At 33.7% G+C, this 144,179-nt stretch overlaps 3 protein-coding genes across 4 annotated transcripts; 1 reads left to right on the top strand and 2 right to left on the bottom strand.

The window, feature by feature from the left end:
• Window positions 1–23,949: 23,949 nt before the first annotated feature.
• On the bottom strand, window positions 23,950–130,118 carry LOC128855919 (uncharacterized). The gene is made up of 3 exons (XM_054091164.1): window positions 129,699–130,118; window positions 91,269–92,592; window positions 23,950–24,255 (listed from the first exon to the last, which is right to left on the bottom strand). The coding sequence occupies exons 2-3, from the start codon at window positions 91,824–91,826 to the stop codon at window positions 24,139–24,141; spliced, it is 675 nt and encodes a 224-aa protein (XP_053947139.1). The 5' UTR covers window positions 91,827–92,592; window positions 129,699–130,118; the 3' UTR covers window positions 23,950–24,138.
• Window positions 130,119–131,922: 1,804 nt separating this feature from the next.
• Window positions 131,923–132,502, bottom strand: LOC128860589 (39S ribosomal protein L55, mitochondrial). Its single transcript, XM_054098207.1, has 2 exons — window positions 132,218–132,502; window positions 131,923–132,129 (listed from the first exon to the last, which is right to left on the bottom strand). The coding sequence occupies exons 1-2, from the start codon at window positions 132,395–132,397 to the stop codon at window positions 131,983–131,985; spliced, it is 327 nt and encodes a 108-aa protein (XP_053954182.1). The 5' UTR covers window positions 132,398–132,502; the 3' UTR covers window positions 131,923–131,982.
• A 282-nt stretch (window positions 132,503–132,784) lies between these two features.
• LOC128860578 (ATP synthase subunit d, mitochondrial) lies at window positions 132,785–133,898 on the top strand. Of its 2 annotated transcripts, none has more exons than XM_054098195.1 (2): window positions 132,785–132,871; window positions 133,236–133,898. In XM_054098195.1, the coding sequence occupies exon 2, from the start codon at window positions 133,263–133,265 to the stop codon at window positions 133,779–133,781; it is 519 nt and encodes a 172-aa protein (XP_053954170.1). In that variant the 5' UTR covers window positions 132,785–132,871; window positions 133,236–133,262; the 3' UTR covers window positions 133,782–133,898. The 2 variants fall into 2 exon arrangements, with proteins under 2 accessions (XP_053954170.1, XP_053954161.1); XM_054098186.1 differs by having other exon boundaries at window positions 132,837–132,935.
• The last annotated feature ends 10,281 nt before the right edge of the window (window positions 133,899–144,179 follow it).

Here is a 144,179-nt window from a genome sequence, read left to right as displayed (position 1 = left end):
GGTAATAAAACAAATTATATAAAATAAAAATAAAATGTAGATTTTATTATTATTATTATTTTTTTTTTTTTTTTTTTTTTTTTTTTTTTTGAGAAAGAAATTGAAAGTAGGCGAAGGTCGTATGAAAATGAAAAGAAAGAATAGCAATCGGATGTGTTTTTTTGTTGCTATTGTATTTCAGTTTTTTTTGGCATTTTAGAGTCACAATTTACTAAACCGAACAAAGTGAGCTAGCTTCGATTCTACTGGAATGGCAGCAGTTCAGAACCTCTGAATTTTCCTACTGAGGTTATGAAGAACACCAAAGGCAAGCATGCAGGCATACACACACATATGTATGTACATATGTAGGTGTGTATGTATGTAAATGGAAACAAATCTAAATGGGCGCATAACTAGCACACAAACGATTATTGCAATTCATTTGTTTGCGTTGCGTATCCAATTACAAATTCATTCATAAAAATTCTGACACGCTGAGAACAAGCGGGCAGCGTTGATGTGGCAGCATAGCCACGCTGAGAAGTTTAACTCAATTTAGTCATATTTTAAGAGGTAGAAACGATGGAGTTACGGAATTGTGGGAATTTACTTGAAAAAATTAAAATTTTTGAGTCAACATTTTTAGAGAAAAAATTATAATATATTTTTATACATACAATGAGGTAGAGATGTATGCACGTATGCACGTATGTATGTAAGTATGTGTCACGAGTCAAGTTTGTCATGCCCAAAGCATAAAAAATACTGCTAAATTTTACTGTCGCGATTTGTAAGCGGTCGTCGGTTGTTGTCAAATTGTTTTATACATTTTTTTTATAATTTTTTTTTATAATTTTTTTTTTATAATTTTTTTTTTTTGTGTTACTTTTTTTCTCTTTGCAGTTGTCGTAGCTTCACTGTTAGAGCTGCTGCTGCACCCATTCTACATTTGAAATGTGTCACCGCGGCGACGTTGCGTATAGCTTGTTATTGTTGTTTTTTATTTTCCTTTTTTTAATTTTTTTACTTTTTTCTTCTTTTTCTAGCCTCCAGCTTTGAGCTTCACTTTACGTGTACTCATTGAGATTTATTTTTATCGCTCTTTTCTGCTTTTTTATTCTGCTTTTATGCAACTAAGTATGTAAGTCGGCAAGCGTCGCTGGCTGCTTGTTGCACACTTCTATTGTTTTTGTTGACGTTGTTGTTGCTGTTGTTTCAGCATTTCAGTGTGCAATTGTAATGAGTCGCGGCGCGTACGTGTCGCTATGCGCCAATGGCGCCATCTACGCCGAATGCTGTCAACATCAACATCAACAGCGGCAAGAGCTAAAGGTAGGCACAACAAAAACAACAAACACACACACATACAATATCGATTGCAGCAACAGCAACTTTGACAAACAACAGACGACGAATTTTTGTGACTGCTCCCAAAAAATTACAACAAAAAAATATGTTTCTGCTTTTTTAATACAATTTTATTTTTGTTACGAGGCTTTTGTCCAAATTTTCATGGCATTTGTTGATTCGGTTTCGTTTATTTGACATAGTTTTTATTTGCTGGGCCCATTGGCTTTTGTGGAAAACCCAAAGCAGGGCGCGTCGTCGTACGAATGCAAATGTTTTGAAATCGGAGAAAAATAGATAAACAAACCCAACAAAACAAAAATTTCATCAACTACCACGAATTGCATTAAAGGGCCACTGCCAGCGCTTTGGGTATCGTTTCATAGTGAAAGAATTAATTTGCCGCACTCAGCATGCATTCCTACGTAGAGCCACATGTTGCGCAACACGACATTTACAATAATACGACTGTCATGTTTTAGCTAATCAAAATCTAATGAACGAATACATTGAAAACAAAAACACAAAACCGCGAATTTATCAATTAACAATAAACTTGTCCGTTGCATGCCACTGCCAACTCCAATTTGCCATGTATTGCGGGGTTTGCTCGAATTCCTGATCGCATCATCATCGCATGATGACTCCACCATTGGGTTGGTTATTGGCTTCTTCAAGTCAACTACTGCAACGGCTACAATGTCAAAAAATCACGACGATGTCATTGAACTTGTATTGCAATGACAGCACAAAGCCAATGACAGCCACCGATGCTCGTACAGAGGGCGCGGAAATGCAGCGCAACAAGCCGTCGATAAAGCCCCGCCCGCCGCCAACCACAATGGCGCATCTTTATCAATTTTTTAGCCTTGAATTGTTGACGTGACTCCGCAGAGAACGACTCTGCAGCCATGTAGCCATGCAGCAGTCGTATGTGTCTGCAACAACATGCTGCACGATTCAGTTGGTAAATAAAAACAAAAAATAGATATTAAGATTCAGCAACGAACAACTAAAGGAAACGCGAGTGCATAGAATATTGTGACGCATTTTGGTAGTGGCGACTTTCGCTAATTTTGGTGAAATATTTTTCTTGTATAGTTCATGTCTTTCCTTATTACTCATTCACTTTTTATGGCTCACGATATTGCAATGAATGTTACATTTTTAATGCGTTGCACATGCAGGGGAAGTAGCAATTTTGCTTTGGTCAATATTTCTATGCATTTACTCATGGTTTTGTTTTTTGTTTTGTGGCAGTGAGGTAGAGTTTAAAATGCATTCGCACCATATACTGACCGTCGTCGCTACGCGAGCGGTGCGCCACTAAAACTATCCCTCCTCGTTCTCTCCTGGATGCTTCCTCTGCCCCGGAGCTACGGTAGCATTTCATCGCAGACAGAGAAGATCCAAGTAGGCGTGCTGATAAAGACTGCCTACTGTGTCCAGGTCGCCAGTTGGGAGCCAGCTCATCTTCTATGGCTCCTTTTCTATGATATCGGCTCATCTTCATCTAAATCTTCACGAAATGTAAGGCCTATAATTTTTGATATTCTACCTCTATGGCTGGGAAAGGCAACACCGGTTCATAGGAACAGCAAATGATTATTTTTGGGAAAAAGTCTTTAAGTCTTTTGGTCTCAAGTAAATTTGTCTAATACTATATCTAAGTTAAAGGTCGATCTAAGGGATTTGAACGGGCGATTGAAGCGAGGAATTGGAAGTAGTGAAGTTCTGAAAATATAAGGGGTGATCAGATTGGAGGTACTTTTTCCAATAGGGTTTTTTTTCTTGACAGATCAGGCATGACTGCTGTCAAACTAGATAAATGTATATATATATTTTTTTTCATTAATCATTGACATTTCATCATGGACAGACTTACGCCTCAACAACGTTTACAAAGCGTACAATGGTATTACGAAAATCGACGCTCTGTAAAAAGTGATCATTGCGCGCTCGGGCCAACTTATGGTGTACATAACCGTGCTACAGAACGCACTATTTGGCAACACATTGACAAAAATCGACTTTTACATTATTGGATAATACTCGACCGGCTAGGCTAGACCACGTACACGGCTGTAAATGCGTGTTTTGCCGAAGACTGGAGGAATCGATTCGGCGCCGATCTCAACAACTTGGCCTATCTTACGGCATTACTTGTGCGATTTTACGCAAAGATCTTGGCTTGAAAGCGTATAAAATACAGCTAGTCCACGATTTGAAGCCAACCGATCTTCCAAAGCGTCGTAATTTCACTCGTCGGGCTCTTGAACAACTCGATGAAGATCCGCATTTTATGGCCGGAAATTTGTTCAGCGATGGGCTAATTTTTAGCTTAATGGCTACGTCAATAAGCAAAATTGCCGCATTTGAGCTTAAGAGCAACCCGAATCCATTCAACAGCAGCTATTACACCCCAAAACAACCGTTTAGTGCGGCCTATGGGCTGGAGGTATCATCGGCCCATATTTCTTATAGGACAAGGCTGGCGCTAATGTAACAGTGAATGGCGAACGCTATCGCGCCATGATAAACTTGTAAAGACTTTTTATTGTCGGAAATTGAAGCCGGTGATCTCTACAACATTTGGTTGCAACAATACGCTACTTGCCATACAGTCCATACCGCACGTGAAACAGTGGATTTACTGCGCCTTCACTTCGGTGAGCGTTTTTATCTCATGCCGCGGACAAGTAGATTGGCCGCCAAGATCATGTGATATGACACCTTTGGAGTATTATTTGTCGGGGTGTGTAAAGTCTAAATGCTTCTGATTGAGGCCTTGGAAGCCAACATTATTAAAGTTATTCAGGAGATACCGATCGATGTCCTCCAGCGAGTGTCGAGTCATTCAAAATTGGTGTTTACGGATAGCTGAATTACGGCGTAGTTGCGGCCAACATTTGAGACGAATTATCTTTAAAAAATAAATGTCATGAATACCCATTCAATTTGAATTTTCATTGTTTTATTTCAAGTTAAAATCCGATGCCTCTAAATTCATCACCCTTTACATATATAAGTACAGTGGTACTCAAACAAATTACGCTATTAATTAGTAGCAGAATAGAAATTCGTCCTTTTCTATTATTATTATTTATTTGCGTTTTCTTTAGAATACCCAAAGCTGGTTGTGCTGCCTTAAGTTTAATTTACATGAGGCGATGTTTTGACAGACGATAATCGCATTATAATCGATATTCGTTAGATAACGATATTAGATCGCATAGATCGCATTCCTTACGATACGGAGAAAAAATTGGAAAATACAACACAAACTTTCCCACTAATCCAAAACACTAACCCCAACCACAGAAGTACACGCGGAACATCGCTTGACTCTAAATAAACTAAACATTTAGTAATTCCAAAAATAGAGCGTCTCAGTTCTAGATAATTGTGACTAAGAAAACTGAGTTTAGCTTATCGCTCTCTATCACAGATTCGCTAGGAAATGTGGTACAAAAAAAAGTCTGAAATAAATGTTGAGAGCAGAAAGCATTTGTCGGATGAGCCAGTAGTTTTAGCACCTCATAAGAGTTTATGCACAAAATGGTTGCTAAAAGTATCAACAGTTGGCTTTATGGGTTACTTTATGAAAGTCATACGTCAATGCGATAAAATGAGATTCCATATTTTTGGCTTAAGGAGTTTTAAATTGAGTACTTGGCAGTTTCAGCATTAGATAACACAATGAGCTCCTGCCTGATCGAACTATTCAATTCCACTTCTTCTTGATTGGCACGATAACCGCATACGCGTTTTTGCCCGAGTTTCGGCCTAAGATACTAGCCATCGCCAACGTGCAAAGGTCCACGAAATTTTCATCAAAATCTTTCTCTCAAACACTCCAATACATCGGATATTGTTAAACTATTCAAATAGTTCCTGTTATATAAAATATTTTCAACCTCTTTAGAATTAATGCGATAATAAGTTAAAGGTGAGTATAATTTGTTGAGCCACATCTTGGAAAATCTGACATTCGGGCTCTCAAAATCCCTTGCCAACCAAGGCGGTAGAACAATTCGCAATGCTAAACGAGACGTGAGGTCCAGAACTTATTTACTAGGACGGCAGCCCTTGATCGGGAAAAACTTGAGTCATTCTGCTACGTAGAATAGGCTGCATATTCACATGATCACTTGAACCCACTCATCTAACATAACTCTCCCTCTGGACTCAACCTGTCGAAGCAACACGTTTTCTGAGCCTACCGGTAAATGAGTTAGACGATGCCCGTCGGTGACTACACCGCACTGACAAAGCCTTCTAAACTGCTACAACAACAACACCAATTCAACAGTCGATTCTAAGTTACCGAAAGGGCCTCGATTTATATCCGATCAGCGACTGTCACTTCAGCAGCATGCGCCAAAAATCTTTGCGGAAAGTTTTACGCTATTACAACAAAAGCAATGCAAATTTGTAATATAATATATATAGATTAAATAGTTTGTGACTAACTAAACTAACTTACTAACTAAATTATGTAAGCCAAGTCGCTGATTTTTTTTAATTTGATAATAATGGCTAACGGTACTAAAACCATTTTGCCACAATGCAAAATAAGTTACGTGTATTTTTCGCTCCCAACGCTCAATGTAACGCTTAACAATACTGTGTTACGTGGTAGATATGTATATCTGCAATCGAATACCGTTACTTATTTCACCAAATCTTCTTTCAAATTTTGTTGATTGTAATTTGCTTTGAAATGCAAAATCTGCGGCTCTGCTTTACAATTAAACGAATGAATGAATTAAATGTTTTTCATATGTCAATGAATTAATGATAACGGTAATTTTGTGAATGTGAAATATATATGTATGTATGTTCATGTGCATATGTCCATTTTTTCTAAACCTCTAAGTCTTTGACAACTTCCGTAATTTTATGCCACTTTTAATGCAGTCGAGCGGAATTAGCCTAAACTCTACACTGTGAGTGGTGTACAAAAACAGTTGACGAACGCCAACCTTTCACGCCCAACGGACTGACTGACTGACTGTTAAGCAGATGCCATGACCTTTGCAACAATGCTTTTACAGCCGCCAATACGAGCACAATACAATCTTTCACCCTATCATCTTCCAAGTTAATTGTTTTGTATTATTTTCGAGCGCTTTGTGGCGGATTTGAATCTATGAAAGTGAAGTAATTTATGAACTCACATGCTTAAGCTAATTTAAATGCCACCAAAAATGAATAATGGCCGAAAAACAATAATACGCTCCCATGAACACTTTCTATTTCACCTGTAGACGTCGAAACCAAGCGTAACACGGCATACAGTTCACCAACATAGTTATATGTACGTATGTATGTGTGTGCATGCATAACGCTGGTCATTCTCCTCCACGTTCCGCCACTTGCTTTATCTCGCCTCTTGGCTCAATTGAAGATTCTCCAAGCAGTGCCAGCAGACAAAGTAGTTTTAAGTGAATACTTACAGTTATGCGCTTTTGGCGGTATGCTACAATGTACGTGCGTGTGTGTGTGTGTGTGCATTTTTGAAATGTTGTGCGAATTGTGTTGATCGTGTGACTGGGAAAGGTGCAGTTACACGCACATAACCCCAAATTAGATTGAGAACATGACGAGGCATACATGGCGTATACGTAATTTATTGAGTTTTAAAATGCGCCCATAAATTTCAAAGAAATAATAAGTAAGTAAATAAATAATAAAAAATATAATAATACTAAAAAGTAAAAGTATTAGCGTTTATTGTGAGTTTGCCAAGTTCAGCGATGTGCATCATAATTTTTCACTCAATCTTACATTTACTTAGCAGTTGCTTAATTTTTTTCTTTTTTTCTATCATTTCATTTCCCCAACTGCACAAATATCTACTTATAAATAGACTTGTGATTATAAACATATTTACTAATGAAGTAAAACATAGTTGCGTAAAGTTTACAAAAAAAAAATCAAAACAAAAAATCCCAACTAAATATTTTCTTAAAACATAATGCGCTGCTGTACTAAGCCTCTTTGTGCGCATCTTCTGCTCGTAATTTTAACAGCACACACACACGTACAAACATATGAGCGCCTTTGCATGCCATCGCTATGTCAATAAATGCTTTCAATTAGCCACAGTTAATAAGCAAAAAGTTGTTTCGTTTGAAGTGTTAATAAACGGAATCTCTGAGGCAAAAATAAATACAACTTTATATATGTGCACAAGCGCATATGTATGCATGTATGTATGTAGGTATACTCAACCGTGTACATTGATAAATATACGGTACATACATACACATGTTTGCTGGATTATGAGAAGATGTTACAGTTATTTTCCTTTTAATAGATTGCAGGCATTTTGAGCAGCTTATTATTGTTGGGTGTCTGTTAAAATTTCGGTTAGGTAATCATTGAAATCGTCTTATATTCATTGTTTCATCATTACTCAGGTGAGAAAGTGTTCATAAATGGTCTATTTTTAAATCTTGCTGCATATTGAGTCTATTGTCAAGTGTTTTTGTTAAGTAAGTTGGCTAATGAACTTAATGAGCCGTTTTAGCAACGTTTTTTCCAGATGTGTGAAGGCGAAAGCTGAATGAGGAAAAGCGGTCAGTACTTTTGTAATGAATCGAGTTTTGGGGCTTCACAAAATTTAAGATCTTCAGTAATGAACTGCAAGCAGAAATTTCGTTTTTGTGCTTTTCCCCCATAGCTAAGTTATTTTATGTTATGTTTTTATTTCTTTTTATAAGAGAAAAGCTTCTAATAAAACTGTAAAATTTGAAGTACAAAAAAAAAACGAAAAAAAATAATAATTAAACCAAAACAAAAAACAAAAAAAAAACAATTAATCATAGATAAGAAAAAAAAATTCTAAATATATTAAAAAACAAACAATAAAAAAAATATTAAAAAAATAAATAAAAAAACAATAAAATCTACACACAAAAAAAAAACGAAAAAAAAATTAACCAAAACAAAAAAACAAAAAGAAAAAAAAAACAATTAATCATAGATAAGAAAAAAAAATTCTAAATACAAAAACAAACGATAAATAAATATAAAAAATTCAAACAAATAAAAAAACAATAAAACCAATAAAAAACAAAAAACAATAAAAAATAATAAAAAAGATTAAATAAAAAAAAAGATTAAATTAAAAAAATAAAATAAAAAATAAAATAAAAAAAGATATAAAAACATTTTTTTTTTTAATCAAAAATCAAAAGTTAACAAAAAATGCAGCAACAAACAATAAAAAAATAATATAAAAAGAAGCATTAAACAAAAAAATAGAAAATTAAAAACAAACAGAATTTTACAACAAATGCAGCACAACTTAAAAAGATATAACAAAAAATATCAAACTATATTAACGAAGGCACAACTGAAAAAAAATTAAAGCAAAAATTTACAATTTAAAAATGCCAACAAAACAAAATTAAAAACAAAACCAAAGCAAAACACTAAGACAAAATTAAGAAATATTAAAAGATATATAAAATCAAAATTAAAAGAAAACAATAGAAAATAAAACCAGAGAAGAAAATTAAAACCAAATAAGAAAATTAAAACAAAACTTTAAAATAAAAAAAAAATTTAATATTAAAAAAAAAATAAAAAAAAATTAAAAATAAACAAAAATACAAAAATGAAAAATATTAAAAGATAAACATTTAAACAAAAAACTAAAAATAAAATTTTTTTTGGTTTTTGGTTTACATTAAAAGCAAGAAAAAATTTTAATATAAAAATGAATAAAAGGAATAAATAAATAAAAAGTAATAATAAATAAAAAAATAAAATCAAAAAAAAAATTAAAAAGGATTAAAATATATTAAAATATTTAAAAAAGGGCAGAATAAAAAAAATAAATAAAACACAAAACTACATGAAAAACAAAAATAAAAACATAACTAAGCTAAAACAATTTAAAAAAATAAAAATAATTTTATTTAAAAAAAAGTTTTAAAAATTTTATTAAAAAAACAATAACTAACAAGAAAACACATTAAAAAACAATTTAAGAAAAACAGCAAAAAATGTAACAAAAGGGAAATATAAGAAAAAAATAAAAATAAAAACAAAACTAAAAATTAAAAAACAAACCAAAAAATATAAAAAATTAAAAGAAAAACACAAAATAAAAAACTAACCAAAAAAAGTTAAGAAAATGAAAGAAAAAAATTACAAAAAAAAGATAACAAAACAAAATTAACACAATCAAAAAAATAAGCAATCAAAACGAGCAAAAATAAAGAATAAAAAAATAGTTTAACCTCTTCAGGGACGAATTTTTTAAAGTTAAACGTTAATTTTATTTTTCACTTTATTACGAGTTATTCAGGTTACATTTATAACATTTCAGTAAGATAAAAAAAAATAGAAAATAGTAATTTTTACAAAACAAAAAAAAAAAAATAATGTCCACATATGTGGCCATTTAGTGTAGAGTTCTTCTATGAATGGAAAGATTTCAAAAAACCTAAACATACACATATGTGCCGATGTTCCTGAAGAGGTTAATTAAAACTGCCGAAGCAAAAAATTAAAAAACAAAAAAACATTGTCCAAATGTGGTGCTGCTTTTATTTTGACCACCGCCATTGTATATGAAGTTTTTAGAAAAACAATTTTTTGATCAAAATCGTTGGTACTGCCTACAAAGTTTAAAAAATACCTTAAAATTACCTTAAAAAATACGTCATTTTATATTACAAACTCGATTCTCTTTTAGTACGTCATTTACAACCGGACCCCTCAAAATAAAGCACCGCTTTTACGTACTTAGATGTAAGGGCACGTGAAAGAATATACAAAGCGCGCCACTTAAGAAAAGGATGAGATGAAGGCGCCAATTATACTAAACAAATATATAAATGGATGTATGTATGTATGCATGTAAGTATATATGCAAAACAATAACATCAACACCTATTTACTATTTACGACGTTGAAGTGTACAAAAATCACACGCCATTTATTAACCTTCACCTTTCACAACTAATTTCGGATGCAGGCGCAACGTTGTCACTAAATTAAGAAATGCAAAAACAAACAAAAAAACACCAAAAAACGAAAAAGAAAGCACAATACTATACACAAGAACCACATCAAAATACTTTTACTTTCATTGATCGAAAAGCCAATGCTTGAATAAACTACAAAAATCGGGCGAAAATTTAATTGGCGCAACAAATAGCTGCTAACGATGACAACAACTACAATTAATTGTCAACAAAAACTAGCAGCAAAATAAATGAAAAAGAATACAACAATAAAGCAACAATTAATTAATCGAAAATAAGTTCGGAAAGCGCGACAACTACACAAAGCGGCAGGTGCAATAAGGCTGTCATTAGACTCAAGTAGAAAAAAATAAACAAAAACAAAGAAAAGAGCCACGAGTTTAGACAAACTGCCTGCCAGACAATGCATGACAACAACAACAACAACAAATCAACGCACGGACAGACAGCCATGCATGGCGACAAATGACAGTTATGCAGCTACCCAACGGCTAAGCAGCGCGCGTTCACTTTCTACTGGCGGGTGTACTTTTTTCGCCTTTTTAACGCGTTTGGAAAACACCACCAAATGTTGCTTACATACACATGGAAATACAAACAAAATTGATGTTGCTCTATGGCAAACGACAAGTGTTGCTGCCGAAGAAAGTCTAATGCGGGCCCACACATGCGCAGACACCCACAACTGCAGAAAAAAAGTTGAGTAAATAAAAAATTATTAAGCAGCAACCAACAAAGGCAGGGGATTCAAAATTTTAATAGATATTCATTACAGGCGAAAAAGAAATTATTTTCTTGCATCGTATAATTACAATTGAGAAGCCATGTGATTGTGTGGGTGTGCGTGTGTGGGTGTGTGTGCAAGAAGCATACCACATTTTTTGGAATGCCTCGTACACCCGCTAAGCTGACAATAGCCGCAAATGTGAGCCGCTTGGGTAGATTCACAACAGCAGCATATGACAAATATGCATCATTTTTTAAATCGAGGCGTGAAATATGCACACACACACATTTCCACATACGCGTTCATGTGTGTGCGAATAATACAGGCTCACAATCGAAAAAAGACAATGGCAATTGCAACAATTATAAGCGTCATAAACAACAAGCAGCGACCAGCAGCAGCCAGCTGACAACGGCAGCGAGTGCGAACGACAAGTGAACAGCAGTAGGCGGGCGGGTAAATGGGCGAGCGACGCGCTAACAAAACAATGCGAAACAGTAGAAAATATATGAATTCCCACGCATATAAAATACCGCATGGGATGTACCCTCTGCACACCACAGAATCCAACGCCTTCATTCCTCCCTCCCTTCGCCAACGAAGACAAGGACCTATGAAAAATAGCTGTCAGCATTAATGCTAGTGACAGCAAACGCAGTGATTTTTAACTCACACTTGGGCCTGCATACGTAGAGACATACATACAGTTACTTTGATATGTGCATATGCGCAAGTGATCGTACGTATGTACATATATATATGTGATAAGTGCATGTTTATTACTTGTAATTTATTCGTTTAATGGCAACGTGTAAAAATTTTTCATTACATTGCTTTTTTCATGCGATGGGAGAGAGCGCGTGGAAACCATCGCCCAGAATGGTTCGTAAAAAAATCGAAAACTAATGAAAGTATCGAACGAGTGTCAATAGGTTGGCACCGATGCCAAAGAAAATTAAAAAAAAATGCTATGTACTTTTAATGTAAAATTTGTGTACTTGTCAATTGAAAAAAATGCACATGAAATGTGCGATACTCTGCAACTACAGTTGAGAAGTATTTTGGAAAACTTCAAACGCTTGATCTAAATCCCATGGCTATGCTTAAAGGGATGAACAACTGCTGAGTTTTTAAAAGAAACCAAAGTTAAAGGAGTAAACGAATGAAAGAAATTAGAATATATTTATCTAGATCTTCATTATCTATACTTTGACCGCCCCCGCAGCCGAATGGGTTGGTGACTACCATTCGGAAGTGTACAGGTTTGAAACACCGGGCACGACACACCAATTGATAGAAAGTCTTTTCTAATAGCATTTGCTGTTCAGCAGGCAATTGCAAACTTTCAAGTGTCTGCCAGCAAAGGTAAAAAAAGTTTACTTAAAAGCCAAAAAAGGTAGTTGCACTGGTGATGGCGTGATGGAAACTTCTACTACAGTATTTAGCCTAGAGTAGAACAAAAAGGTTCTGTTTTTCTATTTTTATGTCTAATATTTTCTTAAGACGTTTAATAAATTTTGGAAACTATTTTTTAGACAAATTTGAAGAAAATAAGTGAACTTTCGGCTAAAACTTAGTGAAGAAAAGTGTTTGTAAGTAAAGAACATCCGCATTATAAAAACATCCGAAGTCTTTTTCTATCGAATGTTATATAGAAATTAAAGTTTGAATATAAAGTTAAGGGGATATCATTACAAAACTTTCAGGAATTAATGAATATCGACTAACTTATTAATAAAAAATATAAGAAAAAAATTTGAGGGGACCTTTACAAAAATTAGAAAAAAAATATCCAAAAAAATAAAAAATTATCAAAAAATGGAAATTTATAAAAAAAAAATAAAAAATTATAAAAAGCAATAAAAAATTATAAAAAAAACAAATTAAAAATTATAAAAAATATAAAAAAATATAAAAAAAAATTACAAAAATATAAAAAAAATTACAAAAAAAATCCCAACAATTCAAAAAAGGCCCAAAAATTAAAAAACAAATTCCCAAAAAAATTGAAAACAATAAAAAAAAATAAAAAAATTATAAAAAAAATTATAAAAAAATTATAAAAAAAATTTGAAAAAGTTATAAAAAACATTATAAAAAACAAAATAAAAACTTATCATAAAATATATTCCAGAAATTCAAAAACGAGTCCCAAAAATTAAAAAAAAGTCCCAAAAATTAAAAAAAAATTTCTCAAAATTAAGAAAAAATCCAAAAATTAAAAAAAAGTTCAAAAAATAAAAAAACACCAGATGTTTAAGTCTCCAAACTTAAAAAACAATCCACAAAAAGTTAAAAAAAAGCCTCTCCCACAATTCAAAAATAAACAAATCCCCAAAATGTAAAAAAAAATCTCCAAAAATGAAAACAATATAATTTTTTCCAAAAAAAGTTTTAAAAGTTTATTTTATTTCAAAAATTAAAAAAAAAAAACATTTAAAATGGAATTCCATGGGATTCCACTATGAAACGTTCAGGGATTAATGACCATAGCCTAAGCTATTAATAATTAACAAAAGAAAAGAATCTTAAGGGGTATTTTTCAAAAACTACAAAAAATAAGCAAGAACTATAAAAAAATACCCAAAAATTAAAAATTAAACTTTCTAAAAATTAAAAAAAAAATCATCCAAAAATGAAAAAAATTGCCCAAAAAATTCCCAACCATTCCAACCAAAATTCCAAACATTTTTTAGTATATTTTATTCCCAAAATAAAAAAAAATATATACATACAAAACTAAGAACTAAAGAAAAGTAAAAAGAACCACAGATATTGCATTTAAAGACTTCATACAAAATTTTAATATTGAATAAATCTCGATATTAAAAAAATTTCTTTTTACTTCTTTTTATACTTGAGCCTACAAAAAACTCTATTTTTTAGAAGAATTTAAGGCTATGTCCAAAATACTTGGATCGCGTGACATGGAATGGATCTACATATATGTATATATGCTTGCAGTAAAGAAACAATTATGGCGATCAGAAACATTTCCTTATATCAAAAAAATGAAATGAGAAGACTTCAGTTTTTCACCCGCTAGCTGGCGCTGGGATCAAAATATTTGGGGGGAAAAAGGCATTTATGGTTCGATTTGGATTTATATTTATGTTATACATATGATTATTTTAGTTACAGGAGAAGAGAATTTCTGCAGAAAAAGAAACTCGCTAGGTGGCGCTATCGATACTATCGCAAGTTGCGTTTCATTTAAGAAAAATAATTTTCTAATTAGGATTGGTAATAATACAATATATCACAAAATAGCCTCAGAGAAAAATGGTTGCATTAAAATTATTTTAAAATTTCCAATTTCTTAGTCACACATAACCTAATACACATAACTCAACCCACCTGTTGCTATCGTAGTTTTAACCCTTTGGGGACGGAGCCGCTCGACAGGCGAACGTTGCTGAGGACGAGAGGTATTGGAGTGCGCAGTAAGGATAATAGAAACGATGAACGTTATAAAAACTAAGGCTTTATTGAACACAAGAAAAATGTTCATAAAATCAAAAAATTATTATAAACAAACTGAAATGCTTGAGTGGATTCCTTATTGCACGGATTTCCCTTCCACTTGACGAAAAAATGCCCCGTCATCTTCCGTCTTATCAGATAGAAAGTAATACTCGTCAGAACTGTTACTATCGAACGTATCATCTCTAGATCGCTTAGCATTCGTTCGTAGGATGAAATATATACCCTGCTGCTTCCTCTGGCAGTGACACTGGGAGAATCGAAAAACTGAAATTCGCTCCGACTCTACCGTCGTCTCACATCGTAAGTTTACATTATAAGGAAGATAAGACTTCATCGCTAAGGGCCCCTAATCTTTGAATGAAAACGTGACTCTTTTACTATACCTATATGCCGGCACGCGTCCGGAATGGTAAAACGGCTTGGGCGGCTATATGCCGACACACGTCCCCAAAGGTTTAAAACAATAGATCGAAAAAAACTCACTATAAATTTGGGTAGTTCTGCACTTGTTAGGGAATACAAGGCAGACAATCTGCGGAAAAACCCTTTTTGTTATAGGCCACATGACAGGAGCAAGTATTGTAATTCACCTAATTTTATTATACCTATGATTTAGGTTAAATCACAACTTATGTTCTACTGAGTAACACATGGTCTGAAAAGTCAAGGGCCTAATACATAGGTGGCACTAGTTTTATTGCATTCACCACTTTTTCAATTAATCCTAACCTTTAAAAGACAGCTGTTAAAATTTAATGATATTATATTCAATAATTCGTGAGTTATTGTGCTAAGAAACAACAATAAAACGATAGTGGTCGTAGAGACACTGATGATTCACAACGCAGTAGACGTCCAAATGAGGCGGTAACTCCAGAAGGCAACAAAAAAATCCAGAAAATCGTTTCGAATGATCAAAACGTGAAGTTGCGTGAGTTAGCTGACATCGTAAAGAACGTGTTGACTTTATATTGCACGAGCATTTCACTATAAAAAAGTTTTGTTCAAAGTGTGTGCCGCGTTTATTCATTGTTGACCAAAAAAAAGAATGTGTTGATGATAGCAAACCATTGGAAAAAGTGCATGAATTGAACTTCGAATTGCTTCCACATTCACCGGATTCGCCAGATTTAGCGCCCAGCGACGAAGAGATTTGGCTCGCAGATCCAAAAAACAATGCTCTTCGGTAAGAAAAATCGCTCCCATGAAGAGGTTGTCGCTGAAACTGAGGCCTATCGTTCAACAAAAGTAATATTGAAATGTTTGAGCGGCACTGGAATGATTGCGATGAACTTGAAGGAAAAAAACCTGTTTCCTTTGATAGGCCTGGGACTTTTCAGTCCATGTGTTATGTATTCAAAGCCTCCTGCTTTGTTGTGAATACTATTTTTAAGCTTATTTCATTCACTCTAAAAAAGTTTCCTTAGTAGTCCGGACTCTTAAAGAATCTTCGCCTCATCTGACGGCCCTCAACTTCATTTGGGCGTTATGCGACGACTATTGGGGTTTCTGTAGAGGAGGGTGCCATGATATAGGAAGGAACAGAAAATATAATATATGCACAAGCAGCACAAAGCATATTTTACGCAATCTTCACAAATTTGCGAGAAATTCTATTCGTTTTTTGATAGATAAATAAAGTAAAGCAAGCTTAGAATGACACATCGCCCTAACTTTCTTCAAAATTAAAGAGAATATTGAAGCTAATTCCTATAAGAGAAAAAGCGATTGTTATCAAAACTATTATTTTCTCAACTTTAATTATTTTTGCGTGCCTCTACCAACCAAAATGGAAAGCGAACAAAAGACGCACAAGTTTGGAAATCACAAAATAATAATGCTAAAAGTTTGTTGTTGGCGCGAAAGTTCGGGCTACGATATCTTAAAAATACTCATAGAAATAGCAAGCAAATTGCCAGCGCAAAACTTTAAGCATTTAAACGAATGAATAGCTCACAGATTTGCAAGTGTTATCAGCGCGTTCCACATGCCGCATGTAGTAGCATATACAATTGGCAGGCATACACCAATATACACACACACACACACACACACACACATTGTTCTTTCGTCACTCACTATTCGACACAGTGAATGCGCATTTTGCGCCAATAAATGAGACAAACAAAGAAATTATCGATCGCCGCGCATCGAAAACCCTTCAAAGCATAATCGGGCACCCAAAACCATGCCACTAAATACGAAGTCGTCGGAGGGTAAGCAGGCAGGCAGGCAGGCAGTCAGTAAGCTAGGCATTCATGCGCTTGCACCACACATCCGAATCCCCCAACCCGCTTCTGCGCCCAATCACAGCAACAATTACTTTACTTGCAACAAATCCACTTAGGTTTGTACTTTTTGGTGTTGTTGGTTTTTCCCCCATATTTTTCTTGTTCTAGTCGCCATGTTGTCGATTGCCCTTGATACACTTCTAGTTGCCTTCCAGTGCATGGCTATGCTCCAGTGTGTATGGTTTTGTGTGGTTGGTCGTGTGCATGTGTGTGTGTGAGTCTATGACAGTTTAGCCCAGTTTCGCGAGCACTTAAAGCTAGCTTTCCACCAAGTATTTTCAGTATTTTCATACAACGCGTTGGCATTTTTTACATTACATTTCACGAGGACTTACAGTGAAGGGCGTAAAAGGAAATTAGCGAAAAGGGGCGTAAGTTTAAAAGAAAAAATTAACATTACAAGAATTCTTTAACCCGTTTGAGTGCGAATAAGAGTTTCGGACTTTTAATAGCTTTTTTCAGTAAATATCTAAAATTTCAAGCGAAAGAATAGAGGAAGTTGTGAGTTTTTTTTGGGGTGAACGGCGAGAGCGAGGTCAACACCAGTAGGACTTTTATTTGGTATTATTAATTATTTTTATAAAAAAATATAAGTTATACTCAAAGTTTCAAAGTTTGTACAAAATTTAAAACATTGAAATAAATTTGTATTACAATTTCAAACATTTTAGTCAAAAGTTGTACCAAAATTTTGGCGCAATTTTTTTAGAAAAATCTCGTCTATGCAGTTTTATAACCCACCCAATTTTAGTATACAAATGTGTAATTTTACAATGGTTCGAAATTCGCATTGATTTTTGATAATTTCTTAATTGATTTTTTTCCAAATAAAAAAACAATCGAGCCTTCGTTCAATGAAACCACCTGTATTCATGTCAGTTATTTCTTTGTTATCAACATAAGATCAATAACTATGGTTTATCAGCTGAGAATGGCAACTGTGTTGACATTTATGCTCAGTAAGATTTGGCAAGTCTTCATGAAAAAAACTTAAAAAAAACTAAATAAAAAAACAATAAATTAAAAAACTTATTAAAAAAAACCAGAAACAATATTAAAAAAAAAATTAAAAACATTAAAAAAAATAGAAATAAAAATTTTTTAAATTAAAAAACAATTTTCCCTAAATATAAATAATAAAAAAAAAATATAATATATAAAAAAAAAATAAAAAAAATAAAATACATGAAAAGAAAAACAAAACAAAAACATAAAAAAAAAATAAAAAAATATATTATATATATCAAAAACATATAATAGTAATTACAATAGAACACAGGCGGCACTTATCTGCACAAAAAAACCTTCTTTTGTTAGTCCGTGCAAATCTTTTATCAACCTACAGTCGACCGACAAACAAATCCGTTTTTATGAGAAATTCACTCATTTGAGAATAATCACTTATAAATAAAACTAGTTTAGAAAAATATTTAATCAAATGATAGAAAACTCTAGGACCATAAATTTATCTACCAGATTATAATAAAAGAAATCATCATTCAAAAATTCAACAATATTTATGTTTTTATTATCATTTTCAGTTCTCAATCTCTTAAAAAAACAGGCGATTTATAGAAAGAGGTAAAAAGTACCAAAGTTGATTAGAACGTTTCTTAGTGCATTTTCGTCGGGAAATTCTGGGTATATATAAATTTTTTTATTTCATATCATTTAACTTAAAAAGGTCTTTATGAAAATGGGCCTTATATTCTTCACTGAGTTTTGCTCTTAGAACTTGCGCTGGTGAACAACGAGTCCATCGTCTTCGTATGGTACATTCAAGAGGAAAATATAATGCTAAATGAAAGATTTTTTCCTCTAAAAAAGAAAAAAAAATAAAAAATAAAAGGCTGTTGCTATTCAGCTGCTAAATGTTTACTACCCCAACTCCCAGATCTCAACAGCACTCAGAGTTACCATATGGAGTAATTGTATAACCTCTTAGGATCATTTAAATCTTTCCGGGTATTTACCACCGTAGTTCGATCGGTCCTTCGCTATAGAGCTGAAACATGGGCATTAAGTGAAAAAATAAGGCAACACTACAAAAATTTGAAAGGAAAGTTCTCAGAAAAATATATTTGCGCAGTCAGAATTGCACAAGACGAATGGGGCATACGATGGAGTGGTGAACTGGATGGACTATTTAAAGGCAAAAATGTAGTAGTTACATTAAAACACAACGACTTCGATGGCTAAGCCACGTTATGAGAATGGACAGTTCAAAGTCAAAGTTCAAGATTCCTTCAACTGAAGTAAGATCTGGAACAACTTAAATTGAGGAACTGGAAGGAAACGGCAACGGGCAGAGACGTTGTTCAACAAGCCAAAGCTTACAATTTTGGTATTTAACTCGGTGCTGATGCATATGCATACCACTCGGCACAAAAGGGTTAAAGCGGAAAAGCAAAACAAAGAAGTATTTGCCCTCCATACAATTTTTTTTTTAAGTAGAACCCCAAATGGCGGAAAATATTTAAATTAACAAAAAGTAGCGCTAAATTATTTATGCAAAAAACGTTGCTCTACTCTGCGTCGTCGCCCGTTGATGGCTGCCACACATGCCATTGCGCAGAAATGGTGGGTAGAGTGTAACCGATATTGCGCCAAATTACGTTTGGTTGGGGTGGTGTTGTTGCTGGTGGGTCAACATGTTGCAAGCTTGACAGTGGCGGCTGGCAGCGCGCGATAACAACACTGCTTGCTTGCCGCCCGAGCCCAGTCCTCCATCGCTTAGAACCGAGGCAGCAACGGCAAAACAATCGCACGAAGGCGTGAATATCAGCAGCTTAGCATATGCGCATACATTTTGATATGACCCATTCTGCTCCACATATTATGCAGCCATACATACACACACACACCCACACACACACACATGTTTGTACTTGCCCATATAGGCAGCTGGGCATTTTATTGCTTTTATTCTATTCTAGTGGTATATTTTACGCGACGACTTTTCCGCTCATGCCATGTAAATGCATTTGCATGCAATTACACAAACAATAACTAAAAGAAAAAACAAAACAAAAACACAACAGCAACAAAGAAAGAAAAAAACCAAAGGAAGTGACAGCAAGCGAATGCGCTTGCAACGCTTGCGCCCGATATGGCTTCCTTTTGTGCCGCCACACAAGCATACATACACAACTGCAATTGAGGCACCCAAAAGTAGAGAATAACATGAAATGTTTTGTTTTAAATTGCAAATCATGTTACATGCAACATATTACAGTTAGAGATAAAAGAATTCAAAAGTGAGGCAAGAAGGCAAAAGCAAAAAGATAGCGACCGAATAGAAAAATATATGAAAAACATGCAGCAGAGACTCATACCTACAAAAGTGTTTACTCGTACAAATTTATGTGCAAGCATAGTTTGTAGGCACAGACTTAAATCGTAAAAGCGGTTAACGAAAATGGGCGAGCAGTCAGCCTGTTTCACAAGCAAATATACACACACACATCCATGCATCCGTACCCCGTTCGCGGGTTGGGTGTGCGATAGTAGGTGATGCCTTGAATAGTGTGCCTAGAATTTAACACCTTCCGCGAATGCAATGGCAACAACAACAGAATTGGGCAGCAACTTACTTTGCCTTTGTATATTTTAACTGACAAACAAAAGCTTCAGTGCAAGCGTACTTCCTCTCCCTACGAACGGAGTTGCACGCAGTAGTGCTCATATGTCAAAAAGCCGAACAAAAGTTGCCACCCATTCCTGAAAAAAAAAACAGACAGTAAAGAAACTACAAAATACTGGAAATATGGGATTTTGATAGCGTATTCTGTAGTAAAAGAACTGCGATAGCGAAAAGTTGAATGATGAGAGCCTCAACTCAATTAGCGGTTAGCGTTGCCAATTAGTGCACACTAAAATATTATCAAGTATGATTTCTTTTTGGTTGCGATTTCCATTAATTTAAGTTAAATTCATATATAATTTGCGCTTACACCCTTTTTTGGGTATTTGGCCAAGCACCTCCTGCTATTACTTGCGGGCGTCTTCCGATCACCGAAATTAAGCAGCGCCGGGCGCGGTTAGTACTTCGATGGGGGACCGATTAGGAACACCGCGTGTTGTTGGCCTACAACCGAATTCCTCTTAGTTAGGGACATCAAAAATCCAATGGTAAAAATCTGTGATCGTGAAATGGTTGATTTTTTATTTTCAAGGAAGGTTTCAAAGCAAACGAAATTTATGAACGAATGTCAATTAGTACAGTAGAAAGATGAGTTGCTGAATTTAAACGTGGTCGTACAAGCCTTGAAGGCGAGCCACGTCAAGGACCTCCAAAGATAGCAACAACACCACAAATCGTAGAAAAACTAAAGCATATCATATTGGAAAATCGTCGAGTGACTCAAGGAGATTTTAGTAGCATGCCTAAGCATCAACATTGGGCAGTGTTAGTAATATTTTGACTGAAGTATTGGGTTTCAGAAAGCCGTGTGCACAATGGGTGCCGCATACGGGGTCCGGCACTCGAAGTGTAACAAACTTCAGACCACTCGCGCAGCTGATGCAGCACGAGCATCGAAACGTCATAGAGGTGGTCATCAAAAGACTGCAACGTGACGTGAAGAAGCAACTTGAACGAAATATCCGCCGAAATGCCAATTAAATGGCGAAAAAAACACAAAATATCTGACCGTAGCATCCGCCGCATACTGAAAAATGATCTCAAAATCAACAAATTTTTTTCCTTTATCTTTTTTATTTTTCCTTCATCTTTTCCGTTATTTTATTTTTTATTTATTCTTTCCTTTATTTTATTATTATTTTTATTTGTTTATTTTTATTTTTTTTCTTTATTTGTTTTTTTTATTTTTTCGTTTATTTTATTTGTCTTTTCCTTTATTCTATTTTTTCCAACTATTTTATTTTTTTTTATATATATTTTTATTATACAGTGCACTCGCGGTAACTCGAATAGCCGCTAAGTCGAACGACGTGCTAACTCGAACACATTTTTTTCCCTATTGACTAGTTTGTAACTCGAACAATATTAAAGCGCTATAACTCGAACAAAAAAACAAATTTATTTGTACACACATTCTTTTCAAACATGTACATTTTGTACATACATACATATGTAATAGTATATGTATATTATATAAATTATATGTATACTAGTGTATTGTCCATATGAATATTTCGACGTTAATATCCCGTTAGTTTTCTGGGAACAACATCTTGCATTGACCAAATTGCTTTAAATTTGTCATTTGTAGTGTATCAGTGCATCGTAAAAGGTTGAAGTGTTTAACATTAAAAGAGAGGGCTGAAGTCCTTAACAAAATTAAACGTGGATGTAGTGTTACTTCTCTAGCGAAGGAATATGGGGTAGCCAACTCCACCATAAGTCTTATAAAAAGGAAAGACAAGGCAATTTTAAAAGCAGTAATCAACACGTTTTTGGGTCCTAAGAAGAGGAGAACTTTAAAAGCTTCTGAGTTTCCTAAAATGAAAGCCGCTTTATACAATTGGTTTCTGTCCCAAAGAAAAAAGAATTACCCAATAAGTGGACTCATCTTGAAAGAACATAACATGAAAAACATAATTTACAGGTCGAATTTACGCTTTATGATGTTAACAAATGGAATGATAGTGCCGAATTTACCGACACAGAAGTAATAATTGAAACTAGTGATTCTGAGTCTGAGTTTAACAACACAACTGAGACATGTGAGCGGATATCATCTGAGGAGGCAGTTAGCTCTATCAATAAGGTAATTCAGTGGGCCACAACTGAACAAGTAAGCCCCGCAAAGGTTAACACTCTTCAATTGCTGCGTGAAAAAGTCATATTCAACATTGCTGCAGGCAAGGAAAGACAAACACACATTACAACTTTCTTTTCGGCCTAACTTTTCTGTTAAAGCTGACTTTTTTTGTGTAACTGACACAAAGACTGCGAAATATTTGATGAAAAATATTGAAACGAATTAATTATTTTAAACATATTCATGTTCATATACATATGTAAATAAATAAATAAATTTAATTGAAAAAAATCGATATCGATGACTGTTTTTTTAACATAGCACACTCAATTGATAAGTCGAACAAATTCGATAAATCGAACAGCGCCTGTTTTAATTAGTTCGAGTTATCGCGAGTGCACTGTATATATTTTTTTCTTCAATTAATTTTTCTTTATTTTTGCATCTATTTTACTTATTATTTCCTTTATTATTTTTCTTAAGTTTTTTCATTTATTTTATTTTTACCTTTACTTTATTATATTTTTTCCTTTACTTTATTTTATTTTTTCCTTTATTTTATTTTATTTTTTTCTTTATTTTATTTTATTTTTTCCTTTATTTTTTCATTTTGATTTTTTTTTATCTTTCTTTTTTCTACTTTTATTATTTTGACTTTTGTATCCTTCATTTTATTTTCTCCCTTTATTCTATTGTTCCCCCTTATTTTATTTCCTTTTCTTTTATTTTATTTTTCTCCTTTGTTTTAACTTATTTATTTTTTCTTTATGTTCATTTTTTTTCATTTTTTAATTTATATTCATTTTTCTGATTTTTTAAATTTATTTATCTTTTTTATTTTAATTAATTTTACCACCATTTTATTTTATTTGGTTTTTTCCGTTATTTTACGTTTTCCCCCCCTTTCCTTTCCTTCATTTTGTTTTTCTTTATTATTTATTTATTTTCTTTATTTTATTTTCCTTCATTTTGTTTTATCTTTTTCCTTTATTTTATTTAAATTAATTTTGTTTATACTTTATTTTTTTTTTTGTGAAACATTACACCCTTAAAAAATCTTAAAACTTTCTCCTATTAAAATCTTGCCCGCTATAACTTACAAATAGACTTAAGGTACATAAAGTACGAACTTTGTCTTACGACTATCGAGTTTGCGGTTGCTAGGCGATTATTTTTGTTTGTTGTTCCAAAAGAGAACATAATTTCTTTAAGACTAGAATTTTAAGCGAATCACAGTATATAATTCTCTATTGATTCCCATAAACTAATATTGACATACAAATGTGTAAAAAATAAAATATTTTTTTCTACAAATAAACATGTAAACCTACTTTAAAACTATACTATAACAAAAGATTCTCTCAAAATTCTTTATTAGTACCTAAACCTTTCCCCTTCTTAAGCCTCTTTTACTTGTCCATATGTTCTTCTTTCGTTTATTTGTTTTGGAAAGTATTTCACAAAACAATTTCTTTAATCCAAATGTAAATGTAAATGATTAAAAAATTGTATATCATCGAGTGAGCTACACACGATCGAGTTCTGAAATACCTATGCAAATGGGATTAAAGGCTTTAATTAACTCTCGACTGCTCATTTCCATACCTAATACCCACAAATGTACATCCATTTTCCAGTATTGCTTGATTGTTCCACTTCAACTTAGGAATAGCTGTTACAAAGTTAATTACCTGAAAATAAACAAAGGAAAATAATGGTTAGTAAACAGCTAATAATTGTCTATCCGACTAAATAGTATAAGTACATACGAAGATGTTGTATAAATATTTACATATAAAGTACTAAAGCATTAACACAAATCATAAACGATAAGCAAACAATTGTAAATTAGTTATCTGGCAAGGCAATGAAGCCTGACAAAGCAAGAATTAACTGATTGTCTATCATTAGCCAAACTCTTGGGTTCAGTTAAAGAATTTTCGTAAAGCACGCGACATTCAAATTTTAATATAAAAACTGAGAAAAAATGCCAAAGAAAAAACTCCCACTTTGCCGCTCCATTCGAATTGACCCTGAATGATAATAAATGACAGTAAGAGGCGACAAGCGTTGAAGACATTGATGAATGCTTTTAAGTGATTGTAACAAAAACAAAGAAAAAAAAAAAACAAGAAAAAAAAAACAAGAAAAAAAACAAGAAAAAAAAACAAGAAAAAGAAAACAACAACAAAGAGTGCCTTGATCACGCTATAGCTTCGCATTTAAATAGTAGTTTTTCTATATTAAATTAGAGAAGCCCTTTATTAAAATATGCAAGTATGGGCACAAAAAAGGAAAGAAACACCAGAATTAATGATATTTTAATGACATGTGACACACATGTGATTTTATATTTCTTATATTTTTCATTTTTTGATGCTTTAGAATTTTCTATTTTATCCAAAGAATTTTTGTTGCTTATTATTCATGATGATTTAACAAGAATTTTAAAAATTCAATAAACATGTGTCAACTGATGAACATGAATTGATGCTAGAGGGCAATAAATAAAATGATATTAAATGAATTGATGCTAGAAACAAACAAAAAGTAAAAGAAAAATTGTTTAATAAAAAAAAGTTGAAAATAAATAAATAAAAAAAACAAAAATGCAAAAACAAAATAATAATAATAAATAAATTTTAAAAACAATAAAGAAATACTTATTATAAAAATACTAATTACAACTAGAACAAGAGCTCATTTTATTCACTGATTTCACTTGGAGCTTGAAAAATTCAAGATTCCTTGAAATTCATTGAAAATAAAGAAATTCATAAAAAGAATCCTTATGAACATCAATTTCAGTTCAAAAATCGTTAAAGATGTTTTTACCATATTGTAAAAAAAAAACAAAGCAAAAGAAAAAAAAAAAATCAATAAAACAAATATTCTCGCGCGGTTCTAATGAGCAAGTTCTAAGCAATTAAGAAAAAAACAAAATTATGTTTTTTAGTTTAAAATTGAGTAGGCAGCACTGATTAAACAAAAACAATGAAGAATTAAATTTTATTAACCAAAAATTAAAAAACCAAAAACTCTTTAAAAAAAGTATAAAAAATAACAAAAATAAAAAACAAAACAAAAACAATTAAAAAAATAAAACAAATTAAAAATAAATAAAAAATAAAATAAAAAAAGATTTTACCAAAATTAAAAAATATGAAAAATAAATTTAAAAAATCAAAAAAAAATAAATATATATAATAATAATAATAATATAAATAAAAAAATTATAAAATTAAAACAATTAAAAAAAATTATAAAATTAAAAAAATATATAAAGGAAATATAAAAAATACAAAAAAAAAATAAAAAAAAATTAAATACATAAAAAGCTTATAACAATTTCAAATTAATAATATCACACAGCACTGATTAAAGAAAAACAATTAACAAAACAAAAAAGAATTTAAAAAAATATTAGAATTAAAAAATATATATAAACATTGAATTAAAAAAATTAAAACAAAATTAATTAAAATAAAATTAATTAAAAAAATGTGTATTTAAGAAATTAAAGTAAACCAAATAAAAAAATAGTAAAAATTTTACATTAATAATGAGGAAGCATGATAACAAAAGCAATTAACAAAAAAAAAAAATAAACTTCAAAAACTAAAAATTAAAAAAAAAAATAATAAAAAAAAAAATAATAAAAACAAAATAATAAAAACAAAATAATAAAAACAAAATAATAAAAGAAATAATAAAAAACTTTAAAAAATAATAAAAAAAATTAAAAACAAATAAAAGAAATTAAAAACTTTTTTTTTTTTTGTTCATGTCGATTAAAAGAAGTAAATAAGAAATTAAAAACATGAATAAACAAAAATTAATCATCAAATTACTTTTAAAATAATTTTTTTATTTTTTTTTTAATTTTTTCTTTTTTAATTTTTTTTCTTTTTTAATTTTTTTTCTTTTGTTTAATTAATTTTTCCCCTATTTTTAATTTTTTTTAATTCTGTAATTTTTTCTTTTTTTTCAAATTTTTTTAATTTTTATTATTTTTATTTGACTTTTTTTATTCCGTTTTAAATATCCAATGCATTTCTCTATATATAGGGTGCGCCATATAATTAAAAATGCTATAAAAAAGAAACTTCTCAATATTTTTCCAAACTGTTTTTTTTTTTTTTTTTTTTTTTTTTTTTTTTTTCATTTTAAAGTACAATCCTTCCAATCCTAGCCATGCACCATCCCATACGATCGGTCCAATTTTTCAACACATTTTCGATTGTATGCGGCTGTATTTCAGCTATGACATCGCGTATGTTGGTCTTCAGTGCATCAATTGTTGCTGGTTTGTTGGCATAACACTGGTCTTTGACGGCACCCCAAAGATAATAACCCAACGGAGTCAAATCGCAAAGTAACGCACATACGCTTCACTCGATGCTTTTCTTCTTCCCATTGCCGTACGTAATTTTCGTACACATTCTGCAACATTACCATGATTTTCAAAGTAATATCGCAATATTTCCCAGCGCTCTTTGAGCGTATACACAACCATTTTCGTTCAGCGGAAGAATAAAACTAATTTTCTGTCAAATCAGATGACAGCTAAGTGTTATCATTCTTCAAATAATACCTAGTTCAAATCCGTAACGATAGATGGCGGGCCCTGTATATTAAGGTATAATTTGTTTTGTTCAAATATTAAATATTTACAAAAAACTTGAAAGGACGTATAAAAAAATAAAAATGTACACATCTACCGCGTGTCCATGTGGAACACTGATCCACTGATTACAAAAATTCTTTTTATTCTCAAGAAGTTGGAATTACAGCATTGCCTGGCTGAAATGTGTAATCCGAACCAAAAGAATGGGAGAATGAAAAATTTGGCCATCTGAAGCAAAATTGTGAGAGTAACTTGGACTGCTATGTCATATAGGGGACTTAGAGCTACATACATGGTGAAGTCCAAAATAAACAAGACTGAGCTAAACGGAAACGACAGAAGTTTTGTTCTGATAACTTCAGGTTTATTTATTCAAAATAGTCCCCTCGGGCCTTGATACACTGTTTTGCGCGCTCTAAAGGCTTTTCGAAAGAGTGTGTCCGGTCATTGACCGGAATGTCTTTCGGGATGTCGGTACAAGCCTTTTAGTTGGCCTAACGGACGCAACCCGTTTTCCTTTCATGGCCAAATGCAATTTTCCGAATAGGTAGAAATCGCAAGGATGGTTAAAATTGATCGATGAGATGGTACATTATCATGCAATAAGCGCCAGCTTCAAAACGCCAAGATAGAAAATTGCGTTGACGGTTTGGCCCGTTGGCACGAACTCTTTGTGGAATCGTAAAAACAAATGAGCATCGACTTGATTTTTGACTTCTCCAAACGCGAATTTTTGGGTGGTAGCTAGTCTGTGGCCTTCCATTCGGTACTTTGACTTTTTTGACTTAGTTTCAGTTTGCGTTAAATCGATTTAAGGTAATTTTACATAACTTAAGACAACCTACCATACCAGCATCAAGTGTTTCTAGTTAGCCCAAGCACCACTTAATTTAGAAAGCATAGAGAGCTGTAGGTTTTAGATTCCTAAACTTAGAATTCTTAAATAAAGGCGAAGGCAAACAAATAAGTAAAACAAAGGCACACAAATAAGAAAAACAAAATATAATAAACACAGACGATGAACAATGCCGCTAATGCAATCGTGATGACGTTTAAGTTTCTATGAAAACTAAGTAAAATCTAAGCATTGGCTAACAGAGTTATTATTGACACCACAACTGTACCCTTTTACGTATGCTTCCGCTCTTCAAATCAGTCGTTATTCAGACGGCAATGAAATAACATGCGACATGTTACTGCGACTGACCATCACATCAGCGACACAACCTCTGTGGTAAACAAACCGCTGCAATCGCACCTATTATGTCAACGAATCTGCCGATTTCTTCAAATTCGCTGAGAGGCGAATAGTGGTTTGATGTTGGCCACACATTTGATTCTGTACAACATTTTCGCACCCCACATATCATTCCAAATTATAATTAATTATATTTGCATGTTGTCGAGTAAATAGATAAATTGCTTTCAAATCTTATCTCATCAGACTTTGGCACCACTAGCAAATGATGAATGGGCACTAAGTATCTCAAAATTTAGAATTTTTGGCGAATTCTCATCTAATCTAAGTAGAATATGGCGCACTCGACGAGGTTCAGACAACCTTGATTAGTATTTTAGCATTTGTCTTTATCGAAACGTATATTAATAAGCTTAGTGGAAATGGATAGACTTGACTGGCGACGTACGTTTATTGTACCGATTAATATGTCGGCTGGACTTTTAATTTGACTTTCTTGTCGTTCATGGCTCTCAGGTGGATGACCCTGTGGCTATGTATTTCATAAACTTTTTTTTCGCAAATTATTGATTATATTGCGTCGTTTCATTTTTGGAAGCATTCGGCCTGCTGGATAAAAGACTTCTTCGTCCCTGAAGTATTTTGGTCTCTTAAGAATAGCTATTTTCCAGTAGTACATAAATTCCCTTTGAAAGAATTGAGGTAGAATTGCTTCTTTTTTTTGGTTATAGGGAGGGAGAAAGTTACCTGTAAGGATTTTATATGGTGTGCAGATACCGATATATTTTGGAAAATATTTTTTTATTCTCTAAGGTATAGCCTGAAACAAGCTTTACACAAAGGCTCATTACATTCTACGCAAATTGTTTATATTCTTGTTTGAACTTTCGCCTGCGCACTCTGTTATCTTCGCTTTCAATGCTCATATCATTTCTTTCATATTGATAACAAAACACCTGCAATTAGTAAACTGGCCAAATTATATTTTATCAATAATATATTAACCCAAACAAAATTATAGCAGTTTTTAATGTTAGTTAATTGCTCTAACACTTAACTATGGATTTCAAAAAATTTGAGTGTTTATTATCTTAGACATCTGGTACACATACCGATCTACCAGGTGGCGTTGCAGTTAAAATAATTTGCAAAAATCATGTTTATGGTCCGCTTTGGTACATATTTGGCTTTATATTTGTGACTGATAAGAAATATCGAAATGTGGCGGGCCCATGAAAAAATTCTGTATGCGGAACGAATTGGGCAGGACTATTTAATATAAGAACTAGTAGCTTCACGACCAGTATATCACTTGATCTCGTGTCACAAACTACCATCTATATAATTGATTGGGTATTGTAATAAGTTTCTGCCCTCGTAAAAGATGTCGCTGTTGATACTAGTAACATACTGGTGATTTGAAGGTGTATAGGCGAAGTCTTGATCGCAGTAGTTGAGATTCGCTTGAAGCGTAAAGATCCTTTTTTATTTGACGTCAAAAAAGTCTACGTTCGTCCGAAAAAACAGCATTTGCTGGAAGTAATGCCACGGTGCTCTAGAAGGGGGCTTAAATAAAAATGAGTTGGCACTTCGAAATTCCTTTTGATTATGATTCTTGGGTTAGTAGGGAATGTTTTAATATAGAATTTAAAATCAGTTCACGTGGCCGATTTTAAATAATTTGAGTTTGAAATTAGAAATAGCGCTATTATTACTATATTATATTTTATTCAATACTTTTTCGAAATCTCAAAACTGTTTTGAAAATTGGGATCGAAAGCCCTCGTTGTCTTCTATTTTATGCAATTTATTTGAAAAGAATCCGATCATAAATGGCAAAGTTATTCGCATTTGAATGTCCACCACAAGCGCACATTGTTCATTGCTTCAAATTGCTTGCTTTTAATGCGTATTGGAATTGATTTAATGCATAAATGTAATCATAAAGAAACAAAATAATGTTCATGAAATATTTTATTAAACTAATTTTATTAAATATAAATTAAAACTAATACATATAATATACTGCTCACAAAGCTATATATGTGTACTATTGTAGCTACGTACAGCTCGAAGTAGTTTTGCAAAGTAATTTTCATTAATTTTTGCTACCTTAAAGTTTTTCCACTTTTCGTTGAAATCGTGATGTACCGATTCTGTGGCTTGTTCTGCAAAAAATCCTAGACCTTTCTGAAATTTTGAGCAAAACTGTGGAACGTGGTTATAAATTGTGTGAACTTTTGGTGTTACCGAAATTCCTAAAAGTTCATAACTTTTCTGAAATTCGGTAACATGTTGTTGAAGCTTTGGCCGTAATTTAAAAGAAAAACAATCGTCAACAACTGTTTTAAACTTTCTAAAAGTATCTACGTACGCAATGCAACCTGATAGACCACCAAAATTAACTTCGCATAACCGTTGAAGTTTGTCAACATTATTAAGTAAGATCTTACAAGCATTCCCTTCAAACGAAAAATTGCCACCATTTGTACAACTTTTTTGAACATGACATTCCTGCGCCCACTTTTCTGCAATATTAGGATGTAGTTTAAGCATGCTACTGTAAAGAGTGTTAACACATCCTAACAATAGATGCAGTTCAGGAGGAGGGATCACATCCAAAATTAATTGATCCTTATCTGAGCAAAACAAAGGTGGATGTATGCAATTTTTGAAATCCTTCACTTTATTTTTCACACTTCCTTGATGACACCAATTATTGTAATTAGACAGGCAGCTTGCAGTTGTCCTTAAAGTACCACAGGAACTTAAATCAGATTTTGTGACGTCACACCAAATGCATGGGCAAAAACTTGCGTTACTTGTCAAACCCGTAATAATATTTGCAAGTTTCAAGTCCGTCGTTACTGTTGCAGGATATTCAATCAAACATTTATTTATTTCCAATTTTGACCACAGAAGTTTAACATTATTGTAATTTTCTTATTTTGATGTTTACCGTTATAATTTCGCATTGGAATGTGATGCCGCAAGGGTCGTCCACCAGTACAAATCCTATACGTCCTATACAATGAACAATGTGCGCTTGTGGTGGACATTCAAATGCGAATAACTTTGCCATTTATGATCGGATTCTTTTCAAATAAATTGCATAAAATAGAAGACAACGAGGGCTTTCGATCCCAATTTTCAAAACAGTTTTGAGATTTCGAAAAAGTATTGAATAAAATATAATATAGTAATAATAGCGCTATTTCTAATTTCAAACTCAAATTATTTAAAATCGGCCACGTGAACTGATTTTAAATTCTATATTAAAACATTCCCTACTAACCCAAGAATCATAATCAAAAGGAATTTCGAAGTGCCAACTCATTTTTATTTAAGCCCCCTTCTAGAGCACCGTGATGCTTCATTATTACCTTTTAAAGAAAAGTGCTGCTGAAACGTGGCGTATATTGATCAATATTTACGGTTATCTCGCTCTATTAAATACAACTTGTAAAGAGTGGTTCCGACGCTTCCAAAGAGGCAATTTCGTCAGTGATAAAGATCGAACGAGCGAAAGGGCACCGTAAAAATTCGAAGATACTCAACTACAACAATTATTGGATGAAAACGCATATCGAACCCTTCATAATATGTCTAAAGAGTTCGATGTTGACAGATTAACCGTCGGTAAACGTTTGCACGCGATGGGAATGGTCCAGAAAGTGGGTAACTGGCTGCCACATCAATTGAAGGAGAGGGATATCGAGAGACGTTTGGTGAAGTGTGAGATGCTTCTTGAACGGCAGAAAAGAAAAGGTTTTCTACATTGCATCGTCACTAGTGATGAAAAATGGATCTATTACGACAACCCTAAGCGTCGAAAATGTTGGAGCCTGCCAGGTGAAGCAGGTCTATCGACAGCGAAAAAAATATATTCAGAATTCAAAGGCTATTTTGTGCATCTGGTGGGATTAGAGGAGTCAGAAGGATGCCATCTATTATGAACTCCTTAAACCATCTGAAACCACCACTGGTGATCGTTACCAACTGCAGCTAATGCGCTTGAATCGAGCTCTCAAAGAAAAGCGGCAAGTGACCGGAATGGGACGGTAGACATGACAAACTGATTTTGCTGCATAACAACGCCAGGCCACACGTTGCTAAATTGGTTCAGAAATATTTAGAGAGACTGAATTGAGATATCTTGCCCCACCCGCCGTATTCCCCAGACATTGCATTGTTTACCATCTGTTCCGATAAATGCAGTCAGCCCTTATTGGAGAGCGGTTAACTTCTTGCGCTAGCATAGCAAACTGGCTCAATGAATGGATCAAGTCAAAATCAAAGTCAAATCAAGTCAAATTCGAATTTTTCGTCAGAGGAATCCGTATGCTGCCTGAAAGATGGAGTAAAATTGTAGTTTCCAATGGAACATTAATTGTTTAAATAATTCGTAACTTTGGCTAAGAAACAACGGAAACTTATTCCCATACCTAATAGTAAAGTCAAACATACTGATAAATTTTCAAAGCCGTCGGTACTTCACAAGTTGTTTTATTTTGACATTCATGTATTTGTACCCTGAAACTGCAAACGGGAGATTTCAAATAAAATAATTCATTTTGATATTTTTGTTCACCTTCGTTTGCTTCGTAGAAAATAAATCACAGATTTTTTAAGGTAACCGACAAAAAGACAAATAGAAATGGATTGAGACTTAGAAAGTTTATCAAATTGCCGAATTCAGTCTTCAGAATTTTAATGTTAATTTAAATTTAAATAATTTGAATTTTAATGCCAGTAAAACAGTGTCAACCCCTTATAGAACCTGCTCCATGTTTCAGTTGTTGATATTAGGCATGTTTTGGGCACGAGATCTTCTGCTGATCGAAGTACTCGCCAGTTGAAAACGACCACCTCGAACCTCTGCAGTGCTGCGTTTCTCTATGTATGTAAATGATCAGTGAGTGCAGCTTCGCATGCGTACCTAAATAATTCAACTTCCTACAACTGCACTTGTGTTTACACGGATTAAGTATTTGCGTTTTTAATTAACTTTTAAGCTCTTTGTATACCCTAGTATTAACAGCGTTAAGCCAGCAATCAATTAGGTACACAAAGTTAGGCAAAGGCAAATAAAGAAAGCGGCGTAGTTTTTGAAGAAAGAGGCAATGTGAAGGTATAAAGGCACCTACAAATATGGGGTGCAAAGCGGTGGGAAAATAAATAGGCTGAAAATAAAATTAAAAGTAGTCGTTAACAATTAATGGTTGGTGGTTAGTGGTTTAAGTACTGTTTGAACATTTGGAAGTCATACCTTTTTTAGATACCGACTGATTACAATCATTAGCGGCAAAAATTATGAGCTGTAAGATTTTTAATTTTTTTTTTCTTTTTGTTTCATTACTATCCGCATGCCACGCTATAAGCAATTAAGTGCTTCACACCCAACTGACTCAATTATACGTAAAATGTACGCATGCATCACGCATTACATCACTTCTAAACCTGGCGTGGGTACTAAGTGGATATTAATATAAGTGGATACTAAGTACTACTGCCGCCAAAGTGTGTGTAAAATATTGAAAACTAATTCCATTTTAATTTCCGTATTTCCCCAATAAACGCCATAAAGTGAGGCGCTGTGGCAAAAACAAAAGCAACAGCGGGCAAATCAAGCTGTCAAGAGTTTTGCGCAAGTAATGCAATGTGCGGGAAGTTAAGGAAGGAGAAGAATAAGAGGAAATATATTGCGTTGATTATAAATTTAGAGCAACACACCCAAACTGCACTGGAGCAAGGAGGAGAACGCGACGAATAAAAACTGCGCAGAAAACTAGAGCACATACACGCACGCATACACACGTACACGCACACACACACACTCACATGCTCGTGCATATGTTGGTTGGGTAGGTATTGTGGGTGCAGAAAATTGGGAAACAATTAAATGATAAAGGAAAATTATTGCGAAAATAAAAAAGGGGACAAGAAGCAAACAAGGTGATGACTTGGGTGTGCCGAATAATTTCGCAAATATTCGTTCACTTTTAATTGTCAGCCATAAAACGCTGTGTAAGCTTTTGGCTTGTTTACGAAATTGATTAAACCTTATCACGCGGCTGCATTAGTAAAAGTATAAAAGTAAATTTGTATTATTTATCAGAGGAAAAATATAATAAAGTACAGACAGCCGCATTTACAGTTGCGATAAAAAAACACAATATTGGGTAATATATTTGGAGAGCGGAGGCTAAGATTATAAACAGAGCCTTCCCACAACAGTCGGTTTTACGTTACCGGAACCACCCGGATTTATATCCGACCAAGTACTGAAGGACTGTCTCTTCAGCAGCATTTTCCAAACAAGTATGGGAAATATGCAAGAATGATAGAAACAAAATTGCGCCCATCAGAGAGAGAGCGTGACGTCACGTTTGCCGAGTTGTGCAGTGTTGCCAACCATTTGCTTTTCGCAATAAATTTAGTGCTTTTTTATATATCAAAATACGAAAATTTTAAAGTTTGGTCTTCGTTTTTTAGCAACTGAAGAAACTATAACGACATTTTTACAAAAGGAGTACCTTATCTTGTTACATAACCTCAAATATAGCAAAAAGTCGTTCTCTTAACAAAAGAGTTTCTCTTAACAAAAAACCCATAAATTAAATTGTACATATCCATAACACATTTATTTAAAAAAAAAAACGCACATTTTAAAAACAATTTCTCACGCATATAAAGTTCTTGAAGTAATTCAATAAAAAAATGGTGTTTTAGTTTCTTTAAATGGGCATTTAGGTGCGTTTTTTATATCCAAAGCTAGGCAACACTGCAGTAGCGAGAGAGAGATTTGACTGCTGAAAGCATAAGAACACCAACAACAACTGCAATCGCGGGCAACGCTACCAGATGTTAAAAAAAGTACAGCTAAATAAAACTGAGTGAATTATTGAGCTAATTTTTAAAAAATTTATATTTTACAAAATAATAAACATTACTTTTAATTAGAACAGACTAAAAAAATATCATGAAGAAAGAACTAAAACTCCGAGACTAAAGAACAAAAAAAGAAACTAAATCAAGTTACGAAAATAGGGATCTGGCCGTACTGGTGCTAAAACGACGTAACTCATTGTCAAATTCGCTGAGAGCAAAGTAACGGTACCACGGTAGGCGCCATCTCATTATTCTTTCCATAATGGGAAATATGAATGCTGATACAACAACAATGAAGAGAGCGGAGACTAGCGAAGGCGGCACACAACCGTAAATGTTTTAACAACAAACCAAAAAAAAAAAAAACATTTAAAATATTTGAAGTATCTAAAATGAAATATTTTAGCAGAAATTTACTCGCCTGAGGGCACTGGAATCGATTTTTTTCAAAAATACTGTATCTATGATCGGATTGGATTATTTTGATAAGAAATATTGGTTCAAAAAACTGAAGCCGATAGAGTGGCGCTGTGGTTAAAAACTCTAAAAAATCGTATTTAGCGACCAATTGGTTTCAAAATCGGAGTTAATTGCCAAAATGTCATTACAAAAAGTGGACTCTTCTCGATGTTCATGTGGTTCGACCACTTCCCAATGAATGCTTTCATAGTTCGATTAGAGCCGTTTTCAGAAAATGCATACATTATTAACATAAAAAAGTCCTTATAGAGTGTACCAATGCACTCAGCCAACTGGCGACTCTCAATCAAGGCTCCCCGATTCGGTTACCGGGACATGAGAGACACGAAGAAAACGACAAGACAGTCTTTTATGTCAAAAAACGGGCGGAAGGGTCATTATTGGACCAACCGCATTTTTCGGCTTAAACAAAAACCTAAACCAGGAAACCAAAAAATGGATCCAAATAAAAAACAGGAAATACTAGAACTTTAACAAAGAGAGTAGTAAAGTCCTCTCACGACGAACAAAATGCGCTCCTATAGTATGGCCCAAAAGCTGGGACGGTGAGAATATCTGTGAAGCGTCCCTAAGAGCGTTTGAGAGAAAGATTTCGGTTAGCACGTAAAAGAAACGACTTTGTTATACTCGGCCAAAATCACTTAAGCGGATAATAGAAGAAGTCAACAAAAGTTGCAATATTTTTTTTAACGCAATAGAGGATTATTTCCTCCTTAAAAAATATTATGCAAAAAAAATTAATAAGTCGTATAAATATTACCTACAATTAGTAGCAAGCAAAATTATTGTTTATTGATGGTTTTTTATTTATCGCAACTGTATATGATAAAAGAAAGTAAGCCAAACCATTTACCTGTGTTCAAAAACAATTAAGTTACTAAGCGAGAAAAGCATTCTGAGAGAATACATATGTGCATACGCATACAAGTAAATACAAAAACACACCCCAGTAGGAAAAACTTTGCGCTAATAATGTGTAGCTCAAAAGTAGTTATTCCGGTCAGCATGGTGATGCCTGGTACAAAATAGACATACAGACACGCTTCCAATATCTTCTTTTTGACTAAATGTTTTATCATGTATTTAAATAGTTCATGTCCTTGGTACAACTCGAAAGTTCGATCTGCCATAAGAAAACGCAACAAGTTTTATGCTATGTGGAGAAAAGATTTGATGGATACTTCTTGGCGCCGCTACAAGGAAATCCGAAATGAAACTACTGCAATAATAGAGTCTAAACGTTGATACAGTTACTCAAAACTTCATCCATCGCTTCCGTCAAGAGAGCTGTGGCGCAATCTAGAAAAAAAGTTAATTCATGGTAAAGTAAGTATCGAGTGTGAGATTGACCTTTTATCACTTAAACTTAATGTGACGCTTGGAATTAGTAGATATGAGCATATCTCTGCCTGGCAAACCAATATACTGGGTTGCAGTCCTGAAAATTATCTATCCGCTAGGAATTACATATTTATGTGCAGACTTATTGTACTATATTCAAGTAACCTGCCCATCTGTTAGAGAAGTTGATACCAGCAAGGTCTCGGAGACACAGTGTCAGTGTCGTTATTCTAACATTCAATTACTTAGCATCATTTAGATTATTTTTCATTAACGCTGTTAGATTGTGGAACTCATTTATGCCCGACACTGTGAAAACTGGACTTAACAGATTTAACTACAAGGCACAAGTATACGATTACTTTAATTGTTTGATTGCATTCAATTAGGGCATTAAATTATTCACTTGGTATTTTATTAACTACTTTTTTCTTAATCTACCTCTTCTTTTCCTACTATCAAAGCCGTATTTTAATAATAGTGTTAAGTTATATTGGATTGAATTCTCAATGAACAGTTGTAAAAATGTAGATTCAGAAATTTGTATGTTAAAATATTTCTAGTCGGATATACTAATGTTGAAGCAGTATTGAAAGACTTAAGTCTTACTCTGTACTACTGATACAAATAAAATGAAATGAAGTGGAGTTTAATAATTTTGCTCTCACCTAAAATGTTAAGTAATATAGCATAAAAAGCTAAATTTCTAGCTCAAATTTTGCGCACTCTCAGATTTAAAAGCTCGATGGAAGCGCTAATCCTCAACTACTGAAATTGAGCAGGAACCAACATTTAAAGCTGTAGGCAGATATCTACACATATGTGAAGATAAGAAATAGAAACTAGTATTGGTCCCGAATTGTATGGAAGGGCACTAGTTCGGCATCAATTTCGCTACAGGGTAGTTACATGCACAAATAAGTATATAAATTTTGGCAAAATATATATGCAAATATGAGATAAGGGTAGAATTAACCAATTAACGCGAAAATTGTGCAACAAACTTTATTTATATTTGCCTTTCGCAATAAAAATTACGATAAGTGTGTCTGAAAAAGGAAAACAACAACAAAAAATATATATTACAAAAACACAAAAGAATACAAAACAAAAAAAAACACAAAACAAAATATAAAATATAAAAAAAAACACAAAACAAAATATAAAATATAAAAAAAAACAAAAAAAATAAATGTAACATGTAAAAACAAAAACAAAAAAATAAATAGAAAAAAGGGATTTTAAAAAACTAAACAAAAACCCAAATACAAGAGATTTGTATGTCTAGTTATAGTACATAAAATTACTATTGCGAATCAATTTTGATAAAACTTGCGGATATACACGAAAATATACGAAGGCGTGGTTATAAAATAGCTTCCATGACTGTATTTTCAGGAAATAAAACAACTTTAAAATAATTTCATGCAAGATTTTCACCAAGCCGAATCACCCATCTACACATATTCCATTTAAAAAGACGTAGAAAAAATTACAGAGGTACCGAGGGTCTCAAATGGTGGAAGTTACACCGATTCCATAGAATTTTCAAATACTTCAATCCAAAAAAGCACTGAAGGTTCATATTTATTCATAAATTTTCAGAGCTAAAATGAAGCTGCGAGCCAATTATGCTTAGTGCCGAAGGCCACAAATGTATCCATCAATAATTGTTTAGTGCCTCGCAACCACATTCGATATAATCACGGGTACCATCTGGAATCACTTCTAAAAATAATTGAAAAAAAAAAATTTAACAAAACAAAAACAATAATAATAAAAATAACAAAAATCCAAATAATATATAAACAAAATAAATAGAAATGCATAAAAAATTAAAACAATTAAAATAAGATAAATAGAAAATTAAAAAAAAAAATAAAATAATAATAAAATTATAAAAAAACAAAAGAAAAAACGAAAGAAAAAAACAAAAATCAGTAAATTATTATAAAAAAAATAAAAAAATTAAAAAACATATATAAAAAATAAAAAAAAACTTTAAAAAAATATAAATAAAAAAATAAAAACGAAATAAAAAAATTAAATAAAATAAAAATAATAATAAAATAATTCCAAAGATGCGCAACTCATACAAACCCTTGGCTAAAAATTCATATTCATCGATTTCTGCTTATAATGGCAATTGTGAGGGTCGATGATAAAATGTTTGCCCGTAACTTAACTTGCTTGTTGATCGGAGGTGGCGAGTGGAAACTACTTGCGTTACGACCAGACAAATCTGGCCATCCTACAATCTGAAACAGATAAAAACCCTTATAAGTCTTTCGAAACACGAACTAAGGCATATAATATCTCTTATCACCGGCCACTGCCTTTTGGCCACTCACGCACGTCGGCTCGGGGTTCCTCAAAACGACCTGTGCAGATACTGCGAGGACGAAGATGAGGAAGTATCGAGCAGGTATTTGCTGTGCAGTTGTCCCGGTCTAGCCAGAAGTCGACTCGCTCTTCTGGGCTCTTCAACAATTGACAATCTTTCAGTGCTCTCGGACCTGAAAATCGAATCTCTCATCAAATTCTCGAAACGAATTAATATCTTTGACCAAAATCTACAATAAAAATCTCGGTTAGGTGGGGAAATCATACATCATAATGAGCTCTAGGGCAACACAACGGACCCAACTTGCGGTCTATATGGCACTCCGATGCGGGGTCACCCTTAAACCAACCAACCAACCAACTTAACTTGCTTGCTTTTACTAACAAATCCCCGAAACTTATTTACCCCACCTAGCACATTAATCGCTAGTGCAATAACAACTGAAAGACTCTGCAGAATTGACAATGCACAAACTGTTACAGTACATTATCGAATGTGTTTTTTTTTATCTTTTTTTCGAGTTGTTATCTCTTCTCGGGATTTTTTATGTTTTTTTTTTATTTTTATTTTCGAGTAGTTAATTTTCTCGAAAATTTTAAATGATTAATAGAAATAAAAGAAGCTAAAAGCAAAAAATACAACAATTCTGCAAAAATAAAACAAAAAATTATAAAACAAAAATTAAAACATATGAAAAAAATTTAATTATTATATAAAACAAATCCGAACATATCAAAAAAATATGTATGTGCATAAAAAAAATCAAACCAAAAATTATAAAAGAAACTAAGAAACTCTAACATACAATAAAAAAGAAATAAAAAAAGACACAAAAATTATTTAAAAAAACACAAAAATTGTAAAAAAACACAAAAATTAAAAAAACAAAATTAAAAAATAGCACAAAAATTTAATTAATTTAAAACTAAAACTTATAAAAAATTAAACAAACAGAAAAATATAAAAAAAACTAATAAAATATAAAAAAAAAATTAAAAAGGCAAAACCCCTACAAAATTCCTCTCTGAAAATTCCATCGATTTCTGGTTACAGCCAATTATGTACCAAGCCATACAGCTACGAATGTACATATGTATGTATGTACATTCACACATCACCGACATTTGGGAGATCCACATTATTGCAACTTGTCAATTAGCCGCCTATACACACATACATACGAATATGTAGATAGTGAACAACATATCACACTATCATTTTCGAATTACGGAGGCAGCTTTGCCCAATGAATGCAATAATCATTGAGCGCACTTGCATCTGTGTGTTTATGTTGGCAGATACAAACATGCACACATACACAGAACACATATGGGGACACAACCGCCTTGAACTGTGTTACAACCAAATTTTCCAATTAAAAATCCTTCTTTTTTTTGCGTATTTGTCACTAAATCAGTTGTCTCCTTTACTTTAGACATTACATCATACAAACGCCTCGGAGTTTGATACTCGTCTGGATCAACACACTCACTTTGGCCGGGCAAACTCTATAGGGACCTTGTTTGCCATCTACTACGACAAAACGTACGTACGAGCGAGATGCGGTGTGTTATCAGCAATGTGCATACTTTTGAGTAGCAACAACAAATATTTGCTCGCACTGGTATTTTGCTCTAATTGGCAAAAACTGAGCAGAGTTGTTTAAATGTTTAACGCCATCAAATAGCAATGAATTTAATTACTTCGTAGTTGATTGGTGAATGCACAAGTGAGGCATTGTTTGAAGAGTGTAAAAGGCTTGTATTAATTAAATTTTTAAATTTTTTATTTTTTTATTTTGATTTTGGCAATAACGAGCGCTAATTCGGTGTTTGTAGATTTGAGTGAAAAAGGAAATAAAAATGTAAGACACCATATTTTGCCGTCAACTCGTCAGCTGAGTTGATAAAAATGAAATACACAGTTTTATTAGCTTTGCCATAAAATTGTCCATCTGGAAATGCATTGTTGGTGTGGGAATTTTTGTAAATAAAACTTTGCTATCCGATCCATAGTAAAAATATTCGGGGAAGTAAAAACTAGTAGAGAAACAGTAATGAAGACCATTTTCCGCTCATTTTGAAGACAGAGGAAGCCACGTAGGTAGGTAGGTAGGTAAAATGGTTGAAGTATCACTCGGGCACTCCTCAAGCAGCACTAAAGCGCCATTTTGATACCATTATGAGACCTTCAACAGGCAGATATCTACAGCCAGCCAGAGCTGTTGATGTAATGGAGAAGATTTATGAAATTCAGGTTGCCGCACCGTCCCAGGATGTCGAAAAACGGAGCACCCAGTAAGGTTAATCGTCTAGCTGACAATCCCGGACATTTACAGAGAAAGTGCTCAACAGTCTCCTTGGACTCTGAAAGGTGCCCACAGCTTCTGCAATGGGAGCAAAGTGGTAAGTGTGTGTCGACGTCCAACGACAGTTAAGCACAGCTACGAGTTTGGAAATGGAATAGCGTGGAGTCCTCAGTACTTCCTGAGCGCTACGTTTATTTTATGGTGGCTAAAAGATTTTGGAAAAATGGAGCTCCATCTTCAACGGATAGGAGGTCTCTGAGACCAATTTAGTCCCCTTCCTCGCAAGCTCATTACACATTTAATTTCCCTCTATGTTCCTATGTCCTGGAACCCAGATAAGATTGCACATCATTGCACATCCAAAAGATTTGATCTCCTCCTTGCGTGAGTTGACTGGTTTGGATTTGCAACATGGGGGCGTCAGAGCCTTAATCGTGACTTAAATATCGGGAAATATCTCCCTCGCTACCGCGATCCCTAAGCAGTTTGCATGGCTGCAGGATCGCAGGATGCCTGCTCCGACCCCCGATTTCATTTTGGGGACACTCAGACAATATTATGTCCATAACACTGCACTCGGGTTCCCTTTTTAAGTTTCTTTAAATCTACCCAACCTCCGAAAACATCTGAGAAGATCTTTTGGTGCCAAGGAGGTAAGGGGGTCGCTTCATGCCAAAAACTTCAAGCCTAATTCAAGCGAAGGTGGGGCAGACGCACAGGAAGTGGTCCGCCGTCTCATCCTTCTCTCCACATGCTGGGCAGAATCCACTATCTGAGCTGCCTACCTTTTCCATGTGCTTCCTTGAAAGTGGTCCGTCTCCAGTCCAACCAGCTACCTGCAGTCCCTTCTGCTTAATGACAGAAGGATCCGCGACAGTCGATCTGATATGACAGGTAACATCAGTTTTGTCCAACTGCAGCTCCTCTCATCATGCCAAGCTCGCTTATGGGTTGAAGTAAGCCAGTTTGCTAACGGTGGCTATGATGGCTGCAGAAGGGAGTGCCAGAAAGGGCTGCGGGCCAAAGAAGTTGGCCTCAGAGCCCATCCTAGGTAAAAAAAAATTCAGAGACCTCATTACCCGCGATACCCATGTGTCCCGGGACCCATGTTAGCATCAGGATATTATGTCTACCGACATAGTTCAGTCTGGATTTACAGGACTCAACTACCTTTGAAGTGGTTGGAGGGCTGCAGACACATATAGATCTGCCTCTCCACCTGTTTCCCACAGCAAAGTTAATTGCTTCTAAAACAGCATACACCTCTGCTTGGAACACAGATGCGTACATTCGAAGAGCAAAGTGTTGTTTTGTCCCGTTGGACTCCATGTAGACGCCAGAGCCAGAACCGTGCTGGGTCCTGAAGCCATCCGTGAAAATGCAAACACAGTTTTTACCGGGCTTATTTTTAAGTTTAACCGCAATTGAGCCTTTGGCAGCACCACACTGCATCTCTTTCCATGTACGACTCTGGATGGCATGGAGTCAAGGGGCATGGAGAAGATCGTTGTATAGAAGTCCATACCTTCCCTGTTGTCCAATGCCGGACAGAAGCCGAACCAATTCTCATTGTTTCAGCCTGCAGATGATCTTCAAATCCTCTCCTTGGATGAAAACATCAAGTGGTGGTAGACTAACCAGAGCATCTAATGCAAAGCCTGAAGTAGTCGGAAAAGCACCGGTACAACAGATGGCCACAGTGCGTTGCCGTCTCTATAAGGTTCTCCTGACACCCACGAAAGAGAGTCTACTCAACCAGACCACTGACGCATTGTGGTTCAAATCGTTCAAAACGCCATCTACGTGAACATGAAGCTTGAACAAAAGCTTCTCTTACGGGCTAAATTTTCGACTTTAACTGCTCAGTCGGCCGCTTGACGTTTCTAACCGTTTCGCAGCGGTTTTAAATGACATTCAGATCCACCCTCAAGGTGAAATGAATTGAGAAGGTGGCCAATAACATACCGGTATCGGGCTCTCAGTGAATTTGACAGAATCATCTAATAGGCTTACGGAACTAGGGTCATGAAGCGTTTTGTTTACGTAAAAATTAAGATTTTGTTAGTGATATACGAAAAAATCAACACAATGTCACTTCATTGCCGTCTGAAGAACGACTGTGGCTCGTCCCCGTGTGAATAAATGTGAAGTGAACGTGCAGAACTCGGCTTTCGAATCCTTTGTAACGTGGCGGCTGAAGTTCCCCTTACAATTTTCTTTTTCACCATAATTATTGGCCAAACCTTGTAAATCAATCATTCTTGATTCACCCTCGTATCAAGTAAATATAATGGATTAGCAAATAAGGAATCACCTTCGAACAAAAATTTAATTGAAAATCGTTTCATCAAAGTTTACAAAACTTTGCCCACTCAAAGGTGCATTCAAATATGCCGAATACATACACACGTACACATTCCCCACACACGCACGCATGGAACCAAATCTCGTCACTGCCACATCCAACCTACCTCCGAATTTTCACTTTCGTGCAACTGCATAAGACAAAACTACAATTTTTCGTGCAATCATCAGCATCGTACAAACCTGCAACACAAACTTTTCGCTTTTAATTGAAAAATCGAATATTGCCACCACCCAAAACGAAACTTTTAGTGCAACTTCTATGCATCTCACTCATCCACTTTCTACTCTTTTAATTTCACTTTATACTCGATTTCTAATTGTGGGAAACAAAAGTAATGGATAAAGAGTCAACGACTTTTAATTTCAACAGGAACTATGGGAACCAAAACTACCACACGCACGCATTCACAGCCGGCAAGCAAAGCAATACAGGACGAAGCACGCTGAACTTGTGGAGGGGGAGACTGAGAGACAGGCATGCGGCGTGTGCTAAATTTTTCACTAGAATACAGCACAGGATGCAACTGAACCAGTGGCGGTTGGAAGGCAATATTTCAAACACATACACACACAAACAGATGCATGCATAGTAACAAATGGAAAACCAATAGTGAAGCCAACTAGCTTAGAGTGGGGAAATAGGAAAACGAAAACATTAAAATGGCAAATAAGTGTATTTTCAGTAGTGGCTCTGAGAGAGAGGCCGGTAATTACTATTACTGCTTCTTCTTCTGCTGCTTCTACTGCTGCTTCTACTGCTGCTTCTACTGCTGCTTCTGCTACTGCTGCTACTCAGAACCACTCACTCACTCATTCACTACTATGTCAGGGGAGTAAGAAAAAGTGAAAAATAGAAAAAATATTTTTTATACTTTTTTCCATTTCCCAGGCAAAAATAGTAAAAAAATTGGCTTGGCAGGGAAGTGCAGAAAAGGAACTAAAAAAAGTGCATTTCAAGTTGCTTTTAGAGCCTATGTGCCAAGTTGCAAATATCAGGCGTCCGGCTGTGATGGACGCGCGCACCTACCCACAATACCCATACACACATAAATATGCAGTTGGATGTATGTCTGCATGTACGTATATAATTGAAGGGCATGAAGGTACGTACAGCAAATCAGCTTTGGTTTAATGTTACCTCCTTGCGCTTGGCATTGAAAAATGTAAATATCTTATCTGCTGTGTCAAGTACAAGCAACAGCAGGCCCCTTCGTATATACTCATAAACTTCATACATACAAACATATATATGTATATATGAGAATATCTTCTTGCATGACTGACTGACTAACGGACGGACATGCGGACGAACGAATGTATTTTGCTGCTGTCCACCGCATTGAACTGTCTGCCAGACAGCGAGTTGATTTGTCTGCTCGTCTCTCTTACTATTTTGTAGCTTTTAATGCATAAATATCTGTGTGTGTGTGTGTGCAGTTATATTTTTGTGCCGTCTGTCCTTCGGTTGACTGGATGTCAGTCGTTGCGCCAGTTGAACGATCCCAATTGTTGCACGTTGCTATTTGGCGTGGTTGTTTATAGCCAGTTGTCAGCAATGACACGCGAATTGCAAAAGTTAATTTAACCACTAGCAACAACAACAGCAACAACAACGTCAACATCAACAAATAACTGAAACAACTGCCGCTAGATCCACTTCACAGCAAACAGCAAACACCACCAACCACCACCACCACTACCATCACCATTAGCGGCACAAATGGACGACGAGGTTGACAGCAACCAAATGGTTGGAAGTAATGGACGATGGGCAATTGGCAACTAGCAACTTCTAGTAAGAGGCGCGCAATCACAATCAGTGAACAGTGTTTTAGCAAAAGATGTCAATTCTAGAAATTTATTATGAAGCTTATCAAAAACATAAGAAAAATATTAGCTTTGGAGAATTTGATTCATTATTAAAATTTGCTTGTAGAGGACTTAACGGAAGTCACAAAAAAGGATGTTTTAACAAACTGTGATGTCTGGGATTACAACTACATCGCTAAAATGCGCTTATCAAAACTTTAGCTGTATAAACATAAAAATTTCATTCAACAGTTGGTCTCCCCGTTCTTCTGCCTGCCCTAGCGTAGCTATGGTTTTCACGACCAAATACAATCAATGAACTTTCAACGATCAACAAATAGTGGGATTTAGTATTTGCGTTTTTAACATTTATCCCTCGGTAGATGGTTGCAAGCCCTAAGAGAGCGTGTCGCAGGTGGCGGATAGCGAACGCTTCCCAGATATGAGTAGGAATAAGTTAGGTTAGGTTAAATGGCTGCCCCTTGCGAGGGGTCCCCCTGGACATATATTCAAAATCTTTCCGTTGTGATGCCATACAGAGTGGAGGGCAGGGAAAATAAGAAGGGAAGAAACCAAACAGGTGGAAAAAGAAAGGACTTTGGATTAGAGGATGACGACCAACGGCGTCGATTTATGTTCGTATTAACCGCTTCAAGCTACTGATGAATTTCTCCAGGTGTATGATATTTATACCCGTCATATCCGCAGGTGTAGCGAAAAAGTGAGCGCCTAAACCAATACCCAACGAGAGCGGGGCAGTAGAGAAGGTGCTGAAATGATTCCACCAAGTCCTCCAGACAGCTTCAGCAGAAAGGACTTGAAGAAATCCCAAGCTTCACCGCATGGATATCTAACGGACAATGCCCGGTAAGGTTACCTACCTAATTCGAGGGCTGCGGCTTTGTTAGCCTTAGAAACTCTCTCAATCTCGCGACTTTGCACGTTTGCGCACTAGTCCAGCGCTCGCTGAGTTGACGCAAAACCATCTTTCCAGCAGCAGGCCAGATATGGGTGGTAGAAGATAAACGAAATATCTCCCGCAGAGAAAACAAGCCCGAAGAAGGGAAACTTCGTTAAAAATAAATTCGAAACCTCAGCATCTGTTCAGCATGTTAGGTACGGCTGGAGCTTGAATCAAGCGGTTCGCTATAAAAATTTGCTCAACGGTCCTTGAGCTCATCAAACATTGGCTGTTTACCCAATACTGACGTTTATACATTGATCAAAGTCCTAATGAAAATACGTCTCCATGGTGTAATCGGTTAATTCCGGGGAAACCCCTTGCACGTCTCCATGGGCTAATCGAAAATCCCCCTGCACAAAAATCAGCCGGCACAATGGATAAGGCGGTGCAAAATTCCTCCCGAAATGTCAACTTGACGTCCGAATCCACAGACCCTATGCTCCACGAGAAGATCCGGACAACAGTAAGTAAATAATTTTAATAGAGTTAAAACGACCAAACGACATTCGTTAATGAGGTGAAACCCAAGTCATTCTGCTACTTCGAGGCGACTATAACTTACAGAGATTAAAATCTTTCTTTTCAACCAGCGTCACTCCTCGACAGGGAATGGAGCCAAACTGAAATATCTCGGTGCATTTTTTGATAGAAAAATTAACAAAGACCAGCACTTTGAAGAACATGCCATAGAAGGCGTTATCGCTCTAAACTTCTGTTCTATGGAGTCATCGTTTGATGGCCACCCATAGAAAAGACCACATCTAGAAGCAAAATGAGAAGTGCGCGACCGGCAGCATCACTGTTTACTATAAAGGCTCTAGAGCTTCGACTAAGTCTTCTTCCTTTTGACTTATATGGCAAATACCACACCAACAGCATTTTCTTCCAGGAATACTGTATTATGTAGCTGGGTTTATGTATCCAAGCTCTACCGCCATCTTTACTCATGGATTAACGGAAAACAACATTTTCAGGGTTCAGAGTTTACTCGAAGAAATCTCTTTCAATCTGAAGTATTATTCTTAAAAAAGACGGCCAATTGGCGCTTGCACCCTTTTTGGGTGTTAGGCCGAGCTCTTCTTCCTATTTGTGGCGCGCGTCTTGATGTTGTTCCAATTCCTATAGGGCGATTAATTTTGCGCCACCTCGTATTAGATTAACAGCATCATCATCACAGTTCAGTGTGAGTCGTTGCTTCCGTTATAATTCGCCTGCACGTCACTCCGTCTTCAGCTTTTCTTTGGAGATCAGATATGCCCAGAGTTCGTATGTCTTATTCTGACTCTCCATCTCGGCCGACCTCATCTTCTATAGCCTTGTGGATTTGTTTCAAAGATCTTTTTTTGCTCATTCGCAAAATGTGACCGTACCATCGAATTCTCTGCGCTTTAACGTATCTGATAAAATTTGCATCTCTGATAAGTGCTTCTAACTCTTCCGTGTGCGGTAAGTATCATCTTCAAGTCGGATAGTCCCACTTTTTTTTTTTTTTGTTTAGAATCTTCGTATTAGATTATGCAGAGTTTGAATACCACTAGTAAATTAATTAAAAGCAACTTTAGCACCATTGTCTGCAGCGAAAGAGTGATTAAAGTCAACGTTTAGCATAACTATGTTAATTTCATCAATGAAATAAAGTGAAAGCAGGTTGAGAACTTCTTACATCAACCAATATTTTCGCAAATCTTTAAATGTGACCTAAACACTGTATTCGCATTTGCAACACTCCAGTCAACTTGTCCGTGGTCATGAATATAATAAAGTAGATATAAAAGGGGATTGGCCATGTCAATTTTATAATACCGTTTCCTATCCTAATGAATTCGCCGAAACAGCTGGAACCGTCAAAAGCTAAACAAAATGCATAAATCAAATATAAAGAAATAAAAAATATAAAACAAAAGACCAAACACGAAGCAGTGGAATGAACAGCGAAGAGGGTGAGGGCGATTAATTTTTTCTTTTCGAATGATTTATGCAGCGCATACATAAAAACACAAAAACAGAGAAGAAGAAAGTGTCAAGTATCTAAAGGGTGGTTAAATTTCAAGGGCCGATATAGAATGTGAACCACACCTAAACTTTAAGTTTTTTTCTGCATTTCATTTAATATTTTCCAATTTCAGACTAATTCAATTTGAACCGTGGAAAGATACATAATCGAGCAACGCGTTAAAGTTATTCAGGCTTATTATTTAAACGGGCGTTCAAATCAAAATGCATATCGCGCACTTCGTGATTTTTTCGGTCAATTTAATCGTCCAAATGTGCGTACAATCGGAAAAATTGTGCAAAAGTTTGAGCAAACCGGGTCTGTAGGAGATGTGAAAATACCAGTGCATGCTCGTATAGCTCGTACTGCAGAAAATATTGCTGCTATTGAAGAGCCACCCACCACAACTCGTGGTCGTGCCCAACAATTGTACCTCTCACGCTCGTCGTTGATGAACATTATGCATAAAGACTTGCATTTACACGCTTACAAGGTGCAATTGACTCAAGAACTAAAGCCTCTTGACCATTTCAAGCGTCGTCAATGGTCAGAATGGTGGCAGGAAATGGCAACAGTGAATGACCAATTTTCGAAGAAAATCATCTTCAGTGATGAGGCACATTTTCTCCTCAGTGGATTCGTCAATAAGCAGAATTGCCGCATTTGGGCGAATGATAATCCAAGAGATTGCCGAAAAACCATTGCACCCACAAAGAGTGACTGTTTGGTGCGGTTTATGGGCCGGCGGCATCATTGGGCCGTATTTTTTCCAAAATGAGGCCGGTCAGGCAGTTACTGTGAATAGTGTTAGCTATCGTGAGATAATAACGAACTTTTTATGGCCAAAATTGAAAGATACGTATGTGGACGATATGTGGTTTCAACGGGACGGTGCCACTTCTCACAGCTAACGAAACAATGGCTCTTTTGCGCGGAAAATTTTATGGCCGAATAATCTCACGTCGCGGCGATGTCAATTGGCCGCCAAGATCATGTGATTTGGCACCGTCGGACTTCTTTCTTTGGGATTATTTGAAAGAAAAGGTGTACGTCAATAAGCCAGCAACGATTCAAGAGCTAAAGGATGAGATAATTCGGCACATTAACGGCATAGAACTTCAATTATGCCTCAGCGTCATCGAAAATTTGGACCATCGGAAGGAGGTGTGCCGCCGAGGCCGCGGTGGCCATTTGGCCGATATTTTGTTCCATTCGTAATTGAGGTATACCAATATTATCATAATAAAGAGAAATGACAATAATTTCCTAAAAAAATTGTATTTTATTCAAAATAAACACCGGCCCTTGAAACTTAACCAGCCTTTATTAAAACTAAATATTAAAAAAAAATTAGAAGAAACAATTATTATGACAAAGAAACTATTATATTAAAAAAAATATTAAATTCAAAAAATGTTAAATTAAAAATTGTATCAAAAAAACACAATTAAAAACAAAAACATACACCACAAAAATGCTAATAAAATTCAAACACAACCAACCTTAAGAATAATAAAATTCACACGAATGACTTCAACAAAAAATGATATAAAACATAAGCAAACGCCAGCGCGTCGCAAATCACGTGAAAACAAGGGACCCCCACACAAAAATGCGCCAATTCAGCTGATTTAGTTGAACGTGAAAATTAACTAATTTTGGAATGCGCTGATTTCATGTTTTGTTTTGATTCCACGCTTCTGTGACCGCAGTCGAAGCTTGTTTGTTTTTTGTTGTTTTTTTTCGTGTGTGTGTGTATGACGAAATAGCAAATGTAAATAAATGTGGCGAAAATAAATTAACTAAAAAAAGTGTGCTTTTTTTCATTTGTCATACCAGCATATTTTGCAAATGAGCGTGAAAGATGTTGTTGATAGCCGCAGCTGTTTTATTTAGTTTGAAAAACGAAAAAAAGCCCGAATGGCAGGCAACTGCTTCATTGTTTAACGATTGTGTGGGAGTTTTACTCGTTTCAGATATGCCGAACGATTCACACAGATTGCGCAAAAAAAAAAAACATGCTCGCGTTGAAGAATGTGAGTGTGATGGGTAAGTAAGTGGAGTCGGTTTATTTTTCTTTTTTTTTTTGTTTCGTTGGGTTTTGTGTTGTAGGGAATTTCGGATACACATACCGAAGTATGTACCCACAATATAGGTATGTGTGTATATGTGTACGCAACTCTCACGCAATCGCAAGGTCGACCAAGTGACATCCAGTGACATGTCCATTTTAATGCACTTACTGAACATATACATGTACAGATATGCATGTGGCTACATAAATTTGATATAAATTTGCATATGTAGCCAAGTTGCCGGCGTGTTGGAATTTTTCGACAACAAAAACCCAAAAGCATTGAGGGCCAATTAAAATACTTTAAATTTCATTACGAACATAACAATCCACATGCCTATATATATATGTATACATTACAGTACATTTATATGTAAATACATACTTACATACCTCAGAATAAATGCCTATTTATGTAGGCATTGAAATGGCCATGTGAAATGGTAGTTGAGAATCTATCAACTCTAGCCATAATTTTTTTACAGCCAACTTAAAGCACTTTCGCAATAAAAGTCACTCCAGCAACAACTCGTATACATATATATATGTATGAAAAGGGTATAGCCACCGAAGCACTCCTTTTCGTTGTGCAGCACTTTCCTAAAAGCGCGTTTATTACTCACTATTTTATGACCGCCCAGCTGATAGTTGTCATAAATCAGTCACTCGCAGTAAATGAGTGAATCCATCAAATCCTTGTAATGGAAATTTTACATATAAAAGTAGTGGACGTACATCAGCTCATGTGGCATGAATCGAAGGATGTTCATGCCAGCGCACCTCAAAGGCACAAGGCGTTAAAAGGCTCTGCTGCAAGGGTTTACGTTTATTGGCTTAATGTAAGTTTTTGTTCTTGGCTTCCAAATAATTGGACTATGTGAATGGAGTTAATAACAATCGACGAATATATCAACTTTACAAGCGAACGATTTTTATGGAATTGAAAATATAAACCTTTTACCTTTATATTTTTTTTTTTGTATAATAAAAAAATGAAAATTTTCAATAAGTGTAAGTGCTTATCATTGTTCAAGTGCAACGCATACTTTGTGCCTGCAATGGAAATTTTATATGGCTATAAGCGATTCAAGTTCGAGTTTCTTTTTCTAATGAAAAATATATCAACAACAACTCTTGAAGGCATTGTGTGCTACTAGGATAAAGATTGTTACAATGCAGTAAGGCATTGACGCTGCTATACGTAGAGGAAGTGCCATTCGTGTGCCAAACAGGAGCGACCACCGGCAAGCCATCGCTTTCCAATGGCTCGGCGACCGCCGTAGCTGAATGGGTTGGTGTGTGACTACCATTCGGAATTCACAGAGAGAACGTAGGTTCGAATCTCGGTGAAACACCAAAATTTAGAAAAACATTTTTCTAATAGCGGTTGTCCCTCGGAAGGCAATGGCAAACCTCCGAGTGTATTTATGCCATGAAAAAAGCTCCTCGTAAAAATATCTGCCGTTCGGAGTCGGTTTGAAACTGTAGGTCCCTCCATTTGTGGAACAACATTAAGACGCACACCACAAATAGGAGGAGGAGGTCGGCCACACATATTAGAGTGACTTAAATCAGCATAGCGATTGGATGAGTTCGTATTAGAGTAGTTTTTTGTTTCGCTGATTAAATGTTAGTATGCAACTATAAAGCCGCGACTGAAACGGAACCTAAAGGTCAAACTATTTCTCGTCATTACTAGCATCAGACGCAAACAATTCTCTTTATGTTAGTTCGTATTTCTTTCCCCACCCACTAGGTTCTCCCTAACATCTATAAGAAGTTTTCTGCCGAAATTTTCGAGGCAAACTTTTTTATATTATACTAGCTGTACCCGGCGCGCGTTGCTACTCTGCAGCTCCACCTGGTGGCGAGTGGCATCAATGAGCATATTCTACAAACCTTCTCCGTGAAAAAATACATATACATACATATATACCAATTTTTATAATAATCGGTTTAGTAGTTTTGTCCGTTGTTTTATCCTAAGAAAGAGCAAACTCCCCATCCATTTAAATTAAAACTCTGATGTAAACTTTAAAAACGGTGTACGACAGATGTTATTTCTAAGCCGCATTTACTATAAACCGTTGTTAGAACCTTGTTATTTTTGTGTATTAACTGAAAAATCAAAAATTTAACGCTTTAGTGACTGTGGCACAAATATGTCCCACTTAAATAAACATAAATTCACCACATTAGGGTGTATTACTTTCTCACTTCGTTAGATGAAATCCATAGCCAATTTAAGGACCCTGTAGTTGAAGGTTTATAATTTGCCAAAGTTTCACCGGAATTTCAAACTTATAATTAAAATCTAAGCACTGACAGCGTGCGCATTTTTTCCATATGACGAAAACATGACATCTTTTCTTATATTGAATGAATGCAAAACACCGTCGGAAAAAGAAATCAAACATCAACAAGAATTTTTACCCACTTCAAACTTAAATTTTGTTATACTAAAATTTAATTTTATTATAAAAACATTTGTTGTTATTAATATTTTTTTATAAATCTTTTTTTTTATAAATATTTTTTTTGAAATCTTTTTTTATAAATATATTTTGTATAAATTTTTTTTTTTAAATATTTTTTTATAAATCTTTTTTTATAAATCTTTTTTTATAAATCTTTTTTTATAAATATCTTTTATAAATTGGTTTTTTATAACTTTTGTATTTGGTAATCTTTTTTTTTTATAATTCTTTGTTTTATACATTTTTTTTTATAAATCTCGGGTTTCATAAATCTCGTTTTTGATATTTCTTTTTTTATAAATCCTTTTTTATATATTCTTTTGTTTTCAATCTGTTTTTATAAACCCTTTTTTGACAATTTTTTTTTATAAATCTTGTTTTTATAAATCTTTTTTTATAAATCTTGTTTTTATAAATCTTTTTTTATAAATCCTTTTATTATAAATCTTTCGTTTTGTTATAAGTCGTTTTTTGTATAATTAAATTTAAATTTAATAATTTTTGTTTTTGATAACCTTTTTTTATAAATTTTTTTATTATGAATCTTTTGTTTCGTTATAAATCTGTTTTTTTATAAATATCGTATTTGCTATATAAATATGTTTTTTATAAATATTTTTTTTTAATTTTTTTATATAAATTGTTTTTTATAAATATCTTTATATACTGTTTTTTTATAAATTTTTTTATAAATATTTTTTATAATTCCTTTTTTATAAATATCTTTTATGCATGGTTTTTTTATAAACCTTTTTTCTAATCTTTTTTTATAAATCCTCTTTTATGTATCTTTTTTTATCAATCTGTTTTATATAAATCTTTTTTTATAAATCTGTTTATTATAAATATTTTTTTTTAATTTTTTTTTATAAACCTTTTTATTATGGGAATTTTTATTTTATTTTTTTTTTATAAATGTTTGCATTATAAGTCCTTTTTTATACATCTTGTTTTTTATAAATCTTTTTTTATAAATTTTTGTTTTTATAAATCTTGCATATAAATCATTCATATACCTTTATTTTTATATATATATATTTTTTTATATATCTTGTTTTTATAAATTTGTTATTTTATAAATCTTTTTATTATAAATATTTCTTTTATAAACTTTTTTAAAAGCCTTTCTATTATAATTCGTTTTTGTTTATAAACATCTTTCTGCAAATATTTTTTTATAAGTTATTATTTTTTTATTCATTGTTTGAGAGTTTGCGGATGCGTTAAAGGGTTAGAGACGACAGTTTTATGACTGCAAACAATGTTTAAATTTCGTTTATCGAAACGAGCTGAACAAAATGTGCAAACAGGTATTAAATTCTCATAAATAAATTTTGAAAATAAATAAATAATTCTAAGAAACTATTATTATTTTTAATTTTACGAAACCAGCCATCGGCTGTGCCAAAAGCCATTAATCACACTGTTGAGCATTGCAACACTTTACATGCCCACACGCACACATTCAAACTCATAAATATTACACAAAATCATATGTACATCCATCCATACATACATACAAACTTCATACATACATACATACATACATGCATGCATATGTACACATATGCCTACACACATAAGCGCATTTATGCATGCGATTTGCCGCCTGAGGGCTTAAGTACCAAGTGTTGACAACAGTACCACTTTGTATTTATTGTTATTGTACAATAATTACATAAAATTTCAATTTGTGACAGTTTGGCGACATAACAAAATAAAATAAAGATATAAATAAATACCTGTGCACACACACACTCACACATGCACACCAAAAATGTGTTGCAAGAAAATATTTGGCAATGATTCAGCAAAGCAAAAAGAAATACTACACAAAAAAGCAAGAAAAAAGAATGCATTGATGAAATAAGAGCAGCAGAGATACGGAGAAATATTAAAAGCTGACAACAGCACACGTCGCCAACACAAATTCAGTGGCGGCAAGTGACAGCAGCACTGCGGCATACATACATACATATTTAGGAAATGAGCGGAAAGCTATGCAAACTGAGAGTGATAGGCGGAGGAGAGGGTAAGGCAGAGTAGACGGGTGGCGAGCTGGTTCGGCTATGTGATGCTTGATTGAACAAATGATGTGCTGCTGATGCCATTGATGCTGCTTATTGAGCTAAAACCGTATGAATTATTTTTCAAAAATCTTTTCTGAAAAAATTACTACAAATAACTAAGAGAAGACCAGAATTAATTATAAAAAAAAAGTGTTATTCAAAAAACAACAAAGAAGAAAACAATAACAATAATAAAGCATAGCTGCATGTGCCAGCTGCAGTGGGTAAACCAACAAATCAAAGTAGAGAAGAAAATTACTAGCAGCAGCAACAACAACAGAAGAGCTCAAACTGGCAGCGTGTGAGCGAGTTTGTGGTGAATGAACGATCGAACGAGTTGTTGGTGCGTATAAAGATGCGCCGCCGCATTCGCACATGAAGCCCTTTCATGCCCACAAATATGTTGCTGGTGATGCGGCAACAAAAAACAACAACAACTACGAGCCCATTGAATTATTATTCACAAGTGGGGTGAATGCATTGAGAAAGCGCCAAGTATTTCAGCATTTCAGTATTTTTTTTTTTTAGTTTTTACTTTTTTTTTGTTGTTGTTATTGTTGCTGTTGCTCTACTCTCGACTATCCACAGACTTAGTATCTCTGCAGTTTTCAGTTTCCAGTTTATGTTTTTCATTACTCGCTTTATTGTGGGTTTTTTTTTTTTTTTTTTTTTTTTTTCTTTTTTGTTGCTTTGTTGTAATCACAAGCACATTTGTATATAAATCTGCTTGTGTGTGTGAACGCATGTATGCATATAGGCATCCACATTTTAATTATGCATACCTTTACGACTGTTACTGTTGTTGGAGCAGCACTCAACCCACATTGGATTATAGATGACGGCTCACGCGTCTATGAATTGGATTGCAAGTAAAGAGCAAAGAATTTTTGCGTGTAGGAACACAAATTGGCGACAAAAAATTTCGAAAAAAAAATATACAACACTTAAAAATTTACAAGATACTATCGCAGAAGAGGCATTTGACACACTCGCGTTGCACAATTTTGCTGAAAAACACCTACACCGATTCTTTTTTCCTTTTTGTTTTTGGAGAGCGAAGAATTTATAAGAGAAATTTTTTGAATTTATGGAAATTTACGTCAATTAACTCCTATGTTTAATAATTTTAATAGTTTTGTTAAAATTTATTAGGTGCGCAACTAAGTCCTCGCTGTTTTTTTGATGAAAATACAACTTTATTCTGAGAAAATGAAGTGAATCATTGAAAGTTTTGCCCATCGCTGGCTACTACTTCCTCCCATCTTTCTGGTAGATCTCGTATACCGCCACGGTAAAACTGTTCATCTTTGAAGGCTATCCACGGATCAAGCCATTTTTTGATGTCTTCATATGAATGGAACTGCTGGTCAGCTAGACCATGTGCCATCGATCGGAACAGGTGATAATCGGACGGCGCAATATCTGGAAAATATGGCGTGTGGGGTAAGATTTCCCATTTCAGTGTTTCCAGGTAGGTTTTAAAGGGTTTGGCAACGAGAGGCCGAGCGTCGTCATGCTGAAGAATCACTTTTTCATGAATCTCCGCGTATTGCGGCCGCTTCTCGCGCAGTGCTCGGCTCAATCGCAGCAATTAAATTCGATACCGTTCCCCAGTGATGGTTGCGCTTGGTTTTAATAGTTCATAATAAAATAACACCAACTTGGTGCCACCAAATACATAGCATAACCTTCGCAGCGTGAATATTCGGCCGAGGCGACGACGTAGAAGCATGACCGGGCAGTCCCCATGACTTTCTTTTCTTTGGCTTGCTGTAGTCAATCCATTTTTCGTCACCCATCACGATGCGATGAAGAAAATCCTTCCTTTTTTGCCATTGGAGCAGTTGTTCACAGGCGAAAAACTGACGTTCAACATCCCTCGGTTTTAACTCATAAGGAACCCAAGTCCCCTGTTTCTGAAGCATTCCCAAAGCATGCAATCGCTTGGAAATGGATTGGCGGGTAACTCCGAATACTAAAGCAAACTCTTCTTGCGTTTGACACGGATCCTCATTGAGCAATGCCTTCAATTCAGCGTCTTCGATGGTTTTTGGCCTTTCTTCACGCGGACGGTCGTCAACATTAAAATCTCCATCTTTGAAGCGACGGAACCAATCTCGGCGCGTTGTTTCACTTAAAGCAGCATCTCCATAACCTTTTTGTAGCTCTCGATGCGCTTCAGCCGCCGTTTTTTTCGAATGAAAGAGGAAAATTAACACTTCCCGCAAATGACGATTATTCAGCACAAAATCAGATATTTTCACAAAACCAAAAGTATATGATACCAAAAAAAATCACTAATGTGTCGAAGCAGTTTGTTTACCATATGTCTGAGCTTGGTTTATGACTATTAGGTTATGTTAGAATCGACTAGCACACACCTAATATTTCAATGAAATACACATCGAGAGCTCAGTTCAACTTCCCCTGCTCTTAACACTAAATATAAATTCGAGTTTTTTTAACTTCTTAATTTTCTTTCCTCTTTGACCGTAACAACCCCGTGTATTTGTATTTTTCCACTAAGGTACGTGGCATATGCAACTTCCGACGCACCGTGCCCACCTCTGAACGGTGTACCTGTTGTGAGTCAACTTCGCACGCTCTTCTTTACATTTTCCTTTGAATTCGAATGCCGCAAACAAACGTTTAATTGCACTAATCATTCTCGTGACAGTTATAATTTTTATTTCAAGAAAAAGAAAACCAAAGTTATAATAATTAAGAAATATAAATTGCAACAAGTCACCGGCAACGAGATAAAAGTGTGAAATATAAAAGAAAATAATCATAAAAAATATGCATGTACGTGTGTGTGTGGGTATAAATGTTGTCTGCAGCTTTCATTAAATATTTAAATATTTGTCAAATGACGAACGTCAAGACAGACACTTGCTCGTAGAAATCATACACTCGACGGCATTAAACAATGATAAATGTGTGAGCTGCTCGAATATAGAAAGGTAATTTTTTGTTTTTGTAATTTCTAATATTCGTCATGTGCAATTAAAAGCCATCTTAATTATTTGCATTCGTCTTATGTGCATGTGTAGGATATATAACGGTAATAGATTTTGTAGCGCGTGAAGTCGGAAAAGTTGTGTACTCGATTAAGTATCAGCCGGGACTACTACGATCCATAAACCAACGTCAAAAAAGCAAAACTCATTTATCAAATTAAGTGCACTCAACTGAGGAGTTCTATCTAAACTCTGCGTTGAAGTGGGGTTGAGTATCTTGCAGTGCGAGTAAATCTCTATACTCGCTCGAACGACTGTAGCTCAAAGTGCTCGAAATAACGAGAGCTCACCGTCGAAGATTTTCAGGTTATCAGCATCATATAGGTGAGCGAATACTCGTTGCTCATTCGCTCGAGCCGTTCGACAATGTGTTTGAGAACTCTAATTAATATGTGAGCTACTCAACGCACTATCTTGGGATGCCGCAATGATAATTTTTTCTGGTCGCATCCGAGACGCTTTGGGATATAAATACGTCTTCAAGGGAAAAGGAACTACATTTACTTTTCCATAAATCACAAAATGGGCATAACAACTCAGCCGTTTTTAAGTAATTAAGAATAACTGGCAGACCGACGAAATGAAAAATATTCTTTATATGTTTATTATATGTTTGCTGTTTTATTTCGTTCAATTTTAAATCAAACTGAGATAAATCTAAATGCAATGTGCTTATAAAGTCTAATGTATTGCCTTACGTATGTACCTTAAAGTGGGCGGTGCCAAACACTGTGATTTTATTGATGCGTGCAAGGGTTCAAGGCTTCCATTGTGTTGGTAAGATATGCTCCAACGGTAATAGTGAGAAAAATGTAGGTACACAAATAAAAATGCTAGAGCAAGTTCTGTTATGCTTTGTTGTGATATGTTACGTTACGCAGCGCTATGCAATGTTGTTTTATAATTTTATTTATATAATAAGCGAAAAAATTTGGGTATACAAATCAAAATGCTAGAGTAAGTTATGTTATGCTTTGTTATGATATGTTCCGTTATGTTACATACTGCTATGCAATGTTGTTTTATAATTTATGTTTGTAATAAATGAAAAAATGTTGGTATATAAATCAAAATGCTAGAGTAAGTTCTGTTATGCTATGTTACGTTATGCCGCGCTATTTTGCGTTATGTTATGCCATGTTGTTTTCTAATTTTATTCATGTAGTAAGTATACAAATTTAGGCATACAAATCAAAATGCTAGAGTAAGTTCTGTTATCCTCTATTAGGATATGTTGCGTTATACTATGCAATAGGATTTTCTGGTATAGTACGTTGTTGTGGGTTGGCATTATACCCGTATATGTATCTTTCAGGTCACAATACCAAATCCTGTCAGAATAATAATACGGTCTGTTATGTTATGTTTTGCTATGTTATGTTATGTTATGCTATGTTATGTTATGCTTTCCATTATGTTATATTATGCTATGCTGCGATTATACTTGGTTTCTAATTTCTTTGACGGTATTTTATTTCTAGCTGCAAGCAGTTAAACACTTGTGGCACATATTTTTGCCAAACGAAACTATTCATAAAAATAACTAAATGTATTTTCTCAATTATTTATGAATTTCATATGCTTTCATTGTAGCTCGAGGATGCTCGCTCGGCGAAATGACAAATATGTTTGATAGAGAATTTCTAATACGAAAATTTTTTGAAAATAAAATTTGCACCGAATACCCAAATAACTCGCACCGCAGCTGGCTATAATTAAATTTACCAAGCGGTGAGAAGAACTATACTTCAGGCCCAAAACAGTGGCAGACTACTAAATTTTCAATGTTGTTCAACTTCCACAAAACAGCAGCTATTAATATCACACAAATTTGACGCCATAAATCAATATTTGCAATTTTCTAATGACCAGAGATGAACAGCCTTCATTGCTTTTGTGACGATTTTTTCGTTTTTTGTTTTTTGTATTTCTTGTGAAAGCTGTTGAAAAGTGCTTAGTTGTTGTTTTGTTTTTTACCTGACAAATGTATGTCAACATTGTGATGACTGGCAGCCATGAGCAGACTTTAATATTAACAAAAACAAAAAATAAAACAGAAAATCATTTGCAATTTAGCAGAAGCATAAACATGAACAGATATTAACTGAAAGCAAAAACTCGGCATAAGAATCCTAGAATCCAAGAAACCATAAAACGACCAACCAACGAATAGGTTTTTTGCCAATAACAATGCTACAGCATTTGGTTGTAACAACAGCTGAGAGCGTGAAAGAGGGTTGTTTAATATTCATGGCCTATTAGCAGCTAATTAACAACTAACTAACCACCAACCAAACTAAGCACGTGAATGAAATTTAAACTAAGACACAAATATGAACAAATATTTTAATATTTTAATACATGTTTACATATAGAAGTTTATAAATTAAAAAAAAACGGGTTTGAAAATTTGCGTGCAAGAAAATATAATATTTAAATTGCCAAAACAAAAAACAGCAAAAATAAAGTCGTTAAATATTTGCCCACGCAAACACTTAAGGTGTTAATTGTCGATAAAGCAGGTAGGTTTAGTGTCAACCAGAATTTCTGCTATTTGGTATTTGTGTGTGTGTATATGTAGGTCAACTGTCGGGGTGCGTAGCTGTTAGTACTGCAAGTGACGCTCATTTATTGGCAGCCATAAAATTACAATTGGAAATCAAATGCAAAAAGCAATTAAAAGTAAACGAAATAAACCTAATTTTAAATATTTTTTAAATTTTTATATTTTTTCACATGTCTATATACATATACATATATATAATACTATAGGCATTGGCAGCTGCTGTGAGTGTGACGAAATTTAAATTACTAAAAGTTTGTATTGCGAGGGCGGTTAAAAATGCTTTCAATTTTCCGTGCGAGTGGCTACTAGGGAACTGGAGAAGTTGGGGGAGAACTGCTAATTACATATGCAACGCTGTGGCTGATTCAGCGCGGTCACACTTTTGGCTTTTTGCCAAGGCCGTCGGTGGTGCCGGTCACTCGGTCTAGTCTGAGATGTGTAGTAAAATATATAAATACTTAGTGTTGAATGCTGACTAATAATCTTCAATATTCAGATGATTGGCAGGATTAAGTATTCAAGGATGGCAGAGAGAAATGTGTGCTTCATAAAGTAAAAGTTACAAATTCATATAAATACGAGTACACGGTACTTGGCGGTGACATAAATGACAGATGAACTAAATACTACTAATACTTGAGGAATTGAAGGATACAAAACATTACGAAGATCTTTACTCACGCGTTCTTTAAAATATAATCAAGGCTGCGAAAGAATAACCAGCTAGTTTCGCTTCCAAATATGTCACTTGTCAATTTTATTTAATATATAAAAATAAATAAACTAATTAAGACCGATTTAAAACAAAAAAATAAATACAATAAATTTTCTCATATTCTCGATTTATTTGAAACCCAAATATCCATTTTTTCGCAACCGTAGTTCTAACTGAAACTTTTTGGTCCTGTAAAAACTAAATCCATTTTTTGAATTCTTAGTTCTAACTGAAACTTTTTGGTCATGTAAAAGCATAACCCAAATATGCTGGCGAAAAACTAAAAATGCAACAGCAGAGTTTCAGTAGCGGATACAAATCGATTTTTGTATGTGTGAGAAGTGTAATCGGAGCATATAAACAACTCTCATTAGCTATTTGCACGAGCTTCTCCTCTATTTTTTTGTGTGTGGCTTGAGGTTTTCCCCCAAATGGAGGGGCGTACAGTTTTATGCCGACTTCAAACAGCACATGGATTTCATGAGAAGGCGTCGCATTAACAGACTCGGATGTTTGACATTGCCTGCCGACCATGTTTGGAAAAACCCACCAGATCCAGGAGCAAGCACAACTGCTACTACTGGACCGGACAGTATATTGACCGTTATCAAACGACATTTATCACGAGTCTCTTGCCACCTACCTAAACTACCGACCCCCAAATGCCGTCATCGCAGTCTAATCACCACCCATCGCAGACGAAGAGCTTCAGCTGCTTCGTGAGGCATGCATACCTTTGACTCAACTGCGTTCTGGTTATTGTAGCAGGTTAAACTCCTACATATCCAAAATCGACCCCGACATACACAACATACATACATATGTCCAGCATGCTCCCTCTGGATCCAACCTGCCGACACAGCCCGCTTCCTGGGTCTACTATTAAATGAGTTAGACGATGACGATCATTAAATACAGCGCACTGGCAGGGCCTCCTGAACTGCAACAACAGAAACCACTTGTCCACAATAGGCTTCAAAACCGATTTCGCTTTCAGAAAAACACTTTTTCTACAATTAAATACAAGTCTCTTGTCTAGATGTCTAAATTCTTATATCAAATCATAAACAGAAAAACAATAGTTATACCATATTTTGTAGCGCAAAAATTTGTGTGGCCAAATATTTTGTTGTATGGCGGAACATTTTTTAGGGCGAACACTTTTTTATGGCAAAACATTTTATATGGAAAAATGTGTATGGCAAAACATTTTTTTGGCAACACCTATTTTGAAACAAACTAATTTTTTGTAACAAAAAAATGTTTATGGCAAAACATTTTTCATGGCAAAAGATTCTGTAAAGAAAAAATTTCATGGCAAAAGATTTTTTTATGGCAACACATATTTCGAAGCAAACTAACTTTTGTAGCAAAATTTTTTTTATGGCAATCCATTTTTAATGGCAACCTGTTTTCATGGTAAATCTTCTTTATGTCAAACTAGTTTTTATTGAAAACTGTTTTTCGTGGTAAATATTATTTATGGCAACCTAATTTTTATAACATAACATATTTTTACGACAAGACAGTTTTTTTTTAATATGTGTGACAATTATTTTTTATTATTTTTTTTGTCTTTTTTAGGTTTTTTTTTTTACTTTCTAGGTTTTTTTTTACTTTTTTTGTTTTCTTTTTTTTATTTTATTTATTTTTTTTTTATACTTTTTTTTATTTTTATTTTATTTTTTTTTTTTTTTATTTTATATTTATTTTTTTTTTTTAAGTTTTTCAGTTCCGTTTAACTTTTTTTTTTAATTTTTTTTTAATTTTACTTAATTTTATTTTTTTTTGTTTTTAATTTAATTTTATTTTTTTTATTTTTTTTATTTATTTTTTTTATTTATTTTTTTTTATTTATTTTATTTATTTGTTTTTTTTATTTAATGTAATTTTTTTTATTTAATTAATTTTATTTTATACATTGTTTCTATTTTTTTAATTTTTTCTTTTAGTTTTATTTAAGTTAAAAAAAAATATTTCATTTAATTTTTTTTTAATTTTGTTTAATTTTAAAAAATTTTTTATTACTTTTTTATTATTATTTTTTGTACCATTTTTTATTATTTTTTCTTATTTATTTTTAAATTATTTTTTTATTATTTTTTTTATTATTTTTTTTTTAATTATTTTATTATTTTTTTTTATTATTTTTTTTAAATTTTTTTTTTTTATTTATTTTTTATTATTGTTTTTTAATATGATTATTATTTTTTATTTAATATAAAAGTTAAACAAAACTGGATGATTAATTTTGCGCCACCTTGTACATACAAATATACATATGTATATAAAGCTACATTAAAAATTAAGCCAATCAAAAATAAATTGTAAATTAACACAAATTTTACGCCACTAAAAATTAAAGCAGTCATTCATTGGCCAATGTAGCACACAAATAACAACACATAAATAAGCCTCTCAACAACTAAATCAAATGTAATAATTTTTATGGCGCTAAAATGAGATACATTGTCTGCCGAATTGGCAATAAAATCGCAAGCACCGCTAGGTGATGGAATTTGTAGTTGCATGCAAATATACAAATTTCGATAGTAGTTTTACTAAGTGATTGAACCACAAAGAAAATGCCTCAACCAAGCGAAGAAACTCACAAAAGGCGAATATCAAATAAAAGGCAAAAAACAAGAGCTGAGTCTACAATAGAAAATTGGAATACGCGATTTGCATGCGAAAATATCATTTGCGAAAAATTAACCAAGAACGTGAAGCTGTTGCGCAAACACATTGAGGATATTCACGAGTGCTACGGTATTTATGAGAGCAAAGCAGGGGCGACAAGTTATTGAAGTAAGTGGGAGTAAAAACTGGAGAAAGAGGAATTTCAATAAATCTCTTAGTTTCTATAAAGTCCTTAGTTTCAATAAATGGCTTAGTTTCTACTAACACGCGCTGGAGCTGGAGCTTCATAAGTTTATTATTTTACTTTGCACCACGAGAATACTCTCAAAAAGATAAAAAACAAACACAAAAAAAAAAATTTTTTTCTTTCATTCTATAATTTTTTTCTTTCATTCTATAAGAAATCTAAAAAATATCAAAAAAAATATGTATATTGTGTGCAGGTATATAAAACTGCTTGGATCCGTTATGTTATAGCGAAAACTTCGCAATATGTCGCACTGCTATTACTTCGCACACAGGTGTTTATAACCGTAATATCGCTTAGTATATCGAATGTAAATGCATATGTATGCGTGTTTATATATGTATGGCCTGAGACTGATTTTTGCGAGCATCTATGCAAATTGAACGTATAAAATGAAAGAAACAGCCACACCAATCACTTCTACGGCCACCACCGCAACCGGCGAAGCCACTAACAACCAGCAGCATAGAGAGCAGCAAAACATCTATCACCAACAAGTAGACCCACAACTAAGTATGTGGGCTGGTATGTAAGCGCCCCGAACTTACAGTGGATAACGGCGCGACATGTAGTGAGTGAACGGCAAATATTTGCTAACTTGATAATAAATAACTGGCATATTTTAGCAAAAAAGAGAAAAAGAGAAAAAAAGAACAACAACATAAACCACAAATAGAGAAAAAATAGTGAAAAAGTACGAACAGTGCGCATATCTGCGAGACTCGCGCGTCAATCGACCGTCCGGTTGCGTTCAAACTATACCGACTTCCTATCTATGCACGTGCGTGTATGGGAGAGGTGTCAGGCAGTCAGTTAGCCAGTTTGTCGTTACGTTTGTCTCCATACATGTTTGTCGTTGTCGCTGACACAGAATTTGCGCCAGTTTTCAATAAAGCAAGTGGGTGCTAAATTTGATTTATTGATTTTTTCGCGATTATGCCTGTTGAGTTGCAGTAGATATTATTTGTCGAGATGAATTGCTGGCATATTTGCCATTATTTATTTCTTTATATTTTACTGAAATGTTTGCCGTATTTCCTAGCAATTTAAATGTATGTTGCATGCAGGTAGTTTGTCAGTTCGGAAAAAAGCAAATTATGTGGGGTCTTTATTTGATGGCGTTGTAAATCAAATGTTTAGCACTAAGCTGTCAATTTTTGGCATTGAAGGCAATTGATGAAGAACGCTAGCACGCACGACTATGGCTAGTATGGCCAGAGCAAGCTATGATATAGGGCACATTTCATATAACGAATGGACGAACTTCAGGAAAAAAATTATCAAAAATCACAGAGAATTTTGAGTAACTTCAAACTTGCAGTTTATTATACCGTTTAAACGGTTTTGGCCGATTCTTTTCAGATTTAAAAAATATAAAAAAAAATAATAATTTAATAAAAAAAATTTATAATTTAATAAAAAAAAATTAATAATTTAATAAAAAAATTAATAATTTAATAAAAAAAAATTTATAATTTAATAAAAAAAATAATTATTTAATAAAAAAAATGAAGGTACAGTGCACTCGCGATAACTCGAACTAATTAAAACAGGCGCTGTTCGATTTATCGAATTTGTTCGACTTATCAATTGAGTGTGCTATGTTAAAAAAACAGTCATCGATATCGATTTTTCGATCGATTGTTGAAAATGGATCAATGGTGTCACATTCGGCGGCATAAACATAGTTAAAATTAAACCATCCTCGGACTTTAATTCGATTTCGTTGGGATGTGATGGGGCATTATCAATTAGAAGAAGAGCCTTCTCAGGTAGTCCCCCATCTTTCAAATATTTTCTTACCTAAATATTAAAGTCATTTAACTTGGTTAAAAAAATTGTTTTAATGAATCTGAATTTTACCTGCGGCACGAACGAATTATGAAACCAGTCTTTGAAAATCGCCGAAGTCATCCAGGCTGATTTGGAATTTTTGTACTCCACCGGACAGTTAAAATTTTTGAAAACACGAGGATTTCTTGCTTTGTCAATAACGAGAAGTTTAAGCTTATGGTTGCCGGTAGCGTTAGTGCAAGCCATAAATTGCCTTATCTTTCTTTTTTATAAGACTTATGGTGGACTTGGCTACCCCATATTCCTTCGCTAGAGAAGTAACACTACGTCCACGTTTAATTTTGTTAAGGACTTCAGCCCTCTCTTTTAATGTTAAACACTTCAACCTTTTACAATCCATTACTCACGTGCACTGATACACTACAAATGACAAATTTAAAGCAATTTGGTCAATGCAAGATGTTGTTCCCAGAAAACTAACGGGATATTAACGCCGAAATATTCATATGGACAATACACTAGTATACATATAATTTATATACATATACTATTACATATGTATCTATGTACAAAATGTACATGTTTGAAAAGAATGTGTGTACAAATAAATTTGTTTTTTTGTTCGAGTTATAGCGCTTTAATATTGTTCGAGTTACAAAGAAGTCAATAGGGGAAAAAATGTGTTCGAGTTAGCACGTCGTTCGACTTAGCGGCTATTCGAGTTACCGCGAGTGCACTGTATTTCAAAAATGCTGACACTTCAATTGGTGCGAGCGGTAAACTTGGATTAAAAAATAAAAAAATATTTAAAAAAAAAACTGGAAAAAAATGCTTTCGAAATTGCCAATGAAATTTGGATATATTTTAAAGTGGAATTTAATTAATGTGTCTGGTATTGACAACTGTGTGTAAATATATACACATGTGATCAAAATATTAAGTACACCAGAAACGATATATTTAAAAGTAGTATTTTGTTCAACTTTAACATCTCTGTGAAATAGCTGTTAACCATACTTGCGGTGTTATGTCTGGCAACTCTGCTCAGTATAAAAACAAAGCGTCGCTTGCCGTAACTGTAAATTTTTATTGACGTTGTTTAATTTGAACGCAATTTCAGTTGATCAAAATAATAGGTACATTCGTCTTGTGGTATAGATTTGTGTTATAAATAAAATTTTGATTTTGATTTTTTTCTGCTTCGAATTGGTAAGGGTATTATGTGTAGAAGCTTACTTACCAAAAATAAAACAATTTTTTATGCAGCCATGGGTCGCAAAAGTCACTGTGCATCTGAGGAGAGACGATAGGTAATGAACCTTAGAAAGGATGGAAAATCTTTGCGAGAAATAGCGAAATCAATAAACCGGTTATTGAATTTTGTACAGAATGTCTTAAAGTTAAAACCGGCAAAAGAAACCCGTGGAAGACCACGGAAAACAACTGATTGTGATGATCGTCGCATATTAGCTATGGCAAAAAAGAATCCATTTTGCTCTTCAAAGGCGATTTCTGCAGAAATCGGCAACATTGTAAGTCTTCTGACAGTAAGAAGGCGTTTACAAAAAGCAAATCTTCCTGGAAGATTAGCCAGAAAAGTTCCCCTTATGCGCAAAAAAAATTTATAGATGCGTTTACAATTTGCTGAATCACATTCAAACTGGTCCGGTCCTGAAGGTGAAAAGAAATGGACAAATATTTTATGGAGTGATGAAACTAAGATAAACCTGTTTGGAAACGACTGTCAGAGACATGTGAAACGTCCCAAAGGCAAAGAATTCCATATCAGGTTTACCAAAAAGACTGTAAAGCATGGAGGTGGGTGCATAATGGTATGGGGCTGCTTTGGAGTACAGAGAAATAATGGAGAGAGTAATGCTTCCATATGCGGAGGAAAACATGCCACTGCGTTGGGTCTTTCAACAAGACAACGACCCAAAACATACCTCCTAGCTTTTAAAAAAGTTTTTCGAGGATAACAAAGTTCCCCTTCTAACTTGGCCCAGCCAATCCAGGGACTTAAACCTAATTGAAAACTTATGGGGACATCTTAAACAAGAGTTGGTCAAACAAAGTTTTACAAATAAGCAAGATTTGTGGAGTGCAGTCCAAAAATGTTGGTATGAAATCAGTGAAGATACGTGTAGATCCCTAATTAGGAGCATGCCAAGAAGCATATCGAAAGTTATATCGCAAAAGGGTGGATATACTGGTTACTAACTTTGTACAAAACAAAAAGTTTTTTTTATACCATTTCAAAGTTTTTTTTAATATAAATGCTGTAATGTACCTATTTTTTTGAGCAGCTTTTTATGGCGGATTATGCAATTTTGGTTTTTTTTTTTCTTAGCATTGCAGAATTGTGCTAAAAATATTAAGTTTTTGCTTATGTTAAAGTATGTATAATAAACGAGTATAACCTTTTTTTGTACTGAATTCATTAAGAAATAATAACTTTGATTTCTGTCAGAACTTCCAACATGTACCTATTATTTTGATCACATGTGTAAGTTCAGATGTCTGTATGTACTCGTGTAATTCTAAAAAGCTGTTTTCTGTTTAATGTGTACGAAATAATTAAAACAAATGTTAGTTTACGACCAGCCAAAAGGTGATTAATATATTGGCGGCGGCGCATGAATTTAATTGATTGAAATCAAAACTCAAACGCCAGCTAAAGCTTAAGGGTTCACGCAGAAAACAGCTTTGATTTTTTTATTCGTAAAAGTAAAAAACAAATCAGAACAGAAAACCGGCAAAATATAAAAAATAAAACAAATAATATTTAAAAATAAAAAATAAGAAATAAAACTAAAAATTTTATAAAAATAATAAAAATTCAATAAAATGAAATAAAAACAAAAATAAAATAAAAATAAAATAAAATAAAATAAACAAATAACAAATAAAGCAATTCAATTAAATCAAATAAAGTTAAAAAAAAATTAAAAAAAAATTAAAAAAAAATTAAAAAAAAAACAAAATCAAAAGATAAATAAAAAAATTAAAAACAAAAAAATTAAAAATAATAAATATAGTTAAAAAGAATAAATCAAATAAAATTTTAAAATACAAAGAATATACAATTAAGAAAAGAAAACAAAACAAGCAAAACAAAAACAAGACATAAAGGAAGAAAAAAAATAAAAATTTACCAAAATAAAATAAATCAATACGACAAAAATATTATTTTCTTCAATGGTTCATAGCTCAGCGTTAAGGAATTAATCTAAGATCCCACACCTCATAATTTAACAAATTCAAACAAATTCCAAAAAAAATCAATAACTGTTTAAAAATTCAACAACTTTTTAAAACTTCAATTCACCGAACTTTCAGAAATTCAACTAATTTTCATAAAGCCAAATTTTTAAAAATTAAAAAAAATTCATAAAGCCAACACATTTTGAAAACTTAAAAAAAATCATAAAGCCAAGAAATCTTCAAAAATGCAAAAAAAAATTTAAATTTTTAAAAACTCAATAAGTTTTCAAAAATTCAACAAACTGGAAATTTATGCAAAAAAAAGTTAAAAAATTCAACAGATTTTAAAGAGTTCAGCAAACTTTCATAAAAACAAAAAATTTTAAAAAGTCTAAGAAATTTTTCTAACATTCGAAATTTTTTTAAAAACTCAACGAACTATTTCAAAAAAAAAATTTAAAAATCTACTATATTTCAAAAGTCCAAATTGAACATATTTTCAAAAATTCAACAAATTTTCATCAAAATTACGAACTTTTACGAACCTGTTTAAAATTTTAATGAAAATGGGTTGAATTTTATTAAGTTGTATACGAAGTTTGAAAATTTGGTATTTGTTGTAGTATTATAGTATATAAATAAAAAAAATTATTAAAAAATAAATAAAAAAATAAAAATTGGAAAAAAAATTGGAAACAAGAAAAAAGTAAAAAACACTAAACGCAAAAACACAAAAAATAGTCAAAACCTGGCTGTAAAAGTAAACAAAATAAAATTAAAAATTTTTAAATAAAAAAAATAAAACAATAAAAAAATGATAAAAAAAATTAAAAAAAAAAACAAAATTAAAAAAACAACAAACAAAACAACAAAATTAAACAAGAAAAAAGTAATAAAACTAAACGTAAAAACACCAAACAAAATAAAATGAAAAATTCTTAAATAAAAGAAATAAAACAATAAAAATATGATTGAAACTAATTAAAAAAAAAAAACATAATTAAAAAAATTTTAAACAAGAAAAAAGTAAAAAACTAAACGCAAAAACACAAAAAATAGTCAAAACCAGGCAGTAAAAGTAAACAAAACAAAATTAAAAATTTTTAAACAAAAAAAATTAAACAATAAAAAACTGATTATAAAAGAAAGAAGATTTAAAAAATGTTAAACAAGAAAAAAGTAAAAAAGTAAACGCAAAAACACAAAGATAGTCAAAACCTGGCAATGTATCGTGCTGCTGTTATTTCGCACACAGATGTACCTACCCCATTGTTTACAGTTCAATTCCCCCTCTTTTAGTGCGAGTAATTTTTTCGTGTACGTATTTTTTATCTAAATTAACTACTTAAATGAAAATAATTTAAAGTATCTAATTAAATTAAAATTAATTGAAAACACAAAGTGCGGCTAACCAGCAAATGAATTGATAATATTTGCCGTGCAATGACTCTTCGCAACATTTGTGGGCATGTTTTGGCGCAACCGCTTGCAGGCTTCGCACTTTTTCAAAACTTAATGCAAACTGGAAAAGAAAGCATGCCTGCGTTGCTGCGGCCAGCAATTAATGAACTACAATGCAATATGAATATGCGATGCACACAATTTAATTAAAAAGTCATTGCTTTATAAGAAGCAGCAGCTGCAAAACAACAAACAAACAAATAAAGCAGCAAACACACGAATAATAAATGCAATTGCCACCACCACCGCCACCAGCAGCAGCAACAACAATCACAGCTGTTGCGGCAATTCATTAAAACATTACCCATCGCTTCATCAGCCGCATTGTGTTTTTGTATTTGTTGTTTTCGTTTTTTTCCTTCTTTTTTGATTTTTCAACTTTAATAGCTGCTGCTCACATGCCACAGGCCACATGCCACACCATAGCCTCACGCTATACGAACACAAGGAGTAGACTATGAAACACCAGGCCGAACGTACGCCCAACCGCCTGCCCGCCCGCTTTTCTGTCACTTGTCACTGCTGCTACTTGTTGTGCTGTGCACCAGCAGCAACATGTGAACGGTGATGTTGTATTTGTTGTCGCTGCGTGCACAAATTTGAACTCTGCCGCTTTGAGGTTAACACATTCAGCGGCTATCAAGCAACAATTTCCATGCGCCATCATCGAGGCATCGAGAAAGGGTGGATGCACACCCACCTAATTAAACGCACAACGTCACACGCCCACACGCACACACGTACATACATACATAATACAAGTCAAGCATAAAGCATAAAAAATGGGAAGGAAGTAGGAATAGTAGGCATTGTGTTGGGTGGACGCATAGGAGCGGCAACAATTCCATTGACCTCTTCATAATTGATAAAAGTGAATGTCATTGCGTTGCTTAGTTGGTGGTTTCGAACCTCTTAGCAAAAACGAAGAATTTAGCAGCGAACTTCATTACACAACAATTAAAAAAAAAATTTTGAAACTTCAAATATTTGATTTTCAATTATTTCACTTAAGTCGCTACTTTGTCATCAGTAACTGACTCAGCAGTTGTTGTGACAATTTATTAGCGTTAACTTGATGGGCAATAAATTATCCAAAGAAACTGTTGTTGGCCACTAAAGCTCGTATTATTATTTGACTTATTATTTCTTTATTGGTAGTTGTTGTTTGTGTTTTTCTTTTGGCATTTCTTGGTGCTCTTGTTGATTGTTAACTGTCACTGAATTGTGGCCGAGTGTATGAAGAGAATGTGAAGCAGCCAAAAAAGGCCAACGAGAAAAAATGTGAAAATAACCGCACGTTTGCTTTATTGTGGGATAACTGCATTTGTTTTATAAATACTTTGTATGTATGTGTGTGATTGTGGTGCTTCATTGTTGCCTTTAGCCATTTTAGCACGAATGTCGGTTGACTGCAGCAGCAGCAGTTACAGTTTTAATAGCCTTAAATTTTCTTCATTCAACTCTTTGACGAATGACAAATCAAAGAAATTTTTCACATCAACAACAGCGCATTTACATTATGTCCGAGCTCGTTTGGTGTTTGGCAGCGATTGCCAATTGAATGTAAAGTATTTAGATTAACTTTGTTTTTATTTGAACAACAGAAAATACGCAATCAAGGAGTAATAATAATGCAATTTCTTTTACGTGTTAAGATCTTTATATTCAACATCTTTTAATTCAAAAGTAAGCGTTGCTGGAGTGAACGGCGATTTTTAATCAAGTATTCAAAACAAGCATGCAATTACATTTTGCCTGTTAAGCCACGCTGCTTGCATTCGGAAAAAATCAACTGAGTTATGTATCAAACATCATCCCGCCATTGTAGTGCGTGGTGGGCCAACTTCTCAACAAGCCGATTTAGCATAAATTACAAAAAGTTTACTTTAAGTGCTTAAAGTGCTGCGAAGGGTGTTTGGTCCGCTACGGCTGTAAGTTGCTATCTACCGGAAACCCCCCTCTGAGGAATTGCTGCAGCTATGTAATGGCGAGGACATCATGGAATACGTCAAGTCCCAAAGACTGCGATGGTTGGGTCATATTACGCGCATGAGAATTGGCCGCCCCCACGTAGCGCCTTAAGCACGAGGACATCGAAGACTAACATGGCTCGAATGGACCTGAGGACACCCGGTATTAGAAGCTGAAGAGGAACGAGGACCCAGATGCATGGAAACGAATCGTGAACGAAGCTAAAGCGCACTCCGAGTTGTAAAGCTGACCGACGACAACTTTCATTTCAAAAATTTTACTTAAAAATAAATTATCATATAATATTCAATTTTTTTTAATCTTAACAATTTTTTTTTTAAAGCTTTATTTTAATGTAAAACCTCTAATTTTAATTTAATTTAATTTTATTTTATTTTAATTTGAAAAACTATTTAAATTTTTCTTTTTTATTTCATTATTTAATTTTGTTTTAATAAAAAACATTTTTTTTTTTAATTTACTTCATTTTAATTTTAAAAATTGTATATTAGTTTTAGAAATTTTATTATTCTGATTTAAGAAATTTTATTTTAATAAAAAAAAGGGTATTTAAAATTTCTTAACTTAAATTGTGTAAAACTAAAATAAAATTTCTTAAAGTTAAATTTTTTTTTTAAATTAAAATTAAGTTTTTAAAATTATAATAAAATTTCTTATATTAGAATAAAATTTCTAAAATTAAAATAAAATTTTTAAAATTAAAACTAAAATTAATAAAAATTTTAATAAAGTATATTATTAATTTTAAATTTTATTTAAATTTTTCAGAAATTGTATTCTAGTTTAAAAACTTTATTTCAATTTTAAAAATTTTATTATAATTTTAAAAACTTAATTTTAATTTAAAAAAAAATTAACTTTAAGAAGTTTTATTTCAGTGTTACAAAATTTTAGTTCAGATTTAAAAAAATTATTTTAATTTTAAAAACTTGTATTTCAATTTTAAAACCTTGTATTTTAATTTAAAAATTGGATTTCAGCGTTAAAACCCCTTTAAACCATTACTTTAATTAAAAAAAAAGAAGTAAAAAAAATTATTTCAAATTTGCTGTATTTTAATTGTAGAAATTTTATTCCAGTTTTAGAAATTTTCTTTTAGTTTTAAAAATTTTATTTTAATTCGAAAAATTTTACTTTAATTTTAAAAACTTTACTTCTATTTTAAAAATTTTATACTAATTTGAAAAATTTTATACTAATTTGAAAAATTTTATTTAAATTTGAAAAATTTTATTTGAATTTGAAAAAATTTATTTAAATTTGAAAAAATTTATTTAAATTTGGAAAATTTTGTTTTAATTTTAAAAATATGTTTATATATTAAAATTTTTATTTTAGTTTTAAAAACTTTTTTTTAATTTTAAAATTAAAATAACTTTTATATTTTTTTTAATTTACTTTATTTTAATTTTAAAAACATTATATAAATTTTAAAAATCATATTAAATTATTTTATATTTTAAATTTAAAAATCTTTTTGTTTTTGTTATTTATATTCTATTTATTTATATATTTATTTTTATTTACGTAAATCAGCAGAAAATTAAAGGAAAATTAAGCGGAGGGTATAAACATATTTTAGTTCTTTTATTATTTACTGCACAGAAACTTCGATCTGTTTTCCTGAATGCCTTTGATAGGAATAAATGACTTTTATGAATGACAGAAAGAATGCAGCAAATATACGAGGGAGCAATGAACCAATTGCAACCACTGCCACAAAATCCACAAAATCATCTGCAGCAGGGAAAGCATCAACAATCAATGCATACATACATCCATACATAAGGGAATGTGTATTAGGGCAGGGCTCAAGCAAAGGGTAACCTAAATAAATGCACGTCAAGCAATCATTTTTGGATATGAAATGAAATTGCGATTTGTTCAACGAAATGTGAAATTTAGCTAAAGTAAACCTTAAGTAGTCTATGTAACCTCCCTTAGCATAAGCACTTCAATGCTAAGCTTCTCCTTGATGGTGGATTGTCCCATAGCTAGGAAAAGCTGGAATCTTATTGGCAACGTGGCCGCAGCCTCTCTTGCCAATGTGTCCGCTACTTCGTTGAGCCGAATGCGATTGTGCGTTCCTAAGAAATTCAGTTTCTCGATACACTCAAGGACCAGTGAGGAGCATTGATTGCACAAGTAGAAGTTTATATTTCTTGTTTAAGAGATTTTTAAAATTCTATACATTTGCAACTATTTTTCGATCTTCTCCGGATATTTCAGTGAAGAATGCATTACAGAAGTGTTTCTTTCCCTGTTAGATATTACACAAAAAAACTCCCCGCCCTTCAAAGCGATCCACCCTAAATTGCATATATGTACATACATACACATGCACACACATACATATTCACTTTTAATATGCCACATGTCGACATACAGACACACAAACGCACATTACTCTTTCCCTGAGAATAAAAACGTAAAATGTAACGCGACTGCGTGTGGCACATTGAACTGTTCGAACAGCATCATCAACAACAGCAACAACAATTTTCAGCAAATACAAACAGGGGAGAAAAGGGCTCAACAACAAAACAAAGAAAATGATGTACAAAAACAATGAGAAAAATCTACAACAAAATGCAAGCAGCAGTGGCGTCGAGGCGCAACACGTCAACAATGTTTATATGCAAACAACATACCTTAGTAAGGCAAGAAGCATGCACATCCATCCATGCATATGTGCATATGTGTGCATACAGAGTATAGCAACAATAAAACAAAAGCAAATGCAACAACAAAGCATTGCAATAGGATGGTGTTGCTGATATTGTGCCAACGGCGGTGCTAATGTTTTGACGTTGATGAGGCTGATAATGTTGCCGATGTCAGTGAATGGATTTCTTTATTGTTTTTGCATTTACCAGCACCGTGTGAATGTTTGTGGTCGGGGCGAATGGAGTGCACACATTTCGGAAGATTTTCATGCTAAACAAGAAAATTATAAACTTCAAAGAAAAATGTTGAATGTTGATTCAATAAAAATTGAAAATACCAAAAACAATTTAACTGCAAATCAAATGCAATCAATTACAATCAGCAAGTACACATACATACACACATACATAGTTGAGGGGCAGCAACATAGTTGCAAATGCATATATAAGATTGTTCATTCTCAATTCGACATAAAATGTTGCTGATGCATATTTTCATTAAAAAAAATCAAAAAAAAAATCAAAAAAAAAATTATAATTTTTAAGCTTCAATTAACAACAAAAAGTTATGGAGTAGTTTGTATGTGCAATCAGCAACTATTAGCAATGAAAGGAGGACTTTGCAATTCAGTGCAGCTAAACTGTTAATAAATCTAAGCTCGCTTAGGCTTACAATCGCCTTTGAGTTTCACAATTGCATACTAATCAAGTCATTACCGATGTTTAGCCATTTAGCTGTCAAATAATGTTTTAAGTTTGTGATGACAGCTAGCGATTTAATTCTAACTGGCCTACCTTGACTTGAAGAATACGAGTGAAGACTTTGATATTTAATAAAAAGAATTTTGCATTTTCACATAAATTTACTGCACATTTTTTATTTTTTTTTTTACCTACTTACTAGTCATTTACACATTGCAACATTCTTGGGTTGATTATGCAAATGCGAAAACGGAAACTTTTTGAATCTAAACATTGGCATTAAATTGTCATACATTCTGACAAGCAATAAAATATTTAACTTTAAACACCTCTAAATACACTCTTATTGAGCCAGAAAATGTGCAAGAAATACAACTCTCGAATTTGTTTTAGGCTGTCTAAGAATTAATCGCATCATTCATTGAATGGAAAAAAATATGCAAAGTATGAGCTGCCTTACAATTTCTTCCATGTCTACCTCCCTCTATATACTTATCTTCATCTGCGCATACTTCAGTAAAAGGTTCTTCAGTGTCATCATTCAGTAAAAGGTTCTTGGTCATCTTTGAAATATTTTTTACTACTAACAACGAAACTTGGCCGGCCTTATAAGCGAGACACAACTCGAGGTATGCCGACCAAATGATTGCACTACAAGATTTCCAACAGTGTGCCAAGAAAGCAAGAAAGATGGGGAAAAATGTTTAGCACGAGTTTACACGCTCCCCAACACTTGGTCACGAAAACACGAGTTAATTTGTGACCGGTCAACAATGTAATAAAATAGATTTAATATAGAGGTAACTTGTGAGTAGAGCTGCCACCTATTTATAAAGGTTTAAATATTATTTAAGCAAATTATTGCTTAAAATAATGTTAAAAAATATTGCTTAATAAAACAGTATATTTTTGAACCGGGTTGCCATCTATTTTTAATATAAAAAAAATCGTTAATTCAATTCAGAAATATTTCAGTTATTGTTTAAAATACTAGCACGTGACGATAAATGTTAATAACGCAGTATATTTCCGAACAGGGTTGTCGTTTAATTTAACACGTTCCCGCCGGCGCTGTTATTCATGGTCTTCGCCCACAGACGGCAACGTTTACATCTTTTCGCTCTATCGGAAGCGATTGCAGGTTATATAAAACGAAATTTTTTCATAAGGGTAGTCGTTTATGGCTTCTCATCTCATAGGTACCGTTTAATAAAGTACCATTGGTGGTACACGCCGCCTCATGAAGCAATCTTGTGCGAGCCACCGGTGGTACGCGCCGCCCCATGAAGCAGACTTGTGCGAGCCACCGGTGGTACGCGCCGGCGTGAACGTGTTAAATAAAAAAATTCATTACTTCAATTCAAAAATATTTTTCAAGTTATTGTGTAAAATAATAGCATATGACTATAGATATTAAAAACGCAGTATATTTTTGAACAGGGTTACCGAATATTTTTAACTAAAAAAAAATTCAGTAATTCAATGCAAAAATATTCCAATTATTGCTTAACATAATAGCACATGACGATAGCTGTTAATAACGAATATATTTTTGAACCGGGTTGCCATCTATTTTTAATATAAAAGAAAATTCATTAATTCAATTCAAAAATATTTTTCAAGTTATTGTTTAAAATTATAGCATATGACTATAGATATTAAAAACGCAGTATATTTTTGAACAGGGTTACCGAATACTTTTAATTAAAAAAAGTTCATTAATTCAATTCAAAAATATTCGTCAAATTATTGCTTAAAATAATAACACATGACAATAGCTGTTCATAACGGGTATATTTTTGGACAGGGTTGCCCTCTATTTTTAATGGACAACAAAAATTCATTAATTCAATTCAGAAATATATTTCAAATTAGTGCTTAAAATAATAGCACATGACTATATATATTAAAAACGCAGTATATTTATTGACAGGGTTACCGAGTATTTTTGATGAAAAAAAAATGTCATTACTTTAATTCAAAAATATTTTTCAAGTTATTGTTTAAAATAATAGCACATGACGAGTATATTTATGAATCGGGTCGCCACCTATTTTTAATAAAAAAAATTCATTCATTCAATTCAAAGTTGGCTTCAGTCGAAAAGAATTTAAAACAAAATTATTTCTGGAAAAAGGTTAACCCTCTAATCGAAGAGGCTTAGAGAGATAAAGTTAAAGTTTTTATTGCATTTACAATAACTTCGTACAAATTAAACCACGTATGAATTTTCGTTGCCAAAAGTTGCATAGCATCTGGAAATGTACCTTACAAATCTAATTCAAGAACCCTTTTAAAAATAATTTAGCATTCTGAAATATTTTACCGAGACTTGGCAACGCTAGCACAGGTTTGGCTATCTAACTAAATTAAATGAAGTTAAATGTACAACGAAGACACTGCGCACAAGAGCAATTATTTCAATTCAGTTCAATTTTCATGCAACATTCACTGATTTTTCTAAAATTTTAAAATTATAGCAAATATTCGGTCAACTGAACGGTAAATATAACAGCCACTTAATCACCGCATCATCACGATCTAAGTGCGGCAAGAGTGTGGCATGATGTGGTTTGGCGTGCTGCGACACCAATAATAGCCAAAGAAAAAATACGTGATGAAAACTCTCACCATATTCAAATCATGAAGTGAAACAACAAAATTGCGGCAAGCAAAGTCGGGTAGCTGATTGGATGTTTTGCTCGGCTGGCTGGCTCGCTTCTAGGCCGATTTGTGCCGACTTGGGAAACAGCTTCCATGCAGCGTGAAGTTCTTTCTCGCTCATGCAGAGCTTGGCTTACATACACAGATATTTTCGTCTTGCCACAAAAACAATAATCAATACCATTCTTCTATGGCTTACACCGTCGTTCTCCGCAGATAATAAGCCAAAGAAAAACCAACAGTGTTCATTCATACGCCAGTTACAGCCATAGGAAGGCGATCAGAAGTGGTGAGGCTGGCAGTGAAAACAATATAGGCTTTGCCGCAATAAAATTGTACGGTGAGTTTACAAACAGCTTGCACTTAATTTGAGACGACCGACCACCTCGATGGTCCAGTGTTCGATTGCAAGCGCCGCGTGCTAGTGGAGGCTATTGTTTTCCGCCGGATGGGCGCCCCCGACGTTTTGCCGCATTTTCTCACCGTCCTAAGCGTCTCATTCCAGCACATCAACAATAAATCGTAAACGTGCAACGTGTAGCATACAGCAAACGCTTAAGACCTCAATGCAGCAATACTGAATGGCATGGAAATTCAAACCACCTTCTGTGTTTGCCAGCTGTGTCTGTTGTACGGCTATAAAAATCTTGTAGAATAGTAAAATAAGAGCTGCCGCTGGTTTATGCTCTGTTTTTGTAGCATTTTTAAGCTGTGAATTATTCACGCATCCATTGCTGACCTGATGTGGGCGGGTAATGGTGTTTGTGCAATACCACCACAAACTGTGCCACAATAATCTGTAGGCCATCAGTTTTTTTTTTTATGATTTTTTTTTTTTTTTGGTGGTATACTTTCTTCAATAACGCTTAGCTTTTTGGTTGAACCCAATTTTCAGCTTCTTGCTTCTGCAATTGGAAAATAGCGAAAAAATGTTTCCAGCTATAATTGTAGAAGGTGAAATTCCAGTTTAATAGTTCGTTGCAATTTCGGATTTGCTTGACCGCTTTTAGAAGTTTGGTGCTGTTGGGTTGAGTACTAAAATGAAAAACTGTAAAATACTCATATGAACTATCAAACACAAATACGTATACAAGGTGGCGCAAAATCAGTCATCCTCTTTTGTTTTTGAACACATTTTTTAATAAATAAAAATAAATATATTAAATTTTGCGCGCCTTTGCTTTGACCTTTGTGCACTGCATTGCTTGTCTGTTTGTAACTGATTAGGTCAGAAGTGTGATATTTGGTTGACGTACGTCGCCATTTGCAAAAATTTATAAATCTTCCCATAGGGTGATTAATTTTGTTATCACTACATATTATAAAACAAAGTCGCTTTTTCTGTCCCTATGTCCCCTTATACGCTTAAATCTTTTAAACTACGCAACGGATTTTGATGCGGTTTTTTTTAAAGATAGATTGATTGAAGAGGAAGGTTTATATCTATATAATGTGAAGAAATATATAAAGGGGGCGTGGCAATCGGTCAAAATGTGGCAAAAAACATAATTTTTTTGTTTTCACGGCCATAAATCATAAACAAATCAACCAATTAAAATGAAACTTTCTTGAAGTTTAACTTTGAAATATTTACTTTCGTTCTGCATCAAAAAAAAAATTGATTTATTTGTTATTTAACCAAAATTGTTTAAACAAAAGCAGCTCTTTTTCCAAAAAAAAGCTGTTTGTGTGTGTGTTCGCTGTCAACCGAATGAAGCAACAGGCGTTAAGCGATAATCTCACCACACCTCATTAATGTTGAATTACATCGTATGGTGACGTATGTATGTATGTATTTACGAATCGCTCGCATTATTTCATTTCGAACATATGTACATATGTATCTATGTATGTACTGAATTCCATGTAATTATATGTACATACAATTTTACAGCGAAATAAAACGCTATTTTCAGGTTCTATATTAGTAAATTGCACATAATTAAAATACAGTTTTTGAATAGTTTTTATTGATTCGGAGCGCGTTTAGTTTGCTATCAATTCCATACAATAACATTTTTTGTCATTTACTTTTTACGACAACTAATAGCTTATTTTCGAAGCGATTTCAACAAATGGGTACAACATTAATCCTTATCCAATTAAATACCTTAAATACATTGTTGTTTTCATATAGATCTATGTATATGGCTCTTTACAGCATATAATTAAAAACAATATTTTTCAAGATATTACAACAGTAATTAGTAATTGAGATTTACCGGAAAAATTGCGTTAGCTGTTGCGTCATCCGGCATTGCCGCTACTCTTTTGGAAAGAGGCCGAACCACACACTCTACAATGAAGCACCCGCTGAAAATCGCCACCGATGATGATAACAGCGTCTGTAGTGTTTCTAGACAGATCAATACAGGAAAATTGATGCGTGACTGCATATTAATAGTCTGGGACGAAGCTACCATGTCAAACAAGACGTCTGTGGAAGCACTGGATAGGACAATGCGCGATTTGCGCAACAAAAATGCACCTATGGGTGGATGTACAATTCTGTTCTCAGGAGATTTCCGTCAAATCCTACCAGTTGTGACTCGAGGAACACGTGCTGACGAAATAAATGCTTCGCTAAAAAGATCCCATCTTTAGTCGTATGTCAATAAATTAGAGCTTAAAACTAATATGAGGATTTCGCCATCTTCACGTGAGAACAGGCTATTTCCAGAGATGCTGCTAAAAGTTGGCAATGGAGAATTAACACAAAGTGAGGGAAGGATTAACCTAGAAAACCTTTGTGTTTTGATAGACAACATCCAAGAGTTAGTCAACAATGTCTATCCAGACATTGATAACATAAGTTATAAGACAATATCTTGGTTTAAAGAAAGAGCTATTCTGTCACCAACTAACGAACAAGTAGATAAAGTAAATAACTTGATTATTTCAAAGATTGATGCGCCGACGAAAATATACTACTCGGTCGATACTGTTCTCGATTTGGAAGAAGCTGTTCAATTTCCTACAGAATTTCTAAATTCTTTGAAACCGTCTGGACTCCCTCCTCACAAAATGGAGCTGAAAATAGGTTGTCCTGTTATTTTATTAAGAAACCTAAGTCCACCTAAACTTTGCAATGGCACGCGTTTGCTGGTAAAATCACTGAAAACTTTCATAATAGAGTGCACAATACTCACAGGATGTGGTACCGGAGAAGATGTATTGATTCCCCGAATCCCTCTGATACCATCGGATCTACCATTCCAATTTAAACGCTTACAATTTCCGGTAAAGACATCTTTTGCAATGACCATTAATAAATCTCAGGGTCAAACCTTCAACGTTGCAGGCTTAGATTTGAGTGTTGACTGTTTTTCACATGGCCAACTGTATGTCGCTCTTTCAAGAGTAACCTCTAGAGAAAACATGTTTGTATTGTCTAATGACAAGAAGGCTATGAACGTTGTATATAAAGACATTCTGTAATATAGTAATTGTTGTAAAAATAAAATAAATATTGTACATATGTAAAAATGCAAAAAGTTAATATGCAAAAATGTAGGGTATGAATTTAGATATCCCAAAGATAGCAGGAAATCTTCATGCTATAAAGAAAGGGGAATTGTTTTACTCCAAATTTAACGCGTGCGGGCCACGGGCAGTAATGAATAAGCCAAAACTACTGGATCGATTTTAATCATTTTTTCAGTGAGTGACATAGGGTATATATTTTATACCCGTGCGAAGCAGGGCGGGTTGCTAGTATATTATATGATAAATTTGTTGCTCTCTTGCTTTTATTTCTAGTATTTATATTTTATCCGTATATTTTCCATATGACGAAGCTCTCTTGCCTTTAATGTTACTAATTGGTGGTAAAAGTTTTCAGGTTTGATGATCTGTCAAAATAATTTCAAAAAATGTATACAGATCTTCTCTATATGACGAATGCACGGCATTTTTTTAAGGAGTAAATGCTAAACACCGTCAGAAAAAAATCAATGCAATTTTGGAGCCAGCTTAAGCTTGCACTTTATATATGTACTAAATTTTAATGGATTAAAAACTGAGTACGTAAAACTTATATTTATATTTATATTTCGATTAAAAAGTTTTGAAGAAATTTGTCGAATTTTTAAAAAACTTGTAGAAAACTTTAAGCTTTGATTTATATGAAATTTGTTGCAGAATGATATTTTTTTTTCATAAAAAAATTGAATTTATCTGCAGTAAAAAACATTGAAAAAAAAAAATAAGAAATGTAGCCAAACTGGTAAAAATACCACAATTCTATTATTTTGGCTTTGCCTGTATTGGTTTGCGAGGATCATCTTCAGCGCCATTGTTGAAGTAACACAATTTTTGTTACAAACAATTTCCTTCTGCTATTTTAAGTATACCAAAAAGTTAAAATATTCTTCATGAAATTTTTTCATTTAAAAAAACTCAAAAATTGCTAACAATTCACAGACCAGCGGACTCCCTTAAAATGTACCGAATGTAGGAGTAATGAACGGGGAGGGATAAAGTACCGAAAACTATTACCAAAAATAAAAATAAAAATACTATGGAATAAATTGACGCTAATCAAGGTTGATTGATGGATGGGCATAAATGATTATTTAATTTTTAGTTTCATAAGGCATTCGGCGGCAGAATTGTGCGCGCTCATTTCACACCTTACGCTCTTCCAATCACTCGTTGTTCATACGGCAACAAAGTAACATTAGCAGTGATTGCGCACCTTTTTTGATATATCATTAACACAATCTCAGTTTTGCCGTAAACAAACCACTCTCACATCTCCCGTATGTCAGCAAATAAGCTGATTCCTTCAAAATCGCTGAGAGTCAGTTAATGGTCTGATGTTTTTCACACCTTCTGAATTATCTCCACCGTGAGCTGGGAGTAACCTTCTGTAATGACAATACGTTGTTAGCAACTATCAGAGTCGCACTGCAGGCAGCAAACTCGGCATACTTCCGCTTAAAAAAAGTATTTAAATCAAATGTAATCAACAAAATATGGAGAGAACAGTTTTATGCTATGGCACGAACACTGATAACGAATGAAAAGAAGTAATTGAGGAGACTTGAGAGAAAAAACAAATGCATGGACCAATAAAGGAAACAAATTAGTAGTGAGTAAAGCCCCTTGACGAGATTTATGTTCTAAAACAAAGAGAGGACTTAGTGAGATTTATAATGTTCCAAAGAATCAGATGGGCAGTTCAAGTCAAGGTGGATTTATTAAGGTGACAGCATTCACCCAGCTGAATTTTTCACCGTAGGTATGGCTTACGTCAAAATGATATGCTTTGTTTGTATGTATTGGTATGTTTACATTCGTATGTTTACAATTGCTTGCTGATTTTGACGTGATGGTTGGCCCAAACGCAACAACAAATACATGTAGGGTTTTACTTATATGTGTTTGCTGTCACCTGTAATAAATTCGCCTTGGTTCAAGTGGCGCGCATGGAACTGAGTAGAGGGCAGAAGAGATTGTTAAAGACGAAGATAATAAGCGTAAAAAGCGAAGAAAGCCCTAAACTACGGTGGAAAGACGAAATAGCAGATGACTTTCTAAGAATGAGAGTCAGGAACTGGGACGAGACAGTATGTGAACGTCAATAAGAGCGAAAAGTCGTCTTGCATGTCAAAGCTCACAAGGAACTTGTAGCACCAAATGATAGTACTCTGTTAATCTAAATGATAGACAATCAGGAAGATTTGTGTTGTAAATTTGTAAACTAGTAATTTAAAATGCGAGAGAGTGCAAAGATACTCATTAAGTCAAACTTTTGTAACAATTTCCACGAATAGCTCAAAGCTTTTTGGCAGGATAGGAAATGATAGAAAGTAGTGTCATCGCAGCGTCTTCTAGGCTGAAATTTTAGTAATCAATTTTAGTAATTTTAGCGGCTGCGGATTAGATTGGAGTCCAGTCTTTAGGGAGATGTGTCTACACAGCGCTGGGCTTCCACCGACTGTATTTTTGCAATGAAAAACTCCTCATAAAAATCCATTTGCCGTTCGAAGTCGGTCCCTCCTTTGTGGAACAGCAAACAACCAAAAAGGGAGTAAGCGCTAATTATATTTATATATGAGTATAAAATACGTGCCTTAAGTGCTGTTACAAGTTCAGTCCGTTATAGATTATGAAATAATACTTTTTTTTTTTAAAGACGTTAGTTTTATGCAATCATTGAAATATTAAACAAAAAAATTTAATAGTTCTTCGAAATGATCATGTTGAGATCATCTCTAATTAGTCTTAACGATACATTCATGTCCCTCCAAAAGTCCTACTGGAAAAATAGTCTACACAGAGGAGAAATTACTTTTTTACGAAAGGGACCAGTTACCTTTATTGCTTGGATGGTATCAAAGATTAATGATGCTTTTATGAAATCAAGTGAAAAGCGAAAAAAAGAATAAAGATAAAGATATAAAAAATTAGTAAACAAAAACATGTATCAAAATAAATTTATATAAAGAAAAATTAATAGAATTTAATAAAAAAAAATAATTTTATATGAAAAAAAAAAAAATTTATATGAAAAAAAAAAATTATTTAAAAAAAAAAATTTAATATGAAAAAAAACATTTAATATAAAAAAATTAATATTAATATATAAAAATTAGATCTCTTTCTCTGATACTTTTCTCCTTTTCTCCTTGACTATCTACCCTCTGAGTGTTTTAGGAGCAACCAAATCTCGACCTATTCAAATTTCATAACTTTTTGAATAGGTACATATACATACAATACAAGAAAAAATAATAAAAAAAACCAAAAAATTAGTAAAAACAAATTAAATTTAATAAAAATTAAATTTAATAAAAAATAAATAAATAATAAAAAAATAAAAAATAAATAAATAATAAAAAAGTAAAAAATAAATAAGTAATAAGAAAATTGTAATAAAAAATAATAATAAAAAAAATTATAAAACAAAAATGGAACTTAATAAAAAATTAAATAAAATGTAATAAAAAAATTTAATAAATAGTAATAAAAAAAAGTTAAAAAAAATATAAAAAAAATAAATAAAATTTATTAAAAATATATAAATAAAATTTAATAAAACAACACTGACTAAATAAAATAAAAAGAAAATAATTTAAATTTATTATATTTAAAAAAAAAAAAAAAATAAATAAAATTTTATAAAAAGACAGAACAAATAAATTGTTGTTGTTGTTGTAGAAGCATAAACATTCTCCATACTTACATACGGGAAATGCTGCTGAAGTGACAGTTCTTGCCGGATATAAAACCAGGTCGTTTCGGTAACGTAAAACCGACTGTCGTGGAAACGTAACAAATAAATTGTCAAAACTTGGGCTAGTTATTAAAAATTTATAAAATATAAATAAAATGTAATAAAAAACAAATAAATAAAACTTAATAAAAAAATTAATAAAATTTAATAAAAAAGCAAAACAAATAAATTGTCAAAACTTGTCAATAAGTCCCTGTGATATAGTTATTAAACGCACACTTAAAGTCAGCATGACTTGCCAGGCTAAATCAAGTAGTGATTAGTGGGGTACTGAAGGCCAGTAGGTGTTCTACAGAACCACTGGATGGTTCAAGAAGGGTGTCTTCAACTGAGCACTTCTACCTAAATAAATAAAAAATAGTTTGAAAAAACTAAAAAACACGCTTTTATTGCCAATCGAACTAAAAAGTATAAAATAAATTTTAATGACAAAGAGACTTATAATGAAGTAATAGCAAATCGAACGATCAGTCATAGTCAACTACCTCAGAACAGAATTATAACAAAAATTAAGATACAAATAGAATAATTCAAATTAGAATTAAAAGCGTTATGAATGAAAATTGTTGTTATTATAGGGTCAGTGAATTAATGATTCGATATATTCGTGTTATATTTAATTCCTTTCTTATCGACTGTGAGTCTAAAGCTATGCAGTTATCGGCCGTGATAAAGAAGTAATCGGGATGAAGAACTTATTTCGTGGAGAGAGACTGAGAAACGGCTACTCCACTCCATTGGCCAGTTTTTTTCGATTTTCGTGGTGTAGTGCACTATGAATTCCTTCCACCTGGCCAAACTGTTAATAAGGAATATTAATATATTTGAGCGTTATGCGTCGTTTACGTGAAGTAATCCATCTAAAAAAACCAGAGTTATGGGCCAACAACTCTTGGTTTTTGCATCACGATAGTGCACCGTCTCACACTGCACTCGTTCTTCGTGACCATTTCACCAAAAATTCCACGCATATCGTTCCGCAACCACCGTATTCGCCTGATTTGGCTCCGTGTGACTTCTGGCTATTCCCAAAACTCAAGAGACCACTCCGGGGAACGCGTTTCGAGTCGATTGAGGAGATAAAAGCTGAATCGAAGAAGGTGCTGATGGTTATACCGGAAATGGACTATTTGGCATGTTTCGAGGATTGGAAAAATCGTTGGCATAAGTGTATTTCATCGAGAGGGGATTGTTTTGAAGGGGATGAAACTGATTTACAAGAATAAATAAATATTTTCATTTTACAACCAAATTCACCTTACTTTTTGCCCACAGGTAAAAAAAGAAAATATTAATCCTGGCAATCCTAATAAGGATAATGGAAAACTTTTATCAAATTATTGCATTGTCACCGGTCCTTGATAGGTGTGCAAAATTTCAAGTCGATCAGATTTTTAGAAGCCAGTGAAAATTAAGCTCAAAGATTCCGTTACATACATACATACATATTGTACATACATACAAATATTAAAAAGAATGCGAAAAACCCAAATTAGCCCCACACAGGGTTGTTGATGCCAACTCTATGGATTTTCAATTCAATTTCAAATGTTATTTTGCAGCGTTAATTTTACTTAAACTTTTGCTTTGTTTGTTAAAAGTAGTTAAATTGGGAAAAAACTATATATTTTCTCTTTTTCAAATTCACGCATAATCCAAACTATTGTAAGCAAATTTTTAAAGATTTATTCCTCCACGGTTTCACTATTTCAATGCAACTTTTTTGAAACAAAACCATTTCTTGACTGCCCATGCTCTGTACGAAGTTAGTTAACTAGCTTAATGTAATTAAAATTAACAAAAACATAGTAAGTACATACATAAATACATACATATCTACTACTAAGTATAAATTGTGAAACGACTTTCTTTATTTCTTTCTTTTTTACAATTCATTGCTATTCGATTGGATAATTTTCACTTTTACCAGTCGACAACTGCAACGGAATGAGTGCATTGTTGTCTGATTGTGGAGTGTGGCGGTTGGGAATTAATTCAAGCGCAACATGCTGTATGCGCCTAGCCACATACGCGCACAAGCACATACACACATGCACGTCAGTATACGAGGAGTGGCTATTTGGCAACGCGATTGACGCTGCTATAGAAGAAGAACGTGAGAGCAAAACACCAGCGATGGGCACCTGTTTAGGGGGAGGTCTTCTCTCGATTGCAGTGCCTCTTGGATCTATAAACAAATCAGTTTGTTTGTATTGCCGTTATAAAGTTAACGTATGCCACAAAGGCATCTAAAATTCGCAGGTCTAAGCAAAAGTGGTATGGTTTAGTGCGTGTTTAACATTCGATATTATCGTGTTTAACATTCGAACCCCAGACATGAAACACGAAATGATAGTAAAAGGGGTTTTTAAATGCGGTCCCCCTTGAAAGGGAATGGCAAGCCTCCAGATGGCTTATGGACCAGAACACAGCAGAAGCAAGTGAAACTAGAAGTCCGAAGGAGAAAACGGGGCTGGATCGGCCATGTATTGCGGAGGCAAACAGGCGATATAAAAGAGCCACAATTAACTGGAGCCGCCAAGGAAGCCGCAAGCGAGGAAGACCAGCGGATTGCTGGAGTCTGAAAGCTGAACCATGCGCAGAAGCAAGTGAAACTAGAAGTCCGAAGGAGAAAACGGGGCTGGATCGGCCATGTATTGCGGAGGCAAACAGGCGATATAAAAGAGCCACAATTAACTGGAGCCGCCAAGGAAGCCGCAAGCGAGGAAGACCAGCGGATTGCTGGAGTCTGAAAGCTGAACCATGCGCCTTGCGGCTGGAATGAAGTTAAGGGATTGGCGCAAAACAAACCCTAATGGAAGAAATTCGTTGTGGCCCTATTCTCCAACTTGGAATTCTAGGAATTGATGATGGTGAGCATATTCTGCACCTTCACTTGGCTTCTCAAGATCTAACTATAAGTCAACATTACTACTTTCGATTTATTGCTGAACACCGTAAAGGATTTAGAAAAAAAATTTTCGAATCGTGAAACAATGATGAGTTCTCCACAAAACCTTAAATATTTCACCGCCTCATTCACTATCGCTTGTCAAGACGTTTCTAGTCCATACTCTGTCACGACGCTTCTAGCAAATACAGTTGCTTATCCGAGTATTGGACCTTCGTTCCCACGGCAGTCGCTTCTACGTTACCGGAATGACCCGGATTGAAATTGAAGTTTGAAAAAGTCGAGCCAGGAAGCACCCAGTGATTTGGTAACTCCTAAAACACTTAGGCTGAAAAGGCCCTTGCATTTAAAACTCTGTAAAGTAAAAGTGGAAAGTGAAAGCGCAGATAGTCAAGAAAGAAAGGAGAGAACAGAAAGAAAAAGATAGGATAGAACAGAGGCATAGAGGCAGCTAAACCTGTAAGAATTTTCTAGATTCTTTGGCAAATCTGAAAATACATATCCTCCAGTTTGTTTCCAATGGTCGTCATATGCTGACCCTATGGCTTGTGTCTTGTAATAATACCGGCCATCAACCGAACGTCTTTTCTTTCGAGTTTTAAAAGAAAGTTCAACAGTTTTCTGTTCGGGCCTGTCACAAAACACTTTGCAGTTCTGCAGCGTTCTATACCGGACCATCGGTCTTTATGTAAATTGCAAGCACAATCGCTGATCCAATTCATGATTCCTGTAGAACTGATTCCGATTATTGGCTCTGATCCCTGTGTGGTACCCGCTAATCGACAGTGGGCCAATTCAACGGCAATTTCATTACCTTGAACACCGCTGGAACCCGTCTTGCCACAGAATTGAGCTTCCTTTTACATTCTTGATCAATCTTCTACGTTCTCTAAAACCTTTTGTGCAGCCTGACTGTCACTAAAGACTCCTATCTGTTTCGGACTCCAACCTGTTCCAGGATTTATATCTAGCCTAATATGTCGCCAAGAATGGCCACTCCAGCAGCACTCCGCGTAATTCTATGGGGAATTTTTATGCTGTTACAACAAAGCCAGCAAGTACTAGACCTTCAGCGTTGTGGGGAATCTAGCGATATACAATTTCTATCTGTTTCCTGAGATGAAATCTTAATTGCGAAAAACAAGATTTTGGTCCGTTGAAGCTATGAAAGAGAAAAGTATCCTGAAGCCGCTGACAGAAGGCATCCAGCATTATTTCGAACAATGAGAAGTTCGCATGGAGGGTTGTAGGTTTCGCGGATTGAAGATGATAATACTCGTAGGAGGAAATGCCTAAGAAATAAGAATAATTTTTTTTTTAGCATGAGCCGCATTACTTTATAGGCACACCGCGTATACCTTCATATTTAAAATGCAGACTAGACTTACACACACACACACACACACACACATAGCTAAATACATATGAGTATGCATGTGTAGCGTTGGGCAGGGAGCTGATCACTAATCGGTGCAACAATGAAGATGGATGGATCTTGCAACACAACCGTCATTGTGTTGTTAATTTGATGTGACGGATTTGTTGAGAAATGCATCAGCAATAAATAACAGACAACAAGCATCTTTTGCAAAACATTAATTCATTTTTATTTTAGCATCAACGCTGTATTTTTTGTTTATGTTATTTTACTTGCATCTTGTTTGCCGAAACGAAAGTGCTGGCGAGGAGGAGGTGACTGCATTTCTATGAATTTTCACAGACTGAAGGCCATAAATAACTGTTGCTATTGCATTATTATTTTGCAATTGCATTTTTTTTCTCAACACTTAATTAATTTGAAAAAATCTGCTACTTTCCGCTCGACTGGTAATGTGAACGTACTCTGCTGTAGAGTAGACGTCCAAATGGGCGATTGTAAGCGCCGTGATAAACAAATTCTTGTATTCGCGAGCTTTTTCGCCTTGTAAATTTACACTCACCTTAAACACTTCGGAGAAGAATCCCGAGCCAATTTTCTCCTTGACAAAATCATCGACCGAGTAAAGTGCTGACACCGCAGTTCTGAGTGCTTTGCACGAAGGTCCCGTCACTAGACGATCCGACGAAATGGTACGTGCAACTGGTGGTGGCGCCGCATGATTGTTGCCAACATTGCCCGCGTTAGCACTACTACCACTACAACCATTACTGTTGTTGCTATTGTTGTTGGCGCAACCATTTGTCGTGGCAAAGGGCGTGTCAGCAGTGCCACTGTAACTACCGTTAGTTACTGGCGCCGTTAGATTTGGAGTTGCACCCGCGTAAGCAACTTTCATACCGCCATATGCATTTGCTGTTGTTGTTATTGTTGACGTTGTTGCACACTTTGTTGCAAATGTCTTAGACGCCATTACCGAGGAGGCATCAACTTGATCAACGCCACTCGCACCGCAACCAACGCCACCACCAATACCGATTCCAATGTACGCTGTATTCATTGAAGCTGTCGCTATCGTTGACGACGGTGGACCAGGGCCACTATGTTGATTTGGATTCATCGCTATCAGCTGTGCTGAATGTTTAACAACGCGTAGGAACTAAAACGCATCACCGGCCGACACTTTGTTGCTGGGGAGACGATGTCCGATGACGAAACGAATCCGAAAGCAGCAAACGAATAACTTTTGGTACGCGCACACTCGTCGTCGTCGTCGTGCCTCGTTGTTGTTCTGTGCTTTGTTGGAGGGCAGGGGGAAAAATGGCGCACGCACACTCGCACTGATTATGAACGCACAGGACGACGTTGCCGAAACGCGCAAAAGCGTCAATTATTAATCGCTACTTTGACACGCACTAATTTAATAAACCAGAAAAATTTTGATTTACTTCAACGGAAATTTCAAACAAAAATGAACACATACAAAAAAGACAAACCGATTTTTGTTTTCTAATTAATATCGATTTTCGAATATAAATGATGGATACAGGGCCGTGCTTTATTGGAAAACTCGTATTTCAATTGTAGAATTTGTGCTGGGTTTTGGGTAGCACTTTTTTCGAAACTTTATTGTTTTTTGTTTTGTGGTTGTTTTGCTCACAAAAACTCTCTTTGCATACAAACGTGTATAGGTGGCACCTTTTTTTGCACTATAACGGAAGTTTAATTTCTTCTATAGTCAATGGATTGCTGGCGTAATTTATTTATTTGCTTGGTTTTTTTCGCATGCGGATTACAAAAACAGCAATCAAGTAGCAAATCTATTGTTTGGAAACGGAAACGGAACCGGTGGAAGCACACAATTGGTTGAGAGTTGGCTTGGAAATCTGCAAGGAAAAGAAAAATAAGATTAAAACTTATTAAAAGTCAGTTAAAACAAGTCAGATAGTGAAGAAAAATAAAAAAAATTAAATAATTTATAATTCGCTGGCGGTAGCAGAGGAAAAGGAAGGCCTTCTTTACGTTGGAAAGATCAGCTGGAAAAGGACTCGGCTTCACATGCTGTGCCCAACTAGTGTCGGTTAAGACAAGAAAGAAACGACTGGCGTGCTTTCTTAAATTCGACCAAAACAGCTAAGCGGTTACGGCCCCAATCAAGTAGAAGAAATAGTTTACAATAACATCTAAACAAAATTATTTGAAATTTTAGTAAAGTCCAACGATGAAGACTTGTCGCAAATGTCAGATCAAAAAAGTCCCAATGTACCAGGGCGGTTCAATAAGTACCCGTGTTTGATAACAGGGCGTTCCTGAGGGAAGTTGGTGTTAGCATCGTATGCTCACATCTAACAAACGACGGCGAAGCAAAATGCAGACTGATTGATAGATTACTTTGGATTTGGCAGCTATTCGAGTAAGACGTTTTTCGTGATTTTCGCTATGATGAAAAAAAGCAGCATCGTTCGGTAATTCCCTTTTTGTTTTTGGATGTGAAAAAATGCGAGGAGATAAAAGCAAAATTGGATGCTGTCTATAGGGATGATTCGCCATCTATGACCACAGTTAGATATGCGTTCAACGAATTTAAATGTTGGCAAACATTCGTCTTTGATGAAGAGCGACCAGGACGTCGGACAGACGTGGTTACCAAGGAAATCATTCAAAAAGTCCACGACATGTTTCTCGCCGATCGACGAACGAAAGTGCGCGAAGTAACAGAGGCCATAGGTGTATCGAACGGAAATCTAATTAATATTTCACATGATAAGTTGGCGATCAAAAAATTGTCGGCCCGATGGGTGACGCGATTGATCACAAGCAACAACAAACGGATGCGACTGTAAACTTTGAAGCACTGTTTGGAGCAATTTAGGCGAGATTCGAAGGAAGGAAGGATTCGTCGAGTTGTCACCGTTGATGAAACCTGGATTCATCATTACACACCAGAAACTCAGCAACAATCAAAGCAATGGATTTCTCCCGGTGAATCTGCTGCAAAGCAGGCGAAGACAGTCTCATCGGTCGGAAAGGTCGTGGCATGCGAACGGCGTCATCCTCATGAATTTTTTAGAAAAAGGAAGAACGGCCACTGGACAATACGACAGTGCGTTATTGGACAAACCCTATTTTTTGGGGAGTATATCTTTCTAAAACTTGACAACGTTGAGAAATAAAAAAAACATTTTTTTGAAAAAATGGTATCTTCATTTCTAACACAGGTACTTATTGAGTTCCCCTCGTAAGCAAAGATATCTGTTAATAATTTCTCACTATCACATTCGCGAATTTTACATTTAAAGCAAAGCACATAGTAAAGATGTAATAGCAGTAGAGTAAAAATAACAAAAGCAATGACTTTGATCTCTAAAATGTCAAAATCTATAAGCAAAATTTTTCGTTCTAGAAATTGATAAAAAAAAAACAGGTAGGATTCACTTTATTTCTTACGGATACAGGAACTCTTGCAGCTTCGTATTCTGTTCATCAAAGCTTAATGATAGAAAGTGCATCAGGTAGCAATGACAGTCGTTTTCAGTGCGGAGACTTGACCGTTGAACAGTAATTTATTTTTACATTCTGCGTTGATTAAGCCTTACATAAGAATAAAAAAAAAACCTTTAAAAATGGTCCTTTTCCAGTCTGGTCTTTTTTAAAACAAATTTCAGCTATTTATACAGGGTGCGCTATCTTTTATGTCGGTATGAAAACATTGAATAACTTTGAAAAACAAAACACAACTGATTTGTATAAGTGAGGTATTTTTATTATTTTTTTTTTTTAATACAATATCAATCAAGTGGCCACCTTTATTAGCAACCAGAAACTGCGATCTCTTTTTTCTCCGTTTGTCATCACCCTGTCAAGCATTTCGGGTTTTATAGCGTCGATTTCGGCACGAATGTTTGCCTTAAGCTGGTCAATAGTCTGCGGCTTGTTGACGTAAACCTTACTTTTCAGATAACCGCACAAAACGAAGTCCGCGGGGGTTAAGTCAGTGGATCTGGGGGACCAGCCGATGTCGCCTCTTGTTGACACTAGACGTCACGGGAATTTTCGTTGCAGAAATTCAATTGTTGCATTCGCAGTGTGGCATGACGCACCGTCTTGTTGAAACCAGAAACCGTCTAAGCCTTTCTCACGCATTTGCGGGCAGGCATAATGAGCCAACTTCCATGGATATCGGTTTCCATCGACCGTTTCGTTTTCTCGGTAAAAATATGGTCCAATGATAGTTTTGGGGCAAATGCCGGCCCAAATAGTTACATTCCGATCATGCAATGGTGTTTCATGGATCTCGTGTGGATTCTCAGTTCCCCAAATGCGGCAATTTTTATTTTTTTTATTCACGCTGACAGAGAGGTTAAAATGTGTCTCGTAGTCACTAAAATTTGCTTCCAAAAATTGGGTTCTGTGTCAACCATTCGAGCGACTGTTTGGCCGTATTCCAAGTGACGTTAATGGTCTATCGGCAATATTCTTTGTGTCAATTGCACTTTATACGGAAACATATTTAAATCATCCTTTAAAATACGCCGCATTGTGGTTTCACTGACGCCGTAATGCTGAGCGCGACGACGATACGACACTGTTGGCTCCTGGGCGACGCTTTCCCTCACTTCCCTCACTCTTCATAAGTTCATTAGAACGTCGGGGTCGTTGATGAACGGCATGTTGGCGATACTACTGTATCCTGCTCAAAAAATTTCGACACCAAACGACGAATAGTATTGCCAGACGGTGCCTGTTTGCTGCGATACTTTTTGCGATATGCGCGTTGAGTTAGATCAATAGAACGACTATTTTCGATGTATGGCGTCACTATTTCAGCGCGTTGTTTCGGTGTAAAGCGATCCATGGTTGAAATTATACTGAGTTGGCGTATCGAAAACATGTATGTTGAAGTCCATCGGTTGGTAAATGACAAAGTTATTCAGCGTTTACGTAGCGACATAAAAAATGGCGCACCCTTTGAGCTCTTGGGCCTTTCGAATTTAAATTCACTACAAAATTTCAATTGTCAAATTACAAATTTCAACTTAAATAATACGTTTCGTAATTCAATTTCGTGCTGATATCCGAATGTTTGCCAATCAGGTGGCCTCGTTTCTGCCCCATTTTCGAAACAAATTTTTGATAAGTGAAAAAAAGGAAACTTCAAATGTGCGTACATAATAATGGGTGACAAACTTTGTACTACTACGACAGGGCGAATCTATTAAAGACCATAAGGTAGCATACCATTTCAAGCCAATCAACATGAATCGAAATTTTAATTTTTGTGAGATTACAAGTCTAAGAAACCTTTACAAAACTGTAATTCGTTAATAGGTAAATTAAACAAAAAGTATATCGAGGTTTTTCATTACTTAAAAAATCTAAGCAAATCGAAGAATAAATCCCATAGCAAAGAGCTAAGTTAACTTTACCCATTTTAGACAAAAAATCAGCCTATTTCTCTAAGATTTAGTCCCTCAATTTTGCCTATAATTTCGATGTAGAAATGGCGCCGTCTTCTAATTGCAGGAACACTATCCTGCAAACATTTTGCATGCGACATTATGACCTATTTCTGAAACACCCAAAAAAAAGTAAATTTCATACTTTTTATTTTAATGAAAAAAAAACTTTTGTACAATTAATATTTTAGTTTGTGAAAGAGTAGGTATTAGAGCATAAGAGCCATTCTGCGTAAAAGTTTCTTTACAGAAATTACATGCAAACACGGAAGTCCAAAACGGGCGTTTGGTCCAAAATGGGTATATAAAAATAGTTAAAACATTTAATTTGTCACGCTTCTACTATTTTTAACACAGGTGTATATTCATATGTGTTAGTGGAGAGATAGTAAATAAAAACTAGGACTAGTGAGATAAGAAAGTAATAAATAATGAAAAGTTTCCACAAATTTGTCCATGAAACTTAATTCAACAACTCCTTCAATTTCATTGACACACAATAAATACTCCACATAAACACCAATTATATCATTGACTAACAAAGTAAATATTTGCACATTAACTAGCAAATAAACACACTAATTAAACGACTATACCCACTTAATGACTTCGCAAACACTTTGAGCACACTGAAAGGTAGAGTGAGAGAGAGAGAGAGAGAGAGAGAAGATAGGGATGATCACCCCGTCGTTCTGTACCACGTGGCCGTACGATCCGTCACGGTTATTATTATTTTATGTGTGAATGGATTAGTAACTCAAAATAAATCCAAACGCATGACCAAAGCTAATTTAATAATCCTAAGCGCCAAAACACGAGCTCAGACTTGCAAAATTTTAGAGGTCATGATGTGGTGCGGAGTGCTGATTATGAGCAAATATTAAAATGCCGTCTTTGACTGAAATTCAAAAGTTTGTTATTTGTTTGCTTTTTAGCGTAGCTGTATACATACATATATGAATATGTATTGTATTTACTTATATCATTAACGCATTAGTACTTTAAACAGAATGATAAAATGTCAATCATAACAAAAAAAGTAAACACTCGTAAATCAGCCAAAAATTTCAATTTCAAAGTGATTTTCTTATCAGTTAAGTGTGACAGTATAAGCAAACAAACGTATTGCTCGATTGGCTGATTGAATGGTGGCTGAGGGAACTCGCCACCAGTGGTGTGGCACGATAATATATAATATATATGCACATTGTGCATACATATGTATGTATGCCCGGGCATATCGTAAAACAGCAGGTGACTGTCACGCGCTAGCTGTGCGATGAAATTGTTTCGTGTTTGCTGGAATTTTTTTGTAATACACTTTTTTAATGAACAAGTGAATCGAATTTCATATCGTTTTAGTTAACTCAGCTTAAACTGTCTACAAACCTATTGATTTATCAGCGTGAGCCGCTAATGAACAACGAGATTAATAGTTTTTTTTAATTAATAATAATAAAAAATTGAAAAATTAAAACAAAAACTGAACAATAAAAATAGATAAAATAAAGTATAAAAACAAATAAAAAATGAAAGTAATTTAAAAAAAAATAATTTAAAAAAATGCACACCCAAATAATAAAAAACAAAAACAAAAAAAAAATTAACAAAAGTAAAAACTTAATACAAATAAATATAAAAAAAAATAATAACATTTAAAAAAATAATAAAAAATTATAAAAAACAAAATAAAATAAAATAAAATAAAACGTAAAAAATAATTTAATCGAAATAAGAATTAAATATATAAAAAATATATAAAATACATAAAAAACTATAAAATAAATAATAAATAAATAAAAAAAAAAAAAAATAAACAATAAAGAAAAAGAAAATCCAAAATATAAAAAATTTATAAAATAAATAAAAATATGTAAAATAAATAAATAATAAAAAAATAAAATAAATAATAAAAAAATAAAATAAATAATACAAAAATTAAAGAAAATACAAACCTAAAATACATAATTAGAAAAACAAAAACCAAAAAAACAGAAGTACCGAAATAAAATATGTACAGCTGTCCACAAAATAATAGGAGTGCCGACATGAAAAATGTTCAAAGTTCATTTTTTTAGAATAAAATGGTTTTATTTCAAAACTTTTAGCGTAACATTAATCACATGAGCTATATACATCTATTCATAGTTAAAACATTTCAATTAAACGTATACATAAACTTAAAATTTAATTCAGGTAAAGATATATAAAAAATTGCTTCCACATAAAAATAGGAGTGATTTGTATAATACTTAGTTTCTCTAAACTTTTAACACTAAATGGTCTTAAAGCTCTTCAAAACTATTTAAAGACATTAATACTTCGTAGTATATCCCCGATTTCTTAACACTGCTTTGCACCTTCGTGGCATTGAGTCGATGAGATCCTGACAACGCTTAATTGGGACTTCTTCCCATGCCACTTTTACCACCTTCCATAAATCTTTCGAATTGGTGGGTTTTTGTTGATCAACACATTTTTTAATATCGGTCCATAGATTTTCTATTGGGTTGAAGTCGGGAGACTGAGCAGGCCAGCGCATAAGCTCAATCCCATTGACTCTGAACCATTCTTTCGCTGACTTACTCGTGTGCTTAGGATCATTATCCTGTTGAATTATCCATTTTAGTGGCATATTCCATGTGGCATATGGTAGCATAACTTCTTCTAATATCCTCACATAAACCTTTTGATCCATAATGATTTCGATTAAATATATTGGACCTACGGCGCCATACGAAAAGCTACCCCATACCATGACCTTAGCGCCACCATGCTTCACTGTTTTTGTTGTGAATCGAGGATTATATTCCATATTGGGTGGGCGTCGAACATACTTCCTGGAGCCTGAACTGCCAAACAACTCGATTTTACTTTCATCTGACCACAAAATATTTCGCCATTTACTAGCCGGCCAAGATTTATGCTCCTGTGCAAGCTCTATACGGGCTTGCACATGTTTCTTTTTTAGAAGTGCCCCTTCCGGGGACTTCTTGCGTATAAATTATGATTGACCAAATGTCTGCGTACAGTGCACAAATGGTACTTTTTGCTCAGTTAACCAATCCAATGTGAATAATGACAGCTTGTAAAGTCTGGCCAAAACATGATGAACAGTTTTGGCAAGCATTAACCCATATAGACGCCAGCATTGATCGCGTTGGCTTTGTTTTTGCGAATCATTGGTTCTGAAACACCCTTCGAAGAAATGGCCCCTCCCACTAGAACCTTCAGCTCAAATTTTTATTTGCTGGTATATTTAACCTCGTTTGGTGTTGTTTCGATGTTGTCAGTGTAAAAAATGTCGTTGCCACTCAATTCATGATGAGAAAAGTACGATTCATCATCTAAAATTATGAATTTTTCATTCGCAAAGCGTTCACGACGAAGTGCACGGCAGCAAATTGGTATTTTTTCGAATTGTTTCGCTGTATATTTTGGTGCTTGCTTACGTTACGATAAATTACACTGTTTTTCTTCAAAATCTTGTGAACGCCAGACTTTGAAATGCCAAATTTTCGTGCTAATTTGCGTGTTGATTGACTAACCTTGTTTTTGGCACTTGACAGCAGTTTTTTCGTTGTTGCGGCACTTACTTTTGGTGGGCAACCCGGTATAACCTTATTTTCCGGTTTTTTTCCATTCCGGCAATCTTTCAAAACAAATAGTCGCACGGGAGATTTGTTTATCTTCAAACACCTTCAGAATTTCTCTTGTACTGAGTCGTCCAAACAGATTGGCGACAGATTTACCTAACTCAAGCTTGTACGGCATTTTAAATGGAAGTTTTCACGTAATATGAGTTTGACAGTTCAGTATAAGGAGACTTGGGTATGACAAGTGCATGGAACTACATCTTTGTGTTTCTTTATGCACTCAAATATATGTATGAAGTTAGTCTCACTGCTTAGTGAACATATGTATGTTAAATGAAAAGTTTCGTCACTCCATTGAACTTCCAGAAGATCCTCTCGAGGGTTTGGCTGGATTTGAAGCCTGTTTTCTGCACTTTTGAGTTTAACGTTTTTTATAAACTGGTGGGCAGAATTTATTGGAAACTAAGCAACCATTATAACAGAGCCAAACTTTATTTCTGTTTGAACTACATAAATACATTAAAAGTAAAAATTTAAATTACTTTTTTTAAGTTTTGTGGCAAGTTTTATTTTTTCCCTAAAAATTGATTTTTGAAAACGTTTACAAAATTTCAATCGATCGTTTTTGTTGGGGTTTTCTTAGTTCCCATAGAATATGAAAGTTTCTGTTTCAGAGAATTCGCTCATTGTTAGATTAACCCACGGTTAGACTTGAAGCGACATGAAAAACGGTTACAAAGACAGTATATTAATATTTTTGGCTACAATTCTTTTTATTGAGTTTAATATAATAGATCTAAAAATATCCCAAAAAAACACACTACATTTAGTTTCTTTTTTGTATTGTATTAAAATTTCTCAACCAATTATTTTGAAGGTCAAACGAAATTTATCTACTTTCTTCGATAAATAATATAAATAAAAGTGAATTCGCGTATAAAATTAACTCACACACTTTGCATGCTTTTGACTGACGTTTATTTATTCTTATCACTTGAATTGTTACATTTTTTTTCTTACTACTAAGCATACCACAGCCGCACTGCGGTCACAAGGTAATGCAAAAATAACACGAAAACCAAAATGTACTTACTTTTTGATTAAACCGATTATTTGAACAACAAAAAAACACAGCAAAAAAAAATTAAGTATAGTTAAGCGCAAAGTGGCACTGTTAGTCGACGACAAGTGCCTTGGCTGACGAGTGCGAACATAGTAAAAGTAGATAGATAAGTAAACAAATACCTGCGAGTATGTAGCTACTTTATAGTCATATCAGCCATATCGAGCCAACAATAACAGCAAATGCAATAATCAACAACAAGCCCAGCCGAAGCGCGGCAAGGTGTTCAGGTGGGAAATTATAAATGTATCGCTCTCATATTTATGACAGTCACAAAGTTCCAAAAGCGTTGATGAGTTTATGTAAAATTTATCTCTACCTTTGTACGTAGTATTATTCGCGTACAATTATATAATAAAGCAATTGCAATGGATAAGTGAGATAGTGAAAGAGATGGATAGCATTGCGTTCAGCAGGTGGTATAGTTTGTAACAAACTTGCGAACAGTGACTTAAAAAATGCACATGTGCGATTACTTGACTTCATTAAGGTTCGAAAGTTTCACAAATCGAGTGCAACACTTTTTTTGATCAAATTTATGATTTTTTGAATTGGCGTTTAAAGTCCTGATTAGGATTCTCTGGGCTTTTATGCAACAAAAGGGAAAGTTAACTAATAAATGTTACGTGCAGCAAATCTATACAAACTTTAAAAGGCTGCTTCCGGGTCGGAAGATTTACAAATATGAAGCACAGAGCCCATTTGGTAAGCTGAGGGAACCAAACCCCAAACTGGGTGATGCATTTAAGTATTTCTAACATCCGTCACCTCGCAGCAGCCAATGAATGAAATTTGAAAATTTCTAGGCATTAACAGCAACACTTTTTCCACAAGGTTTATTTTACTATACATAGAACTTAAGCGTAAACTGAATGGCAAATTAAATAATACTCTTCTACTCTTTGAGATGAAAAAGCAAAATTGAAGTTAGAACGGATTCCGAGTAAAGTAACGAAAAATTAGAAAGAACACCAAAGCCACTTATTACTGAAAGCCGGAGATAAAAGTTTTCAATGCAAAAGCAGCAAAGACTTCATCCTAATAAAAAAAAGCCAGTTTATTTATATAAAAGTAGGAGGGTCATTTGAAAAGCCCGTGCAAAGTCAGATAGAAGGGATTACTGGCGCATATCGAGGTTGTGTTGAGTTAGTGGCATCGCGTGGAAAAACACACACACACCAAGCTTCAGCCAGATCGGCCAATTTCTTTGTGTTTGACATTCATTTGAATCGAGAAAGTCGAGTTGATCTTTAAAAAACTCCTTTTCCATCACGACAACGCACCAGCTGCTGACGCCTCAACAGTTGTGGTTGCAAAAATAATGGAAATAGAGTTCCAACTCGTTTCACATCCCCCTACTCTCCAGGCTTGACTCCCTCAGATCCCTCAGACTACTATTTGGTCAGCAATTTGACTGGCGGCAAAAAGATTTATTCGAAGATATTATTTTATTAGGAGGTAATTAAAGAAATTAATAGCAATTTTTCAGACTTGGACAAATCCTAATATTCAGAGGGGATGAACAAACTAAAACAGCTTCGAACCAAGTGTATAAGCTTAAAAGACGACTATGTTGAAAAATAAAACAAGTTTACCCCAAACAACTAGGTAGTTTTAATTTTTGCGCGAACTTTTCAAACGACCCTCGTCTATGTGTACGTAAGACATTTTCTTTTTGCCGAAAAATGAGGGTCGAGGAAGCTAGCACCGCCACAACGTCAAAATCAAAAACTTTTTGTGCCCAATTTATGGGCTATTTATGGGCTAATTTTGGGCCGCGACAAAAATTTTTGGGCTCTTCTCAATCTAGAATCATTGACACTTCAAAGTGGCGGTGCCAGCTGTAAAATAGCCAGCACCGCCACAATGATAACTCGAGAACGGTTGGTCGTAGAAAAATCTCAAGGATATCAGAATTTTGGGCTATTTATGGGCTTTCAAATCCATATAAACAAATTTTTAAAAAGTCACCCTCTCTGCATAAACTGACACCCCCACATGCATATGTCCTGTAAATAATAATGAAAACGACAAACTAAAATTTTTTCACAGCACTATTATCAAAGTTACTTGCTACTCAACACTATTCAGTTGCAAAAAAAAAATGTTTATATTTTTTTGTCATTTTTATTCACGCAAGTTGAGGAGGGGGGTGTTAGTGTACACAGAAAGGGTGGTTTTTTTTTGTTTTGTTTGTATGCATTTGAAAGCCCATAAATAGCCCAAAATTTTGATATGCTTGAGATTTTTCTACGACCAATCGTTCTCGAGTTATCATTGTGGCGGTGCTGGTTGTTTTACAGCTGATTTGCAAAACTGGCAATTACTTGAGAGCTAAACGAGTCTAAAAAATTTTGTTGTATCCCATCATCAGCCTATAATGCAGACAATATTGAATAAATACGATAATTTCTTCAATACCTTCAATGTATCAAATATTTAAACATACAATTTTTTTATGGGTAAACTAAATGATATATACATAATTCAGTCAAAAGGCCATACTTCGATTTTGCTCTGGCATAACCTTTCATCACTCACAGATTTTTGCATGCTGAATCGAACGATATAAAAATTTTTTCTTACATTTTTTTGAGAATTTAGAGAGTGGCAAGGAAAGATTGAGAGAGCGAAAGAGATAGCAATATTATCTTTCTCTCACTCTCTCTCTCTCTCTCTCTCTCTCTCTCTCTCTCCCTCTCTCTCATACACATTGTGTAAGCGCAAGGCGCCAGGGGTGTTCAACGACCATGTTTCCATTGTCACAAGCATTCATGATTATTAGGTGTCAGTTTCAAATTATTTTTGAACTTGCAATTTTTTAATTTTATCAAGCAAATTGTGAAATTGTTTTTTGTATAAAACAGTATTTTTACGAAATTTTCTTATACTTCTCGACCAAAGTATACTAACTGTATCATTCAGTAACGCATTCATTTTTTTTTGTTGTTTGAACGATTGTTCCGAGAATACTAGAAAAAAATTTGTTTCGTTGTTGTTATGACGTCAACGCCCAGAGACTGTACGTGGCTTCAGCCACATGTAGCCATCTATAAGCTTAAAAAATAAATATTTATTTTAATGAATAGTTTGTTTTTATATTTACTGTATGAAATTATAAAACCTATATGATAATATAGTTTAATTAAAGATATTTAATTTTTTTTTGGATCTCAAAATCAATAAAAAAAACTATATATTTTCGTGTGATTGCGATTTTTTTCTTATCACTATATGACACATCTGTTAGTTTGCCTACAAAAAAGGTACAATCATCAAATATTAATATAACTCTATTAAATAGGACACTAAAAAAATTACTTCTCCATACAATATTGTCTACTTTATGCGCTGCAACAAAATTTTTTGGACTTGTATAGTTTTCGATTAATTTTCAGTTTTGCATATCAGCTGTGAAATAGCCAACATTGGTACAGCGATAACTCGAGAACGGTTGATCGTTCACTCAACCTTCATTTATAAAAAATTTAAAAAATTTATTAAAAATTATTTTGCAGCTGAATACTATTAAGAAGCATGTAACTGTAATGATACTGCTGTAAAAATTATTTAGTTTGCCATTTTCATTATTATTTACGCGAAAATTGAGTGTGGGTGTTAGTGTACACAGAGGGGGTGGTTTTTTTTTGTTTTGTTTGTATGCATTTGAAAGCCCATAAATAGCCCAAAATTTTGATATGCTTGAGATTTTTCTACGACCAACCGTTCTCTAGTTATCATTGTGGCGGTGCTGGCTATTTTACAGCTGGCACCGCCACTTTGAAGTGTCAATGATTCTAGATTGAGAAGAGCCCAAAAATTTTTGTTGCGGCCCAAAATTAGCCCATAAATAGCCCATAAATTGGGCACAAAAAGTTTTTGATTTTGACGTTGTGGCGGTGCTAGCTTCCTCGACCCGAAAAATGAGAAAAAATCACTTTTCATTTTATTTGATAATCTCAAATTAGACTCAATCAGAACTAGACCAAGATTAGTTACAAACGTTTTCGATATGTAGAAATGGCTTGACATTTAGCGACCCTGAAGATACCCGAGTAATGAGCTTCAATCTAATTTTATCGTTAAAAAAAAATTGCCCGTCATCTGACAATGCGAATATTTGAAAATTTCCGTATCATAATCAGCGACCCCAAAAGCCTTTGTTATATTATATAAAAATTGGATTATTTTGTCCGGCACAAGTATTTCCTACTTTTTAGTGATTTGGATATCCAGTAAAATTTTTGTTTTTATTTTATTCAGTAAAGTTTCCAGATCAAAGACCATTAATTATTTCAAACGTAAATATCAAACAAAAAAAAAAACATCAGGGAAAATTGTGAATTATTTTATATTTTGATTAAAAAAAATTACAATATATAAAAAATTATGTATTCAAGTTGAAATCGGATGAAACACGAGAGCGCAAAAAGAATTCAGAAAATAAAAATTGTTTAAATGTTTAAATTAAATAAAAATAATAAAAAAAATAGAAAAAAAAAAAAATAAAAAAAAAACATAATAAATAAAATAAAAATAAAAAAAAAATAAAAAAAAATAAAAAAAAATAAAATAAATAAAAAAAAATAATAAAAAAAAATAAAATAAATAAATAAAAGAATAAATAAAAATAAATAAATACCAAAATTAAATAAATAAAAAAAAAAATGAAAAAGGTTGGCCAATTTGCTGTGGTAATAAACAACCTTGTGCGAGCAACTTCGGCTGCCCCGTCACCGGGTACTCGGCAGCAAAATTATACCTGGTCGAAGGATGATAGATTTACAAAGTTTGACCAAAAACTATGCAGAAATACAAAACTGGGAGGGCAGCTTCGGCTGCCACGTCACTTGGGATTCGCCAGCCGAATTCTGCACGATCATTTCACACGCATTCACTCACTCGTCCAATCAGTCGTTGTTCAAACAGCAACGAAGTAACATGAGTGGAAGCTGTGATGATTTCTTTTTCATATATCACCAACACAATCCGAGCTTTTTCACTCGTCCAATCAGTCGTTGTTCAAACAGCAACGAAGTAACATGAGTGGAAGCTGTGATGATTTCTTTTTCACATATCACCAACACAATCCGAGCTTTTTCGTAAACGTACTGACCCGTGTTACGTCAACTAATCAACTGATTCCTTCAAATTCACTGAGCGCTGGTTAACGGTCTGATCGGCCACGCCTTCTGAATTCTTTTCACCGTGACTCCTTGAAGACGACCCATTCAGTCAAACACAGTGGCACATAAAACAAAGAAAAGTTCCAACCAACGACGGTTCTATGCTACAGGAACGATCCGAATTTAAATCCGGCCGAGAACTGTCGCCTCAGCAGAAACCCCCAAAAGTGTTATTTTGCTATTCCAACAACAACAACACATAAAAAACACCTGCTTCAAAAAAAATCATGAGTGGGTTGTAGTTTGGCACACTAAAGTAATAAGTAGAAATAAGAACACCCTGTATACATAAATAAGAACTCGAGAATGTACATATATTTATGGTCGTAGCAGTAAAAGGAAATTATAACATGTCATGCTTGGTTTGCTAAATTATTTCATGATAAGATTAATAAATTATCAGCAGGTGAACAGGGCCATAAAATAAGCTATGAACAACGTCGAACGACTGTATATCACATGCGTATATGGCACTGTAGGAATAAAAAATAATTGTAAAAAATAGTACATAAACATGAGAGGGGTTTTTATACAATTTTTGGCGAAAATAAGATTACAAATATATTACAGTTATTTATTTACTGTATACATACATTCGTATATAAAAAGAAATTCAAAAATATATAAATAAGATAGTACCACTGCACTGAGCTAGCACGCGAATTTGAACGCCAGCTTTAGGAGCATTGAAAGGGGTAACTGATAATATTTAATAGATTCTTTCCGGCTTAGTGTTGTTATTCACCAAGGGAAACCCGTAAAACTTGTCAGCTAAAACGAGAATCTCAAGCAGATACTCGTTTATATTAGTTTGGGGGGGAAAAAAATCCGCTATTTTATCGGTAGATGGCTGTAGTGATCGATATCTCGGAAAGTATCGGTGAAACAATTTAAAGTTTACGCCCCTTGCCAAGGTGACATTTCACACTAAACAAATCTGAGTTCGTTTGCTGTTGCTTGTTTGTTCCACTCAGTTGTGAGTTACAGGGTGTTAGCAATGGCAGTCAGCAAAGAGAAAATTCGGTACATTTTACAGTTTTTCTTTGATAAAAGCGAAAATGTGGCCGTAGCATCTCCCAAGAGCTAAAGATCGCCCATAAAACAGATTTAAATTATTTACGCAAAAAATTTATGCACAAATAATTGATTTCCCCCCAAACTAATATATAATGCATGTTTTTGTAGCTGCTTGAGAACTATCGATATCGATAACTATGGTTTGACAACTAAAATGGCAAACTGTGTTGACATTTCTGTTCAGTATGGTTTGGCAGGGCATCTTGAATCGTTTAACACCAGAACGACTCTTTCAAATTATGGAAATTTACTTTGAAACACAATAACTAAATTTGTTCATGAAGTTCATAGAGCACTGGCGGCATCATTGGCCCTTCCTTATTTCAAAATGAGGAATGAGTTGATGTTACGGTGAATAGCGGGTGCTATCAAGCCATGCTGACCGAATTTTTGTTTCCAAAAATTAATCAGTTTAACATCGACGCAACTTGCCATACAGCAATTTATTGCAATATTCAATCCACCATCGAAGGTATACGTCCAGATTTATTGGAAAAAGTAGTAAAAATTGGACTGCTCGAATGGACCATTTAACTCGTAGCCACAGCGGACATACGCAGGATTATCATAAAAAAAAAAATGCTATGAAATTTTCTATATTTTTTTTATTATAATAATCAATATTTCCGTTTTGTATTATCATTTTAGGTTCTCAAGCTCTTAAAAAACACCAGATATAAAAATATAGGCATAACTTTCTCAGGTTCTATAGACCTGAAACGATTTATTTTAGGTTCTGAGCTATGATTTTACAACTATGGAACGCAAAGAAGTAAAAAACAGACATTTAGAAAAGGAATTAGTACCAGAAAGACGGTACTTTGATTACCTTTGATGGCTTACGATTGACAAAAGTTTAATAAAAAATACAACTTATGCTCCATGAGGCGGTTTTTTACCCGGGAAATCCGTACAAAATAGTTACTTCCGTTAAATAAAACCTCATGGATTTTATGCCGTGAATTTATAGTCATGGGTTTATAATACGTAAAAAGAGTTAGATCGCCTTTTATTCTTGTAAAATCCGAGTCGCTGCAGTACGATGAATCGTCACGCGTCGCAAACTAAGAGCTCAAGTTGCGTTACAAACGAAGAGCTCAAGAATGACTCGAGGTTTCCCTACCAAGGGCTAACGTCGCAGTAAACTATCCCTGTCGAATGCGCTGGAGCTCACAGCTCAAATTATTGCGTAAAACATGCGAACACTCGCACAGGTGCGTACTGGACATTGCACTTCGCATTATACTAACACCTTTCATATTCCCATTCAAACCAACTAATCTCAAACACCTCCCCTCATATATATGACCCGACCGTGTCTACAAAGCAAGTTTCTAGGGTCTACCGCTAGATGACCTGGATAACAATACACTGGTGGATAACCTATAGAGGCAGGACTTAATAAGGGTGTTACAACAACAACAGCAACAACAACAACAGTACCAAGAAAAAATTGTGCTTATTGGAAAGAAATTTAATAAGGATGTTTCATGCTATGAAAATTGCAACAAAAATACTGTGATAACCTGATAATTGGCCATCTAACCTTTTTTCTGACCTTCTGAATTGATAGAAATAAATATAAAAAAATGTCCCTTAAGCAGTTGCTGGTCATAACAAATTGAGCTTAAGAAAATACACCACGGTGACATACCACATCTTTGATGGCTATCGAAAAATCTTAATTCAGGGTCTTAAAATAATATTAGAATAATAATAAAGGGTATTTCAAAAGTGACGTCTAGATGCCAGTAGTGAATAGTTCCTAGGCGACACCTTTTTTCTATGCCATCTTTGACATTTCTTAAATTGTCAAGTAGACAGATGTACAATTTTAAACATGCATTCTTACACGATATCACAACGCGTTCAAATTATTTAAACTTATAATGAAAATGGTCGATCTTTAATTACAACATGTCGCAAAATTCATCTTTAGTGATGAAACTCATTTTACACTGGATGGATTTGTCAACAAACAAAATTGCCGCAGCCGAGAAGAAGAATAAACTCAAATAATTTCAGAAAAATCTTCTTTTTTTATAATTGGCGAAGCTTCTCCTTCTATTTTTGGTGTTCGTCTTGATGCCGACTCCGAAAGGCAGTTAGTTTTTTTATGAGGAGCTTTCTCATGGCCGAAATACACTCCGAGGTTTGCCATTGCCTGCCGACGGGCGACGGCTACAAGAAAAACTTTTTCTATTATTTGGAGTTTCATCCACCGATATTTGAACTCGGGCACTTCCGAAAGGTAGTCACGGATCAATCCATTTGGCTACGGGAGCCGGCTAAAAAAACATTCCACGCACTGAAATGAACTATTTGGTGTAACTTTTGAGCTGGTGGAATAATTGGCACGTTTTTCTACAAAAATGAAAAGGAAAGAGCTGCTACTGACAATGAACATCGCTATAGACAACTAATTGAAGATTTGTTGTGCCCTGAGCAGAAATAGACGATCTTTATTTTGAACAGGACGAAGCCGCAAGTCACACAACAGTGGAAAACATTGCATTATTGCGATCTAAGTTTTCCGGTCGATTAATGGTGTCATAAACTGACCACCTAGATCATGCGGTCGAACTCCAAACTACACTTCATACTACACTACTTTGTGTGCGTTCCCAAAACAGTTGGTTCTAGGTTACCGGAACGACCCGGATTTCTATCCGGCCAAGGACTGTCGCTTCAGCAGCATTCCCCGCATATGTATGGGAAATGTTTAGGCACCTATAGCAACAAAACAACAAAAGTAGTACTTTTTGTTAGGTTTTTTGAAAAATAAAGTTTATGTGAATAAGCCGACAACGATTCCAGAGCTGAACACACAAGATCGATATTGCTGAACTCAATGCGATAATGTGTGATCGAGTCCTTGAAATTTTTAATACTCGTATGACAGCCTGTAGACGAGCTGACGATGGATATTTAAATGATTTTACTTTCCACATATAATTGTTAAGAGCTGTTTGTTTTTGAAGAAACACAGTGAAAACTGAAAGAATCTAAGTTTTTACATGTGTTTTCTTGTTTTAAACAACATCTAGGCGCGACCACTCTTTATAAAGTGTTTATTCCAAGCTTTTTCTCCCTTTCTTTTATATCTCTCCGAATGGTAGGTTTTTTTTTTTTTTTTGTTTTTTGAGACACGTTTTGATAATGGGGGACAACTGGTTTTATAAAAAAAAACTATTTGATGTGTTAAATTATCGTTGAAGATGAGACCCTGGACCTATTGTCGGTATGCCACGCACATACACGCCCGTCTAATGCAACCGCCCACATGAATACAAATTTCAAAGAAGACAAATTTCAGATCTTTTTTACACAGAATGTATTTCATCATATTTAATCGTCCAAATGGCAGCTGCAAAATAGAAAAATATTACTTTCGCATTGCAACACTTGAACAATTTTTACGCAATTCAAGGAAAAAAAATAAACATTTCGTTTTCGTGTTTCGAAATTAGTTCAGAGCAACTGAAACTGATACGCAGAAAATTTAAGCGCAACGTTGATGCTGATGATAGTTGTTGATGGCTATTGGTTGTTAGTGGCTGGCTAATGGTGATTGGTTAATTAGGGTCAACTGAGGCTACAATGACAAATGTTGGCACAATTTTACAACGGTGAGTTGCCGAGTGCTGCATGAACGACAAATCATTTAAGCCATCTTAATGAGCGGCGCAAAGAAGAAAATATAAAATAAAATAAGAAATACAAATAGAATTCATAAACATAAATAAACGAATAACAGAAACAAAAACAAAAACAAAAACAGAAACAGAAAAATACAGCAAAAACAACAATAAAAAGATTTTTTCAAACACCAACTACTTTACATTGCCAACAGATATCTAAGCAAAATCAATGATTCAAAGCATAAAATGACCGACTGAGTGGCTGTTTGAGCAAATGCGCGAACAAATGAAGCGAACGGTGCATGATCGATGACTGGCGCAAATAATTGAAAAACTATAAACGCAAACGCAACCGTGACCAAGACAAAAATAAAATAAATACAAAAACAAAAATTCAAAAATCATACCAAGCACTGAAAAACGAAAGCCCAAACGGTTTAATACTATTTTCGGCACAGGAAGTCAGTCAACACCAACAACCAGACCAGTTAGCTCACTTAGTTAGCGAGAAACCAAAATGTATATTACAAAAAAAAAAAAGATTTAAATATTCGACTCAATTATATTACACAACAAAACCTCTAATAGTGTTGCAATGTTGTTAACATTTCAGCATCGCAATTTGGGGGTTATCTCGTGGCGCCCTGCAGTTTTCGGATATCAATTGCTCAACCGTTTATACAAAATTTGCCTAATTTTTAATAACTACCGACACGCCAATTTTCCACAGTTGCTAATCCGTAGCTAATAAGGCGGCTGTAATTTTCGACAGCAACTCATGATCAGGGTATTGACGGGCACAATGGATTGACGACGAGTAGCTGAGTTGTTGCCTAAATGCGTACATCCGCAAACAAACTCAATTACTTAAATATATATATATATATGTGTGTGTCAATATGTATGCATGACATTTTATTGGTCAATTTGCGAAGCAGCAGTGCAGTCAAACAGTAAACCTATTTCTTTTTATCTTCACTTGTCACATCTATAAATTTTCCAACACCTACTACTTACGGTGCACGAGTAGCCGCAGAGTCGAGATGAGTTTGCGATTTTTTATATTACGTCTGAGCACTTTTCGTTGGAATGGGACGTGAATGTGGAATGCGTTACATGTTTCGCGATTTTTTCGTACCTAATAAAATATGCATTTGACGTAAAACTAAGTGAACATCAGGAAGTAAATGGAATATCTATGTTTGTTAGGCTGTAAATAAAATCAGCAACGTCCTTCCAAACGAAAAATAAAAATTAGTACCCGAAACTGAGGCTTCCTTTTATTTGTTATTTGATGTTTCCATTTGAAAGTTTGACGTTTCCATTCGAAAGATTGGAAAGCACGAAATTGTATCATGAAGAATATTTTGAAAAACAGTAACTTTCAATACATTATTTGAAAGCATAATTTTCATAAAGTAGAACCATCACACACTCAATATCGGTGGCGTCAATAAGATGAAATTGTAACGGTTGAACAAATGGTAAAGGATAATAAAATACAACTTTTATTAAAAATGAAAAAACAAATTAATAAACAACTATAAAAAAATTAAAAACAAAACTTTAAATGTAACAAAATTTTAAATATTAAAAAAACAACTTTAAAAAATTAAAAAAAACTTTAAAAAAGGTTAAAAAAAGTGAAATACAAATTCAAAAACATTAAAACAATAAAAAACATTAAAAAAAAATTGAAACAATGAAAACATTAAAACAAATTAAAAAATTTTAAAAATTAAAACAATTAAAAAAACATTAAAAAATTACAAAAAAAAATTTTTTCTATATAAAAAAAAATTAAAGTAATTACAAAAAAACTTCACAAAAAGGTTTGAAAAATTGAAATACAAATTCAAAAAAATTAAAACAATAAAAAACATTTAAAAAAATTAAAACAATAGAAACATTAAAACAAATTAAAAAAATTAAAACAATTAAAAAATTACAAAATTTTAGTTATTACAAACAAACTTCACAAAACTTTAAATGTAACAAAATTTTAAATATTAAAAAAACAACTTTAAAAAATTGAAAAAACTTTAAAAAAGGTTAAAAAAATTGAAATACAAATTCAAAAACATTAAAACAATAAAAAACATTAAAAAAAATTAAAACAATGAAAACATTAAAACAAATTAAAAAAATTTTAAAAATTAAAACAATTAAAAAAACATTAAAAAATTACAAAAAAAAATTTTTTCTATATAAAAAAAAATTTAAGTAATTACAAAAAAACTTCACAAAAAGGTTTAAAAAATTGAAATACAAATTCAAAAAAATTAAAACAATAGAAACATTAAAACAAATTAAAAAAATTACAAAATTTAAGTTATTACAAACAAACTTCACAAAAAGGTTAAAATAATTGAAATACAAATTTAAAAAAATTTAAACAATAAAAAACATTTAAAAAATGAAAACATTGAAACAAATTTAAAAAATTAAAACAATTAAAAAAACATAAAAATTTTAGAAAAAAACTTTTTTTCTTTATAAAAAAAAATTTAAGTAATTACAAAAAAACTTCACAAAAAGGTTAAAAAAATTTAAATATATTACAAATTCAAAAAAATTAAGACATTAAAAACATTTAAAAAAATTAAAACAATAAAAACATTAAAACAAATTTAAAAAATTAAAACAATTAAAATAACATTAAAAAATTACAAAAAAAAACTTTTTTCTAATATATAAAAACAAAAATTAAATAATTACAAAAAAACTTCACCAAAAGTTAAAAAAAAAATTAAATACGATTTACAAAAAAACTAAACAAAAGATAGAACAACTAAAAAATATTAAAACAATAAAACCAAATTAAAACAATTAAAAAAATAAAAAAAATAAAAACCATTAAAATATTAAAAAAAAACATTTTTTCTAAATGAAAAAAATTTTAAGAATTACAAAAAAACTTCAAAAAATTATTTGAAAAATATTTAAATACAAATTCCAAATACTAAATAACAATTAAAAATATATTAAACAATTAAAAAAAAGTTAAAAGTTAAAAAAAAATTGAATACAAATTAAAAATACTAAAAAAATTAGAACTATTAAAAAATATTAAAACAATTAAAAACATATTAAACAATTTAAAAAAAAAAAACCAAATAAAATTAAAACAATTAAAAAAATAATAAAACATTAAAAAAAATAAAATAATTAAAAAAATTATAATACAATTACAAACATATTAAAAAATTATAAAAGAAAACAGTTTTTCGAAATAAAAACAAATTTCAAAAATATAAAAATAATTATATAATATTTAAAGTCTAAATTATCAAGTTTAATATGTTCACTTCGATTTAACGATACTTAAATATTATTTTTGCGTAAAATTCTTGCGCAAATGGTTTAAAGCTGTTTTATGGTTGGTCTTCAGCTCTTGGGCGATGCTACGACTACTAACACGCCGGTCAACTTCGACTATTTCTGTGATTTTATCGACATTCTTGAATTTCCACCTAATTCGCTGTTACAGTATCGGCACCATTCACAATTTCAGCGGCCTGGCTTGTGTTTCGCCTTTATCAAAGGAAAACTGTAAAATGTACCGAATTTTCTCTTTATTGACTCCAATTGTTAACACCCTGTAACTCACAAACTGAATGGAACAAACAAAAAACAGCAAACGAATTTTTTTAGTGTGAAATGTCGCTTTGACAACGAGCATAAACTTTAAATTGTTCGATCGATACTTTACGAGGTATCGATCACTACAGCCATCTACCGAGAAAAAAATCGATTCCTTTTTCTTTGAGATTCACGCACAATTTCTTTCCAGTGACAATCCTTAGCGATAGTTTGAAGTCAATTAAAAGTTAAACGGAAGAGTTTGAAAAATGTGGAATAAAAATCTAATTAATATATTTTTTCACAGCGGCTGCTTATTGACAGATCAGATTCAAAAATCTCTGCATTTATTTACACAGCTCAATGAGTATTCAGCAAATTCAACTTACATTTTCAAAAAACAAACGATTTTGCTTTGATTCTTCTAACTTATCAGATTACTCTCTTCGTATGAATAACTTATCAAACAAATCTCAACCACATTTATTATTTTTTCAAGTGATTAAAGCATTAAAAAACAATACTGTGGGCTGCCGATGGCCGCTTGCACCCGTGAAACTAGTAAATCACTACGTCTGTGTAGCAATCAGTGCCATAAAGTTCAGGTGCTTGCTGCCCGCATGTGGCTGACCAATTTGTAAATTGAAAATTTTCGAAAAGAAAAACAAGCAGGCAAAAGAAAGCGAAACTGGCAACACGGAAGCAGCCAAAGTAGCAGCGGCAGCAACACCATTGGTGGCAAAAACCACAGATTGCCACTGTTGATTGCCGATTGCAGTTTCTGCTGCTGCTGTTGGCGTTACTCCCCGCGTAAGATGTGTTACACACACTCACTCATGCACTCGGACGCACAAACAAATGCTTACACATGAACGGCGAGTTGGCGTTGGTAAGCCGCAAATTACAACACCGGCAACGAAAAAAAAAGTATTTATTTTAATTTATCTCTTCAGCGTTTCTGCCGCGCACATCTGCACATACGCACGTATATTTGTGTGTACGTAGGAAAAATGAAATAAAGCATTTAATAAAATAAAATAAAACCAAAAAGATGGTGACTAAATTATGCGCGCACCTACGGCTGCTGCCTACGAAAGTGAATGTGACGCGCACATCCACATCCAACCATTTAAAGCTCATAAATCTTGATTATGAAATTTTGCCCCACCACCAGAAAGACAAAAAAAAAATTTTAATAAAAGTAAATGGAAGCGGGATAAATTAAAATAATAAAAGAATTTTTTATGAAAAGTTGGAGAAAAAATTTTTAAAAGCAATCAACGCAACAAAATTGTTTGTGAGAAATGGAAATGTACCAGTTGCAGTACGACGATGATGGCGATTCAGCAACAGGAAGCATCTTTCAAGTGGCAACTAAAATCCAAATCAGCGAAATAGAATTGAAATTGTAACAGACGACTAAATCATTTCAATTAGAGGTCACTGAGCGATTGAGAGAAAAAGAGACAGAAAATGAAGAAAAAAATCTTGAGGCATAGAAGCACTTGCGCCCAGCTTTTTGATGCAATGCCAGACAAACTAGCAATGAATGTTTGCCGACACCGTAGAGGCTGATTTGCTCCCGGGAATTTACGGAATTTCTAATAGAGTAAACACAAGACAGAAATAGAGCAGAAAGAAAATGGCGAAAGATGATTGCCAAAGTCAGCCCGGCGTAATGCAGTTGGCGCTGCAGTTGATGATGGTCGGTCAGAAATAGTTCACAAATGAAATAAAATAAAAATAAAAGAAAGTAATGAAAAGAAATCAAATATGAAATGAAGTAAGAAAATAATAAATGAATATATAAATAAAGCAAAAGAAATAATAAAAGAATTGTAAAATTAAATACAACAAAAATAAAAAACTAATTCATAAATAAAAAAATTAGAGATAAATTGATTTATATAAAATAATAAAAACATAAACTAATTATAAATAAATTAAATTGAAAAACAAAAAAATATAGTACCGAATAATTAAAAAGAAAATTAAATGTAAAAAAATAATTAGAAAAGTAAAAAATTAAATCTGCTAAAATAATAAAAAATAAAAATTATAATAAATAATAAATAATAAAAATAAATAAAAATTAAATAGGTAAAACAAAATTATATAAAAATAAAATAAAAAACTAAAAAGAAAACCAATTCAAATAAAATAAAATCAGACAAAAGCAAACAGAACTTCAACCAAATATTTTCTGTAAAATAAAACAAAATAAATTTGAAATACACATAATAAAATAGATTTAATTTAAACGAAATAAATAAAAACTAAATATAAAATAAATACAAAATTTAACAAAATAAAATATATAAAAAAATTTAATCAAATAAAAATGAATTAATCAATAAAAAAAACAAAAGATAAACCAACATAAAACAAAATAAAATAAAACTAAACTAAATTATGTTAAAGTACAAATAAAAAAAAACCAAAATTAAGTTAATTTAAACAAAATAAATTGAAAGTAATTGTTTTCTCTGGAATTGAAAAAAATGTTAATATAAAAAAACTAAGTAAAATAAAATAATATTAAAATAAAAACATAAATAACAATAATAATAATAGTAAAATAAATAACAAAGCAAATTAGTATAAAAAAATAAAAGCATCCGTAAAAAATTACATAGAACCATAACGTAAAAAAATTAAGTCAAAAAATCAAAAACATATAACAAAATAATAAATAAAAATGAATTGAATTAAATTAAAAATTAATTAGTTTATAAAAAAAATTAAAGATAAGATGAAATCATGCAAAATTTAATTTAATTTAATAAAATTTAAATAAAATAAATTAAGTAAAATTAAATTTAATTAAAAAACAATGAAGAACATACTACCGAATAAAATAAAACATGATTAAATTAAATTAGGTACAGTAAAATAACATGAAATTAAATTGAAAACTAAATTAAATTACACTAAATCAAATAAGATTAAAAGGAGTGAAATTGTCGAAAATAAAACCAAATATAATATATATAAAATGAATTTAAGAAATTAAAAAAAAAAACGAAATAAAGGAAAATTGAATGAAAAAGGAATTTTATAAAAAAAAAATAGAACAAAATAAATTAAAAAAAATAAATAAAAAGTAAAATCCAACAAAACAAAAATAGAATCAAGCTAAAAATTAAATTCAATTAAATAGAAATAAAAATAATTAATTAAAAAACAACAATCAAAAAATGTAGTAAAATAAATAATGAAATAAAAAATAAATTAAAATACCATTAAATAAATAAAAACGCTGCGCAATATAAAAACTATAAGAAACTATTTTAGCTGCTGCTGCTGCTGGTGCCACTTCCGTCGATTCATCGGCACAATCTATTTGTAGCGCAGCACTGCGACGCCTCACTCGCCGTTGATTTTATGTATATGTGTAAAAAATATATTCATTTTAATTGCAACTCACACACATACACCAATGCGATGATAATGAAAAGTATGCACATATGTACATGAATATGTAAGCTCATATGAAGGTACATTGCACTGTCACCATAAGCAAATGCAAATTCATGCCGAGACATGTGATAAGCAAAGCAACGAATAGATAATGCCCACCGAAACATATTTACTTTTTATTGCCTTCTATTAGTGCCAGTAGAAAAAGCTAAAGCTTTTGGAGTTTTTGTTGTTTTGTTGTTAGAGCTAAAATTAACTAACATGCACTTGAAGGTAAATGAAGCTGCGTAGGAAAGCGAAACGAAAAGCTAAAGTAAGATCACCGATACGAAGAGTGCAGCGACAACAACACGTATACAAACAAGCATGAATGTATAATAGAAAGTAGACATACAAGTGCATATGTACATATTCGTGTATTTGCGTGTAAATAGAGTTTACTGAGAGCAAGAATGGAGCAAGGGCAAGTAAATGTTGGTGTGTGTATGCATGTACTACGTGCGTATTTATACGCGCGCCAGGAATCCATCATTTGGGGCAATAGTGAGAAGTAAAAAGGAACGTTTGGATTAAGATCAGGGACCAGCTTAGTTGAGAACAAAGCGAAACATAACAAGGCTTTGAGGTTTGAAATGGGCATTGTTAAAAAAATTGAATTCTAGGATACTAAGAACTCTGGTATGTGATGTGTAAATGCGCATATTCAACACAGAAAAACTAGAGAAGAACTTACCAATTTTTCAAGACAATTTGATTATTATTGGATATATGGCCAAAAATTGTTCCCTCAATATCTTCAATTTGTACAACCACTATGGGTTGTCTTTACGAAAAAGTAGTCAACATATCTCCCAACATATTTTTCCAACTTTTTCAATAAAAAAATGTTGTATAAAGTATTTGTATAATAAAAAAATTGTTTATAAAGTATTTTTATAATAAAAAAATGTTTATAAAATATTTTTCTTTTTTACGTTTTCGCCTATAAAGGCCTAACTTGTATTGGACTGATGACAAATTCCCACGGAACCAACGTTACTGGGGGGCGAAAGTGTCAAGCCACCAGAGCACGGTATATAAACATAAAATTTCACTTTTAATGCGCGTAAGACATCACCTCGACGACAAAAAATACATATCCTGGCGGTCAGAGCGTACAACACCAAGCTAGCCGAGCTGATTTCCCGTGGTATATCGCTGCCGTAACCATTCAAATATTGCATGAAATAAGTGATTATTTGTCGGTGATTAATTAGCCCCAGATGGAACTTCTGCGTTGAATCGACGATGCAAATTTTAATGTTTAAGTTGACCGAAAAGAAGGGTTAGTTACTTATTAGTAAAAAAATTTATACGAAAAGCGAAAAATTCAACGATTAAGTACAAAAAAATAAATAATTTTATTAAACTCATAAAACTTGGAATTTATTTGACCTCGAAGACACTGCACATCTAATTAAAATAGACGTCGTCAAATCGACGAAGATGCGCCTTAGAGTATAAGATGTGCCATCTAAAGTTAACTTCCCTTACAGACATATGTACAAAAATAAGTTACATGTGTAGATGCAAACTCACATATGTATGTATATATCAATATTTTTTATTAATCTGTTTTGAATTTGTGCAAATATTTTTTTTTTTCTCATTCCGAAGAACAGACCTTTATTCATTAAAAATTATGTTAAAGTTTCCATAAAAAAATTCGAACGAACTGTTTCGGGCTAATAAATAGGTATATGAAAACAAAATAAACCAAACATATAAACAGAAAAAAATCTAATTGAAAAACTTAAGCGCCAAGTAATTAAGCCATTAAAAGTTTGTGCGAAAAAGTAGATCACGACTGCTTCAAAAAAATGTGATATGGAATCAAAACAACCACCTCAATGAAAAAAATAATAATATAAATATCATCTAATACTGATTTTTTGCTTTTGATTTTTTGTTTTTGGAGAAACGCACTGACCCAGAAAGTACAGGGTGCGTTTCGCCATTTACGACGATGTTGTTTGGTTTTTTAATGAGATTTTGCAGTAATTTATTATGGAGCATCCAATGCGCAAAAAACTATCAAAACTATTTATTAAAACATTTTACTGAAATCTGTAAGCGTGCAGAAAAGGTTACTTGGCTTTTTAAAGCCAGTTAACAGATTATCGTATATACAGACAGACCAACGAGTCCATCCAAATTACACCAGAAATATTGATGCTGTTGGGCAGTGTTACCGAATGCCCGGCTAGCTCTCATGGGCCACCAATAGGGGCCTCTATATCATTTAAGACCAGAATTCAGAAAGTTTTAAGACGACTCGATGGGGTGGTGAGTCTGACTGAAGTTGAGTTCGGAATGAGCCAACGCAGCAGCCAATGTTAAATATTTTTTTCTTCTTATTCAGTGTTACGGTCTGTACCAATTCCGATCGAAAGTATACCAAACAAGCCTTTTTCTAGATATTATCGACAACAAACAACAGAATATACTCTGAAAAAGATCTGTCGTAAAAATGAGAAGAAGTGAGTAAGGGTAAGGTATCTATAGGAATCTCAAAATGAAAACAAAAAAAAATATATAAAAAAAATTAAAAAAAATTAAAAAAAAAAATTAAAAAAAATTAAAAAAAAAAATTAAAAAAAATTTAAAAAAAATATTAAAAAAAATTAAAAAAAAAAATTAAAAAAAAAATTAAAAAAAAAAAAAATTTTTAAAAAATTTAAAATTTTTTTTTTTAATTTTTAAAAAAAATTTAACAATAAAAATATTTTAACACTAAAAAAATGTTAACAATAAAAAAATATATCGTATATAAAAAGAAAATGTAAAAATGTAGAAAAAAATGTTTTTTCTTTTATTTAAAAAATATAAACTCTACATAAAAAGAGAAAAGGTTAAAAAAATATATATAAACTAGCAACTAGCTTCGCACGGTTATAAAATGTATACCCTATGTCACTCCCTGAAAAAATGATTAAAATCGATCCAGTAGTTTTGGCTTCTTCATTACCCCAGTGGCCCGCACGCGTTAAATTTAGAGTAAAACAGTTCCCCTTTCTTTATAGCATGAAGATTTCCTGCTATCTTTGGAATATCTAAATTCATACCCTACACTTTAACCTATTTACTTTTTGCATTTTTACATATATAATATATTTATTTTATTTTTGCAATAATTAATATATTACAGAATATCTTTATATACAACGTTCATAGCTTTCTTGTCATTAGACAATACAAACATGTTTTCTCTAGAGGTTACTCTTGAAAGAGCGACATACAGTTGGCCATGTGAAAAACAGTCAACGCTCAAATCTAAGCCTGCAACGTTGAAGGTTTGACCCTGAGATTTATTAATGGTCATTGCAAAAAATGTCTTTACCGGAAATTGTAAGCGTTTAAATTGGAATGGTAGATCCGATGGTATCAGAGGGATTCGGGGAATCAATACATCTTCTCCGGTACCACTTCCTGTGAGTATTCTGCACTCTATTATGAAAGTTTTCAGTGATTTTACCAGCAAACGCGTGCCATTGCACAGTTTAGGTGGACTTAGGTTTCTTAATAAAATAACAGGACAACCTATTTTCAGCTCCATTTTGTGAGGAGGGATTCCAGACGGGTTCAAAGAATTTAGAAATTCTGTAGGAAAATGAACAACTTCTTCCAAATCGAGAACAGTATCGACCGAGTAGTATATTTTCGTCGGCGCATCAATCTTTGAAATAATCAAGTTATTTACTTTATCTACTTGTTCGTTAGTTGGTGACAGAATATCTCTTTCTTTAAACCAAGATATTGTCTTATAACTTATGTTATCAATGTCTGGATAGACATTGTTGACTAACTCTTGGATGTTGTCTATCAAAATACAAAGGTTTTCTAATATTATGTTAATCCGTCCCTCACTTTGTGTTAATTCTCCATTGCCAACTTTAAGCTTAAGATGACGAAACCCTCATATTAGTTTTAAGCTCTAATTTTTTGACATGCGACCAAAGGTGGGATCTTTTTAGCGAAGCATTTATTTCGTCAGCACGTGTTCCTCGAGTCACAACTGGTAGGATTTGACGGAAATCTCCTGAGAACAGAATTGTACATCCACCCATAGGTGCATTTTTGTTGCGCAAATCGCGCATTGTCCTATCCAGTGCTTCCACAGACGTCTTGTTTGACATGGTAGCTTCGTCCCAGACTATTAATGAGCAGTCACGCATCAATTTTCCTGTATTGCTCTGTCTAGAAACACTACAGACGCTGTTATCATCATCGGTGGCGATTTTCAGCGGGAGCTTGATTGTAGAGTGTGCGGTTCGGCCTCCTTTCAAAAGAGTAGCGGCAATGCCGGATGACGCAACAGCTAACGCAATTTTTCCGGTAGACTTCAATTACTAATTACTGACGTAATATCTTGAAAAATATTATTTTTAATTATATGCTGTAAAGAGCCATATACATAGATCTATATTAAAACAACAATGTATTTAAGGTATTTAATTGGATAAGGATTAATGCTGTACCTATTTGTTGAAATCGCTTCGAAAATAAGCTATTAGTTGTCGTAAAATGTAAATGACAAAAAATGTTATTGTATGGAATCGATAGCAAACTAAACGCGCTCCGAATCAATAAAAACTATTCAAAAACTGTATTTTAATTATGTGCGATTTACTAATATAGAACCTGAAAATAGCGTTTTATTTCGCTGTAAAATTGTATGTGCATATAATTACATGGAATTCAGTACATACATAGATACATATGTACATACGTCCGAAATGAAATAATGCGAGCGATTCGTAAATACATACATACATACGTCACCATACGATGTAATTCAACATTAATGAGGTGTGGTGAGATTATCGCTTAACGCCTGTTGCTTCATTCGGTTGACAGCGAACAAACACACAAACATTTTTTTTGGAAAAAGAGCTGCTTTTGTTTAAACAATTTTGGTTAAATAACAAATAAATCAATTTTTTTTTTTTTGATGCAGAACGAAAGTAAATATTTCAAAGTTAAGCTTCAAGAAAGTTTCATTTTAATTGGTTGATTCGTTTATGATTTATGGCCGTGAAAACAAAAAAATTAATAGGACTATGAATAAGTTCGTGCGGTTTTTTTCGAAATTTGAAACTTTATTGACGTAAAATGGTTACAAATTTAATATTCAAAATATTGTCCATCGCTTACTACTACTTTTTCCCATCTTTCTGGCAATTCACGGATTCCCTTTGTGAAAAATTTGGTCGGTTTTGCCGCAATCCACGAATCGATCCATTTTTTGACTTCATCGTAATTACGGAAGTGCTGGTCAGCCAGGCCATGTTGCATCGATCGGAAGAGACAGTAATCGGATGGCGCAAGGTCTGGACTATACGGCGGGTGGGGTAGGACATCCCATTTGAGCGTTTCTAAGTATGTTTTGACCACTTGTGCAACATGTGGCCGAGCATTGTCATGTTGCAAAATAACTTTGTCGTGTCTATCGGCGTATTGCGGCCGTTTTTCTCGCAGTGCTCGGCTCAAACGCATCAATTGTCGTCGGTAGACATCCCCCGTAATCGTTTCATTCGGTTTCAGTAGCTCATAATACACAACACCCAGCTGGTCCCACCAGATACACAGCATAACCTTCAGGCCATGAATATTCTGCGCCGACGTCGATGTTGAAGCATGGCCAGGGTATCCATACGTTGCCCGACGTTTTGGATTGTCGTAATGGACCCACTTTTCATCGCCAGTCACAATTCGATGCAAAAAACCCTTTCTTTTGTGCCGTTGAAGCAGTTGTTCGCATGCCATAAAACGGCGTTCAACGTCTCTTGGCTTCAATTCATACGGCACCCAATGGCCTACCTTTCGGATCATTCCCATGGCTTTTAAACGTTTGGAAATGGTTGATTGACCAACTCCCAAAGTTTTTGCAACCTCTTCTTGCGTTTGAGCCGGATCTTGATCGAGCAATTCCTCCAATTCGGTATCCATGAACTTTGGCGGCGCACCCTCGCGTTCTTCGTCTTCCAAGCCAAAATCACCACTTTTAAAGCGTGCAAACCACTTCTGGCACGTTCGCTCAGATAGAGCATGCTCACCATAAACTTCCACCAAGATACGATGACTTTCGGCTGCTTTTTTCTTCATATTAAAATAATGAAGAAGAATTCCCCGCAAAAACACATTATTTGGCACGAAATTCGACATTTTCAAGTGTGGTAAAAATATTGTTGTTTACGCTTCAAATAAAAAACTTATACTGACGTTTGTGCCTTACGACAGTAGCTCTCCAATGAATGTTTGGAAATGTGGATCGATGGAATAATAATCAAGTTACGCCATCTCTTGTAAAACCGCACGAACTTATAAATAGACCTATTATGTTTTTTTGCCACATTTTGACTGATTGCCACGCCCCCTTTATATATTTCTTCACATTATATAGATATAAACCTTCCTCTTCAATCAATCTATCTTTAAAAAAAAACCGCATCAAAATCCGTTGCGTAGTTTTAAAGATTTAAGCGTATACGGGGACATAGGGACAGAAAAAGCGACTTTGTTTCATAATATGTAGTGATTAATAAACGAATATGTTAAAAATATATATAAAAAAATAAATAAAATATATAAAAGAATAAAAAATAGACATATATACAAAAAAAATAATAATATTAAAAAAATAATAAAAAAACAACTTAAAAGGCAAAATAATGTCCTTATGCCTTAATGAATTTGGGTGCGAAAATATTATAAATATTTGAATGTTAGCGCAGAACATCAGAACATAATCTCTGTTTCTTATTATTTAAGTAAAAATATATGTGATTATGATTAGATAAATAATGAAAAACGAAAAAACAAGAAAATACTAATAAATAATAAACAAAATATATAAATAAAAAAAATAGATATAAAAAAACAATATAAATATAATACAAGATATAAAAAAATATATAAAAACAAAATAATAATAATAAACAATAAAAATAAATAAATAATAGATTAATAAAAAATAAAAATATTACATAATAAATAAAAAATAAAAATAAAACAAGTGGAAAAAAATATATAATTAAAACAATTAGGATAAAAAACAAAAATAGAAATTTAAATAAAAAACAAAAACCAAAATAAATAGGTTAAAAAAATAAAAATAAAAAAATTGAATAAAAACAAAAACCAAAATAAATATTAAAAATAACAACGAAATAAAAATAATAAATTTAAAATAAATATTGAAATAAATTAAGATAAAAAAAATTTTAATTCAAATAATTAAGATAAAAAACAAAAACAAAAATAAAAATTAACCTATAGTTTGCAGCATGCAACATACATCACGGGACCTTTTTTTCAAAACTGCATCGTCCTATTGGACAAAATTCCCTAATACCATTACATATTTTTACTCGTCACAGTGGCCTAACCCCATGAAAAAACTCAGCTTTTCATCACGACAAGAAGCGGCCAGTTGACCCCCCTTAGCATACAATCAACAGTAAAATATAAATGAAACCATTCTAACTCACTTAAGAGTTACTTGGGAAAACAAGCCTTGACTTGCATCACAAAACGCACCCTGTATGTTTTTGCTGCTACAAGATCTTTTTTCAAAATGAAAATGATTGCTAAACGATGCGAGTGCCTCTTAACTCTTAAGCACACGCACACACACTCATACGCGCTGCTCGCCCGCCAGCCAGCAAGCATACATTGTTGGCGATTTATGAGCGTAGCAAATTCGGATGCAACGAAAATTCCAAGTTGCCCCACATTTTCTCGACGCGCCTGGCCGGCATTAATGCCCCCAACCACTCAGTCGGCAAGCCGTTAGCGCCAACTAAAATTATTGCTAGATGATTTTAATTTTTAATTTTCTTCTTTTTTTTGTTTTGTATGATTTAATGTTTTTGTGGTGATCTTCTTTTTATTTCACATTTATTGTTAGAAAATTAGGAACGCACAAAAGGTTGAATTCCTACAGACTTACAAGTATCTATGTACATATGTATGTATGTATGCATGTATTTAGAAAAAGTAGCGAAAGTATTTCAGTATCGCCAGACGGCTACATAAATATTATTGAACTTTATGAAATTCCAAATATTGTGACAGAAAGAAGAAGAGAAATTTACAGAAATAGCAAAAATATACAACACAAACTGCAAAAATCAAAGCTACATTTCTGTTTTGATTTTTAAATAAAAATTCTCTTTCAAAGAAATTACAAAAACAGTGTCGGCAAACGATGGGTGGCAATCAAAACAGAATGTGTTCGAAAATAAACAAGTTGCCGAAAATAACAAATAAATGAAATGCATAAAAAGTGTAGCGAAAGCAAAAACATTTGGGGAATAATGAACAAAAAACAAAACGCGAGACTTTCGTACAGAAAACACATCAAAGCCGGCGTTGTCAACAACTGCTTTCCGAGCACCCTTTCGCTCCCTCCCTCGTTTACTCAATTCTGCAAAATTCACTTTAAGAATTTCTTCGTTTCAAAAACAAGTGAATATTCGCAAGTGCATAAAATGCACGCGAACTAGTAAATATGAGAAAAAGTGAAGCGATGATGCGATGGGACAGCTTTAATGGCCAGCTGGGAAACAAAGAACTTGGGAATATGTAGTAGAGCATAAAAAAAGTGAAATTAATAATTGATTTTCTGGTAGCTTATTTACTTTGCTTCGGCTTGCGAACGATTCTTAATTGCCATGAAAGATGATAAATAAACACAGATATTTTTATTTTATTTAAGGCAAGGTGGAATGTAAGAGAAGAAATGAGTAGGTATTAACAGCCCTAAAGACGGATAGCAATTTACATTAATCAAAAAAAAAATTTACTTAAAAAAATGTAAAGTACATCCCTTAAAAATTTAATTTAAAAAAATTTAATTTAAAAAAAATTAATAAAAAAAATTAATTTAAAAAAAATTAATTAAAAAAACTTAATTAAAAAATTTTAATTTTTATTTACATTTGTTCAAAAAACCATAACTTGATAACTCAAAACAAAAAAAAAAAATTTTTTTTTAAATTTAATTACTTAAAAAAATTAACTCAAAAAAAAAAAAAAAAACTTTTTATTTGACAATTCCTATACAGTTTAAAAAAAAGACATAACTTAATAACTCAAAAGCATTAGTATCTGCCCACTCTCCATCCCGCCCTCCCAAGTTTCATACCTTTGGGTGAGTTAAGTTGTGGCCCATTTAATAAACAGACATTTTTGTATTCTTGATGGAATACCTCAAAGGCTATTAATGGAATTTATATTTATTTAACTAGAGCAATAAGGAATACTTTATTATCCGGTTGGAAAATGAAATCAAAGCAATACAACTCTTCCGTCTTCCCTACGATAATAATTTCCAACAAGTTGCAATAGACGGAGGCGCTCATCTTCGGTGGAACCCACGCTACATCGCTCGTACTATTTGAGCTAAATCCGACTCATAGCAGGGTAGTCCCTACCTATGAAATTCGGGTCACACAAACTTATCTTTTGAAATAATAGCCTATTTTGGCCACTTTCGTGTCAATGAATGAGGTTTGGCAGTATTTTGGCTATCAGTGAAATATTCGCTCCCAAAATTTTGCTGAACACTTCTACTCATTGCATGCAGATTAAGGGTACATAAAGGGTTCTTCGTTAGCGGATATCAACCCATTTGTTCAGAGGATTGAAGTATAATCCGATGCCATGGTGAAAAGAATTGAGAAGGTGTGGCCAATAACAGACCGTTATCCGGCTCTCAGCGAATTTGACACAATCAGCTGATAGGCTGACGTCACTGAGATCACGAAGCTGTTTGTGTGACTAAGAAGCGGTTTCGTATATCACTAAGATTGTGTTAGTAATATACGAAAAAAATCAACACAATGTCACTTCACAGCCGTCTGAACAACAACTGATTGGACGAGTGTGTGAATACATGTGAAAGAATCGTGCAATTCCATTAGAGATATACGAAACAAATCAACACAGTATTCACTCTTGTTACTATCTCGACTGATTGGACGAGTGTGTGAAATGATCGTGCAGAACTCGGCTACCGAATGCGCCCTTGTCGTGGCAGCTAAAGTTCCCATCGAAATTCTCTATTTTCACCATATTTATTGGCCATCTATAAATCTGTATAAATTTATCATCCTTGATCTGATGTTATGAAATTATATTTTAAGGTCGCTTAGATAAATTTAACGCCATATTTTAACACAATAGTAGTCCACCAAGAAATAGTCGTTGGCAATTAGCAAAATAGTTCGAAAGTATTAGGAGAGTTAAGAGAAGACGGCGCCACCGAAATTTTTGCGTGAGTAATTCAGTGATGTCCTCGTTTCTTGTGAAAAACGTCAATTTAGGAAATGCAGCAAGAACAAATGATCAGAGTTTGATAATATTGGATCCGATGGTATGTCATACGCATAAGGCATAAGATCTAATTTTCCCATTATATGTATGTGGACCGCCTCTTACGAACAAATGAGAATGTCTTTCTAAAGAAAATTGAAACGTAACTCAAAGTACCTATGTAGAAGTTTTATGCTATTACAACGACAACAATCTGAGTTTATTTTTTTTATTGCGATAAAAAAGTCGATGATCAAATGACCTAAGAATAATCTCACCCCTTAATACAATAACAACCTTTGACACAAAGAAAAAACCTGAAACTTTATTCGATTTCAAACCGAAGCTTTCTGAATAAAAAATAATGCTGAAAAACTGCAATTTCTTTTATTGCCCCGATTTTTATGTTTGCAAAATGATGTATTTTTACAAAAAAAGAAGAAAATGCAAAAGGCGAACCAAAACAAAATAGTGCCATGTATAATACACGGAAGCAAGCACTACAACATGAGCTGCCAGTAGCGGAACGACAGTTGCAAAGTTAAAGAAATGCAGAGGTGCCCCTTGCCATGAATTACATTTCTGCAACTGCCAGGTGGGCTGACAGTGTTTATAAAATGCTGCTTGTAAAGTAAAATACACAATACAAAACTTTAATAAGCAAAAATAATTCAATTTGCAGCAGCGTAGCAGGTAAAGCGTCGCAAAAAGTATATAGCAAAGCTTGCGCACCAACACAACAACACAATCAACGCACTTGTCATGCATGCCGTTGATATATAATTTACAAATTTACTATACATAAGCGATATCAAACGGTAGGGGATGAGCGAATAGCAGGACAAAACCATGCACCAAAGCAAATACGAAAAAATGCATCTGCTTCAGTGACCAAGCGATCCAGGCTCGACCAAAAGGCTGACGCGTTGCCAATTGTGGTCGGTTGCAGTTAACCGATACAATTTTGTTATCAATGCGTGCAAATCAAAAATATTCTATTAAGTTAAATGTATATAAAAGCGTAGATATATTCAAACTAAATATTATATTTATCAAGCAATAAATTCATTGATTAAACTCTTTATTGGACGTTCCCCGCCCACATTATAGAATGAGCACAACCAGCCTGAAGCCTGGGTCCTATGAAATTCCCATCATTCAAACACATCGAGATTAAAGCCAGTTGTCTGCTTTCCTTGTTAACTCCTAACTTTTAAATCAGCAACAGCTAGAAGCCAACAACTACGGCAGTCAATATAAACCGTGCCGATGAAAATTGTTGTACAACCAAAGCGTATAAACGATAAGAAAATGCGAAGGAAAGCACCAGGCAAAAGAAACTGCTACAGCAACAAAATTGCAGCGCTGTAGACGGTGCCGCTGCTGCTACCGCGAATGTCGACGTCACATTTTTGCCAAGAAACAACGGCATCGGCGGCAGAGTAGAAAAATGGAACGGGAAACGAAGCCACGGAATGGTGCAACATACAATTTTGTAAATATTTTTGCACGGCTGCGGTTGCGTTATTGAGATATAAATAATAAAAAAAATTACTTTTTGTCACAAAATCCAATGCACTCCAATTTGCAGCAGTCGTTTTGAAAATTTTCTTTTCCTCAATTTTTAATCGTAATTTTCTTTATGGTTTTTCTTCACAGCACTTTAAAACTTTGCTTGTAGTGGTTTCTTTTGCATTTTTTGTGGAATCTTTTTTGCTCGCTGTAATTTTATTGTATGAAAAGTATGTACATTGCTTGTATATTTACATATGTTGCACTTTATACAATTCACTTTGGATTATATTATGATTATCACTCAATTTACAATAGTTGTTTATATTTGATGTGTTGTTATTTTTGGCAAATACTCAACAAACTGTCTGTACATTTTACCGAACGATTGAAACCGTATCGCTCACACAGCTCGCCAATGTTACTTTGCGTACGGACGAAAAAAACGGACTGACAAGATTCCAAGAAGCAGCGACATGAAAACGTCGTTGGAATTTGCAATTAAGAGGTTGGCAACGCAGGCGGCTATTGACAGTGATGCCATTTCCCTATCAGAAAAGTAATTCAAGAAATTATTGGGATGAAGATAATTAAGGCGAATTCATGCAAGGCGGTGTTACAAGATAAACTGATTCGCTTTTTTTTCATTTTGATGGCTTGGATGTTAAAGCCAGAGAACGTTAATGTATCATTTCTATTTAACGTGCTCTGGTTAGAGCATTCGTTTTGCTTACATTCAACTTGAAATTTATGGAGAATAAACGGCAGATTTTGACTTTCAAACAAATAAATGGCGAAAAATTGTATAAAATTGCATCAATTTATTATGGCACATGTATTCTGTTAACAAATATGATTACATATTCTTGAAACTCAGTTAATTAAAAGAGTTGGCAGAAGGGAGAAGGGTCGACGGATGTAGGTAAACGCCGGACACAAACAAGCGCCAAAAAGTAGGCAGTGCTATTTCTTACTGGAAATTAGCAAACACAAAGAAAAACTCAGGAAAAATAGCCTAAAGTGTATCTAAGATATATATAAAGTATAGTAAAGTATATCTTTTTTCTGTCTCGCGGAACGAAAATGCTCAAAACGTTGCATGGCCTTGAAATTTTACTCTCCATTCTTGCTCGTCCATCGACGCCTGAGAAGTTTAACTTCAAAAACTTTGAAAATTTAGGCATTATAAAAAAAAATTAATTGATTACTACTTTGTTGATATGGCTGGCTGAAACAATAGATAGAAGTTTGCAAGCCAAGGCATCAACAACGATGTAAGGCTGATAGATATCCCAACAAATTTATGATGCGTTTTTCTTCCTGTGTCGTAAGCATAAATGCTTTAAAAATACATTCATGCCGTACTACAACAGATTAGCAAAAAACATTAAGGGTCAGCATTCGCAAAAACTGCAAATTCTTAAAAGGTCTACGCATCCTACGAAGGTCGCTTATGCGGAAAAAAGTTCGAAGCCAAAATATAATATATTGTATCATACGAAATTCATTCTTTTCAAGTATCTGGCAACACTAACACTACACAAATTTGACAGTAAATTACTCAAAACTAAAAGCTTCCGCTGGGTACGGTTTCCAATTTGATGACGGGGATACACATTTCTACTATAACTTACAACACATCTGCACCTTCTATGAACCATGTGAACTTCTCTTCTTTATATTTCATTTTCAAAATGGCTCAATAAAATAAAAACTCAACTGTCAAACTACGAAATAACTGTTACTGTGAAGAAAATGATGGCGGGAAATTCGGTAAGGCCCATACCTTCTAACAGTGAAATTCCCAGACTCCACCTTTCAGTTTTAATAGAGCTTTTTTAACGTAGTCTATAGTAGATGTGGGATTACAATCTATTTTCCAACGTGTGCGGAACTATACCACTTATTCCTCTCTTGCTGTAAGTATTCAGAAAGCATTTTCGGCAACAACTCTTGTAGAGGAACTGTTTATGCTTGTTCTTCTTTATATTATTGAAGCTGAAATTTAATATCAGTGCTGTTAACATTCAAAAAAAAGATCCGGATCTTTCGAAAGTGCCGTTTCTGTCAGAGAACACTTAAAGGATTTCTAACTGGCCAGTGAATAGAAATAAATTTGAACATTCACAACAATGGATAAAAACCCCAACTACGCTATCTACGTCTCTTCTTCTACCTACTTATTTTTCTTTCAATTTCATCCAATTTTTAAAACATCGAAAGCAATTATGACACTTGAATCCGAAATACAGATATAGCACTTCCTCTTATGTTAAAACAAAAACAAATTTATTATTAAGGCATTTTACGAAAACACATTTTGACCTCTACTTTTTCTTCATATATTTCAAGTATTTCTTTGCATTGAATGTGTCATCTACTTCTTCAAGAATCTTGACCTTCTTGCGCGGTTTACGAGCTTCCAACCGTGCTTTGCGTTCTGCCTCGCTCAATGTGCTGAGATCCAGTGGTAGCTGCACGATAAATAGAATAACTTTATTTCAGTGGAATATAATACAATAAATCACTGTTTATAATTTAATGAATTGTTCTTAGTCAAACCTTAATGATTTTTCTTGGCTCATGATAACGAATGTTGATTGTAGAACCATCAGGCTGCACCACTACTGTAGGGTACCTGCGACAATATACCGAACGATGTAAACGTGTTACAGCTGCCGTCGCGGATGAAATGTAACGCACTTGCTGTTGACCTTGTATGAGAAATTTTTTAAGCAACATTTTATATATTATCTAATCCGATATTTAATACAAATATTCTTTAACCAAAATAAATATAGGAATGGCGGCCTCTGCTTTGACAAACAGCTGATTATTAACTCGCTATTTTTGACAGTGCTATCATAACGAATCAGTGTTGGTACATTGTAAACCGGTTCAATTAGCTATTTTTGCAAACATTTTTCTGATGCCTTGATAGGTGAGTAATTTTTTACTCTGGAGAGAGACATTTTATTAATTCGTTACTGTCTGAACAACGACGTATTGGAAAAACTACAGAGTACGTGTGGAACGAGCGGGCATAATGGTGTTGTCAAGTTTCGATTGGCCATCAGTCTTGGGTGATGCTTAATTTTGTTATCGATCCCAACTGATGTTAACAACACTGAAAAATGTTATATCTTTACTCGCTGCTACTAACTACAATTCGTTGTATATTTTAGTTCGTTGTTATTCGATTGAGCTGTCAAATTGGTGAGTGCGAAAAATTCGTGGTTGAATTTTCACAAATTTGATCATTTTTATAACTCTAAAAACGGTAAAATTATAAACGTGTGACCTATAAATATATAATACAAGTATTCCAGAAATGCAACTTGTAAATAAAAAACAAGTTGACATTTATTTTCACGTGAAGTAATGATTGCCTACTTGCGCCGAGGAAATTACATAATTTGTTGAGCAGCCATGACGTTATTAGTTTCTACACTTTATAGTTGAAAAATAAGCTGGAAACGCATTCTTCAAACTAGCTTTTCTGCTTATAACCTGCAATAAGGACTAATTTTGCGTAATAAATAACTTTAACTTACTGACGTAACCTCATTCTTCTTTGCAGATATTGGTCTGAAAATTCCTTGCTGAAATGGCTTCACGTCGTATTGCGCAGAGCTCCATCAATTGGGCTTCCCTGGCTGAGCGAGTGCCCGCTAACCAAAAAGCCAACTTTGCTGCATTCAAAACCAAGTCTGATGCTTACTTGCGCAGTGTTTTGGCCAACCCCGAAAACCCACCACAAATTAACTGGGCCCACTACAAGGGATTGATTCCGGTTGCCGGTATGGTTGATACGTTCCAAAAGCAATACGAAGCTCTGAAAGTACCATATCCTGCTGATACTGTGAGCACACAAGTGGATGCCCAAATCAAAGAAACCAAGAGTGAAATCGAAAACTTCAAGAAAAGCTCCGAGGCGCGCATAGTCGACTATCAGCAAAGTATCAACCATCTGAAACAGTTGCTGCCATACGATCAAATGACTATGGAAGACTACCGTGATTCCTTCCCAGACCAAGCTTTGGATCCCATTAACCGCCCAACATTCTGGCCACACGATGCTGAGGAACAAAAGGACAACAAAGACAGGGCTCATGCTGAACATTAAAGCATTTTGAACAGTCACGAATAGTTCTAAGCAAAAAGCCTAGAAATGATGTAGTTATATGAAATGTGGCAAATCGAAAATAAAATTCAATGAATGTAGTAAACTCAGCACCAAAAACCAAGCCTTTAAACAAATGATATGGTTGAAAACTATTATTTAAAAAAATTTATTGCATTTGGCATTTGTAAGTTCTTTTCAGCTCAAAATCTACACTGCGCTGATATCACTATACTTTAGCTTTGTTACGTTGTTACATTCCTTAGGCAGTAACGTATAAGTTTCCGGATCAGCCCAGATTTACACATATCCGTTTTTTTTGTTTTAGCAGCAAAAACAATTTCCCCACATATGTACGGGGAGTGCTGCTGGGGTGACAGACCTTGGCCGTATATAAATCCGGGTCATTCCGGTAACGTAGAACCGACTTTCGGGGGGAATGACATATATGCGGTCGTGGTTTTTGCAGCAGTTTACAAAGTTGAATGTCTCACCTATAAGCCCTGCCTATGATTGTTTGAGCGCTCCCAGGACATTCGGTTCTATGAAACCCGCCTAAGGACTGTCACTTTAGCAGCTTCTCCATATATATATGTATGGATAATATTTTTGCTGCTGCAACAACAATCTCCTTTGATAAGCTTGACTAACAATCATAGTGATGCGCCTTAAAGTCACCAACAACCAATTGGTTTTCACCTGTGTTAAGCGCACATATTTCAGGGTGTTACCCTGCAGGGCAGCTGGTGCTTACTCACTATTATTGCGGTGTACATTCCACCCATCAATGGTATAATAAGCGAGGCACCACCTTAAAGATTTGTTTCTTGGGCCGTAGCTATCAATATTCAATGCTAATATTGTGCATGTCGCTGATGATGTTGTAGCCTGATGGAGAGACTATGCAACATAGGGCGTTTGCGGGGGCAAAGCTCTATAGAAGTCAGTTTGCTGTTCTGGGATGCCGTGGTGGTTCCAATTGGGGTACATAGGACACCAAATGGCGAGATCAGCATCTGGCTACCAATCGGTTTGCAAAAGTCTTAAAATGGCGCCACCCGTTGCACTGACTGCATCTAAACGAAGTTGAGTTCGAGCGGAGCCCTCTTTGCCAAACGCAGCAGAAATATATGTACTTCGGTGCGCTCTCTCTGAGAAGCAAAAATTTTAATATTATTTCTTTGAAGAAAAACGACGTTAAGCTGACGGTTAGTGCAGTGTTGGCGATATATGTATGTGAATGTGTGTATAACGTAAGACTCAAACGATGGAATGTGCAAATAGTCTTATTAGCTTTTTCGAATCGGAATTTTGGTAAAAATTAAAAAACTAAGTGGAAAAAGTATTTGACGTACACTTATTTGGGCTGGAGTTTAGAACAGTGCCGATCTTGGAATTTCTGGCAAACTATAATGTTTTTTTTAATGAAACTTGGTGGAGATGTTAGTGAGGTGTTAAGGAACACTCTTTATAACTTTAAATTAATCGGGAAATAATAATTTTTTAATTATTTACATTCAAAATGCCCTTGAGAACATCAGTATAATTTGCCACATTACACTCTATATTTTTTAACATTTCACTATAAATCACCAAATATACACTCACACGCGTGTTTGTACCGATTTTTATGCTAATATTCTAATTATATCTATTAAAATTAAATGCAAATTCATTTGCCTATGCAATCACATTCCAATTTTAAGCGCGAACAAGAAGAAGATTGGAATTACAACAGTATGGTGTTGCCGGATGCCTGCAAATGAAAACAAAAATTAAGTACTTGAGTTTAGTGTTAATGATGGGAATGGGGGTTATTGTGCCCGCTTACTACATACACGCATATGACGTTTTAATTTTGGGTTCAATGGTTTTAACACGGAAAGGAGCTTTACGCAAAAATACTGTGCATTGCGTAGCCGGAGTTGGACTGATGAGGGTTATTTTTTTGATGTGCGGCCGAAGGCCGCCCACGCGAAAAGGAGTTCTACGCAAAAATACTGTGGATTGCGTAGCCGGAGTTGGACTGATGAGGGTTATTTTTTTGAAGCGCGGCCGAAGGCCGCCCACGCGAAAAGGAGTTCTACGCAAAAATACTGTGGATTGCGTAGCCGGAGTTGGACTGATGAGGGTTATTTTTTTGAAGCGCGGCCGAAGGCCGCCCACGCGAAAAGGAGTTCTACGCAAAAATACTGTGGATTGCGTAGCCGGAGTTGGACTGATGAGGGTTATTTTTTTGAAGCGCGGCCGAAGGCCGCCCACGCGAAAAGGAGTTCTACGCAAAAATACTGTGGATTGCGTAGCCGGAGTTGGACTGATGAGGGTTATTTTTTTGAAGCGCGGCCGAAGGCCGCCCACGCGAAAAGGAGTTCTACGCAAAAATACTGTGGATTGCGTAGCCGGAGTTGGACTGATGAGGGTTATTTTTTTTGAAGCGCGGCCGAAGGCCGCCCACGCGAAAAGGAGTTCTACGCAAAAATACTGTGGATTGCGTAGCCGGAGTAGGACTGATGAGGGTTATTTTTATGAAGCGCGGCCGAAGACCGCCTACGCGATAAAGAGTTCCACGCAAAAATACTGTGTTAATTAATTTAATTTAATTTTAATTACTTTATTATTTTTTGTGATACGCTTAATATCATTGTTTTTAAGTTTAAATGAGTTGTATGTTTTTATTTTCAAATTCATTTCTCAACTTTAAATTACAGCAAAAAATACTGCAGTTTTACAATGAACCTTCCACTGAACATCCCTGCGTGCGAACTTCGTTTTCATTTCAGGTGTATGGCAACACCAACTTTTCGCTAAATTATAGAACTTTAACATTAAATTACTTAAAAACTATAAGCCTCCGGCAGGTTCTGTTTTCAGTTTTAAGATGGGGATACACCCCTCTATCACCCCCTTTTTACCGTTTTTTCCAAAGCGATCGGCACTATACTAAATTCTAGCCCTTATTTGGCAACATGAAAATAAGCATTTTGTTTATTTTTGTTTCATAACCTGTTTATAATTTCTTGTTCACAAGTTTTAAAAACTGCTTGCATTAAATGTGTAACGGAGGTTTTTTTTGGCTGCATGAGAACTATCGATATCGATAATTATGGTTTGACAGCTGTGAAGGGCGAATTGTGTTGACATTACTGTGGAAATTTACAAAAATTATGTCTATTCCCGAAGTTCAAAAAGTACTTATCCTTATTTCTTTCGAAATGAAGAAGCAGCTGCAGTTTCGGTGAATGGCGCTATCGAGTCATGCTGACTGAATTTTTGTTTCCAAAAATTATTCAGCTAAGCATCGACGACACTTGATTCCAACAAGCCGGCGCAACTGGACAATCAATTTATTGCAATATTCAAGCCACCACTGACGTCATACGGCCAGATTTGATCAAACATTGGACTGAGCGGATGAGCGATGTAATTCATAGCCGTGACGGACATGTACTGGATATCATATTCAAAAAATAAATGCCATGCTCTTAACTATAGGATTTTAATAAACAAAAATTCATTCCAACAATATTTCTATTTTGTATTATCATTTTCAGTTATCGAGCTCTTCAAAAAACACTCGATAGAGCACTTATGGTGAAAATATTTCTTATCTATCATCTTTCTCATAATTATTTCATATATATTTATGTTTTATTGTATAATGATTTCACATATTTCATTAATATTTCCATATATGTAAATAAATATAAATATAGTATTCACCAAGATTAAAGTTACAATTTTAAGAGGTGGAGCACAAAACATTAACATTTTGCCTCCGTTGGCTTCCCATTTTTTTTCGTTTTAAAATTTAACTATTTTTAAGTTTCAAGGTTGAAAAAGCAAAGTAAAAAGGGCCAAGTCAATAACAGAAAAATTAAATATCATTACTTATTTCACTTTGTCTAATACACTTTATAAAAAATAAAGTTTTCAAGTCATTACGAACGCACGCTGAGTCGATAGCCAACGGCGTCAAATAATTTTCATCGCCGCAACTCAATCATTTCTAATTCAAGCACACTTATAAACAAAGGGCTGCAATCAACTTTTAACTTATTATACATTATTTATTTTTATGAAAAGAATTTAAAGCAGTTTAAAGAAAGTAAAGACGAAATAATAAAATAATCTTTGGACAAGAAAGTTTGTAAATACTTGCCAACAACACAAAATGTTGCTGTGTTATATCGAAAAGTGCTCCACAACCCCAAAGTGGCGCATTTGCAACCCTGTTAGTGGCGACTTCGACTTTTCGTCAATCGTAATTTTGTTGTGGCCAAGTGTGTGTCCACGAAAAAGTTAAATTGCAACTAATTTTTTACAAGTAAATTGTGGAGTTTTCTTTTTTTATTTTAATTTAATTCGAACGAACAATTTAAGTTTTCAATAATAAACGCGCTTGTCCACTCTAATTAGAAATATACCGTGGGGGGTTATTGCGAACATGTGCTGATTTATCTTTTCAAGTGTAATGTGAGAGGAAGGCAAAAAAAAAGCATTAAGTGTAAATTTTGTGGTGAAAAGTGACGTGAAATTTTCCATGTAAGCATATTGCAAAAGTTGCCGTGCCAATAAAGTATTAAAATAAATAGCTAAAGGAGGTTTTTTCATCGTAAAAATGCAAGTGTAAATTTTATTTTTTGTGTTATGTTGTGGCAGGGCGGAAACTTCACGTATATGTGAAGGAGCAGCAACAAAAAGTAGAAGTAAGAAAATCGTATAAAATTGTGTGCTTGTGGCTGCTTTTGTTAGGGCGCTTGGAGTGCTACGAATAATTAAAGGAGGCCATAGGAGATGCAGTGGTGATTACAACACTTTCGTGCAGCGCCCTGCTACGGTCTACAGCGATTGTACATATGCACATATGTACAGTACCGTGCATATAGTGCAAATTGTGCATTTTACATTCTATGTTTCATTGCGTCATTGCTGCTGTCTGGTAGTGTTTCTTTGTTTTGCTTTTGTTCCCTACTTGCTGTGTGGGTGCAAGCCCATAACTCGTTGCGTACGTGTGCATATTCCGTACTTCCTTGTGGATTTTCATTCCGGGCGGTATTTAATGCTTTTATCTGGCTGTCAACGTAGCCTCGATAATTATTTGTTGTTGGATACTGGTCATTTGTGCAAGTGCAAGACGCACGTCAGTGCGCCTAATCGAAGGACGACGCCTTTTTACACAAAACAAGAAAATTCCTACATAAAAGCAACAACAAAACTTGTCGTCGGTAAGGAATTGTGCGAAAAATTACACAAAATAAAACAAAATTAAAAGTGTAGAGTGTATAAGTGCGTGGAGTTGTAGTACGTACTGTAAGTGCCCGAAGCAAAGTAACAACTGCTGCCTTCAGAAAGTCTTCGACGAAGGCCACAAATAAGGCGTAAAATGGACACGTTTCGAAAGTGGCTGAACAAACCAAAGGTAGGCACGTACATATGTATATTTAAAATCAAATAGGTACTTATTGTAAAATAAAATAATATAAATTTATGTGCATTAACTACATACAAATTTGGTGCATTATAATGTTTTTATTTTTTATTATATACGTACACATACGTACATATGTACTTATAATTTATGCGTTATAATGCAAAATTTATATAGGTATAGTATAAAACCTGTAATCACTTCGCTTCGCGCTGATTAATTGAGCCAGTGCAAATATGTGCATATGTTTTATAAATTAAAAACTATTTCGCTTTAGTTACATGTACCCACCTACCTGTATCTGTTTGAATGTATGTGTATAATAATAGCAAAACAATAACAGTTTTCCATAATAAACACGAATAAATGAAAAAATTATTCAAATATTGCAATGGAGCCATTAAACTGATTAATTCTGCTGACAAAGTCAGAAACTAAATAGTTAAAGTTAATGACTAGGTGAAATTTCTGTGTGTGCATTACCAATGAAAGTGTAATTGATGAATTGCCTGAATATCAAAATTTCAAACACAATAAAAAGAAAAAAATAAAGCAACAACAATAAATCGAATATTTTTGTCAACCAAACCATCAAATCGCAAAAAAAAAGAAGAAAAAAAAAACTAATCAGCTGCTCTAGCAACTTCACCTTGTATGAAAACGCTTTGTTTTTCATTAATTCATTATTTTTAGTGCTGTTAAAAAAATCTCGCTTTATTTTGGAGCGCCTTGGCCATAAAGTTACAAAAAATATTGCACATACATACATACATTCAGAAATATATATAATATGTGTCAAAAAGGGAAAATCTTACAATAACGGCCAAGCAATAAATATTCTTATTGCCAACTTTCCAAATGTTTGCGAAATGTACTAGCAATACACATTAAAATTATTATTGGTGCGATTGCTTATTCTTCACTTGAGAAAGACGATAATTAAAAGGAAAACAATTTTACAACAACTAACGGTGCTTTAAATTGAATATATGTTTATTTAGCAAAACTCTCTTTTCCTCTTTCCACACAGTGACTTGGTTGCCGCGCATTATATTTCTGTTTGATCACTAGAAATTCATTTAGGCAAGAAGCAACAGCAATGTCATGATTGTTGTGTGTTGTGTTGCAGCAACAACTCATCATTAGCAGCAACTTCATTGATCGTCTCATAAATTTTTGCGTTGCCACAGTCATGGTTACTTACTTCTGGTTTTACTGTTGTTTTCTTGTTATTTCACTTCTTCCTCTTTGGCTGGTCAAAGCATATGTAGCTTTCATATGTATGTAAGTATGTATGTATGTACACTCGCCTTTCATTTGGCCTCTGATGACGATCCAGCATGCTTGTCCAGCAGGCTTATATGTGTGCGTGTCGGGTGACACTCGTACTTGCTTCGTGTCACACATACTTGTTGTAGGCTTTTGCTTGATGAAAATCAAAAATTTTAGATATTAGCGTCAAGCACCCGACACGCACACATATAAGCCTGCTGGACAGCATGCTGGAGCGTCACCAGAGGCCAATTCATTCAAGTTGCTTTCAAATTGTACTTCGACTTCTGTAAATTTCTTTTCTCATTTGCGTTGTTGTTTCTCCACTTAACTGTATACAGTTTGCAATTCTTCAACATTGCCGGTTGCATGCAACAATTTAGCACACTCTAACTGGCCCTCATTCGAAGCCGGATATGAGGAACTTGCTTGCAGCTGCTTATTGGCTGTGCAGCAGGTACGTATGTACGTATAGGTGCTTACACATGGATGTGTGTGCATTTATTGCATGATGCGTTGCTACGTTTTTAACGTGTTGCATGTGCTTGGATGCGCAACAGATTTGTTCACCATTCAGCAGAGATGATTTTAAGTTGGGTGGAAAGCGGCCTGAAGGTGGTTATTTTTTAGTTCTGTAAGATACCTGGATTTAATAGATAATGAAAAAAAAAAAAAAAATAAATAAATAAAAAAATAAATAAGAAATAAAAAAATAAATAAAAAATAAAAAAATTAATATCGAGGTTCAAGGTTAAATAAAAAAATTAAAAAAAAAAATATCATATGGTTAATGGAAAATAGATGACAGCCTAATTGGCTCATTGTTTAATTCGATTTTGATTGTGCTCATGGAGCATTCATGAGATTTTTTCAAACATTTTAAATTTCACTTCATTATGAGAACTCTAATCTACCAGCATTTCAATTTGTGAGTGTTTAATGACCATAATTTGAGCACCGCCTAAAATTGAATTTACTTTTTGGACCATCTTAAAAAAAAATCAATTCAAAACAAGGCATTAAATTAACTTCGGAGATTTAAAAATAAATGCACATTCATGTATGGATGTAATATATGTATATATGTATGTACATATGTGTATATACTATTTACTATGTTCCTTTTTTGCTTACTTGTTTGGTTATGTTCTCTTGCGGTAAATGAAAATTTGCAATTCATTGCACTGACAGTTTGCGTGATGCTTTTGAGTTTTAAAAAGAGAGATGCAATGTATTCTTTTATTTGCTTGTTTTAATTTATTTATTTAATTAATTTTAATTTAATTTAAACTAATTTTAATTGATTTCGTTTTATTATATTTTCATTTGCATACCTACATCAATCGAATTTCAATCAAATTACTCTTCGGCCTGCAAAAAGTACGCCTCAGTAGTTCGTCCGTTCAGAGCGGTAAGACGGCCATTTGCTGTGCTTTGGCAATCGCGGTTATTGTGGAATTCATTACACATTTATAGTTGTCATTAATTTGCGCTGTGTTTATGTACGCACATTGTATCCAATCAAAAAAAATATTGACACTCCGAAATATGCAGCTAAAATTAAATATCAGCGATTAAAATGTGAATTCCTTTTATTTATTATGCGATGCATTAACATATACATACGTACTCACATACGCGATTGTGAATGGTTTGAATTGGTGTTTTTGCTCTCAATGTTTAATAAAACTTGCAATGGCTCTCAGAGCGGAAAAAACTAAATTCTTCAAGTTTTTTTTGTTGCATAAAATTCGTACACAAAGAAATCTATTGATTGCAGTTGGCTGCATGCTTACAATGCGGATTAAGCGTAAAATTGCAATGTGTCAATGCGACTGCACAGCAGATATTTTTAAGTTATTATCTCTTAAAACGTTTGTAAGCTTCCTCAAGGTGAAAAGTGTGAAAGTAAAAGTTTGCAGATGAAAAGGAAAACCAAATTAAGCGCTCGTTCAATGGGTACTGTTGGTGTAAACATACATACATATATGTATATGCATATATGTTCATACATACATACGTATGTATGGTCATGTGCACATTAAAGAAAGTCTTTCAAATGACACTATTTGCCAACTTTTTCTTCTCTGCCTGCCCGCCTCGTTTGGGTCTATAATTTTTACTCATTTTGGGAAATACCCGTTTGTGGCTTGGATTCGCTTGCCAACCACTGACAATCCCACGCTGTCTGCCTTAGCAGCTTTCAAATTCGGTGAACAAAAAAAAAAAAAAAAAAAATGTCGAAAGGTGATTACAGCAATTATTAACAAGTAGCCATATAAATATAATTATTTAAAGCAAGTGAAAAGAGAAATGTTATACAACACATCTGCGTGTAAAAAAGTTTTCGCCTCTCAACGAATTTGTAGAAATTGTAGGGCGTTGATTGATTCTGTGTCCATACGCCGACCAAAAATTCTACACGCGTCTGTCTGCTTGCCTTGGTAGCCGGCACTTACGTAAATACATACATACATTTCGCTTCGATTTCTCCAACTCTTTGATTTTCATACTTTTCAAAAATTTTTCCGCCTACATCGCTAACCAAGCGAATTGCCACACGAGCGACAGAATACCTTTCGAATTGTATTTTATATTTTCGCTTATGTTAAGCGTGTGCTGTTAGCTTCTCGACATGTTATTTTTAGCAATTATAAATTTGGAGAGTCACGTATGCCTCCTGAATTTTTTTGTTGTCTTTGTGCCATGTCAAAATGTTGTGTCGCCACTTCGATTTTGTTCTAAAAATATTTTTATACAATATTTGGGGAAGCGTAGCCTGATGACGTAGCAAATACGTAAATATCAAAATTGCTTAGGAAAGGTGATAGATACGTAAGCATGGGCAGCTAAAAATAATGTACTTACATTTACTTATTGTAAATTAAAAAAAAAATTAATCTCTGATTTGATTAGAAAGTTTTTATTATTATTTTGAAATGGTTTTTTTTTGTATTCTTTAACTGAACACATATTTAAATCAATTCTAAAACGAAAAAGAAAAATTTTATAACCAAAAATATAAATTCAGGGATAACATTAAAATAACAGTGGCCATTTAAGTAGCGCCTTCTGACTAAGTTTATAAAAAAGAACAGAAAAACTCTATTGACAAAGTTTGCAAAGTTGAAACTAATATTTAGTAGAATCTCCCAGATTTTTTATTACGATAGCAAAACGGCGGGCGGGGTATTGAGTCCACCAATTGCTCACATCGCTACTTTGGAATCTTTAGCTATATATCTTTAACAATTTCTAAAATTGTCCCATTGTTACTAGGTTGGCCTTTGTGTACAGCTCCCACAGATTTTCTATAGGATTGAGGTCGGAGGACTGAGTTGGTCATTCCAAAACCTCAATTTTATTTGCGCAAAACCGAGTCTTTTGACTCGTATGTTTATGGTCATTATCAGGCTGGTAGACCCATTTTGTGGGCACTTCCAATCTGTATTACGGCAACAAGCATTCTGCATTATTTCCACATAAATTTCGGTGTCAGTAAAACAGTTAATACAGAAAATATTTAGTTGTTCTAAAAATAAACGAAAAAGTAATTTTCTACACAGAAATTCTACCAGCCAAAACTTAATAATAGGCTCGCATTACTTTTTCGAGCTTAACTCCCAATCCGTAATTAAAAAGCGAGATTACCCATACAAAATTTCTCTCCCAGACTTTTTTCAGTACAACCCTGTGCTTTC

This window comes from Anastrepha ludens, chromosome 2 (assembly GCF_028408465.1).
Source record: "Anastrepha ludens isolate Willacy chromosome 2, idAnaLude1.1, whole genome shotgun sequence".
NCBI classification, from domain to species: Eukaryota; Metazoa; Arthropoda; class Insecta; order Diptera; family Tephritidae; genus Anastrepha; species Anastrepha ludens.
Note: the sequence above shows the minus strand (reverse complement) of the source record. Positions and strands in the feature narration are given on the sequence as shown.

Bases quoted from the DNA above. Each gene is read 5' to 3' on its own strand.
- LOC128860589 (XM_054098207.1), bottom strand. From the start codon at position 132,397: ATGTTGCTTAAAAAATTTCTCATACAAGGTCAACAGCAAGTGCGTTAC. The intron at 132,130-132,217 runs GTTTGACTAAGA...TTTATCGTGCAG, and splicing joins AGCCAAGAAAAATCATTAAG to CTACCACTGGATCTCAGCAC.
- LOC128855919 (XM_054091164.1), bottom strand. From the start codon at position 91,826: ATGAATCCAAATCAACATAGTGGCCCTGGTCCACCGTCGTCAACGATA. The intron at 24,256-91,268 runs GTGAGTGTAAAT...GTTTATTTTCAG, and splicing joins TCTTCTCCGAAGTGTTTAAG to GTAATTAACTTTGTAACAGC.
- LOC128860578 (XM_054098195.1), top strand. From the start codon at position 133,263: ATGGCTTCACGTCGTATTGCGCAGAGCTCCATCAATTGGGCTTCCCTG.